This window comes from Callithrix jacchus, chromosome Y (genome assembly GCF_049354715.1).
Source record: "Callithrix jacchus isolate 240 chromosome Y, calJac240_pri, whole genome shotgun sequence".
In the NCBI taxonomy this organism is placed as follows: domain Eukaryota; kingdom Metazoa; phylum Chordata; class Mammalia; order Primates; family Cebidae; genus Callithrix; species Callithrix jacchus.
In genome coordinates this window covers 4084173-4228351 of record NC_133525.1, presented here as the reverse complement: position 1 = coordinate 4228351, position 144179 = coordinate 4084173, and the positions used below count along the sequence as shown (strand labels likewise).

The window sequence follows — 144179 nt, the reverse complement described above, 5'->3', positions numbered from 1 at the left end:
CCATGTTTACTAAAAAGACAAAAATTAGCCAAGCATGCTGGCTAATGCATGTAATCCTAGCTACTTGGGAGGGGGAGGCAAGAAAATCACTTTAAGAAGGCAGAGGTTGCAGTGAGCCAAAATGACACCATTGCACTCCAGCCTGGGCAACAGAGCAATACTCTGTCTCAAAATAAATGAATAAATAAATAAGTATACATTTACTGTAGCCTAAGTGTTTATGAAGCATGCAGTAGAATACAATACAGTCCTGGGCCTTCACCTTCACTCACTACTCACTCAGTGGTTCACCCAGAGCAACTGCCAGCTCTAATCATGGTAAATATCCTACCTGCATAGGTATACTATGTTTAAAAAATGTTTTATACTATATGTTTTACTGTATATTTTCCATGTTTACACACAAATATTCACTATTGAGTGACAATTACCAAGAGGATTTCATGCAGTAACTTGCTCTATGGGTTTGTAGCCTACGAGTAATAGACTCTACCATGTAGCATAGGTGTGTAATAGGCTAGGTTTCTGTAAGTACACTTCATCATGCTTACAATGAAGATATCACCTAATGATTCATTTCTCAGAAAGCATCCCCAACATTAAGTGATTGATGCAGGACCATAGGTTAAATCTGAATTATATGAAGTAGGCTGCATGATTAGCAGTTTGATTCCAGGACTGTCTGCTTTTATTTTTGTTAAAATACACACACACACACACACACACACACACACACACATACTAGATAAAAACCTTGTATCTCACTGGGCACAGTGGATCATGCCTGTTATCCCAGCACTCTGGGAGGCCAGGATGGGTGGATCACCTGAGGTCAGGAGTTCAAGACCACCCTGACCAGCATGGCAAAACCTCATTTCTACTAAAAATACAAAAATTAGCTGGGCATAGGTGTGTATGACTGTGATCCCAGCTACTCAGGAGGCTCAGGCAGGAGAATTGCTTGAATCTGGGAGGTGGAGTTTGTAGTGAGCCAAGATTGTGCCACTGTACTCCAGCCCGGGCAACAGAGCAATACTCCATCTCAAAAAGAAAAAAACAAAACAAAATACCTGTCTCTGTCTATATTTGGTCTGGGTTCATCTTTTCTTATTTGAGATGCTTATGAATTTATTGCATAATTTTGCTTTGCTCTGTTGACGTACATAAAATGTGGAGATGAGTCTCTGAAATCAAAACATTTTATTTGGGAAGTAAGACTTGCAATTTGGTGCATACACACACACCATGTGGTCTTCAGTATGTCTGAAGAACAAACACAAGGTTTAAGGTTTTTTAAAGGAAAAACAGAGATGGTATATATTGTTGCTTGAGAATGTTCATTGGCACTACTCACGTTTTTGGGAGCTGGCAAGCTAGCTTATGGTGGTGAATAAAACCAGTCTTAGATTTGCCACAGGTTGTTTCAGTAACCAGGCTAGCTGAAAGCTGGATTCTTGGAACAATGTTTTTTTTTGTTGGCGGTGGGGTTGTTTTGAGACAGCCTTACTCTGGCACACAGGCTGAAGTGCAGTGGCACAGTCTGGGCTCACTGCAACCTCTGCCTCCTCAAGCGATTCTCCTTCCTCAGCCTCCCAAGTAGCTGGGATTACAGGTGCTTATCACCATACCTGGCTAATTTTTGTATTTTTAGTAGAGATGTGGTTTTGTCATGTTGACCAGGCTGGTCTTGAAATCCTGTCCTCAAGTGATCCCGTGCCTTCGCTTTCCAAAGTGCTGGGATAACAGGAGTGAGTCCTCAAACCCAGCCTGGAACAATGTTATATAACCTGACTGCTTCCTCACCCACTGTGACCCCACAAACCCCAGCCTTTCAACTTTATTTCAGCTGGCTCTCACAGGAGTGACCCAAATTGTATAATCAAGTTTTACATGTTTCCATTTTGATCAGACAAATACCTTGATCAACCATTTGGAAGTTAGGTTTAATTGTCCCTCAGCATCTGGATTGACCTGTCCTGATTGCTTCTGTGTCATGTTGAAGGGAGATTTACAGAGGTCACATCTCAGTCCCAGAAGGAAACATTTTCTGCAGTAAATTTGTCTGGAATTCAGCATAAAATTCTGTCTGATTAGTCCATAGGCATCAGCAACCGTGTCAAAGTATTGCACTAACATTTTTTTTTTTTCTTTGAGATGGAGTTTTGATCTTGTTGCCCAGGCTGGAGTGCAATAGCGCAATCTCAGCTCACGACAACCTCCACCTCTGAAGTTCAAGCAATTTTCCTGTGTCAGCCTTCCAAGTAGCTGGGATTACAAGCATTAGCCACCACACCTGGCTAATTTTCTGTATCTAGTAGAGACAGGGTTTCACCATGCTGGTCAGGCTGGTCTCAAACTCGTGACCTCAGGTGATCTGCCCACCTCAGTTATGCAAAGTGCTGAGATTACAGGCATGAACCACTGTACCTGGTAACTTTATCTTTTTAGGAGAGTTGGCTTTACAAAGATTAGACAGCAGTAAAAACAAAGTTTAAAAAACATAATATAAAAATAAATAATAGTAAATTTAGTTTGTATAACGGTTTTAAACTAAGAGCCTAAGCATAAGAGCAAAAAAACTGGATGAAGCAAAAGCCCATGGGTTGAGGTCTGTGGTACTTGTTTAGTAGCTCTTATGACTGGATTGACTTAAAGCAAAGAACAGTAGATTTATAAAAAGGAACCACCAGTATAATTTGAATAAGAAGCTGTTAGTGATATTTTCAGTTGGCGACTAGGTGGACTGAAAGGATTATGCCAGGTTTTGTCAAATTACTGATAGCAGTTAATGATTGGAAAACTTTAATTATAGCATGTGCCCCTCCATGTATCCGTATGTTCTCATTGCCAAATGAAGAAAGTAGCAGTAAGGGGAGTTAAAGTCTCATTCTGATATGGAGTCTTGTTCTGATGTCTTAGGAAATGCTGTGTACAGTGTGGGAAAATACCAGCTTCTTGTCTTGGCTTGTAGTTTGTCTCTGCTGATGGCATTGGGTGGTTTAGTAAACTCTTCGTCCACGTCATGCAGATGGATTCATTTTGTGATTCCTGCCTCATACATTGTGCACAAGACTTGTTTTTTTAAAAATATGCGTCTACAATCAGCTTATGAAGACTTTAGGAACACTGTAATTTCTAGTTCAGTGATTTTATGGAACCTATGTGTACTAGATGGCCCTAGACAATATATACACCTACAATCTAATAACGGGTGTATTATAGATTTTTTCCTTCTTTTTACATATTTATAAAGGAATAACAGATTAAAAACTTTTTGAGACTAGAAACCCAAACCAAGACAGACTTTAGATTTTATTTACAGTCTTAAAGATCATGAACCTAATAAGAGGTGACATTTGTTATTTACATATTGCAAGACTGTGAACTCTCAAAGTCACACATTTTGTATACCTTTTATATGGAATTGTAGTCAAATATATAACTGATGTTTTCAATTGTATTCTGCTACAAAGAGAGAGCAGATTTTTATTAGACTTACGCAAATAACCCCCATATTTCCATAAGAATACTCATAAATAGTTTTGAAATTATGGGGAATCAAAAATAGAAAAGAGAAAATTAAATGTTTTTATCTTTGTTAATAAAAATGTACTTTACCAAATTATAAAAAGTTATCCATAGATTAAGATAGAAAATTTCTTTAAATCTGTGAAGACAGACCATTTGAGTAAGGGATTATCTATATCTCAGATAACAGTCATAAAAATATTGTCAGTTATTTTTTTTTTTTAATTACTTTTTACTTTAAGTTCTGAGATACATGAGGAGAACCCACAGGATTGTTACACAGGTATACATGTGTCATGGTGGTTTGCTGCACCTATCAACCCATTATCTAGGTTTTAGACCCTGGATGTATTTAGGTATTTATCCCAATGCTCTCCCTCCATCTCCCCTCACCACAACAGACCCCAATGTGGGTTGTTCCCCTCCATGTATCCATGTGTTCTCATTGTTCAACTCCCACTTATGATTGAGAACTTAGTGTTTGGTTTTCTGTTCATCTTAGGTTGCCAAGGATGATGGCTTCCAGCTTCATCTGTGTTTCTGTAAAGGATGGGAACTCACTGTTTTTTCTGGCTGCATGGTATTATCCCATGTTATATATATGTCACATTTTCTTTATCCAGTCTATCATTGATAGGCATTTGGGTTGGTTCCATGTCTTTGCTGCTGTGAAGAAAGCTGTGATTAACATATGTGTGCATGTATATTTATATTAGAATGTATACATTATATAAGAATTCCTTTCGGTATGTACCCAGTAATGGGATTGCTGAGTCAAATAGTATTTTTGGTTTTAGATTCTTGAGGAATTACCAAGTTGTCTTCTACAATAGTTAAACTAATTTACATTTCCACCAATAATGTAAAAGCATTTCTATTTCTCTGCAGCCTCATTAGCATCACCAGCATATGGCTGCTAGTTGTTTCTTGACTTTTTAATAATTGCCATTCTGACTGGTGTGAGATGGTACTGTTTGTAGTTTTGATTTGCATTTCCTTAATGATCAGTAATGTTGAGCTTTTTTTCATGTTTGTTGACTAAATAAATGCCTTTTTTTGAGAAGTGTCTGTTCATATACTTTGCCCACTTTTTGATGGGGTTTTTTTTTTTTTTTTCTTGTAAATCTGTTTTAATTCATTCTAAATTCTGGATAGTAGATCCGTGTCAGATGGGTACACTGCAAAAATTTTCTTCCATTCTATAGGTTACCTGTTTAATCTGATAATAGTTTATTTTGCCTTGCACAAGCCCCTTACTTTAATTTGATCCCATGTGTCAATTTTAGCTTTTGTTGAAATTTCTTTTAGCGATTTCATCATAAAATCTTTGCCCACACCCACATCCTGAATGATATTGCCTAGGTTTTCTTCTAGGGTTTTTATGGTTTTGGGTTTGACATTTAAGTCTTGAATCCACCTTCAGTTAATTTTTGTATAAGGTATAAGCAAGAGATTCAGTTTCAGTTTTCTGCATATGGCTAGCCAGTTTTCTGTACTATTTATTAAATAGGGAATCCTTTTCCCATTTTTTTTTCATGTTTGCAAATATCATATGGTTGTAGATGTGTGGTGCTATTTCTGAGGTCTCTGTTCTGTTCATTGATCTACATATCTGTTTTGGTAGCAGTACCATGCTCTTTTGGTTACTATAGCCCTGCAGTATAGTTTGAAGTCAGGTAACATGATGCCTCTATCTTTGTTCTTTTGCTTAGGATTGTCTTTGCTATATGCACTCTTTTCTGGTTACAAATAAATTTTAAAATAGTTTCTTCTAATTCTGTGAAGAAGGTCAATGGTAGTTTGATGGAAATAGCATTGAATGTATAAATTCATTTGGGCAGTATGGCCATTTTCACCACATTGATTCTCCCTATATATGAGGATAGAATGCTTTTCCATTTGTTGTGACCTTATTTCCTTGAGTATTAGTTTGTAGTTCTCCTTGAAGAGATCCTTCATGTCTTTTGGTACCTGTGTTCCTAGGTATTTTATTCTCTTTGTAGCAATTGTGAATGGGAGGTAACTCAGGATTTGGCTCTCTGTTTGTCAGAGATTATTGGTGTACAGAAATCCAAATGATTTCTGCACATGTCATCTGCAAACAGAGACAATTTGACTTCCTCTCTTCCTGTTTGAATATACTTTATTTCTTTCACTTGCCTGAGTGCCCTGGCCAGAACTTCCAATACTGTGTTGATTAGAAGTGGTGAGAGACAGTATCCTTCTCTTGTGCCAGTTTTCAAAACAATGCTTCCAGCTTTCCTCCATGCAGTACGATATTGGCTGTGGGTTTGTCATAAGTAGTTCTTATTATTTTGAGATATATTCCACCAACATCTAATTAATTGACAGTTTTTAACATGAAAGAATGTTGAAATTGATTGAAGGCTTTTTCTACATCTATCGAGATAATCGTGTTTTTTGTCACTGGTTCTGTTTATGTGATGAAATATGTTTATTGATTTGTGTATGTTGAACCAGGCTTGCATCTCAGAGATGAAGCTGAGTTGATCATGTTGAGTAAGTGTTTTGATGTTTCACTGGATTTGGTTTGCTAGTATTTTACTGAGGATTTTTTGCATCAAAATTCATCAGGGATTTGGCCTGAAGTTTTGTTTGTTTGTTGTGTCTCTGCCAGATTTTGGTATCAGAATGATCATGGCCTCATAAAATGAGTTAGGAAGGAGTTCGTTCTTCTCAATTGCTTGGCATAGTTTCTGAAGGAATGGTACCAGCTCCTCTTTGTACCTCTGGTAGACTTCAGTTTTGAATTCATGTAGTCCTATACTTTTTTTGTTTGGTAGGCTATTTATTACTGCCTCACTGTCAGAACTTGTTGGTCTATTCAGGAATTTTACTTCTTCCCGGTTTAGACTTTGGAGGATGTATGTGTCCAAACATTTATTCATTTCTTCTAAATTTTCTAGTTTTATTTATTTGTTTTGTTTTGTTTTTTGTGTTTTTGTTTTTGTCTAGAGACATTTATTATAGTTCTTCAGGGTCAGTGGTGATCTCCCCATTATTATTCTTTATTGTGTTTATTTTATTCTTTTCTCTTTTCATTTTTATTAGTTTACCTAGTATTTTGGGGTTTTGTTTGTTTGTTTTTTGTTTGTTTTCCAGAAAACCAGCTTCACTGATTTTTTGAAGGATTTTTCATGTCACTATTTCCTTCCGTTTCACTCTGATCTTAGTTATTTTCCAGATAGAATGTTTTAATTTCAGAGAATTTAAAATATTATACTCTCTCTTTCTTTATATTTTATCTGACCTTGACATACTTTGTGTCGGAAATGGGGTTCCAGAGCTGATTCACTTTGGAAAAAATTGCAGACCCATACAACTATAATGTGAGGAACTTACACTGTAGCCATGTGAACTCCCCTATGGGTCAAGATGTCAAGGAGCAAAACTATGTTACTTCTAGTTAAATAACTCTAAGTTTGCTTTACTTATTGTACACTGAAGTTCATACACTGAATTAAACTATATCAAATATTGGTGCTGTAAAATAGAAATCAAGCAGCAACAGGCCTAAGGTAAAGACCAACTGAGAGCGCAATAAAACTGCGGAACACCACAGGGTGGTTGCAGAGCAGGAAATACTACTTTGGTTCCAAAATACCTTCTCAACATGCAGGCTGCATGAGGGTCTTATAAAGAGAGCTTGTGCAAAAATTTCTGAGAACAGAAGTGACCTCTGCCCACAAGATCCAGGAAAGTCTTTCCAGATGGGAGCTTGCAAAGGGGAAAAGCCTACGTTCTCAGAATATGGAGTAATTTTGATTGCTCTGTGTCCTCAATGCTTGTGAGATAAAAGCTGGTTGATGCATTTGGTGTGGTAAGAACTTCTGATGCAAATGCACCTTGAAAGCAACCAGTGGTAGAATTCAGTGCTCCCCTTCGGCTAAGAATCACATCTGCTACTGCAGACCACGTTTCTCCCTCGGGTATCTTGCACACGTTAGTCTCAAGGCTTCACCCCATAGTTTCAAGGCCCTCCCCGATCACCCCTCCCTACTCCCCCATCCCTCAATTAACAAGTGTGTGCACCTAATAAAAGCCTGTGGAAACCAGAACTGGGGCCGACACAATTCCCATGCTTGCAATGGTTCCCTGGACCCATGCTTAAAATTCTACTCTTGTGTCTTTGTTTTTATTTCCTTTTCTCAAACCCTCATCACTGCCAGGACTAAGGGCACCCAACACTCCCCACTTCTACAGTTTGCCTCTTTTCTCCTTGTAATTTTTTCTGTTCTACTTTGATCCCCCAGAATTTTGAAACTATTTTCATGACTCTTATAAAATTATGATTATTTACATAAGTTCAATTGAAATCTACTCTACAGCAGATTACAATGTAAAACATTGATTATATTTCCAAGACTTTGATTAAAATGTCACTTTTTTTGAGACAGAATCTCACTCTGTCACCCTGGTTGCAGTACAGTGATGTAATCTCAGTTCATTGCAACCTCTGCCTCCTGGGTTCAATTGATCCTCCCACCTCAACCTCCCAAGTGACTAGGAGTATAGGCACCTGCCACCATGCTCAGCTAATTTTTTTATTTACAGTAAAGAAAGGATTTACCATGTTGACAAGTCTGGTACCAAACTCCTGAACCTCATATAATTTGTCCATCTCGACTTCCAAAAGTGCTGAGATTACAGGTGTGAGCCTCCACACATGACCTAAAATGTCATATTTAAATAATGTTTAATATGTCATTTGAAGTTGTTTGAACTAAAGTCCCAGCTTTGGTCAAATTCTGTTTTATTTGGGACCTGGATAGGGAAGAGTCTTTACCCTTGAAGAGGGAGACCCAAGCATCTCAGATCATCTTCCCCTTTTTCCTAAGACTGTAAACTTCACCTTTTAATTCCTAAGACTATAAACTGAAGCCCTTTTCATATGTAATTCCTGAGACTATAAATGAGACCCTTTTCATATGTTAAGCTATAAACCTTAGATTCTTCCACATGTAACATCTAAAGTATAAGCCTATTCTAAAGATGGAACCTTCCTTTGTTAGGGGAGCTTGGCTGTTAGGCAACTATGCCACCTTGTTCCTGGCTGAATAAACTCCTTCCTCTTGTATTCAGTGTCTAAGAGATCCGCTTCCCGCAGCCACTCCTGCTACATTTTTGTTGCCTTGGCTGGGAAGCGAGTCTTGGATAGCAGGCCTGGGGGTGGGGAATCTCTTAGGTAGTTCGCCTAGCCCTGGGGAGAATCCCTGCAGGAGGACTCCTGCTTGCCGGGATGACACATCCTGAGAGTGCTCCTGAACAGGTACGTGCCTGGTGGAAAAGCATCCCCAGAGTGGAGTAGAGAGGCCCTGCAGTGTGGATCCACCCAGTGGCTGAACACCGAGGAGGAATGAGCATTTGGGGACCTCCGGACCACTGAATTTGGTAAGATTAAACCCAGGAAAGTAGCCCACCCCATTTTGGGTGGAAGCATGGCCTGATCCCCCACAGGTGCCATATTGGCACATTGGAAGGTAGCCCTCTGTAACCTTGGAAGCTTTTGCTTATAATTTTGAATTGGAAAGAGAGCAATCAGATGTGTGTCTGTGTGTGTGAATGTGTGTCTGTGTTGTCGAGCAATTTGTAAGAATTAGAGACAGCCACAGAAGGCTGAGTGAAGAAGCCTCTGGGCATTGTAAAAGGATTGAAGTGAATGTAAATCAGAGAGTGCTCTGTGCTGTGTCTTGTTAGGCGGGAACTGCTGTGAGTGAACTCTCTCCTAATGGTGGGAATTGTTTCTTTGAAGTGTTAATATGGGTCATTCCCATAGCAGGCCCACCGCTTTAGAAACTATGCTGAAATAATTTCAAGAAGGCATTTACTGGGAATTATAAAGTAACTATGACACCAGAGAAATTAAGGGTTTTATGTAGGGAAGATTAGCCAGCATTTAGGGTAGGTTGGCCCCAGAGGGGACCCTAGACAGGCCCCTTGTCTCCAAAGTAAGGCATGAGGTTATATAGGGCAAGCTAGAACACCTTGATCAATTTCCATACATAGACTTGTGGTTGCAGTTAGTGTTAAACCCTCCGAAGTGGCTAAGAGTGCATGCAGCGAGTGTTTTAGTAGCCAAGGGATAGACTGATAGAAACCACCATCCCCCTCACAGCTGAGAAATTCAGACTCCCAAGTCCAGGCACATTCAGAGGTAGAAACAGGCAGGATTTGCATGCATGAATACTTCAGTTATTGGAAGTAGCTAACCAGGCGTTTGTAAACCAAGAGGCGATAAACCAGAAGGAAAATCATAGAGAAAGGGAACGTCAGGCTCAACAGAAGGCTGACCTGATTACTGCTGCTATGAGAGGAATGCCCCCAAGAGCATGGAAAAAGGGGGTTCCTGGAAAGCCCCACAGTCTGCCTGCCTTCACCTGCAATGTGATCAGTGTGCATTTTGTCAAGAAATAGGACATTGGGGAAAAAATGCCCACAGCTAATGGGAGAACAGTGTGATCGTAACCATGAAGATTCAGATAAAAGTGTTCAAGCTAATGGAAGGGCCACTGGAGTAAAAGAGAGAGGGGCCAGACTCATATACCCACAAAGAGCCCACAGTCTGGACGACAGCCCTCTAACCCCCCATGGAAAAAACAGAATGAATAGTGTTAGAGCTATTAAGGTGTTAAGAGAACAGACTTTCTTGTACTTAATGGACTGCCCCTGTGCCACTTGTCCGGCAAAACCTGTTGTGCAAATCATGGGCCACTATCCCATTCAACAGAGACTACCTGCAGCTAAAACTGCCTCAGTCAGGGGTCATCCAGGCTCTCATTGTCCCTTGGGAAGGAGGATGGAAACTTCCTAGCCAGAAGCAGAGGACTGATAATATCGTCCAGGACAGTGCAGGGTTTGCATGGCTTTGCACCCAACTCATACAAGCAGTTGGGATTATTGCCAGCAGAAGATAGTTGGTTCACTTAATTGGACTCAAAGACTACTCCTTAGCATTGCACTGGCCTCAGAGGGTCAAAAACTATTTGCATTTCAATAGCAGAGACCCAGAAGCAGGTGTAACCTCTCAATACACCTGGACCTCAATACACCTCAAAAACTCTCTCATCATTGGAGAGGCATCAGCCTGTGACCATCCTCCAGAAGCTTCTTGCTTGCATGCTGCTCCTTATATGCTGTATAACCTTCTATTGGGACACCCCATGGCAGTTGGGTGCACAAACAAATGCCTTACTTCAGAGCCTGGAGGACTGTGAGTATAAAGTGTCTAACAGGAAAGCCCAGACTGTGAGGAAGCAAGCTATTTGTAAAGCGAGGGAACCTGAGACTAAAACCAGGTGAGAGAGCTCCTGAGAGTGGTGGGTTTTGTTAATTGTGGATTTCCAAACTTCACAGTACTAGCCAAACCCCTCTATGATGTGACAAAGAGGGGAGACAAGGAGACCTTTGAATGGGGATCCCATCAGCATCAGGCCACAGGAACTGAAAACACAGAAAGAGAAAAAGCGGCAGTTGGGATCCTAGTTCAAACAGGGGAACCTTGGCCCAGGCCTGTAGCTTACCTCTCCAAGCAAGTGGATGGAGTTTCCAAAGGTTGGCCCCCATGCTTCAGGGCCCTGACAGCAACTGCTCTGCTAGCACAAGAAGCAGATAAGATAACTCTGGGACAGAGCCTAAATATCAAGGCACCCAATGCAGTAGTGACTCTAATGAATACCGGAGGGCACCACTGGTTATCAAATGTTAGGCTGACCAAATACCAGGGCCTGCTATGTGAAAATGCCTGCATCACCATTGAAGTCTGCAACACCTTAAACCCTGCCACTTTGCTCCCAATGTCAGAAGGTCCGGTGGAACACAACTGTATTGAAGGCCTGGACACAGTCTATTCCAGAAGGCCAGTTCTTTGCGATCAGCCACAGACAGTAGTAATCTGGGAGTTGTACGTGGATGGGAGCATCTTTGTCAATCCACGAGGGAACAGATGTGCAGGCTAGGCTGTGGTAACTCTGGACACTGTAATTGAGGCCAGATCCCTGCCTCAGGGCACCTCAGTTCATAAGGCTGAACTCATTGCTTTAACTGAAGCCTCAGAGCTGAGTAGAGATAAGATTGTAAACATTTACGCTGACTGTCCGTATGCCTTTCTGACTCTCCAAGTACATGGAGCACTGTACAAAGAGAGAGGCCCATTAACTTCAGGGGGAAAAGAAATAAGGTAAGAGCATGAAATTTTGCAGCTGCTAGAAGCAGTATGGAAGCCCTGGAGGGTGACGGTCCTGCATTGCCGAGGACATCAGTGGGCCCACACCTCCGTGGCCCTGGGAAATTCCCGAGGGGATTCAGCAGCTTGTAAGGAAACATCTGCCCCCTACCAAATAGCAATTACAGCCCCGCTGATTCCCCAGATCCCTGATCTAATACCTACTTACTCTAGGGAGAAAAGAGACTTTCTCCAGACAGAAGCAGGCAACTGATTGTAGAACGATGGAACCAATGGCCAGTTGGAAGAATAGCAGTACCACAGCTACTGGGGGAAGCAGTTGTACAAGCCATACATGAAACCACTCATTTAGGTCAACAGTAGCTTGAAAAGATGTTGGGCAAGTACTTTGCAGCCTTGACCTAAACTGTGGCACAGTGATACATTACATGTCGGCAACACAATACAAGGCAGGGTCCAACTATTCCCCCTGGAATTCAAGCTTATGGAGCAGCTCCATTTGAAGATCTCCAGGTAGACTTTAGTGAAATGTCCAAGAGAGGGGGACAGAAGTATTTGTTGGTCCTGGTATGCACATACTCTGGATGGAACTGAAAGAGCCTATGAAGTAACCTGTGTGCTGCTCCGAGATCTTATCCTTAGGTTTGGACTGCCACTGCACATCGGATCAGACAACAGCATTGTGGCAGAGTTAGTCCAGAAAACAGCAATGGCCTTGGGTATCACCTGGAAACTGCCTGCTGCCTACTGACCTGAGTTCCAGAAAAGTGGAAAAAATGAACCAGACCATCAAAACCAGCTTAGGGAAAGTGTGTCAGGAAACAAGATTAAAGTGGGTGCAGGCATGTACCTTGGGGTTATTCAAAATTAGATGCACCCCCTTCTAGGAAGACAGATATACCATGGGCACTCCTAGGAACTCCTCGGGAGTGGGGAGAGATTGAGTTAGGATGCTAGTTACCAGCTCTAGGGAGAATTGCTTAGGATACTTCAACCTAAGTAAATAACAAATGTCCTGTAAGCCTTTTTCTCACCACCCTTTCTCACTAGGTAATCACGTGTGGATAAAGGACGGGAGTACAGCCCCTCTAAAGCCACAGTGGAAAGGACCTCAGACCTGATCCTGACCAGTCCCACAGCCGTGATGGTAGAGGGAATCCCAGCCTGAATCCACCACAGCCGTGTGAAAACCAGCAACAGCTGAGACTTGGACCAAGGGAAGGACTGCAGAATCACCTTATAAAGGACAACCATTCGGACTAAAATGGGCTTTTCTGACTATTTTTAAAAGATTCTTAGTCAAATGCATATGTGGGCATGGGAACAGCTAAAATGTCAGGGAGGTCTCAGGTGATGGTGAGTTTTAATAGGTATTTGTATGGAATCCTCTTTATCTGCGTTTACGCAGAACTCTACTGTGACAATTTGTTTATACTTCTGTAAAACAGAGAGGGTTCCTGATTCCCTGCTGCTCCTCAGATCTCCTAAAAATGAGAATGCTTTGAACCCTTAGAAGGAATAAGCATTGACAGGTGCCTGTGGCACCAGCAAGGTGGGAGGCTGAAGTGGGAGGATCTCTCAAGCTCCAGGAAGTCGAGGCTGCAGGGAGCCGAGATGGCACCCCTGCCCTCCACGCTGGGTAACAGAGTGCAACTCTGCTTCATTCAAAAAGGCAAGAAAAGAAAGGAAAGGTAAAGAAACACCCAGAAAGGAATACAAGGAAAGTTTTGGATGTCATAGAGATGGTCATTACTTCGATTCTGATTGTGGTTCCCTGGATTTATGCCTGCGTCCAAACTTGTCAAATTAAGGAAGTGAAGCTTCATTTGGCTTGTTGTGGTTTGTATAGCAATTTCACCTCAATAAAGCTGTGACACGACACACGCACATGCACGCGTCACAACTTAAACACAGCCCACTTCACCCAGTTAGAAGTAAATTGTTTTGGAGATTTTAAGAAATGCAAAAACCTGTGCAACCATCACCACGAGCTAATCCAGAACAAGATATTCGACTTACATTCCATATGTCATAAAACACACCCTTTCAGTTTAGAATGCAATACATTCTCAAACCTGTGAAATTCGCTGCAATCCGGAACAACTAATGTTTGTTTCTGAAGTAAATCATGATTTTGCAATCATAGCATTTCACAGTTACAAGGAATCATATAGCTTATTTCTTACAATTGGCATTTTTTAAAAGGCTCGTAAATTGTGCTCCTTCAGAGCTTTTGTTAAATATTTTAAACGTCGGCGAAAGATAATTTTCTTTTCTCTTTTTTTCTTTTTATATTTTTAACGACGGGGGTTTCACCACGTTGGTGAGGCTGGTCTTGAATTCCCAACCTCAGGCGATCCGCCATCCGCCCAATACAGCCTCCAAAGTGCTTGGATTACAGGCGTGAGCCACCACGCCCGGGCAAAAGATAATTTTAACAGTGTAAACTGTGTCGTCCCAGTTCAGCCGAGCAGACGGGGATAACCATAACAAAAAGTCTGGCAGCATAACTGGTATCTAACAGACAGTATCAAAAACTGAAAATGCTAAGACATTCAACTGCGGCATATGACGTCCCTACCGGAACAACAAGAAACAGGAACTTAAATTCTCAGTCATCTGACTTCCTGCGGTTTACGACCACAAAGTGCGATTGCACCGGAAGAGAAGAGGTTCTCTTCCGTTGCAGAGTTTCGCCATGGTAAGATCTCTGCGTTCTATCTCCTGTTTTATCTGCCTTCATCCTTTGAAAAAAACGCAGTTCCACCCTGGCACTGTTTCGCGTTTCGGGTGCCCCTACTTGGCGGGTGGGAATACTGCTGGTGCCGCTTCAGGAAACCAGATGTGGAGACCGGAGGTCTAAGAAGAGTGTGGCTAGGTTTCTGGGCTGGCCCTCGTGCTCGGCCAGTGGGCCTTGGGAGGTGGCACCTCAGTCCATCCCTGACTACGTAGCTCAGCATTGGCTTTTTACCCGGATTAGTTTGTTTCCATACGTTGAGGTAGTCTCAAATTCGCCTGGAGAGCACTGTGGAGGCTCTCGACGGAAGCTAGAGAGATCCGCGGTTTTCAAAAGTCTGTGAGTTTTGTGGGGTGTCTGTTTTCGGGTTGTGACAGGAAGTAATATTTGCTCAAAACGGGGCGTTGGTAAATAGACTGGACTGTCTTTTCTGCTGGGATCAGGTATTACCTATTAACAGTTCCTACAGGTGAAGATAAGGACATGTTACAGTAAACGAATTTTTCTGAAAAAGTTTGGTATCCTTTTCAGGCCCGGGGCCCCAAAAAGCACTTGAGGCGTCTTGTAGCGCCGAAGCATTGGATGCTCGACAAACTAACGGGTGTATTTGTGAGTATAACTTTATTTGCTTTTTAGTCAAGACTACATTCTGTAAGCCTGTGGCTTGCAATTCCGTGGGATGCTGTTTGTTACGTGGAATTTTCGTCGGCAGAGGCTTGCCGTTCATGGAACTTGTCCTTGCACGCTTCTGTAAAGGACCCTAAGAAAAAAGTTTTAACGTTTTGTTTGGCAAGTGCAGTGCTCCGCCCTCTGCTTTCAGCACTGTTGGGATCCATAATGTCACTGAGAACCTGGGCAAGCCATCTTTTTAGTAACTACTTATTGAAAGCCTGTTGCATGCCAGGTGTTATGTGGCCCCGAGCTTGGGGATATATCCCAGTACAAAATGGTTATAGAAAACAACATCTATTTCTTGACGTACTTTATATCCTGCTGGGAGGAGATGGACCTCTCCAATATGTTCACAGGTGTTGAAGGCTGGGGAAAACACTAGGATCCTGGGAAAGGGGAATGGGACCTGGATTGACTGCAGTAAGGGGGTGAAATGAAAAAGTCTCTTCAGAAGATCAGAAAGACGTAAGGGAAAGAACTATTGAAGGTGTTTGGGGTTAATGTTTTCAAAAGAGATGTCAGCCTGCTGTGTTACGATCTCTTTCAAAATTGTGTGTTATTACAAACCCATTCTTTAAAAGCTTGCACTTTCAGTTAGATGCTGGATTAAAAATGCCAACAACAACAAAAAAGGGCCATGATGTCAGTCTTGGTGGTCTCTTGCTGTTGAAGGTCTCCACTTTAGAGAGCACTTCTGGAGCTTAGTGGGTTAACAACTGTGTCAATTTCCACATAAGAAAGGAGTTCAATGACAGTGCACTGAGTCCCCATTAATCAAATATATTTAATTTGTAGTTATCCTTTGTTTTGGAGGGTGGAGTAGCTGTGCTGTACATTTAGCCGAAGTTGCTGGTTTAACAGTAAAGGCTACAGAAGCCCAGGAAACAAGGGCAAGAAATTGTGTGAGAAATGCTGGAGGCTCTTGAACTGAACCTTGAGAACCTGGCAGGTTAAGGATAGTATACCCAGAGGCATAGGAGGCAGGCATCTAACTAGAAGGCTAGGCAACACCAAAGAGAGATCTGTATGTAGAAGCAGCTTTTAAGAACAGTGTCTATTAGAAAGGATTCCTGCATGTTGTGAGCTAAAGAGGTAATTGTGGAGTGGCGTTCAAGATAGTACAGCCTCAGACCTTGACACCTTTGTAGGAACTGGTAGCAAATAGCCAAAGGATGGCGTAACACTGAAACTGCAAGAGTACAGATTACAGGATGTTGTAGAGTGAATTTGATGATACTTGAGCTACCAAGCAGCCAAGAATGGAAGTATACACAATGGGTTGTTATGGGCAGTCCAGCAACATTGGCAGGGCTTGTGTGGAACTTTGAAGTCTGGAATGGTGAGAGAGTAGTAGAATATGTCATAGTAGGTTGTGGGTAGAGTGTTAGCTACACCTGAGAAATATGGGATGTGGTATTGTGTTCAAGGGAGGTTTAAGCAGGCAGTACCCGTGGCAGTGGTGCTTGGGGCAGGGCAAAATGGGGAGATGGTTGTGAGCCTGGATTTGGGGAAGGAAGGGGCACAAATGGGATTTATATAGTTGGGGACATGATCTTTCTAAGACAGACCTTTGTAAATTGAGGAAATAATTGTCCTCTTGAGTTCCTCCTCCCCACAACAAGTTAAGTTCAGCAGAATTTAGGCTGAACTACGGCACGTCATCTGCTTAATCTGTTGACCTGCCCTTGTCTTTTTTCAGGCACCTCGTCCATCGACAGGTCCTCACAGGCTGAGGGAATGTCTTCCCCTGATCGTCTTCCTCAGGAACAGACTCAAATATGCGTTGACTGGAGATGAGGTAAAAAAGATATGTATGCAACGCTTCATCAGAATTGATGGCAAGGTTCGAGTGGACATCACATACCCTGTTGGATTGATGGGTAAGGGAAGAGTTCTTTGTTTTGAAGAAATAACAGGTTGAGAGAAAGACAAGGTGTGGGGCTTACATGTTCCCAGGGAAAAACTAGACGCTGAACTTTGATTTGTACGGAAGTTAGTGCTGGTCCTTTCAGAAGAACAAGAGAAAAGGAGTGGAAGGGCTCAAATGAAAAGCTATAAAGGGGTTGGTCACTGTAAATGGGATTGAGGCCACCAGTGGCTGCTATATGGCAGTTATCAGCATTAGGCTCCTACCCTCCCATTAGAGACTGGGAGACAGACAGAGGAGCTGTCCTCAAATGTTGGCTGGAACAAACAGTAAATTCTTTTAGCAGCCTTGAGTTTTCTCAGCCAGACACTTTGAGGGGGACTGGGTAATCTTGATCTTCTAGAAGCCATGTTAGTGTTCAGGTCTTCATAGGCCATAGATGAAGCTCAGCCAAGAAGAGGGCTCAGAGGAGTCTGGCTAATGATTGGTCAAGGAGAGAATCTTTCTCAGTGAACAGGATTTTGGTCCTGTCTTCCCATTTTGTGTATTGATGATTTCTATTCTGGATCTCCAAGGATGCAGTTGCAGCTTGGTAGGAGGGCAGAGTACAGGAGGGAGAGAAGAGTCACACTCCTCTAGGGAAAAAATATACTGAGAGGGGTGGTAGGGAAAGGCACTGAGGAATTCTGACCTAGTGCTTTGTTCACTCTTTCATGGTTACAGGCTCAATACTTTTAATATCTTTTTTATCTTAATACTGTCCAGGAAATTGGGAGATGGTTGGTTTATTAGGTGTATGCATGCTACAGTGGTAATGGGGTTCCAAGCCATATTTTCCTAGAATCCATCCAGCCACTGAGTTAGAAAAGATAGACTTTTTTTTTTCCTACTTCCCTTCCTGCCATTTTTCTTCTTTTTGCATTTTACTTTCTTTCTCAAAGCTCCAAATCCTGAGTGAGGCAAGACTCCTGATAAGTGTTATGGAGTAAAGGAGGCCAAGCCCTTGACAAGGCAGCCTGCTGAGCCTTAAGCCTTGTCTGCTTAAGTGGGAGGACTACTCGTTCATTTGGTTTCCTGGTATGTGTGAGTGTGCTCATGTGTGCTTTCTTCTGAGCATTAACCCAGAAAACAGTTTTAAGCAGTCATTGTACAAGAACATAGGATGTAGTAGAGCAGCCAGTAATGTATTCAGTTCCTTTTGTTGTACATTAATTGGGACAGGAACAGGGGTTGGTTGGTCATTCAGCAACCGCCATCAAGTGCTGGAGACTCCCAAGCTGCTAAAACGTTCCCAGGTTCAGCCTGGCATAGAGTGTTCCTGCTGTGCAGGCAAAAGAAACATTGTGTTAATAATGTTCTTTATACCTGTTTGTAATCAGATGTCATCAGCATCGAGAAGACAGGTGAGCATTTCCGCCTGGTGTATGACACCAAGGGCCGTTTTGCCGTTCATCGCATCAGAGTGGAAGAGGCAGAGGTACGTTGTACAAGTCAAGTGAGCTTCAGAATTTACAGACAGATAGGTCTGTTAGTAAGATTGTCAGAGGTCATTTAGGCCTGATTCTGAGAATATTTATTTTCTCTAATTGTTAGTATGATTATTTAATCCAGGTACATAGGTTCTCAGTGATACAAGGTAAAGCATTTTCCACACAAGGCTGTTTTAGAAAGAGGATACCAGTAAGCAGTTCTCTGAGGGACAAGATGTGTTTCTGTACAGGAAATGTAAGTAATATTAGAACCAGGAAAGCCTGGCTAGAAATCCACACTCTGTCATTCATTGATATGTAACTATAGTCAACAGAACATAGAACCTTTTTTAAGTGTTTGTTTTCTTCAGAAATGGTGATCATATGCCTTCTTGCCAGGTTTCTGTGACTATGTTAGTAGTGGTGCCACCTGGCACTTGATAGACAAAGAAGACTGTTGACTTCGTGATACTCAGCCCTTTAAAATTCCTCTTTTGTCTCCAAATTTAGTGGCCATAGTCAACTTCTAGAAACTGAAGAAAGTTTCTAGGACTTTCAAGGGAGTTTCTCTGTGGACAGCACCTCCATTTTGCTTTGGAAACTAGGATCACGCCTCAGTCATAACTTCCTGTTTTCCCTGTATTTTGGGTCATGGGGTGACTTCATCCTTGTTTCTCACATAACCCATTTACCTTCACAGTGACCAGATGCCATCTGACTATAAGACGCATTTTGTAGGTGAATCTCAACATGTTTCATCAGATGTTGTTTCCACTTACTTTAAATGGATTGCCTTATTTCACTTATTTGTTTGTGGGAAACACATTAGAGTCCCTATATGAATTCATAAGTATTTTCATGCCAGGGTAGTTACTTAATAAATGGGTTGTTTGGTTGTTTCTGACTCCTTCGGTAGTGTCTCTTGAGGTGATGTCCCTTCAATTTTGGTGGGTTGCTTCCGCAGGAGGTGCTTTGTTTTAGATCATAGGAACTAGGCCTTGAACCCTGCAGGATGTTAGTCACCCAAGGTGTTCGATTCTGTTGTGCCTAATACCTAGAAAGCGCAGGGGATATCTCAAATCTGATGACTGGTTTCTGCTTTTGTAAGAAATTTGGATATCAAGAGACAACACAGATTGATAGTCCATGTGAATTTTTAAATGGGAAGAGATGGAGTGGGAGGAGCAAATACTGGAGTGTTGTTAATACCTAGTATTGGCCCTACCAGATTGGCTAGCCACCATGTAGAAATCTCATGTCCAGGAAAATATTGCATAGTGCCCACAAGTGCCAAATGGGTATCCAGACTTAGGGTAGGCACCTTACCCTTGTGTAAGAAGTAAGAGATATGGGGAAGTTTTGGTGGAGCTTGTTTGCTGATTGTTTCTTTGGGCAGCTGAGAAGGGAGCATTCTTTGTCACAAACCCCACCCAGTTTAGCTTGGCGTGAGCCAAGGGTTCAAGGACATAGTGAGTTCAGAGTGGATAATCATGGGCTCCTGGGCCTTCAGTGATGTGAGGGACACACCACAGAGCCTTTTCATGCAGGTTATTATTTCATACAGGTCTACAGGTAGCATAGGTTAGTGGAGAGACAGAACATCCAAACAGCCCTCCACCCTCAAAAATCAAATTAGGAAAAGGGGTATTTTGTGAGTTTTGGTGGACCTGATGCATTTCAGACATAATTTTTCCCTTTAACAACTTGGTATTAGTTGAAGACTAAGGAAATGAAAGTCATTAAGGTTTAAGAATGGGAGATTAAAGGGGTGGGTGGCTCTGTGTGTGTGTGTGTGTGTGTGTGTGTGTGTGTGTGTATCACTACAGTGGATGGGAGCAAAATTTTGAGTGAGCCCATGATGAGCCTGCACAAGAGTAATGGGAATTAAGGCAGTGTCTGCTCCCGTTGCAAGGGTAGAGGAGTACAAATACTACCTGGGAGATGGCAAAGAAGACATGGAGTTTTGAAAATACATCCCCCCACTGTTGTAGATGGAAGCACATGTGGGATATGGTGTATGAGTATTTGGTGATAGGATAAGGAGATGGTAGCTACAGATCTTGATGAAATACATGGATGCTTTAGATACTTGTGCATTGGGTTCACCTTGCGTTGGAACTTGGACGTAGATGGTGAGACAGAAAGAAGTAAGTGCTGACTGAAATAGAGGACTGAAACACTGCTCAAAGGAGTTACAGTAGAGGCTGTCTGAATAGTTGGCACAGAGTCCTCATTGACATTGGGAAGCTTGTGTTCAGTGATGGATGTGCATGGGTAGAGGGAGATTTCATCTTCCAGAAAGTTTACGAACAGGATTTAGGTGGTGTACGTTCCGTTTCCTGAAAAGTAGAAACCAAGAAATGAAAATCAGAGAGTAACCATTTAAATGGAGCTGTGTTTATGGATTACCATTCTTGAACATTGAGAAGACTGAACCTTGTAAACAGGACAGTTATTCCGAAAGTAGAAGATACAGGGCAGCGAGTAGAAAGAGGGAGTTTCTTGTAAGATAATGGGTGTCGTTTGACCATTTGTTTGAGAGAATTGGAGATTGGTGCAAAAGGAAGTGATCAAGACCCTAAGTGTGGAGACTAGTGCTCTTTTGGTGGTTAAGGAAGAGGACAAGTAGAGGGAATAGGCAGTTGAAGTTTTGGAAAAGATAGAACCTGGGCAGTTAGATTTGTTTCTGAGGGAGGCCAGCTGGGAAAGATACCAGGTTGGTTTGTGTAGGTGTTATATAAAAGGAATTTGGAAATTGAAGTGAAGAGTTCCTCAGTCAGTGGTTCCAGAGGGACAGTGGAGAATTGAGAGCAGTGGAGAATGATAAGGCCTCACCTTGCAGACAAAGTGTATGGAAAGGGTGTGAATGAGGCCATTGGTTTGGGGTCCTCCGGCTCATACTATCTTGTTTTCATCCATTGTATCCTTGATCCTTCATGGCTTTGAGCCTGCCTACCTGCAGGACTCAATCCAAACCCTGATTCCTCTTCTGGCATCTTGCGCTACCACACAGGCTGAGCCACATGCCAGGAACTGAGGGCTAAAACCATAGCAGTCTCCTGTGTTCTGTTGTTGTTGTGGCTTCCTCACTGGTCAGAGAGCATTATGGTCTTTGGGAGTCTTGGTGATGGGGGGCAGAAGATGATGAGGTGTCACATCTTTAAAATCTGAAGACAGTCTTTTCAGTTGTGAGACAAAGGAAAAGTAATTGGTTTTCCACAGAGATCGAGGCTACCCCTGTCCCCTGTGGTAAGAGGGTTAGCTCAACTGGAAGTTCCCCTCATAAAATGGCCAGCCATACCCTCAGTGAAGCTCTAGTTTCCTGGCAGCATGGGCCTCTACTAAGGGAGAGGACCCAAGATCTAAATCCTGAGCTGTTTTGGCCACAGGAAGGTTTGATGCACAGGTAGTAGAGTTATTTGAGATTGGTATAAGCAAAGCTTGCTGAGGTTGGCTTCTGCAGGAGCACTCGTCTTAATAAAGGAGTTCAAAATTTTTAGCCTGCCTTAGTTCTGGTCTTGAAGCACTAAAACCTGGTCAGTAAACTCTGTGTAGAGGTTAGACTCAGAACTGTTATCTCTTAATGTGCTAGCTTGCTTACAGGCATTTCACTCACTTGTGGGTAGTTGCTGACTGTCGTCTTGTTTCACAATTAAATTACCGACATGCATTGTGAAGCTTGGACTAATGGTTGTAGAATGAACCATCTCATAGGATGGAAGAACCACTTGGAACTGGAAGCATCTTTAAAGAGAGAGGCTGTCTTTTTCACAGGTTGTTTCACCTGTGCAGTTAAAGTAAGAGGACCTTTGAGCCCAAGCTTCAAGTTTGATGTCGTGATGTGGCAATGGATGGCACAGTGCTACTGCCGTCCATGCAGAAACTGTTGGTTAGTGAAGAACTGTTGAGGATACAGAAGAAAGTGTTTTTACTTGTTTTGTTTTTGCTGTCTCTTTTCCTGTTTGCCAGCAATACCTGCTAGCTACTCTGACTCCCTTACCAGTGTTCTCAACTCAACTGGGATAGTACACTAGAGAAGATGTATGTGAAAAGTGGAAGGCAGTAGATAGGCTTTGAGGTGTACAGCCATAGAGCTTGCTTGAACCTGTCTTACCTGCAATATTTGGAGCTAATGAGCCAGGGTGGAAAGGGGACCTGATTGGCTTTCACTGGAAAAGTTTTAGAATGACAAAAGTAGGTTCAGGATGTCACATCCCAAAAATGTCCAAGACAATTGGGTGATAAGAATGCATTCTGCAGGCCATGATGCAAAGACTTGCCTCACGAAGTTGGAGGGGCAGAAGTAGAGAGGGCCAGATTTTATTCTGAACAGACAGCAGTGATTATAATAGGGTTATCAGTAATGGGGACCTCAGTAAGTGTGTGTAGAGCCATTTGACAACTAGAGCTTGCATTTCAGAGTTCTTTCTCCAGTTACAAAGGACAGAGGGGTTTCTGAAATCTGGCATGGAGTAGAGCTGGAGAGACTGAGAATGCCCACTAGTAACCCTAGGGTTGGTTAAAGTAACACTGCATGTCTTAAATCTAGCATGGAATAGAGCTGGAGAGATTGAGAATGCCCACTAGTGACCATATGTTGGCTAAAGTAACACTGCATTAGTAAGTGGTCACTTGATTGGCATTGCGAAAGATAGGCATTATAAAGGCAAGAGAAAGGTGAGATGGGCACTAATGATTGGATAGTACTTTTTAAAGTAAAGTGCAGCTTGCTCTTCTAAATGGGGTTGGAAAACTGAAGTTGAGTCTTGGGACTTTTTTCAACTCTGGCCCCACTGGTTGCCAAATGCAGGTTGTGTGGTGGTCTCTTTCTTATGGCTTGGTCTCAGGGACTTTGGAGGTATAATGGGAAAAAGTGTCTGCTTACCCCTCAGCAGCTCTAGGGCCTTTCTGGACTCTAAAACAAGCCTGAATTCTTGGCCCAGTGCTCTAGACTGTAGCTTGGTAGTTTTCCACTTTGGAGTAGAGGACAAAGAGTAATGGGCTTTGATCATCATATTATACCCCATCCACATGTATTCAACCTAAAGTTGGGGAGGATTGTAACCCTCTGTGCCCTTTGGTATACCATTTATTGTCTGAAGGAATTCTGCTTGGCTGCTCAGTGAACCTCAAAGATCTCCTTTCAGTAAATACTGAAGATTTTCTGTTATTGTGAATAATCCTATCTGCTGAATTTGGTTGTATATAGTATCTATCTGCCTTCTCTTGTGGGGATTTTTATACCTGGTTGGAAGGAATGCACTAAGTTGTATTCACTATCTTTTTTTTTTTTGAGACAGAGTCTCGCACTGTCATCTGGGCTGGAGTGCGGTGGTGCGATCTTAGCTCGATGCAACCTCCGCCTCCCAGGGTAATGCGATTCCCCTGCCTCACCCACCTCCCCGCCCCCCGCCAAGTAGCTGGGATTTCAGGTGCCCACCACCACATTTGGCACCTTTTTTTTTTTTTTTTTTTAAGTCAAATTTTATTGTTTTATTTATGTGGTGTTTTTTGCAAGGCACTGTGGTATGGACTAGAAAACTTGGAATGACTCATGAAGAAACCGTGGAATGACACATGAAGCATGATAGGAAAGTCATTCTGAGGCAGAATGCTTTTCTGAATTTATTTCAACCAGGGTATCAAACATCAGGAATGAGTTCAAGTTAAAATTCACAGGAGAATGGAAACATCTTAAGGTCAGTCACTTCACATGCCCATCCTGATACTTTGAATAATCTGGAAAATTGCAGAGCCACAAACAATTAATGTATTGTAATGACAGCACCCCCTACCCTGCCTCTGCGCACACTACCTTCATTACACTTGCTTCTGATGGCCAAATATATGCATCCCTGGGTGGTAGGTCCATTCCTATAGTCACCTTGGTTTGTAGGGTGTTTGGTTTGCTCTCCTTCTACCACCATTCACTCCCTCCAGGTGCCACCCAGACTTGTTTCACAGGCCCTAAAGTTTTAAAGGATTTATGTCTTGCTGTGCCTTAACTATGACAGGTAGTATAATGAAAGTTTACATATGCTGCCTTTTTATGAGTATGCAGGGAGGTTTTTGATGTCTTGTCCTTTCTGGCCAAACAGAGGTCTGGACCAAAAGGTATTCCTGTCAGGGTACAGGGAAAGGAGGATGTGGCTTTCCTTTTGAAAGAAAAGGGTTCAGTCAGCCTAATTGTTCCTTGGAATGCTTCTGACTTTCCTTAAGAGTTTTAATTGGTATGTTTGCATGCAGCCTCTGGGTGTTATTTGAATTTCTACATTTGTGTGGGACCTCGCTATTATATTCACTAAGGTTTTCAGTTGGTTGGCCAGTAGGCAGCTCTGATCGGTGAGCTAGGCTGCTTTTGTTTCTGTGCTTAACTCACTAGCCAGGAAAGCTGGAAATGATCTTGAGTTTGTATTTGTAGTGATGGTAAATGTGAGCTGATGGTGGTAAACAAACTGAACACTCACTGAAGAGAGTGCCTGGAAGGATGTGTCAACTGTGAAGTTTTGAATGGAAGAGAGTGCTGTCTTAGAATAACTGGGTAGGAGCCAGACTTTAGCATGGATAAGTGGGCTTGTATATGCCAGGCTGGTGAATTTTCCAGGTTTACCTTTGCTGGTAGAGTTAATATGCCCTAGGTTCCACATGTGGAATAGAAGGTGTCTTTTGTCACTTTCTTAAACTGCTGGCTTGTGTTAAATGGTCTCACCTCTCCATAGCACCTTGAATAGTATTGGATCTGTAGTAGAAGCAAAAGTAATATTATCTGACACTTACTGCTTTGCCAAGCCCTTTATGTTCCTTTATCTCATAAATAGATGTACTAGTATGCAGTAATTATTCCCATCTTGCACCTCTGAAGTTTAAGGGGACAGTATCTGAACTTGGAGCTTTTTTGTAGGAGAGAGAGCCCTAGCTCTACTTAATATGTCTCTTTCCATACCTAGGGAGGTCAAAAGCAATGATAGAGACAAACTAGCAAACCAAGTCAGTCTTGAGAGCCCAAATATAGGGGATAGAGTGAAATATCTGTAGAGGAAATGCAGGAACTGATTAAAGAAAAAATAGTTGCCCCTGGAGTTCATTGATTCTGCATGTTTTGGAGGGTTGCTCTCATCTTCAGGGGTTTTTTTTCTGTCATCTGTCACTGTGCATTTGTCTTTGTCATTTGCACATGTTCCTAAAATTGGTCTGGAGACTTCAGAGGACTATGCTTAGTTTAAATGTGGAGCTTTTAGTATCTTTTAAATTTCCATAAGCTTTTTCTCACAACAAAGCTGAAAAAAACCCTACTTTGTCGCATCTGAAAAGTAACACTCTGGGTAGCCTGTGGTACGTAGGATGGGGATTGACAACCACAAATGGGTTGTGATTGTTTGAGATTACATAGTATACTATTTGAAGCTTCTGAAAATTGCTTCTGGAACATAGTAACGCTTGTTGTAACTGTTGGGCATATATATATACATGGTATGAGGCATTTTGAACAGCTCTTGCTGGAACATGTCATGAGCAGCACCAGAGTGGTAAGTGTTAAAAAGTAAACAAAAGCAAGTAGATAACGGGATGTGTCATTTAAAAATGAGATGAAGAGCAGCATTGTGTATGGAAAGCATGTAGCTGGCCAGGGCAGCTGTTTTTAACCTAACCTAGTCATAAAAGCATCATGTACTTAGCGGTGGTACAGTTAACTTAGTCCCTGGGGCTCTATGTAACACCGGGATGAGAACTGTCAGTCTGAAATATGTCCGAGGAAAAAATGATAGAGCAGTTGATTCTGTGTTACCACTCAGATACACAGACAGCAAGCTCTTAGCCTGGGATAAAGTACCAGAGCTTAGTTCAGCTGAGCACTCCTCCAGCAGCCCCCAGAAGGTTCTGAACCAGATTTCCTCTTGGCGAAGTTTCCCAGATGTCTAAATTCCTAATTCATTATGGCAGACCATCTGCTCTGTGACTGTGGTTAATGTAGTTTTTCCCAGGAGCACTCCCTCTCTGACTGAGGAAAATCGGTGAGATAAGTAATAGTTGGGTGACTGCCTTTGCGTTTACATATTAAATTGGTTTTTCTTTCTGTATGTATAGTACAAGTTGTGCAAAGTGAGGAAGATTACTATGGGGACAAAGGGAATCCCACACCTGGTGACTCATGATGCTCGAACAATCCGCTATCCAGATCCTGTCATCAAGGCGAATGATACTGTGCAGATTGATTTAGGGACTGGCAAGATAGTCAACTTTATCAAATTTGACACGGGTAAGTTTTGTTTGTTTTTTTCTTGTGTTATCTGGCACCTCCCTCCTTGTTTTTGTTTTTTGCTTTTTTTTCCCTATCTTTTCTATTTCTTCTATTTTTGTCTGTATACCCATTATGATTAGAGAGAAGTGAAACACATTTGGCTCTCCTTAAGAGAGAGTATATTGCCTTATGGTCTCTTGAGTTTGCAGTGGGATCTTGATGCTGAGTGGTGGTATGGAGTCCCTTTGGGCTACGTCCAGCAGCCTAGCCTCTTTCAAGAATGTAAGCTCTCTGTGTCCATTCAGTTTGTCACAAGAGGGGAACTTTGTTCCAAATGTGATAAACTTTAGGTGTGTTCCTTGAGGTGAAGTGCTGAAGTTGTCTAAATAATCTTAAATTGGTGATGATGAAAAGCTTTGTCTGCAGATTTGTATCTCCTCCCTGCTTCCCCGGCTCTGACTCCTGACGTTTACACCCAAGTGCTGCTTATACCTGATGTGCTAAGGAAGTAAAATATTTTGCCTGACTTGTTTTAACAGAAATTTCTAGAAATGTAGTAACACTGAAAGAGTAAGACAGAGACAACAAATAATGGGAATTTCTTTTGTGCCTACCTTCAGTGACTTTGCACTTTGTTCTGTTGCTTATATGCCCTCCATGTTTACCTGCCTATGGCATCCCCACAGTCCCCACTTAGACCCTGATTTAAGATGCAGCCAAAGTCTTCAGTTGCCTTGCTGTTTAAAGAGCTCACTGTCTGTCTTGAATTCAGTACTCTACAGCCTGGGATTGTCTTGATTGTTTCACCATTATGACTTTCTACTTGTGCTGCCTGCACTTCTGGTATTTACTGTTAACCTGGAAATTTTAGGCAGAATGTTTCTTAGCTGTCAAAGTTGAGAGGCCCTCTCATTAGGGGAAAACCTTAAGAGATGTGATAATAAATGGGTGTGTCATGCCTAAACCTGTTGTTTGATTTCAGTGTGAGCACAAAAGAGAGAACCAGACATCATGCATCTCCCAGTAGTAGCAGTGTACGCAGTACCATTCAGAAAGTATTCTTGTTAAAGAATCAAGACAAACTTGGATAAAGGAACAAAATAAAGCATGTATGTATTGGAAGACGCTTAAGACATCTGGCAATCATGTGCAGAGTTTATTAGCTTTTCAAGAGGTTTGCCAGAATATTTCAGGTTTAGATAATTTGGTAACTGGCCATTATTTGTTTCCAAGTGATCCAGCACAGGACTGTGTGGGTGAGATGAATCAAGGCTGGCCATGAGTTTAAACATGTTTTGAAGCTGGAGAGTGGGTAGGTAGGAGCCTATTGTTCTTGTCTTTAAACTTTTCAAAGATTTGAAAATGATTTTTTAGATGGACGTGGACTTATTACCAATTAAATGAAATGTCATTTCTCATTTATTAAATCAGATTCCCAGTTAAAATTCAACAGATTTTTTTTTTTCCTCCCTCACCTAACTTTTCTGTTTTGTTTTGTTTTGTTTTGAGAATGGAGACTTGCTCTCTTGCCCAGGCTAGTGTGCAAAATGGTGCAGTTTCGGCTTATTGCAGCCTCTGCTTCCCAGTTCAGATGATTCTCCTGCCTTAACCTCCCAAGTAGAGGTGGGGTTTCACCATGTTGGTCACGCTGGTCTTGAACCGCAAGTGATCCACCCACCTTGGCTTCTCAAAGTGCTGGGATTACAAGCATGAGCCAATGCATCTGGCCCTAGCTTTGTTTATTTGAAATATATATGCCTTTGTGTTATACAGAAATGCTTGGTATTATTAATTAGTTTGCTTATTTGCTTATTAGTTTACTTACTTTACTCTTGGGAGTTTACATAACATAATCCCAGAATTACAAAGCCAAAATTCTTGATAAGAGATCCACTGAGTGAGGGCAAAAGTTTCTTCGTAGTTCTTGGTTTGTTTGCTTTTAAATGATTAAAGGATTTTTAATTGTGCTTTTGAAAAGAGGTTAGTTCATACATTTACATCTTAACCATTTTTATGTGTATGGTTCATTAGTGTTGTTAACTATATTCACATTGTTGTGTGGCAGATCTCCAAACTCCTTCATCTTGTAAAACTGCAACTATGTGCTTTAAACAACTCTGCCACTTCCTTCATTCTGCAGCCTCTGACAAACACCGTCCTACTCTCTGCTTCTGTGAATTTTACTTCTTTGGGTGTGTCTTACTAAGTTTATATCATGGTGTTTGTCCTATTTTGACTAGTTTACTTTGCTTGACGTAATGTCCTCAGGGTGCATTCATGTTATAGCATGTGACAGTATTTCCTTCCTCTTTCTTTCTTTTTTTGAGCTTAGAGTTTTGCTTTTGTTGCCTAGGCAGGAGTGCAAAAGCACTATCATGGCTCGAAAACACTCAACACATGTATAATAGGAGAAAGTGATCCAAACATAATCAAAGCCATGTATTATATAATATAGTCATTGGAGATAACGGCATAGTTTTTGTCTTTCATTTTTCATTCTGTTGATGTAACATAGATTTTGTATGTTTCATTATTCCTTGCATTCCAGGAATAAATTCTACTTGATTGTGTAGATCCTTTTTTGTGTATAATCCTTTTGATGTGCTGATGTGATTTGCCAGCAGTTTGAGCAGAATTTTTCCTTTATATTTATTAGGGATAGTGGCATGTAGTTTTCATTCCTGGTGGTGTCTTTGTATAAGTTTTATATCAGGGTGATGCTGGCCTCACAGAATGAGCTTGAAAGGGTTCCCTCCTTCACAGTCTTTTCAGAAAGATTGGTGGTAATTATTTTAATTTCCTCGGGTCCTGGGCTTTTCTCTGTTGAGAGGTTTTTGGTTACTGACTCAAACTCCAGACCTACTTACAGATATGTTCAGACTTTATTTATTTATTTATTTTTGTTTATTTATTTAGAGGTAGTCTCACTCTGTTGCCCAGGCTGGAGTTTAGTCATGCGAACTCTGCTCACTGCAACTTCCCCCTCCCAGGTTCAAGTGATTGTTCTGCTTCAGCTTCCTGAGTAGCCACCATTAGAGGGATGTGCCACCATGCCTGGCTGTTTTTTGAATTTTTAGTAGTGATGGGGTTTCACCATCTTGGCCAGGTGGGTGTTGAACTCCTGACCTCAGATGATCCACCTACCACACCACAGCCTCCCAAAGTGCTCAGATTACAAGTGTGAGCCACCGTGCCCAGCCTCAGTTTTTTTTAGTTTGTTCATGAGTCAGTCTTGGATCACCATTTATTTGTACGAGTTTATCCGTTTCTTCTAGGGTTCTCCAGTTTGTTGGCATATTCACAGTATTCTCATGATGCTTTTATTTCTGTGGCATTGGTTACAATATTTACTCTTTCATTTCTGATTTTCATTGTTTTGAATCTTTTTTTTTTAATCTGGCTAAAGTTTTTCACAGTTCTTGTTTCCATGCTTTTGGTTTTTTTGAGATAGGGTCTATGTCACTCAGGCTGTAGTGCAGTGATGTGATTACTGCTTTCTGCAGCTTCAACATCCCTGGGCTTGGATGAATCTCCTGCCTCACTGTCCTGAGTATCTGGGATCACAGACACACAACACCACACCTGGCTAATTTTTCTTTCTTTCTTTCTTTCTTTCTTTCTTTCTTTCTTTCTTTCTTTCTTTCTTTCTTTCTTTTTTTTTTTTTGTAGAGATGGGGTTTTGCCATGTTGCTTAGGCTGATCTCGGACTCCTAGACTCAAGTGATCACACCTACCTCTGCCTACAGAAGTAGAGTTACCACGTCCAGCTTTGGTTTTGTCAATTTTGTTTTTTGATTTTTTTTTTTTAATCAACCCTTAGGTTTTTTTTCTTACTGTTTTTTCTCGTGTCTGCTCCAGTCTCTCTTTTTTTTTTTTTTTTTTTTTTTTTTTTGTACTTTAGGTACTGGGGTACATGTGCAGATCATGCAGAATTGTTGCAGAGTTACATACATGGCAATGTGGTTTGTTGCCTCCATCACCCCGTCACCTATTATCTGGCATTTCTCTCCATGTTATCTGTCCCCAACCTCCCCAACCCCAGCTGTCCCTCCTCTGCCTCCCACTACCACAACAGACGCCAGAGTGTGATGCTCCCCTGCCTATGTCCATGTGTTCTCATTGTCAAACACCTACCTATAAGTGAGAACAGACACTATTTGATTTTCTGTTCTTGTGTCAGTTTGCTGAGAATGATGTGGTTTCCAGAGTCATCCATGTCCCTCCAGAGGACACGAACTCATCGTTTTTTATGGCTGCATAGTATTCTATGGTGTATATGCGCCACATTTTCTTTGTCTAATCTATCATCCGTGGACATTTGGGGTGGTACCAAGTGTTTGCTATTGTGAATAGTGCCTCATTGAACAAATGGGTGCATGTGTCTTTATAATAGAACAATATATAATCCTTTGGGTATATACCCAGTAATGGGATTGCTAAGTCAAATAGAATTTCTATTTTTGGGTCCTTGAGGAAGCACCACACTGTCTTCCACAACAGTTAAACTAATGTTCACTCCGACCAACAGTGTAAAAGTGTTCCTATTTCTCCACATCCTCTTCAGCATATGTTGTCTCCAGATTTTTTAGTGATTGCCATTCTAACCAGCTTGAGATGATATCTCAGTGTGGTTTTGATTTGCATCTCTCTAATGACCAGTGATGATTAGTGTCTTCTCGTATGTTTGTTGGCCTCATATATGTCTTCTTTTGAAAAGTGTCTGTTCATATCCTTCATCCACTTTTGAATGGGCTTGTCTTTTCTTGTAAATCTGTTTCAGGTCTTTGTAGATTCTGGATATTAGCCCTTTGTCAGATGAGTAGATGGCAAAAATTTTTTCCCTTCCTATTATTTGCCAGTTTACTCTAATGATTTTTTCATTTGCTCTGCAGAAGCTGTGGAGTTTGATTAGGTCCCATTTGTTGCCAATGCTTTTGGTGTTTTAGTCATGAAGTCATTGCCTGTGCCTATGTCCTGAGTGGTTTTGCCTACATTTTTATGGTGTTAGATCTTATGTTTAAGTCTTTAGTCTATCTGGATTTAATTTTAGTGTAAGGTGTCAGGAAAGGGTCCAGTTTCTGCTTTTCTGTGCATGGCTAGCCAGTTTTCCCAACACCATTTATTAAACAGGGAATCCTTTCCCCATTGCTTGTTTTTGTCCGGTTTGTCAAAGATCAGATGGTATAGATGCGTGGTGTTGCCTCTGAGGCCTCTGTTCTGTGCCATTGGTCTATATCTCTGTTTCCGTACCAGTACCATGCTCTTTTGATTACTGTAGCCTTGTAGTATAGTTAGAAGTCAGGTAGCATGATGCCTTTGGCTTTGTTCTTTTTGCTTAGGATTGTCTTGGCTATGTAGGCTCTCTTTTGGTTCCATAGGAAGTTTAAGGTGTTTTTTTCCAGTTCTGTGAAGAAGGTCATTGGTAGCTTGATGGGGGAGTAGCATTGACTCTGTAAATTACTTTGTGCGGTATGGCCATTTTCACAATATTGATTCTTCCTACCCATGAGCATGGAATGTTTCTCCATCTGTTGGCATCCTCTTTCCTTTCCTTTAGCACTGGTTTGTAGTTCTCCTTGAAGAGGTCCTTTACATCTTTTGTTGTATTCCCAGGTATTTTATTCTCTTTGTAGGAATTGTGAATCAGAGTTTGCTCATTATTTGGCTCTCTGTTAGTCTGTTATTGGTGTATAGGAATGCTTGTGATACCTGCACATTGAGTTTTGTATCCTGAGACTTTCCTGAAGTTGCTTCTCAATCTGAGATTTTTGGGCTGAGACAATGGGGTCTTCTAAATATACAGTCATATCATCTTCAATAGAGACTATTTGACTTCCTCCTTTCCTAATTGAATATGCTTTATTTTTATATCTTGCCTGATTGCTCTGACTAGAACTTACATACTATATTGAATAGCAGTGGTGAGACAGGACATCCTTGTCTAGTGCCAGATTTCAAAGGGAATGCTTCCAGTTTTTGCCCATTCAGTGTGGTATTGGCTGTAGATTTGTCATAAATAGCTTTTATTATTTTGAGCTATGTTCCTTCAATACCTAGTTGATTGATAGTTTTTAGCATAAAGAGCTGTTGAATTTTGTCGAGTGCTTCTCTGTATCTATTGAGATAATCATGTGGTTTTTGTTTTTGGTTCTGTTTATGTGGTGAATTACATTCCTAGATTTGTATATGTTGAACCAGCCTTGCATCTCCAGGATGAAGCCTACTTGATCATGATGGATAAGCTCTTTGATGTGCTGTTGCAGTCGGTTTGCCAGTATTTTATTGAAGATTTTTGCATGGATGTTCATCATGGATATTGGCCTGAAGTTTTCTTTTCTTGTTGAGTCTCTGCTGGGTTTTGGTATCAGGAAGATGTTGGTCTCACAAAATGATTTGGAAAGGATTCCCTCTTTTTTCCCTTTTTTGTATTGTTTGGAATCATTTCAGAAGGAATGAAACCAGCTCCTCTTTGTACATCTGATAGAATTTGCCTGTGAACCTGTCTGGACCTGGACTTTTTTTGGTTGGTAGGCTATTGCTGCCTCAACTTTAGCCCTTGTTATTGGTCTGTTCAAGGTTTCAACTGCTTCCGGGTTTAGGCTTGGGAGGATGCAAGTGTTCCTGAACTTAACCATTTTCTTCCAGGTTTACTGGTTTATGTGCACAGAGTTATTTGTAGTAAACTCTGATGGTAGTTTGTATTTTTTGGAGTCAGTGGTGATATCCACTTTGTCATTTTTTATTGCATCTATTCAGTTCTTGTCTCTTCTTTTTTATTAATCTGGGTAGCCATCTATTTTGTTGATCTTTTCAAAAAACTAGCTGCTGGATTTATTTATTTATCTATCTATCTATTTATTTATTTATTTTGAAGGGTTTTTTTATGTCTCTGGCTCCATCAGTTTTGCTCTGATCTTAGTTTATTGTTTTCAGCTAGCTTTTGGTTTTTTTTTTTATCTTTTTCGTCTAGCTCTTTCAAGTTTGACAGTAGAGTGTTGATTTTAGAGCTTTCCTCACTTCTCATGTGGGTATTTATTGCTATGTATTTTTCTCTAGACACTACTTTAAATGTGTCCCAGAGATTCTGGTATGTTGTGTCTTTGTTCTTGTTGGTTTCAGAGAACATTATTTCATTGTTTATCCAGTCCACATTCAGGAACCAGTTGTTCAGTTTTCATGAAGTTGTGCAGTTCTGAGTTAGTTTTTTAATCCTGAGTTCTATTTTGATTGCACTGTGGTCTGAGAGACTGGTTGTTAGGATTTTCGTTCTTTTGCATTTGCTGGGGGGTGATTTACTTCCAATTATTTGGTCCGTTTTAGAGTAGGTGCGATGTGGTGCTGAGAAGAATATGTAATTCTGTGGATTTGGGATGGAGAGTTCTGTAAATGTCTAGTAGGTTTGCTTGGTCCAGGTCTGAGTTAAAGTTCTGGATATCCTTGTTAATTTCTGTCTCATTGATCTATCTCATATTGACAGGGGAGTGTTAAAGTCTTCCACTATTATTTTGTCGTAGTCATAAGTCTCTTTGTAGATTGTTAAGGACTTGCTTTATGTATCTGGGTTCTCCTATATTGGTTGCATATATATTTAGGATAGTTTAGCTCTTCTTCTTGCATTGATCCTTTTACCATTATATAATGTCTTCTTTGCCTCGTTTGATCTTTGCTGGTTTAAAGTCCATTATGTCAGAGGCTAGGATTGCAACTCCTGCTTTTTGCTTTTTTTTTTTTTTGCTCTCCTTTTGCCTGATAAATCTTCCCCCATCCCTTAATTTTTAGCCTGTGTGTGCCCTTGGACATGAGGTGGGTTTCCTGAATATAGCACACTTGACTTTTTATCCAGTTTACCAGTTTTCTCATTGGGGCATTTAGCCCATTTACATTTAGGGTTAATATTGTTATGTGTGAATTTGATCCTACCATTTTGATGCTAACTGGATGTTTTGCCCAGTAGCTGAAATAGTTCCTTCATTGTGTTGATGGTTTTACCATTTGGGACATTTTTGGAGTGGCTGGTGCTGGTTGGTTATTCCTTTCTTTGTTTAGTGCTTCTTTCAGGAGCTCTTGTAAGGCAGGCCCAGTGGTGATGAAACCTCTCAGCAATTGCTTGTCTGTAAAGGATTTTATTTCTCCTTAGTTTATGAAGCTTAGTTTGACTGAATATGAAATTCTGGGTTTAAAGTTCTTTTCTTTAAGGATGTTGAATATTGGCTCCCACTCTATTCTGGCTTGTAGGGTTTCTGCCGTGAGAGATCCGCTGAGTCTGATGGGCTTCCCTTGGTGGGTTACTGGACATTTCTCCCTGACGGCCCTTAGGATTTTTTCCTCATTTCAACCCTGGTGAATCTGATAATTATATGCCTTGGGGTTGCTCTTCTTAAGGAGTATTTTTGTGGTGTTCTCTCTATTTCCTGGACTTGAATATTGGCCTGCCTTGCTAGGTTGGGGAAGTTCTCCTGGATAATATCCTGAAGAGTGTTTTCCAGCTGGGATTCATTTTCTCTGTCACATTCAGGTACAGCAATCAAATGTAGAATAGGTCTTTTCACATAATCCCATATTTCTTGGAGGCCTTATTCATTTCTTTTCGCTACTTTTTCTCTAATCTTGACTTCCCACTTTATTTCATTGGGTTGATCTTCAACCTCTGATATCCTTTCTTCTGCTTGGTCAGTTCGGTTATTGAAACTTGTGTATGCTTCACGCAGTTCTCCAGTTTTTCAGCTCCATCAAGTCGTTTATATTGTCTAAGCTGTTTATTCTTGTTAGCATTTCATCAAACCTCAAGGTTTTTAGTTTCTTTGCATTGGGTTAGCACGTGCTCTTTTAGGACTAAGAAGTTTGTTAATACCCACCTTGTGAAGCCTGTTTCTGTAAATTTAACAGACTCATTCTCCATCCAGCTTTGTTCCCTTGCTGGTGAGGTGTTGTGTGATCTCTTGGTGGAGGAGAGGCATTCTTGTTTTTGGTGTTTTCATCCTTTTTGCACTGGTTTCTTCCATCTTTGTGGCTTTATCTACCTGTGGTCTTCGTAGTTAATAACTTTCAGATTGGGTCTCTGAGTGGATGTCCTTTTTGTTGATGTTGAAGCTATTTCTTTCTGTTTCTTAGTTTTCCTTCTAACAGGCAGGCCCCTCTGCTTTAGGACTGCTGGAGGTCCACTCTAAACCCTGTTTGCCTGGGGATTACCCGCAGGGGCTGCAGAACAGTAAGGGTTGCTGCTGGCTTCTGTTTACTTTGTCCCAGAAGGGTACCTGCCAGATGTCAAGCTTTGGGTATATGGGGGTCGGGGAGCTGCTTGAGGAGACAGTCTGTCCAGTATAGGAGCTCAGGTGCTATGCTGAGAGCTTCGTTGTTATGTGCAGAGCTGCTGGGCAGGTACATTTAAGTCTGCTGCAGTGGAACTTATAACTGCCTCTTTTCCCAAGTGCTCTGTCCTAGGAAGGTCAGGCTTTATTTGTAAGTCCCTGACTTGCTGCTGCCTCTTTTCATAGGTTTCTTGATGCCTTGCTCAGCAGATAGTCTAGTCACAGTCTGCCAGCGGAGGCATTGCTGAGCTGTCGCTGGCTCTGTCCAGCTACTGTGTGAAGTTCCTTGAGGTATTGTTTATAGAGGTACAGTTAGAACTGCCTTGATATTGGCTAATGCCCTTCCTCACACGAGCTGGACCCTCCCAGATCCAGCTGTGCTTGCCTCAAAACTCTCAATCCAGAGCGTTTCAGTTTGCTTGTTTTGTGGGGGTAGTACTGTCTGAGCCATATCACCTGGCTTCCTGTCTCAAGCCCCCTCCCTTTCAGTTGAATGGGCAGCTCTGTCTCCCAGGCATTGCAGGCACCAGTTGGAACAGCTGCCCAGATTAGTGTGGGTTTCTGTGTGCTGACCTGAGGCACTGGTTGAAACAGCTGTGCTGGAAATCTCCTGGTCTGTGGGCAGTGAAAACTCGTTTGGAGATGTGGCGATCACTTCCCCTCTGTGTTGTTCTTGCTGGGAACTGCACTCCACAGCTGTTCCTATTTGGCCATCTTGGATTTTCTGCCCTTCTCTCCCTCCCTCGCTCCCTCCCTTCCTTTTTTTCTTTCTTTTTTTTTTTTTGTTTTGAGATTGAGTTTTGCTCTGTCACCCAGGATGCAGTGTGGTAGCATAGGCCCTGCTCACTGCAACCTGCTGCCTCCCAGGTTCAAGCTATTCTCCTGCCTCAGTCTCCCAAAGAGTTACGATTACAGGCACTACCACCACACCCAGCTGTTTGTGTTTTTAGTAGAGATGAGGTTCACCATGTTGGCTAGCCTGGTCTCAAACTCCTGACCTCGTGATCTGCCCACCTTGGCCTCCCAAAGTGCTGGGATTACAGCCGTGAGCCACCGCGCCCGGCCTGCTCCACTCTATTTAATTTTCTTCCTTCTGCTAAAGTTGGGTTTATTCTGTTCATTTCTAGTTCTTTGTGAAGTAGTTAGGTTGTTGATTTGAGGTCTTTCTTCTTTTGTAAGATTAGCGTTTTTGAGCTGCCTTGTCTTGTGTGAAAGTTTTTGACTTACATATTTTGTTTGACCCAAGTTCAGTTAGCCCTTTTCTCTTTTGGTTACCATTTACCTGGAACATCAGCTTTAACCCTCCACTTTCAGCCTATGTGTGTCCTTAAATCTGAAACTGGTCTCAGTTTAATCTTTTGTAGAGACAAAAATAAAACAGTGTTTTGAATTCTTTCCCATTTTACTTTATGTGTCTTCCATGGTTCTGTTTTTTTTTTTTTTGTTTTTTTTTTTTTGTTTTTTGAGATAGAGTCTTGCTCTGTTGCCTGAGCTGGAGTGCAGTGGCCCAATCTTGGCTCATTACAACCTCAACCTCCTAGGTAGCTGGGATTACAGGTGTACACCACCATGCCTAGTTGTGATCCATTGCAGTAGGAAATTACGTTTTCATGTACTGCTTTGTCCCTAACCTTCCTGTCACCTCAATTTCTAGGACTTGCATTTAACTTGCATTAGAGCTTCTCACAGTAGACCCCACTCATCCAGTCTTCTCTGTTTTTTATCCTTGTGTGCATCATGAACAGTTCTTTCCAGCACTTTCTGTTTTTCTGATTTTCTTTTCAATCAAGTGTAGACATGTCTCTTTAAACCCATTCCTGCCAGGTGGGGTGGCTTACACCTGTAATCCCAGCACTTTGGGAGGCTGAGGCACGTGGATCACCTAAGGTCAGGAGTTGAAGACCAGCCTGGTCAACATGGTGAAACCCCATCTCTACTAAATATACGAAGAGTAGCTGGGCGTGGTGGCACATGCCTGTAATCTGTTACTTGGGAGGGCAAGGCAGGAGAATCAGTTGAATCCAAGAGGTGGAGGATTCAGTGAACCAAGACTGAGCCATTGTGCTTCAACTTAGGCAACAAGAAGGAAACTTGTTTGCCTCCCTACACCCCCCAAAAAATTCATTTCATTGTTAATTTTGCTAAGTACATTTTTCATTATTTGATTGATTTTTTTTTTTAATCCAGCAGGTCACTTTGCAAAGGTGGGCTTCTTGTTGATTTACATTAGTTTTGCTCTGTTTTGTTTTTGCTTTTATCCATGTAGACCCTTTCAAGGCAGTAGTATTGCATTCAGTTAGATGCTATGTTGAAGGTGGTCTTCCTGATCATGGAGTCTGAGTTGCTTCCATGCCAGACAGTACATGTAAAGTACTATTAGTAAGATCAGTATATGGTAAAGATGATTCTGCCTGGCCTTCTCAGGAGGTGTACATTTAGCCAGACTGTGAATTACAGGTTTTAAGTTATTCGGAACACATGATTGTTTTGGGCTCATGTGTTTGTGAGGTTTTTGCCTTAAGGGTCCAGCTGAGAGTGGGAAGCATCTCCTGTTAGAGTGTTCACCCAGAGACTGAACCCGAGACTTTAATTTCTATTCCATTATCTCTGAGAGGCCATCAAAAAGAGAGCCTCACAACAAAAGTCAACATTAGATTCCACTCAGTCTATTTTCCTGAGGTCTCTGAAAAGAATAGAGCTGACACATTCAGGAATTATAAAATAGTGATTCTTGTGAAGGGTCTCCGCTTTCAACCTACATTTACTAATGTGCAGTAGTATGGGTATCATTCTAAATGTCAGGGGCTTTTTATTGGAACTTAACACACTTTGAAAGAATCAGTGTTTTCATCAAATTACAGCCTTTCTGCACTTTTAGAAGCAGTGACAAACAAGTGAGTTGAAGGAAGTGTGTTACTAACAATTTGAATTTTACCATGAATAACTTAGCTTTGTTTTTTCCCTGTGCATACTATGTCCATAGTGTTCCCACATAAGGACTGTGGAAAATGAAGTAAAAAACCGTTATACATCTTTTAATTGCCATAAGCTTTGCAAGGCATTTCTGCTACTCTTGCCCCCACAGGTACAGATTTTCTTTTACAGGAGGCTGTGCTCTTGCCCCCACAGGTACAGATTTTCTTTTACAGGAGGCTGTGTATTTGTCTTGAGCAAAAAACATAAAGTTTTCATTGACATTTTGTCTTAACCCTTTTTTCAGGATCATCTTCTGCTTGCCAGCTAGATCAAGCCCTTTATTTTGTTTTTATCCAGATCTTCCTTAAGTCTGCACTGAAGTGTAGTATACAAAATTTTTTTGTAGCTGAGGGTGCTGGGTGATGCTCACTTAACTGTTTCCACGATAGTTGCCACCAGGAAGCTAAGGGATTGGCCAAGTACACTGACCCAAGAAACAGAATCTTGCCCCATTTATGTGATTTTTCTTATCTTTCAGATAGGGAGCTATGGGTATTTTCTTGTTACTTACCTGAACATTAGTGTCATCCATACCATCTGCAATACATGTAATACCAGAACTTACACAAAAAAATTACTTTCAAATCATTTTGTTGACTTTCAGTGTGCTTGCTAATGCCTTTTCATTCCTGTGTCCTCCTACCATGTCAATACACATATATCCAGCTGGCCCTGGATTTCTGTTAAAAATCTGTGTTTAGGATCAACTAATATATTTGTGGTAGAGAGGGTCAAACTGCAGAAATCTATTTGATTGTTGTCATAATGAGCAATTTTTACCTTAAAAATAATTGTAATTAGGCCAGGCGCAGAAGCTCACACCTTTAATCCCAGCACTTTGGGAGGATAAGGCAGGCATATCACAAGGTCAGGAGTTTGATACTAGCCTGGCCATGTAGTGAAACTGTGAAACCCCACCTCTACTAAAAATACAAAAAATTAGTGGAGTGTGGTGGTGCATGACTCTAATTACAGCTGCTCGGGAGGCTAAGGCAGGAGAATTGCTTGAACCTAGGAAGTGGAGGTTGCAGAGAGCAGAGATTGTGCTGCATCCTGGGTGACAGAGTGAGATTCTGTTGCAAAAAAAAATAAAAAAAGAATAATTGTAATTTTCTTGAATCCTAGAGCCTAATCTTTAAGACCCTCAGATTGAGTTGGTTGCCTCTCTTTCCCATCAGTTTTTGAGATATTAATAAGTGTAATATGTTTGTGCCCTTGCCTTATAGGTGACAATTTCAACTCTTTTAGGCTAGGTTACAAGTTTGTATTTTGTTTTTTTGGCTTTAAGAGAGGGCTTTATTCTCTGGCTTTGGTGGTGTGTATTCACATAAAAAAGAGGACTTGTGGCTGAGTCTTTATTTGAGGGAAAGTTTTTCTTAAAACATGCTATTTCTGTGATAGGTAAAACTTCTTAACAAGGTGGCCTGTTCCCTATATAATATGCTTATATGAGACGGTTATGTGGCACAAAAGTAACACTAGATATCTGTAACAATGGTATTCTTTGAGGGGCCCCCGACAGCCCTTGGAGCATTGGAAGATTCCTCAATGCTAGCTGTCTAGTTAAAGGCCTTTTGTTATTGTCTAGTGTCTCTCTGATAGCCTAAATTTCTCCATTTCTCCCTCCCTCTTGGCTATTCCACCTACCCAATGCTCTTCCATGCCATACTTGTCCACCCCAAAATTATTATTTATTCAACCTTTGACAAATTATTGTTGGACAGGCAGTGCACAGTAAGCTTATGATTTGAAAAATCCTTAGGGGCTTGCCTTACAATGCTGCTTTCATCTAATTCACAAAAAGTGTTTTCATAGCAACATGTTCTTGAAAGTACAATTTTGGAATGACACTTCATCTTTGTCCTGGTAAGCCCATCTGTGTTAATTGGTTTTAAAGGCAGCAGACTTCCTTCTTGTTTTAAAATGCCTCCGCTCCTGTTTATTTTCCTTTTCCTCTAGGCAATATGTGTATGGTGATTGGTGGAGCCAACCTCGGTCGTATTGGTGTGATCACCAGCAAGGAAAGACATCCTGGTTCTTTTGATGTGGTGCATGTGAAGGATGCCCATGGTATCAGCTTTGCCACAAGGATTTCCAACATTTTTGTCATTGGCAGTGTAAGATTTCAACTCTCTTTACTCCTTTTTAAGAAAACTCACCCTAGAAAGCGTAAAAACCTGCATCAATTACTGATGTTCGTCTGTTGTTCTTTTCTTCTTCCTGTGTTAAGATTCACAGAATGCAGCAAGCTCTCTCTTTAGTCCTGAAACAGAAACAAGATTAGATCTAGAGCCTTGAGCCTGCCTCTTGAGGTAGTCTGCATGTGCGATGCCAGCACTGTCATGCAACAAATTAAGTTAAACACAGCCTTGCAAATTTTGCAGGGTTATACCACTGATATGGGCTAAATTAAGGTCACTGGCTCCAATCTGGTTGTGCCGTGTCCCCTTACTTTTGTAAGTGAGTCTGCTAACCCCTCAGAGACTCCATCGTATACCTCATCAATGAACATGGAGTTGTATAATCAGTCCATTTCTCTTCTCAGTACTGAATTATAACACCTCAATTTATACCTTTGAAATGAGGTCATCAGGGGAGTGAGTAAATACATGTTTAAGCTTAAGGTTCTGTAAAGCGAATGAAGGGGAGCTGACAGTTCTACACTTCAAAACGGAGAACCTGAAATTAGTGGCCTTTCCTTTAAAGATGCCATGAAAAACTTGTTGGCTGGTTGCCTCACATAAAATAGAAGCAGAAGATCTGTATTTAGCAGCTCAACAGTGGGGAGTAGGAAGGACTGAGAGGCAGATAACCTCTCAGGAAACATGTAGAAGGAAAATTTTAGTTTGTTTTAAATTTTATTTGGTGGTTTTCTTTGTATTAGCTGCCTGTTGATGTAAAGGAAGGTACAAGGTAAGTGTGTTTTGGTGGGATGTTTTTCTCTTCTCCCTTTTTTTCTGTACTTATTTTATCTCCTTTCCAATTGCAGGGCAATAAACCTTGGATTTCCCTGCCCAGGGGAAGGGGCATCCGACTTACTGCTGCTGAAGAGAGAGGCAAGAGACTGGCTACCAGACAGAGCAGTGGCTAAATTGCAGTAGCAGCATATCTTTTTTTTTATTTTATTTTGCACAAATAAGCGGTAAATTCTTGTTTCCTAATGTATTTTTTTCCTTGTTGTAGTTAATTGTTGGGTTTGAATTTTGCTCATGACTTTGGCACAAATAAACAGTGAGTTCTCTTTTCTTTTCCCCACAAATAGTGAATTATTGTTTCCTAATGTGTGTTTTCCCCCTTGTGGTTAATGGGGTTTGGATTTTGCTTATGATTTTGGCACTATCTTAAGATCTGTAGGAATACAACCTGTACTTCCTCTGACCCTCCAGTAAATAAACATTTGCTTCCCTCATACATGTTATGCACACCATCTCTGTGGGCACAATGATGGAGTAGCATCACATAATCAAGTACAAACAGCATGTGATACTTCCGGTTGCCTCTGAGAATGGACATTAGTTGAAATCATAGAGGACACAAGTGTTTCTGTTAATTTGGGGTTTAAGTTTTCCTGCTTTACCAGGATTGTGCTTCTTTTTAATTTTTCCCCCTCCTCTCCTCTTCCTTTGCTTATAGAACTTATCTCACAGTTCTTTAGGTCAGAAGTCCAGACTATCTCTCAGACTGCATTTTTTGTGTGCGGAAGCTATAGGAGAGGGCCTTAGTTTCTTTGCTTGTTCACATTGTCTGGGGGAAGGTATTAGCTTCTTTGCTTGTCCACATTATTGGCAGAAATTAAGATCCTTGTGGCTGTAGGACTGAGGCCTGTTTCCTTGCTGACTGGCAGCTGAGAGCTGTTCTCAGCTTCTGGAAGCTGTATGTATTCTTTGCCTAGAAGTCCCATTTCTTTAACTTACTTAAACCCAGAGGTGGCAGATCAAGTTCTTTGCATACACCAAGTTTTTGGTCTGTCTTTGACCTGGTCAAGAATGGTTCTCCACATAAAGGCCCATTGAGATAATCTCTTTTTCTCACAGACTGTCACTTTAATGTCTTATTTACAGGATCTTTAGGTAGTGCTTTTCTTACCAGAAACCATTATGGGTGAGTTTTGCTTGGCCCACTGGGCTTGTTCTGCCCACTTGGCATGGCAGGCTGTGCTTGGCTTATGCTACCAGCCTGGATTCCACACCTGTGATGGGCCAATCGGGCATGGAGCAGTGAGGGGCATGTGAGCAAGCATGCAGTTTGACCACTGTGCAGTCACACACACTGGCTGCTGCCACAGGGCAGGCAGCTCCAGCTGCACAGCAGCAGCTTCTGCAGTTTTCTCCGGGAAACACAGTAGCACCCAGAAGCTTGGAGATGCCAGGAACTACAGGCCTCAAATGGGGGTTCACAATCCTAGCTCAGGGAGCTTTGAGGTCTTGGCTTCCTAAAATACTGTAGGTTTTCCTTCCTTACTGTCTGCAATGTGGCGAGCAAGGGAAATGTATCAGTTCTTTTTGTGTTATGGCTTTTTCAGCCTTGACATTTGATGGGTCCTGAGTTACCCTGCGTCCAGGAAGAATGAGGTATGTGGACAGGTAGAGGGTGAGCAAGACAAAGAGCTTTATTGAGCAACAGAACAACTGGGACAGCAGAGAGGTGATAAGGAGGTGGGGTAGCTCCTCTCCTTAGCGAAGACTGGAGCATGCTTTGGGAGCCAGTAGACGTCAGTGGAAGCAGACACCCCTGAGCCTGGGGGGAAGGATGATTCCTTCCCTGACACCCAAGTTTGCAGAGTGCAGAGTTGGTGTCTGGGGCAGGGGTGATGTCCAGCAAGTTTTTCTCTGGCCCCAGTGCTCCCCTCTGGCAGGCTGTCAATCCTGGAGGGGATTGAAGATGTAGGGGGGACAGAGTGCCTCTAGGGTTGGGTCAGTGTTGCTTGATGGTCATGTCATGGATCCTGGAGACATAGCCCTAGGAGGCCCTGGCAGAGCCAGGCATACATCTGTGTACATCCGTGATAATCATAATTTTTTTTTGTATTTTTTGAGATGAGTCCCACTTTCACCCAGGTTGGAATGCAATAGTGCAGTCTTGGCTCATGCAACCACCCCCTCCTGGGTTCAAGTCATTATTTTGCCTCTCAGCCTCCCAGGTAACTGGGACTACAGACACAAATTACCATGCTCAGGTTATTTTTGTATTTTTAGTACACAGAAATTGGCTGGTCGGGTCTCAAACTCTTGACCTCAAGTGATCCACCCACCTCTGCCTCCCAAAGTGCTGGGATTACAGGTAGGAGCCATTGTGCCCTGCTGATAATCAAAATTTCAACTCAAGTGCAGTAAAAATAGTACGCTGGAAAGAAGTAGGATAAAAATTCTCTTAGTACTGTTTCTATTGTAGTCTCATAGGCACTTCTATTTCAACATACCATTATCTCATGACAGACAAATCCAAAAGTGAACATGTTGATCAGAAGTGTTCTCTCTTCCCAGTCCTTCCTCCCTGTGGTAAGGACATCCCTTTGCTCATCGCACTTAAGAATCTAAGTTTATTGTTACCTTATCCCTCACATGTCCCTTGAAACCTTTCTGTAAGTGGGTGTACTTTAAATCTTTTGAGTTTGGTTTTCCTGTACTTCACTAGCTTGTGAGCCCAAAGAGCCACGCTATCAACCCAAGACCTGTTTCTGAGTCTTTTTCAGGTTTATTCTGGGGCTTGCCCTCAAAAAATACTGCTGCTTCATTGTGTTATAGTGAACCCCAAGTTTCTCTTCAAAGAATGAGCATGTTAGGATGTTCAGCTCTTTTATTCTCTAATTCTCCATTTTAAAATGTAACTTCTTTGTAATTTAATAAACAACTTTCTCCACTGGTTCTAAAAACCTTAGGTTTTAAGGGGATATTGAAGGCTATCCAGTTAATTTCCCAAACCCAAACCCCATCCACTAAACAACAGCTTCTCTTCTTCCTAGGCATTATAGGATACTTTACATCTGGATACCAGGTTTTGCCCCCCTAACCAAACCACTTTATGAACTTACAAAAAGAAACTTAACTGACCCCATAGAACAAAAATCTTTCCATTATCCTTCCTTCTGTTCTCTAAAAATGGCCTTGGAGACTGCTCGTGCTTTAGCACTCCGGAACTCCTCAACTCTTCTTTCTACAAGGCAGAAATAAATGGCTGTGCCATCAGAATTCCATGGCCTCTAGGCTTTTTATCCAAACAATTTAACCTCGTCCTGGGCTGACCCTAATGTCTACTCATAGCAGCAGCTGTCTCCCTGATCAAAATCACAGGCTAGGCCAGGCGCGTTGGCTCACGCCTGTAATCCCAGCACTTTGGGAGGCCGAGGCGGGTGGATCACGAGGTCAAGAGATCGAGACCATCCCGGTCAACATGTTGAAACCCTGTCTCTACTAAAAATACAAAAATTAGCTGGGCATGGTGGCGTGTGCCTGTAATCCCAGCTACTCAGGAGAATGAGGCGGAGGTTGCAGTGAGCCGAGATCGCGCCATTGCACTCCAGCCTAGGTAACAAGCGAAACTCCGTCTCAAAAAAAAAAAAAGTCACAGGCTATGGCCCACTTACAACTTCCAAAGTTTAGTTTCCTCTTCACACCTCACAGACTTACTTTTAGCCCTTTACCATCTCCAGCTTTATTCCTTCTTTATTGAAACCCCCACAGTAAACATTGCTCTTGATCCAGCCTGTCATTTAATATCCAATACAAACCCTGAACTCTATGACTCCATGTAACATCACCCATATCCCTATGCTTGTTTCCTATTCTGGACCCAGACCATGCATCGTTTATTGATGGCAGTTCCTCCAAGCCCAGTAAGTTGGCAGTGGTCAAAGCTGACTACGCTGTTGTATCCCAGTCATGTATTTTGGAGGGTGCCACACTACCCCTCCACCACTTGTCAGCAAGCTAAACTAATTGCCCTAACCCATGCTCTTACTCTTTCCAAAGGACTAGGTGTTAATATTTTTACTAACTCTAAATACACCTTCCACATCCTACACCATATATGGCAGAAAGAGGTTTTCTCACCACATAGAGGTCCTCTATTATTGCCCTCTTAGTAAAGACCCTCCTTAGCCACTCTCCTCTGCCAAGCCCGGAGTTATCCATTGCAGAGGAGTTGGGGTTCAAGCCACTCATATTAAACTCACAGGGTATAGCCCCTTTGAATTCTTATATGGCTGCACCTTTCCGTTTGGGCCTAATCTTATTCCAGACAGCAGTCTTCTTGGTATCTATCTTTCAGTCCTCCAACAGGCCACGCATGAAATCTACCAGGCTGCTAATTTTCCCTTAGGCACTTCAGATACCAGGCCATATGATGACACCTAGCCAGAAGGTAAGTCCTAGTTAAAAGCCTAACCCCTCAGTCTCTTCAACCATGGGGCAAGGACCCTTCCAGGTCATCTATAGCACCCCGTCTATAAGATGTCTGTCTACAAGACCCTCCCTAGTGAGTCCATCATTCCAGAATATAGCTGTGTCCACAGACAATCAGCCCAACTACTCTTCCTCCTCCTGGAAGACACAAGTACTCTCCTCCACTTCTCTTAAATTCACCCCAAACTGGAAGAGTAACTCTATATAAGCCTAACATACCTTTTAGTTTCATTAGACAACTTTTTCCTAACACCATTATTTGACACTGTTGCCCCTACTACTTAAACCACACCTCAGAAAGTAGTATTTTCTGTCCCACTGTGCTCAACTTCACTGTACTCATTTACTTTTACATGCCCTGCATTTGTTTAAGTTTCCGGTTTATACTTTTCCTACAGAAAATTACAGCTGATATTTCATGGTTTTACCCCCAGGCTGCCATCTCTTAGATGCCGTCTCTCTTAGAGTTGATAGATAATCTTCAGTGGCAGGAAACTCTAATTCTTCCACCTCAATAAAGTCCTTTTCTTTTATATTCACTCTTACTCCTGTTATCTGTTCATACTAAACCTTGTTAAGTGTTTACTTATAGATATAAAACACTTTCTCACACACCATTAAAACAAGAGTTCTCCCTCCACACATTTACCCTACCAAACCCCACTACAGCTTTTAACAACTACAGCCTTCGCTGGTTCCCTTGGGATTTGGGTCTAAAGCCCCAGCCCCCTCAGCAGTTTCTCACCTTTTCAGTTTACAATTCCAGTTCTGTCTAAGCCAAGGACTTTTTTCTTCCCTCTGTGATTCTTCTTACATCTGCCTTCCTACCAACTGGACAGGCACTTGTACCCTAGTTTTCCTTACTCCGAAGATTCAGTTTGCTAATGGAGACAAAAGCCTTCTTTTTCCCCTTGTGGTCCTGACATGACACAAGTGGGTAATTCCATTGATCCCCTTACTTGTGCTTAGGAATTACTACTGCACTCAGCACAGGCATAGCAGGCCTTACTACTTCAGTCGTCTCCTTCTGTAGCCTCTCTGATGATTTCTCTGCTAGCACTGCAGATTTAACTCAATCATTGTTCCTTCTTCAAAACCACAGAGGTCTTGTTTACTGACCGCTGAAAAAGGATGTCTTTGCCTATTCCTAAATGAAGAGTGTTGTTTTTATGTAAACCAGTCCAGCCTCATATATGACGCCATCAGTAAATTAAAAGACAGAGCCCAAAATCTCGCTAATCAGGCAAATGGTTATTCTGGACCTGGCTGGATTGGTGGACACTCCCTAACTGGGAGTCATGGCTTCTTCCAACCCTTAGTCCTCTGATACCTGTCTTCTCCTTCTCTTATTTGGACACTGTGTTTTTTGATTAATCTCTAAATTTCTACAAAATCATATACCATACAACAAATGTTCCTTCTAAACACCCCGCAATATCACCCCTTGACCCAAGATCTCCCAGCAGTCTAAAATCTTTCGGATTTTTAGCTTTTCACATCACCCCTACGCCTGCTCAAAGAAGCCCTGAGAAACATTGCCCCATCACCACTCTTTGCCTGTCTTCCTGATATTTCACTGCCCTCCACTCTTCATTTCTTTTTCCTTTATATTACTTACATAAAATGACAGGAATGAAAGGTATTTTCAGCTGACTGAAGGCCCTATGGATGTTATGTTAACTTTTGTGATCTGCATGATCACTCGAAGTGAGTTCCTGGAAAATCTGAAGTAACTGGAAGACCATGAAAAAAGAAAGAAATGATCAGCCCCTGTGGTGCCAACTTTGAGACAGCTCTATTGTTCCTTATTCCCACCCAAATTGATAAGGCCATTGGACTTTGTAATTGACCTTAGTCAACCTCGTGACTCAACACCCTAAAATCCCCTCCCAGCTTGCAAAAAAACCACCCTAAACTGTAACTTCTGTAACTTTCCAGTGCCCACCCCAAAGCTGGATAAAACTATCCTATCCCACCGCCCTTTGCTGACTCTCTTTTCTGACTCAGCCCACCCACACCCAGTTGAATAAACAGCCATGTTGCTCACACAAAATCTGTTTGAGGGTTCTTTTCATTCAGAGCATGAGTTTTAACAGATAATACGTTTTGATTATTTGTTCTAGACAATTTTTTAAGTTTATTAAAATTAGAGAACAGACCTAAAGAGTTTAATTTGTGAAGCCAGTTTACCACCATTTGCCCAGTACATCAATCCATCTTCATGAGTCCAGTGAGACATAATACCTATAAGAAAAGTGAGATATCTTTATTATTATTACTCATGGAAAGAAAAAAGTCTAAGATTCATGGGTGAGCCAATTTTACAAGGCTAAGTAAAGCTGGTTGGGGTACACAGAATCTCTTCTGTGAGTACTGAAGCTAAGGGAACCTAAAAAGCAGCTTATCTTGGATTTTATACTCAGGGTAATGTCTCACTGGGCTGTGGTGTTGCAGGGCATCCTGTTTTTGAACAGCAGGAAACAGAGCCTAGATGGTTTCTGACAGCTCCTCTCTGTGTCAGCATGTTGCATTCCCAGCACATTCTGTACTTACTTTGAGACTTCGGAGGAAGAGATAGGTCAGTTAAGGCCATTCAGCAACCTGTTTTATATTCCATTCCCCATCTGAGATACCTCTCTTAGCAAAGTCAGTTCATTTCCTATGCCAAGAGACCTCCATGAACTGAAAGTAGAGATTTGTCTCACCAGATTGATGTGACATCTTGACTAGCACAAACTCAGTGCAACACCTTGAGCCATCATCGGAATACCTTTCACTATGCTCAGGAAAAATACAACCACTAGCAGGATGATCAGGCATACCAGGTCACTGCTCCAGTACACCAGTGACATACGTAAAAAGCTGGTAAATACATCAAAGAAGAATCCTTCAGATAATCCCACTGCCTGTAGCCAGTGAGCCTGCTTCCAGGTGTCCTCTACTTGTATTTCTACAGAGCTTGAAGTGTTTATTCAGATACAGCACAAGGTATTAGCAATTGCACATACTTCTTTCAGTTCATCTAAAAAAACTAGATAATTGTGTTGTCTAAAACAGCCTTCCTGAAAAAGATGAGTAATGTCTACTGGTTTGCTTAGGACATGGTAGTGGAAGAGGCAATGCCTACAATGCAGAGGAATTGGTTTTTTAAGTCTTTTTTTTTTTCATAAGCTGATTTCTACACATGGTACCAATGGTATTATAAAGGACATAGAGACTAACCAGAGTTAGTCATGCATACTGGCAGGTTTCCAGTAAGCCTTATACACAGTTTTAGGCCGCTGACACATTGTAATTCCCAGGGGTGTTGTCAGGGACTTCCATAGGATATGCAACATCATCCACCAACTTTCCAGGCATGACATTGCCCATTAGTATGGCCACCGCAGGCCACCTGCAGAGAAAGACATAGCCCTGGCATGCACACAGCAGTCCTTTCCCCATTTTATTGTTCAGTGACCCATTCATGGATATGGAAGCACTGGTGTTTGTCTGTGAGGTCTCATTGATAGCATAGTTACATAAGCTCAGTATCTCACATGCAATATTGCTCATGAAACCTCAACACAGAGAGCCAATAATTGTTCAGTCTTTATTTTCATCACCTTTGTCTTCCATGTAATCAAAGCTGCATGTTTTATCAAAATATCAGCCCTCCAAAGTTTTGTTAGTTGATCATAATCCTGACATTGTCTCACCTTAGGTCCCCATTTTAACTGAACTGTTGTGAATGCCAGGTTTTCATTCAGAACTTATGTTTTATTGGTGTAAACTGTGATATTTACCACTGGATGGATGTGAGATCATTGTGTTCTTTGATAGAGATCATTGTGTTCTTTGATAGAAAGTTCTGCCAGCAGTGAACACCCTGGGGAGAGCTTAAGGAAGGTGTTATAATTCCAAGCCTCTGCTGCCTTATCCCTGTGAAACTACAGATTGACTAGTTTATTCCACAGCCTCATTACACACACACTTGAAGTTACAGGTGTTCTCTACCTCTGTTATAGGAGTTGGGCTGAGTTGCTGTAGCAACGCAGCCTGTCTGCCCCAGCCCCAAAGCTACTCTCTCTGCAGGCACTCATCTTCTTTGTTGCTTGTTACTGACCTTTCATCCTCTGACTCAGTCCAGAGAGATTACATTCTGTGCAAACTTAACTTGTCTGGTAATGTTGCCTGATGTTGCTCACCCAAATGGGAAAATCAGACATCCCTATCAGCACTAGAGGGAATATAGAACCTGGCATTTCCTTGTCCTGTTCTCTATCTCTGTGAGACCCCGTGGAGGACAGAACCCCAGAAGGAAGCCATTACTTCCAAATTGGAGTTTGGGGCCCTGTCTAAGATACCATGGCAGTCTGAACCTCAAACTAACACCAGAACGTGCAATCAAAAGAAAAGCAAAACCAGTAATTACGGATGCTGAGGTTGGTTTTTGGCAAGTATAGACTAATCTTGTCCACTTCCAACCCCACCAAGCTCAGTGTTTAACATTCACAATATGAGAGGAAAATAAATCTTGGGCTTCTAAACTAATTAAGCCAAAGGGAATAGTCAAACTGGGAACTGGGTCATGCAAACCTGCCTTCCCTTTTCATTCATAAATAAGAAAGCTACACAATGAAAAGCTACATACCTCCCTCACATTTTTTCTGCAAGGAAATTCCTCATCAGGTAGAAGATCTTTACCCTAAGGTGTTTATGTTAAAATTTCATCATGGCAATATAAATTGATAGCTTATCTTTACAAGTGCAGTTACTCCTAGACCACCAGAGACAAATGCATATTGATTGTTCACCTACCCCATCTTGTCTATGTTATCTTATGTAAAGTGCAGATTCCCTGCATTTTTTCCCTGTCCAATTTGTCTGTGTCATCTTATGTAAAAAATAAATAAATAAATAAATGCAGATTCACTGAGCCAGACAAAGGCATGAATAGCTATTTTTCCATACCTGCCTTTTACATGAAAATTGTGTACTTCTCAATATCCTACCTTTCCTCTTTAAAGTTGGACCTCTCAAAATTATCTTTGGAGAAACGCATAGATCTGTCTTCCAAGTGTGCATCCTTAACTTGGCAAGTAAACCTCCTCAAGTGACTTGTCTTGTCATTTTTCTCTACTGACAGCTGCAATGCTGTGCTTGCTTTGTGCTGAAGTGCAGGGTTAAGTGTCCATACTGCCTAATTCAAGTAAGGGTGCTAACCCACAATCAAGGCATGTTGATAATTCAAGTAAGGGTGCTAATCCACAAGCAAGGCATGTTGATGTCCTTTATTCAATTGCTCTGTGAGTTGGCTGCTGTATCAGTCAGCTATGGTACCACTGGCCCATAGATGACAGGGTGCAGGGTTTCACTGTCACAATACCCTAGTACATCATATTCTAAGAGGGAGTATAGAACCTGGTATTCCCTGGTCCTATTATCTAGCTCTGTGAGACCCCATTGAGGAGAAAACCCCAGAGGGAAGAATTACCTCCAGATAGCAGTTAAGCACCCAGTCTGGGGTACTATGGTAGTCTGAACCTCAAACCAGCACCAGAAATGCACTCTAAAGAGAAAAGGAAAGCAGTGGTTGGGGATGCTAACATGTGTTTTGTGTTAAACCATAATGCCCATTGTGGTATTGTTGGTCAGTAAAGGATGTCTTTCAGTCAGAGTGAAGTCCCATGGGGATCCAATATCAAGACATAAGTTCTTCTCAAGGAGACTCTGATAGTCTCTGTGTCCAGTGTCCACATAGGTAGCATATATTTCTTCCTCAAAAGCATCAAGATGTTTCTATAATCTTTGTCCCCACTGAGAAATCCAACAGTCCAATTACTCAGTTGCCATTCTTATGATCAGGTGGCTAGGTTGTTAGCCATAGCCCACAAGTCAGTGAAAATGCAGCAAGATATAGTGGTAGGAGTGGTCTGAATGGCCATAATCACTGCATGTATTTTGACCCATCAGGCAGAATGTTCATATCCATGTAGATAAACACCATAGGTCACTGAGTTTATCTCAATGGCTTTACTTTTTTCCAAAGTGGACCTGAAACTGTTGTTATGTAGGCTACAGCATAAAAATACCCTCTCCAAAATCTGAATTCTCCCTTTTTCTCTTTTCATTGTAAGAGAGGTATAGGCCCACTGGTCTCCAGTGAGATCTAGAAACCATAGCCTCTTCTCTAATAGTGTCATCCAGCTGGGAACATATAGATCTGAGTTGTTCCTTTATCAAACAGACACGCAAAAGAACTGTATTCACCCATTTTCATGCTGCTGATAAAGACATATCAGCAGCAAGAGAAAATGAAGAAAAAGCAAAAGCAGAAAACCTTGATAAACCTACCAGACTTTGTGAGACTTACTCTCTATCATGAGAATAGCCCAGGAAAGACCAGACTTCATGATTCAATTACTCCCCACATTTCACAACATGTGGGAATTCTGGGAGATACAATTCAAGTTGAGATTTGGGTAGGGACACAGCCAAACCATACCACCAACCAAGCTTCATGTATTAGTCTATTTCACACTACTAAGAAGATACTACCAGTGGCCTGATATAGTAGCTTGCACCTGTAATCCCAGCACTTTGAGAGGCTGAGGCAGGTGAGTCACTTGAGATCAAGTTCAAAACTAGCTAGGCCAACATAACAAAACACTGTCTCTACTAAACATATAAAAATTAGCTGGACATAGTGGCCAGCACCTGTAATTCTATCTACTCAGGAGGCTAAGGTACAAGAATCACTTGAACCACAGAGGCAGAGTTTGCAGTGAGAAGATCACACTACTGCATTCCTGTCTGGGTGACAGAGCAAAACTTTGTTTTGAAAATAATAGCAGAGACTAAGCAATTTATAAAGGAAAAAGGTTTAATTGACTTACAGTTCTACATTGCTGCAGAGGGGTCAGGAAACTTACAATCATAGCAGAAGAGGGAGGTACATATTCCCATGATGGCAAGAGAAAAAGAGAGAGAGAGTGAGAGAGACAGAGAGAGCAAGCAAAGGGGGTGTGCCACACTTTTAAACCATCGAATTGTATGAGAACTCCCTCAGTATTACAAGAACAGCACAGGAAATATCACTTCCATGACCCAATCACCTCTTACCTGGTCACTCCCTCTACATGTGGGAATTATAATTTCCAATGAGATTTGGGTGGAGACATAGAGTCAAACCATCTATTTGCACTCCTGGCCTCTCCCAAATCTCATGCCCTTTTCACATTTCAAAACCAATCACAACTTTCCAGCAGTTTCTGAAAGTTTTAACTCATTCCATCATTCACTTCAAAAAGTAAAGTCCAAAGGCTCATTTGAGACAAAGGCACTCTTCTGCCTATGACCTGTAAAATCAAAAGCAAGCTAGTTATTTTCAAGATACAGTAAAGTACAGGCATTCAGTAAATGTTTTCACTCCAAGTGGAAGTAACTGGCCCAAAAAAGGGAAGCCACAGGCTTCATTCAAGTCTAAAACCTGGCCAGACAGTCATTCTCTACAGAGGCCAAATGGTGGGCTCCTACGGCCTTGGGCTACATGCTACTTAGCCTCTGCAGAGAATAGCCCCTATGATGGCAGAGAATAGCCCCACCATGACTACTTAGCCTCTTGCTGAGAATAGCCCCTATGACTGCTCTCACGGGCTACCAATTAGTGCCTGTGGCTTTTCCAGGTGCATGATACAAATTGTTGGTGGATCTAAAATTCTGGGACCTAAAGGACACTGACTCTCTTCTCACAGCCCTATGAAGCAGTGCTCCAGTAGAGACTCTGTGTGGGGGCACCAACTCATTTTTCATCTGTATTACTCTATTAGTGGTTCTCCATGAGGGCCCTTCCCCTGCAACAAACTTCTGTCTGGACATACATGCATTTTCTTTCCTTTTTTTTTTGAGACGGAGTTTCGCTCTTGTTACCCAGGCTGGAGTGCAATGGCGTAATCTCGGCTTACCGCATCCTCCGCCTCCTGGGTTCAGGCAATTCTCCTGAGTAGCTCGGACTACAGGTGTGAGCCACCATGCCCAGCTACCTTTTGTAGTTTTAGTAGAGACGGGGTTTCACCATGTTGACCAGGATGGTCTCGATCTCTTGACCTCGTGATCCACCCACCTCGGCCTCCCAAAGTGCTGGGATCACAGGCTTGAGCCACCGCGCCCGGCCAACTTCTTCGTTTTTAAATGTTATGTTATTGGGGCAAAATTTTGTTGCTTACTTGTACATTTTTTTTCAAGTTTTTTTTTTTTCCCTTTTTATTGCATTTTAAGTTTTGGGGTACATGTGCAGGACATGCAAGATAGTTGCATAGGTACACACATGGTATTGTGATCTGCTGTCTTCCTCCCCTTCACACACATCTGGCATTTGTCCCCCTGCTATCCTTCCCCAGCTCCCCCTGCAAACTGTCCCTCCGCTATTCCCCCCAATAGACCACAGTGTGTAGTGCTCCCCTCCCTGTATCCATGTTTTCTCACTGTTCATCACCCGCCTATGAGTAAGAACATGCAGTATTTCATTTTCTGTTCTTGAGTCAGTTTGCTGAGAATGATGTTCTCCAGATTCATCCATGTCCCTACAAATGACACAAACTCATTATTTTTTATTGCTGCATAATATTCCATGGTGTATATGTGCCACATTTTCCCTGTCCAATCTATCATCGATGGGCAGTTGGGTTGGTTCCAGGTCTTTGTTATTGTAAACAGTGCTGCAATGAACATTCGTGTGCATGTGTCCTTATAGTAGACCGATTCATAGTCCTTTGGATATATACCCAGTAATGGGATTGCTGGGTCAAATGGAATTTCTATTTCTAGGTCCTTGAGGAATAGCCATACTGTCTTCCACAATGGTTGAACTAATTTACACTCCCACCAACAGTGTAAAAGTGTTCCTATTTCTCCACATCCTCTCCAGCATCTGTTGTCTCCAGATTTTTTAATGATCGCCATTCTAACTGGCGTGAGATGGTATCTCAATGTAGTTTTGATTTGCATTTCTCTAATGACCAGTGATGATAAGCATTTTTTCATACGTTTGTTGGCCTCATGTATGTCTTCTTTTGTAAAATGTCTGTTGATATCCTTTGCCCATTTTTGAATGGGCTTCTTTGTTTTTTTCTTGTAAATCTGTTTGAGTTCTTTGTAAATTCTGGATATCAGCCCTTTGTCAGATGGGTAGACTGCGAAAACCATTCTGTTGGTTGCCGATCCACTCTAGTGACTGTTTCTTTTGCCGTGCAGAAGCTGTGGAGTTTGATTAGGTCCCATTTGTCTATTTTGGCTTTTGTTGCCAATGCTTTCGGTGTTTTGTTCATGAAGTCCTTGCCTACTCCTATGTTCTGAGTGGTTTTGCCTAGATTTTCTTCTAGGGTTTTTATGGTGTTAGGTCTTATGTTTAAGTCTTTAATCCATCTGGAGTTAATTTTAGTGTAAGGTGTCAGGAAGGGGTCCAGTTTCTGCTTTCTGCACATGGCTAGCCAGTTTTCCCAACACCATTTATTAAACAGGGAATCCTTTCCCCATTGCTTGTTTTTGTCAGGTTTATGAAATATTGTATGGTAGCAGGTATGTTGTGTTGCCTCCGATGCCTCTGTTCTGTTCCATTGGTCTATATGTCTGTTTTGGTACCAGTACCATGCTGTTTGGATTACTGTAGCCTTGTAGTATAGTTTGAAGTCTCCTGCTGTGTCCTTATTGCTTAGACTTGACTTGGCTATGTGGGCTCTCTTTTGGTTTCATATGAAGTTTAAGGTGGTTTTTTCCATATCTGTGAAGAAGATCATTGGTAGCTTGATGGGGATAGTGTTGAGTCTGTAAATAACTTTGGGCAGTATGGCCATTTTCACGATATTGATTCTTTCTAACCATGAACATGGAATGTTTCTCCTTCTGTTTGTGTCCTCTCTTATTTCATTGAGCAGTGGTTTGTAGTTCTCCTTGAAGAGGTCCTTTACATTCCTTGTTAGTTGTATTCCTAGGTATTTTATCCTTTTTGTAGCAATTGTGAATGGCAGTTCGTTCTTGATTTGGCTCTCTTTCAGTCTGTTATTGGTGTATAGGAATGCTTGTGATTTTTGCACATTGATTTTATATCCTGAGACTTTGCTGAAGTTGCTTATCAGTTTCAGGAGTTTTTGGGCTGAGACGATGGGGTCTTCTAGATATACAATCATGTCATCTGCAAATAGAGACAATTTGACTTCCTCCTTTCCTATTTGAATACGCTTTATTTCTTTTTCTTGCCTGATTCCTCTGGCTGCTTACTTGTACATTTTGTGTCATTACTAGGAAACCTGATGTAATCTCAAGTCACAAGTATTTACACCTATGTTTTCTTCTATGATTTTAAGTCTTTGGTCAATTCTGAGGTAATTTTTGTGTGTGGTGTGAAGTATGGGTATATAATAGCTAGGGATCTCCATAGAAACAAAACCAATAAGATAGATACCAATAAATAAGTGGAAATTTACTATAGAAACTGGCTCACATTATTATGGAGATGGTGAAATTTCATAATATGTCATTTGTAAGACAGAGAATCAAAATAGCTATACCATATTTCAGACTCAGTCTGAAAGCATGAAAATTGGAAATACAGCAAGGGTAAGTATTTGGTATCTATTCTAGAGTATGAAAACAGGCGATCTTGGAGTTCTGATGAACAAGAGCAATAGAGAGCAATAGGACAATGTCGTAGCTTTTAAAAAGAGAGCACATTTGCCTTTTATCTGCCTTTAGGTTTTATGACTACCTATATTGTTAAAAGCAGATCTTCTTTAGTCAGTCTATTGAATCAAATGCTAATCTCTTCCAGAATCACTCTCACTGAAACACCCAGAAATAATGTTTTACTCTCTAAGTGTCCTTAACACAGTAAATTGACATATAAATTAACAATTACAGTGCCAAACCTCATTTTTTCGTGTGTGAATATCCAGCTGGCTCCTCACCATTTTGTTTTGAAAGATTGCAAAAAAATAGTTTAAAGGAAAAAAAAAAAAAACCCCACTGAATGATTTTGGCATGCTATTGAAAATCAAGGACTTGAACATATGGGCTCTCAATTGTGTTTTACTGATCTGTGTGCTCTATCTGTATACCAATAAAATATAGTCTTAATATGTAGTAAGTTTTTATTTGAAGTGATAAGTAACAGTTTTTTTTAAAGTATGCCAGTGAAAAGAGTAAAACTCCATAAAATATTTATTAAAGACATTTATTCTGAACCAAATATAAGTAACAAATGGCAATTAACACAGCCCCATGAAATCCTGAGAATATGGGCCCCAGGTGGTCAGCTACAGCTTGGTTTTATGTATTTTAGGAAGAAAAATACAGATCGATCAATCAATACACGTGCAATGTACTTCAGTTCAGAATAGTGAAACAACTTAAAGTGGGAATAGGGGTTGGAAGTGGCTTACAGGTTACAGGTAGATTCAAAGATTTTCTCGTTGGCAATTGATTGTAACAGATATCCAACAATATGGAATCAACGGAAGGGAGTGTCTGGGTTAAGATAAGGAGTTGTGGAATCCAAGGTTCTTATTACTCAGATGAAGCCTCCAGGTAGCAGGCTTCAGAGAGAATAGACTGTAAATGTTTCTTATCAGATTTTAAGTGTCTAAAGTTTTTGTTTAAATGTTGATTCTGGTTAGCTATGCCTGAATTCCAAAGGAAGAAAAGTGTAATAATACATGACTGAACCCTGCTTTCCACTATGGACTTTAATTTTTTGGGTTAAGTTTACAATGCTCTTAACATTAATACGCCTGTAGGAACATACTTACTTCACTTCACTGACAAACCCTCTATCACTACAAATAACCTCAAAAATATTAGCACTCATTATTCTCTAGGTTGACACCTTCCTTATCTCACATTCCATCCTTGGCTCCCTTCTCCCTTTTCCTTGATTCTACTCTTAGGCCCTCTTCATGCTTACTCATACCCAGGTCTACAAATGTTAGCGACAGACTATTTTTTTGATACTATACACTTATTCATTCATCATGAAAATCAAACCACTTCCATCACACAGTTACCTCATCAATCTCCCTTTCTACCCCTAACCGCTGCAGTTCATGCTGGATCTTTAGGAGTTCAAATATGTGATTCTCCTTTCAAGGATCCCTCTCACCATTCCAGCCTACATGTTCAATTCTGCCTTTCTCCGGGCCACTTCTTCTTATATGGCTCTTCCATTTATATGTATCTACACAGTAACTACACAGGAGCCTATGCCTTAGTCTTCCTTAATCCTAAAATTCAATTTGCCAATGGTAATGAGACACTTCCTATCACCCTAATAACACCTACTCAACAAAAAGAGTCATCCAGGTAATTCCATTACTTGTGGGAATAGGGCTTGCACTCTCCACTAAGGCCTTGGAGCTGACATAGTGCGGGTCATCACCCAGTCACAACATTCCACAGTCAGTCTACTCATTTCTTTGGCAGCATTACAGACATATCTAATACCTGGTCTGTCCTTCAAACTCAAATCGACTCTAACTGCAGTTGCCCTCCAAAACCATCGTCTTGAGTGACTCACTGTAGAAAAGGGAAGACTCTGTATATTTCTAAATGAGGAAAGCTGTTTTTACCTAAATCAATCTGGCCTAGTTTATGATGATATCAAAAGACTCAAAGACAAGGCCCCAAGATTTGCTAATCAGGCAAGTAACTATGTCAACCATGCCTGGTCATTTTTCTAGCTGAATATCATGGCTCTTTCCAATCCTTATTCCCCTAATACCCATCTTTCTTCTCATATTTGGAGCTTGAATTTTCTGATTAGTCTCTCAATTCCTACAAAACTGTATCCAGGCCATCATTAATCACTCTATGTGGGTAATGCTGCTTTTAACAACCTAACAATATCACCTTCTATCCCAGGACCTCTCAGCTAGTTAAAGCTAGATGCCTTGCCAACCCCCCTGTTTGTTTGCCTGTCTTATCTTCAGTCCAATTTTACAGTCTTCACCCTCCTACAATCAGCCAGAAACACCAATCAATCACTCATGAGCTCCGGGCAGCGCGCTGCTAATGTCAAGATGCAGCATGACACCTGTCCAGAATTCACACATATCCCTTTCAATCCAAGTCTTGTGGGACCACATCCTATAGTAGACACTATTTTAACCTTGGCACAAGGCTTCATCACTAAAGATATTATACTTCCAAGGACTTGGCCAAACACTTACTAAACTACAAAAATCACAGACTTTTCTTTAAGGTGTCCATGCAGCCCTCTGTCACGCTCGAACAAGCAGTAAGAAACACTGCCCCTACTGTATTCTCCAACTTTTTTCTTTAATACCTATGTTAAAAGATGGGAATGTCAGGTCTCCAAGACCAAGCCTGGCCATTACAGCCTTGGTGACCTACATGTACACCTCTGGATGGTCCCCAGAAGCCAGAAAGTCTGACGAAACCACAAATAACCAGGTGGCCACAGAAAGAATGAAACAACTTGTTCCTGCCTCAACTAATTGCTCTTCCTTTGCAACCTGCAGCCTGCAAGCATTGTTCCTGCTTATCCTTGTTGAATTACTCCCCTGAACACTGAGTTTCTCAAGAGCACCATCTCTGTGACTATGTAATTTACCTCAACCTCTTTGCTTGCAACTGATAACCCCCACTTTTATGATCATGCCTATTTGTAACAGATAACCCTACCTTGTGACCATGCATCCCATGCATGATGCCCTTCCCTTCCCCAAGATAGATTATCAACTGCTACCTTTGTGACCATGCATCCTGTGATGCCTTCCCCTCCCTAAAATAAATTACTACCTTTAACTGACCACTTGCCCCAACCTATAAAACTAATTCCAATCCTACCACCCTCCGCTTCATCCTCACCCTACCCACACCCAGGTAAATAAAGAGCCATGTTGCTCACACAAAGCCTATTTGGGGGGTCTCTTTATTCAGCAAGCACATTTTAACAATAAGGAGTTTATTCTCACTGGTAGGCTTTTATGTGTAGCTTTTCAAGTTACTGTTTGTGAAATGTATTATCCAATAGAATATGTCGGTAATTGGGAATTTTAGCTCAGGATGGAGGCATGGGATGGATAGAAACACTAATTTAATTGGTGTTTTAGATTATGTGACTTTAAATTTGTGAAAAATATTGAGGCATCAAAGTACTTTTTGGTTTTATGTGTAGGATAATTTTCAGCAATAACAAAGTTACATGATTTAGCATGTAAATGAAGAGAACATAATTACACTTTTGTCTGAAATCTTGATTGCTTATTAAGTATATATTCACAGATTGAAAGTTTTTCCTGAATAAACCTTTTTCAAATTGCTTCAACCTTTTGGTAATTTACAGAGTCTTTTAAAAGATAATCTGACACTTTGTCAATTTTCTCTTTGCTTTTCAATGGAGAACAGAGTTTTTGAGGCTTTCTATATAAACTTTCTATATTTTTAATTTTTTATTAATGAAGATAAATTAATTTTGATTAAGCAATCTCTTTTTGAGACTTAAATCAAGAGAATCTCTTTGTTCTAGGCTAGGTATTTTGGCTCACATCTATAATTCCAGCACTCTGGAAGGGTGAGGCAGAAGGATTGCATGAACCCAAGGAGTTACCAGCCTGGGGAACTAGAGTGAGATCTTGTCTCTATTAACTAAAAAATGAGAGAAAATCTCTTTGTTCATGAAACAACAATTCTGTTGTTTAGATTAAGTAGGAATTTTTTTAATGTGATTTGGTCATTTTGCTGTTATAGTAAATGAAATGTTAACGTGTCATATATGTTATCCTGGTTTGAGTAATTTCAACTTCATGGCATTTTGAGACATAAAGTGTAAAAATATTTATATCTACTTTTTATTAGAAGTTGGGACAAAATATAAACCCAACATTGTGCCAGGCTAACAGCTAATCTCTCTAATGACCAGTGATGATGAGCATTTTTTCATATGTTTGTTGGCCTCATATATGTCTTCTTTTGTAAAGTGTCTGTTCATATCCTTTGCCCATTTTTGAATGGGCTTGTTTGTTTTTTTCCTGTAAATCTGTTTGAGTTCTTTGTAAATTCTGGATATCAGCCCTTTGTCAGATGGGTAAACTGCAAAAGTTTTTTCCTATTCTGTTGGTTGCCGATTCACTCTAGTGACTGTTTCTTTTGACGTTCAGAAGCTGTGGAGTTTGATTTGTCTATTTTGTCTATTTTGACGTTTTGTTCATGAAGTCCTTGCCTACTCCTATGTCCTGGATAGTTTTGCCTAGATTTCCTTCTAGGGTTTTTATGGTGCCAGGTCTTATGTTTAAGTCTTTAATCCATCTGGAATTAATTTTAGTGTAAGGTTTCAGGAAGGGGCCCAGTTTCTGCTTTCTGCACATGGCTAACCAGTTTTCCCAACACTATTTATTAAACAGGGAATCCTTTCCCCATTGCTTGTTTTTGTCGGGATTATCCAAGATTGTATGGTTGTAGATATTTTCTGTTGCCTCCGATGCCTCTGTTTTGTTCCATTGGTGTGTATTTCTGTTTTGGTACCAGTACCATGCTGTTTTGACTACTGTAGCCTTATAGTTTAGTTTGAAATCCTGTAGTGTGTTGCCCCTCGCCGTGTTCTTTTTGCTTAGAATTGACTTGGCTATGCGGGCTCTCTTTTGGTTCCATATGAAGTTCATGGTGGTTTTTTCCACTTCTGTGAAGAAAGTCAATGGTAGCTTGATGGGGATAGCGTTGATTCTGTAAATTACTTTGGGCAATATAGCCATTTTCTTGATATTAATTCTTCCTAACCATGAACATGTAATGTTTCTCCATCTGTTTGTGTCCTCTCTTATTTCGTTGAGCAGTGTTTTGTAGTTTTCCTTGAAGAGGTCCCTCACATTCCTTGTGAGTTGTATTCTTAGGTATTTTATTCTTTTTGTAGCAATTGTGAATGGCTGTTTGTTCTTGATTTGGGTTTCTTTAAGTCTGTTATTGGCATATAAGAATGCTTGTGATTTTTGCACATTGATTTTGTATCCTGAGACTCTGCTGAAGTTGCTTATCAGTTTCAGGAATTTTTGGGCTGAGGCGATGGGGTCTTCTAGGTATACTATCATGTCATCTGCAAATAGAGACCATTTGGCTTCCACCTTTCCTATTTGAATACCCTTTATTTCTTTTTCTTGCCTGATTGCTCTGGCTAGAACTTCCAGTACTATATTGAATAGGAGTGGTAAGAGAGGGCATCCTTGTCTAGTACCGGATTTCAAAGGGAATGCTTCTAGTTTTTGCCCATTCAATATGATATTGGCTGTTGGTTTGTCATAAATAGCTTTTATTACTTTGAGATACGTTCCATCGATACCGAGTTTATTGAGGGTTTTTAGTATAAAGGGCTGGTGAATTTTGTCGAAGCCTTCTCTGCATCAATTGAGATAATCATGTGGTTTTTGTTTTTGGTTCTGTTTATGTGGTGAATTACGTTTATAGACTTGCATATGTTGAACCAGCCTTGCATCCCTGGGATGAATCCTACTTGATCATGATGGATAGGTTTTTTGATTTGCTGTTGCAGTCGGCTTGCCAATATTTTATTGAAGATTTTTGCATCTATGTTCATCATGGATATTGGCGTGAAATTTTCTTTTCTTGGTGAATCTCTGCCGGGTTTTGGTATCAGGATGATGTTGGTCTCTTAAAATGGTTTGGGAAGGATTCCCTCTTTTTGGATTATTTGAAATAGTTTCAGAAGGAATGGTACCAGCTCCTCTTTGTGTGTCTGGTAGAATTCAGCTGTGAACCCATCTGGACCTGGGCTTTTTTTGTGTGGTATGCTCTTAATTGCTGCCTCGACTTCTGATCTTGTTATTGGTCTATCATAGTTTCAGCTTCCTCCTGGTTTAGGCTTGGGAGGACACAGGAGACCAGGAATTTATCCATTTCTTCCAGGTTTACTAGTTTATGTGCATAGAGTTGTTTGTAATATTCTCTGATGATGGTTTGAATTTCTGTGGAATCTGTGGTGATTTCCCCTTTATCATTTTTTATTGCATCTATTTGGTTGTTCTCTCTTTTCTTTTTTATCAGTCTGGCTAGTGGTTTGTCTATTTTGTCAATCTTTTCAAAAAACCAGCTCTTGGATTTATTGATTTTTTGAAGGGTTTTTTGTGTCTGTATCTCCTTCAGTTCTGCTCTGATCTTAGTTATTTCTTGCCTTCTGCTGGGTTTTGAGTTTTTTTGATCTTGCTCCTCTAGCTCTTTCAATTTTGATGATAGGGTGTCAATTTTGGATCTCTCCATTCTCCTCATATAGGCACTTATTGCTATATATTTTCCTCTAGAGACTGCTTTAAGTGTGTCCCAGAGATTCTGGCATGTTGTGTCTTCGTTCTCATTGGTTTCGAAGAACTTCTTTATTTCTGCCTTCATTTCATTGTTTATCCAGTCAACATTCAAGAGCCAGTTGTTCAGTTTCCATGATGCTGTGCGATTCTGGGTTGGTTTCTGAATTCTGAGTTCTAACTTGATTACACTATGGTCTGAGAGACTGTTATGATTTCAGTTGTTTTGCATTTGCTGAGGAGTGCTTTACTTCCAATTATGTGGTCAATTTTAGAGTAGGTGTGATGTGGTGCTGAGAAGAATCTATATTCTGTGGATTTGGGGTGGAGAGTTCTGTAAATGTCTATCAGGTTTGCTTGCTCCAGGTCTGAGTTCAAGCCCTGGATATCCTTGTTGATTTTCTGTCTGGTTGATCTGTCTAATATTGACAGTGGAGTGTTAAAGTCTCCCACTATTATTGTGTGGGAGTCTAAGTCTCTTAGTAAGTCATTAAGAACTTGCCTTATGTATCTGGGTGCTCCTGTATTGGGTCCATATATTAGGATTGTTAGCTCTTCTTGTTGTATCGATCGTTGTACCATTATGTAATGTCCTTCTTTGTCTCTTTTGATCTTTGTTGCTTTAAAGTCTATTTTATCAGAGATGAGAATTGCAACTCCTGCTTTTTTTTGCTCTCCATTTGCTTGGTAAATCTTCCTCCATCCCTTTATTTTGAGCCTTTGTGCATCCTTGCATGTGAGATGGGTTTCCTGGATATAGCACACTGATGGGTTTTGTTTTTTTATCCAATTTGCCAGTCTGTGTCTTTTGATTGGTGCATTTAGTCCAATTACATTTAGGGTTAATATTGTTATGGGTGAATTTGATACTGCCATTTTGAGGCTAGCTGGCTGTTTTTCCCATTAATTGATGTAGATTCTTCATTATGTTGATGATCTTTAGCATTCAGTGTGATTTTGGGATGGCTGGTACTGGTTGTTCCTTTCTATGTGTAGTGCGTCTTTCACGCTTGTAAAGCAGGCCTGGTGGTGACAAAATCTCTGAGTACTTGCTTGTTCGCAAAGGATTTTATTCTTCCTTCACTTCTGAAGCTCAGTTTGGCTGGATATGAAATTCTGGGTTGAAAGTTCTTTTCTTTAAGAATGTTGAATATTGGCTCCCACTCTCTTCTGGCTTTTAGAGTTTCTGCCGAGAGATCTGCTGTGAGTCTGATTGGCTTCCATTTGTGGGTGACCTGACCTTTCTCTCTGGCTGCCCTTAGTATTTTCTACTTTATTTCAACCCCGGTCAATCTGACGATTATGTGCCTTGGGGTTGCTCTTCTTGCAGAATATCTTTTTGGTGTTCTCTGCATTTTCTGCATTTGAGTGTTGGCCTGTCTTGCTAGGTGGGGGAAATTTTCCTGGATAATATCCTGAAGAGTATTTTCCAGCTTGGATTCATTCTCTTCGTCCCCTTCTGGTACACCTATCAAACGTAGGTTAGGTCTCTTCACATAGTCCCACATGTCTTGGAGACTTTGTTCATTCCTTTTTGCGCTTTTTTCTCTGATATTGGTTCCTCATTTTATTTCATTGAGTTGATCTTCGACTTCTGATATTCTTTCTTCTGCTTGGTCAATTTGGCTGTTGAAACTTGTGCATGCTTCCCGAAGTTCTTGTATTGTGTTTTTCAGCTCCTTCAATTCCTTCATATTCCTCTCTAAGTTACCCATTCTTGTTATCATTTCCTTGAATCCTTTTCAGGGTTCTTAGTTTCTTTGCATTGATTTAAAACATGTTCTTTTAGCTTCCAAAAGTTTCTCATTATCCACCTTCTAAAGTCTAATTCCGTCATTTCATCACAGTCATTCTCTGTCCAGCTTTGTTCCCTTGCTGGTGAGGAGTTCTGGTCCTTTGTAGGAGGGGAGGTGTTCTGGTTTCAGGTGTTTTTTACCTTTTTGCGCTGGTTTCTTCCCATCTTTGTGGATTTATCCACCTGTCATCTGAGTAGTTGCTGACTTTTCGATTGGGTCTCTGAGTGGACACCCAGATTGTTGATGATGAAGTATTTCTGTTACTTGGTTTTCCTTCTACCAGTCTAGCCCCTTTACTGCACGACTGCTGAGGTCCACTCCAGGCCCTGCTAGTCTGCAGCCATAGCAGCTGCGGAACAGTGAGGGATGCTACAAGTTTCTTTTTCTGCTATCTTTGTCCCAGAATGATGCCTGCCAAATGTCAGTCTTCTGGATATAGAGGGGTCAGGGAGCTGCTTGAGGAGACAGTCTGTACTTTATAAGAGCTCAAGTGCTGAGCTGTGAGCTCTGTTGTTCATTCAGGGCTGTTAGGCTGCTATGTTTAATTCTGCTGCAGCAGAACTCATTAAAAAAAAAAAACTTTTTTTCTCAGATGCTCTGTCTTGAGGGGTTGGGGCTTTCTTTATGAGTGTTTATTGTACTGTCCTGCCCACCTAGGAGGCAATCTAGGCACTATTTGCCTGTTGAGGATCTGCCCTGCTGGTGTGAAGTCTGCCCTTTTGCTGCTGGTTCTGCCCTGCTGCTGTAGTCTCTGCCCTGCTGCCACGGGCTATGCCCTGCGGCAGGGTCTCTCTGTTGTGGCGGGTTGCCTCGGCAATGGCAGGCTGCGTCAGCAATGGGCATGTACCTCAGTAGGGGTGGATTGCCTCGGTAATGGCGGACGCCTCTCCCTCACCGAGCTGCACCGTCCTGGGTTCAGCTGTGCCCGCAGTGAAACTCTCCACCCGTAGCGTTTGAAATCACCATTTTGTTTGTCACACTGTGCTGGCCCACACGCCGTTTCCCTGGAATCTCCTGGCCTGGCTCACTGTCCAAGACCCGTTCAATCAGATGCATATGCCAATCTGCCCTCTCAAGTCTCAGATTGCTGGTTCAACAGGGCACCCAGACCTGTGCGCTTTGTGTGGAGTGCTGTGGAGCCGTGCTGCGCTGTAGCGCCGGCCACCGGCTGCACCAGCCACCAGCTGCACCAGCCAAAACCTCTTCGCTGGTGCCCCACGTCTCTTTTATAACTGGGAATTTCCCCGTTCTGTGGGCAACAAAGATCCGTCTGGAAATGCAGCCCTGACTCACCCTCCACGTGTTCACCGAGAGCTTCAATTCTGGGTTGTTCTCACTGCGCCATCTTGAGTCCATCCTCAACCCTGTCTTAAAAAAAGAAAAAGACAAATATTCATACATGAACAAAATTACTAGGCATCTGATCCAGAAACTTATGTTTTCTGGTAATTAAGTAAATCCTTTTCCCTTTTGTCTTCTTACCTCTCTTTCCTCTTATTTTTCTTGACACAGTCTCACTATGTTGCCCAGGCTGGAGTGTTGCCCAGGCTGGAGTGTAGTGGTGTCATGATGGCTCACTGCAGCCTCAATCTTCTAGGCTCAAGCAGTCTTTGCACCTCAGCCTCCTGACTTGCTCAGTCTGCAGGTAGGTGTGCTACCATGCCCTGGCAATTTTTGTATATATTTTTTCAAGACAGAATTTTGTTCTTGTTATCCAGGCTGGAGTGCAATGGCACAATCTCGGCTCTCTGCAACCTCCTTCTTCCAAGCTCAAGAGATTCTCATGCCTCAGCCTCCCAAGTAGCTAGAATTACAGGTATGCACCACCATGCCTGGCTAACTTTATATGTTTAGTAGAGATGGGTTTTCACCATGTTGGTCAGGCTGATTTCTAATTTCTGACCTCAGGTGATCCTCCCTCCTCAGCCTCCTTAAGTGCTGGGATTATAGGCATGAGCCATCATACCTGTCCGAGAATTTTCTTTAAATACAACCTCAAATCTTTTATAATCATACATTTGTTTACCTTGTTTTGGAATGAAAGCCTGAAATTGATTCAATTCTACTTTCCTTAGATGCTAAAGGAATTCCTCTCCTTAGCCAACTCTTTAGCTTTTTCAAATCTTGGACCAGATTTCAGTATACCAGATGAGAAAAATTTTTCCGTGTTGCCATTTTTGCCCAATTATTTGCTCATGTTGATCCAGAAGCAGATGTATTAGATGGTATAAATCAATATCTGCCAATATAACATGCTCCAACTATTGGGCAAATCTATGGAGTCCTCAGTCACCTTGGCAAAATTTTGGTTATTGAATGCAATTCAGTGGGACCACAGAGTATAAGAAGCCACTAATAGATTCTGTTTATTGTTTGAATGGTGTTGAAATGAGTGTGTAGGAATTGGAGGAAAGATGGGAAATACTTCTGTGGGGATGAAATCTCACTATCTTCCCCATGCTGGTCTTAATCTCTTGACCTAAAACAGTTATTCCAACTCTGCCTCCCAAAGCCCTGGGATTACATGCATGAACCACTCATGGCCTTAGTTTTAAATCGTGTTTTACTTTAGAAGGTTAGAGACCCTGTTTTGCAGAGAAGGCATATTAGATTTACTGGACTTTTTGAGGCTTCTGAGTGCTAATTCAATTATACCTCTATATGTCTTACTCATTTTGGGAGGTTGCAGCCCTTTTTATTTTCAAGATGTTGTCTTCAAAAAATAGTTGAAAAGACCAAATGAGCCCCAAACAGGCTATTGTAATTCTAAACTATTATTAGTCAAGCTGAGTCTTTTACATAAAACATGTAAGAAAATGCATAACATATAACTATATAACAACCTAGATTCCCTCTGGGGAGAGAGAAACTTTCAGTTTGCTTAAAACAAAGGCTTTTATCCTTAACTTGTCTGAACGTAAAATGGATACAAGCAAAAAGACCGGCAAGAAATGATGCCAACAAATCTGAACAAAAGAGATCTCAATCAATATGAGATTTAGTTAGCATGCAAGAAAGTTTACGACTCCTGGTATCAATGGGCACTAAGATATCAAAGTGCAACAAGCTTTTAGTAGGTACCTCATGGATGACAAAGACCCTGAAACTATGAAAGATAAAGTCACTTGGCATCCATGATTCTGACACCAATAGTGACCCCCAAAAAGAAATGCTGAATTAATAGCTGAAACACAGATAAGCATTTACTCTGAAATGGATGTTGTAACCTCGGTAGCAGTCAGAGACTGTACCACCAGAGAGAGTATGGGTGCTTACATTAAAAGGAACTTATTTATTTCATACAAATTGTCTCATTAGTTTATTCGTGGATCCAACAATTAAGTCTGTAATCATTAGTAGAGTAGTACTGTTGTGTTAAAGAAAAGCATATACAGAATGTTAGTCAGTATTAGGACCATTTCCTTATATTGTATATGGTTGAAAACATTTGTTGTGAAAGAAGTGTGTTTCAGAGTTCCTGTCTGCCTTTCAGTATACAGGAGTAGTTCAATATGACATTGGTAGCCTAAGATGGAGTCACCAATGCCAAGTTTGAAACACTACTAAGCTTAGAGTAGCATGCCAGCACTGAACATGGAAGTTGAGTGTATCTTTTGTAATAAGCCAGCAAACATGGAATTTTTTTTTTTTTGGTTTCTCTTTTAGCCATTCTAGGGAATTACTGGTCTTGAGGAAACGATTCTGGGAAACTAGAATTGTAGCCACTCTGTCAGAAGTACAGATTTCTTTTATTTTTATTTTTAGTTGCATTTTAGGTTTTGGGGTACAAGTGAAGAACATGCAAGATAGTTGCATAGGTACACACATGGCAGTGTGATTTGCTGCCTTCCTTCCCGGCACCTTTATCTGGCATTTCTCCCCTGCTATCTCTCCCCAGGTCCCCACCCCCCCACTGTCCCTTCCCTATTCCCCCCAACAGACCCCAGTGTGTAGTGCTCCCCTCCCTGTGTCCATGTGTTCTCGTTGTTCAACACCCACTTATCAGTGAGAACATGCAGTATTTCATTTTCTGTTCTTGTGTCAGTTTGCTGAGAATGATGGTCTCCAGGTTCATCCATGTCCCTACAAAGGAGAGAAAGAGAGAGAGACAGAGAGAAATGAATTGAATGGTTGGACAATAGTTGGTATTCAGAAAATTGAATAATATGTTATTGATGTATTTAGATTTGTTTCTCTTAGGTTTATTCTGATCATTTGTGTCTTTCCAGGTTTTTATTTAATTTTTGTAATTTATTGTTTATCTACGGTTGATAGTAATGTCCCTTCTGGTATTTCTGATTATAGTAATATAAAATATTTCATGTAAAATTTGTCAATTTTGTTATAATTTTCTACAGCCAATTTTTTGTTTTATTGTCTCTATTTTTTTAGTCTCAGTTTCATTATTTGAAATCATCATATAATGAAGATCCACACTAATCTTCATTATTTTCTAGCTTATGCTTGTTTGTAGTTTGGTTTTGCTTTTTGTTTTGCAGTGTCACTAGATAGAAGGTTAGGTTATTGATTTGAGGTCTTCTCATTTAATATAGGCATTTACTACTGTACCTTTTCTGTAAGCCATGCTTTAGTTACATTTTATAAGTTGTGTTATGTAATTTTTTTTCATTTATCTTTTTTTTTAGATAAAGTTTCATTCTTGTTGCCCAGGCTGGAGTACAATGGCACAATCTCAGTTCACTGCAACTTCTGCCTCCCTGGTTCAAGTGATTACAGGCAGACTGTAATTTTGTATTTTTAGAGAAATGGTGTTTCTCCATGTTGGTCAGGCTCGTCTCAAATTCCCAACCTCAGGTGATCCACTTGCCTTGGCCTCCCAAAATGTTGGGATTACAGGTGTGAGCCACCATGCCCAGCTTCATTTATCTTTTAAGTATTCTGTTTTCTTTTTGATTCCCTTTATATAATGTCAAGTAAAAATTGTAGGATATTATTGAATTATGCTTCTGCAGTAGGTCCCAAAAGAACAGACTAAAAATTAAAATGGGGTCACACATGATAATGTTTTGCATCCCCAAATGTGAATCAAATTGTTGTCTGACCTTCCAACAAATAAAAAGAGTAATGACACTCAATTTCTGAAACAAGCCAGTTTAAAATTGTCAGTGTTTAGTTCCAAAACAATGGTATAAAATTGAGTTTGCTTACAAACATGCAGCACCAAGATGATCACCAGCAACATCCCAGAACTTGAATGTGAGGTCAAGACAGATGCCAGGACCACAAAAAAGTTAAAAACAAAAGAGACATATTCATGAGGATAGGCAGAAACAGTAGCAGTAATATTACCATCCCAAATTCCTGGAAAATGTGCTCTGTAACTTTGCCAAAGAGATGCAAAATCAGGAATACCATGATTCAGGAAGTGCAATTCATAGGTACTGTGGCCAAAAATGCCTACGTGGTATTCTCACCTTGCTGGGATATACTCTTTGGCACCTTCCTCATTCAAACTGGCCGTTACTGAAATCATGTAATACACCTAGAGCAAAGCTGGACTTCAGATGCAAGCTAGAGTTAAAAAGAGGCAGCAACTTAGCAGTAAATAATTTATGTAAATATACCCGAAAAATAAGCAACACAAGCCAGACAGGTAAGACTAGAATAAATTACTAATCCTTCAATGCAAAGACATGCACAAGAAACAACAGCAAATAGGAAACTATGACCTTTCCAAACAGACAAAACAAGAAAAAAAGCGACTGACTCTAATAAGAGAGCAATATGTGAGCTCTCTAAAAAATAATTAAAAGTCTAAGTTTTAAGGAAACTCAGTGATATTCAACACAATACAGAAAAGCTATCAAAAATGTATCATAGAAATTTAACAGAAATTTAAAGATATAACTTAAAAAGCATACAGGCTGGTGCTCATGCCTGTAATTCCAACACTTTAGGAGACTGAGGTGGGCAGACCGCAAGGTCCATATATCAAAACCGTCCTGGCCAACTTGGTGAAAATCCTGTCTCTACTAAAAATATAAAAATTAGTTGGGCATAGCAGCACATGGCAGTAACCCCAGCTACTTGGGAGGCTGAGGCAGGAAAATTATTTAAACACAGGAGGCTCATGCAATGAGCCGAGATTACACCTGTGCATTCTAGCCTTGCAGCAACAGAGCCAGACTGTATCTCAAAAAAAGAAAAAAGCATACAAATCTTGAAACTAATAAATGCTGTTGATAAACTGAAAATTTTATTAGAGGTTATTAACAACAGAATGGATTGAGCAGAGTAAGGAATTAGTTAGCTTGTAAACAGGCTAATTGAAAACACACAGGGGAAAATTAAAAAAAAAAAGAATAATAGGGACTAGAAAATTTACTTTAAAAAAAAAAAAATTGGCCAGACGCGGTGGCTCAAGCCTGCAATCCCAGCACTTTGGGAGGCCGAGGCAAGTGGATCACGAGGTCAAGAGATTGAGATCAGTTGGTGATCATGGTGAAACCCCATCCTGGTCAACATGGTGAAACCCCATCTCTACTAAAAATACCAAAAAAAAAAAAAAAAAAAAATTAGCTGGGCACTGGGGCGTGTGCCTGTAATCCCAGCTACTCAGGAGGCTGAGAAAGGAGAATTGCCTGAACCCAGGAGGCGGAAGTTGCGGTGAGCCGAGATCGCGCCACTGCACTCCAGCCTGGGAAACAAGAGCGAAACTCCCTCTCACATTAAAAAAAAGAAAGAAAGAAGAAAGAAAGAAAGAAGAAAGAAAGAAAGAAAGAAAGAAAGAAAGAAAGAAAGAAAGAAAGAAAGAAGGAAAGAAAGAAGGAAAGAAAGAAAAAGAAAGAAAGAAAGAGAAAGAAAGAAAGAACTTTAGAATTATTGATATTCAAGACAAAGTTGAGCAATAGCAAGGGGTAGTAGGCTTATTCAAATAAATAATTACAAAAAAGTTTCCAAAATGTAACAAGATATATTCATGTATAGGAAGTTCCGAGAACAAGAACAACAAACAGATTCAATTCATAGAAGTCTATCCTAAGGCATATAACAATAAAATTCTAAAAGATTAAAGACAGGCTGGGTGTAGTGGCTCACACCTTTAATCCCAGTATTTTGGGAGGCCAAGGCAAGTGGATTACCTGAGGTTTTAAATTCAAGAACAGCCTGGCCTTGAATGTGGTGAAACCCCATCTCTACTAAAAATACGGGCATAGTGGTGTGTGACTGTAATCTTGGCTTCCTGGGAAGCTTGAGGCAGGAGAATCGCTGGAAGCCAGGAGGCAGAGACTGCAGTGAGCCAAGATCACCCCACTGCACTCCAGCCTAGCTGACAGAGCAAGACTTTGTGTCAAAAAAAAAAAAAAAAAAAAAAAGAGATTTAAGACAAAGAGGGGATCCTAAAAGCAGCAAGAAAGAGCAAGTAACTTTTTTTTTTTTTTTAATTAAGACGGAGTTTCACTCTTGTTACCCAGGCTGGAGTGCAATGGCGCCATCTCGTCTCACCGCAACCTCCGCCTCCTGGGTTCAGACAATTCTCCCAACTCAGCCTCCCGAGTAGCTCGAATTACAGGCACGCGCCACCACGCCCAGCTAATTTTTTGTATTTTTAGTAGAGAGGGGGTTTCACCATGTTGACCAGGATGGTCTCGATCTCTTCACCTGGTGATCCACCCGCCTAGGCCTCCCAAATTGCTGGGATTACAGGCGTGAGCCACCGCGCCCGGCCCTGCAAGTAACATATTAAGTCAGTTCTCAGAATTTTCTGGGAACAGTCTTCTCAACAGAAACCATATAGACGAGGAGAGTAGACAGTATTTTCAAAGTGCTAAAAGCAGGGGGAAATATACACCTACACACATACAACTATCATTCAGGAATACAGTGTTCCGAAAGCGATTCTTTAAAAATGAAGGAGAGATAAAGTATTTTTTCACAATGACAAATTGGAGAATTTAACACCATCAGAGCTACTTTATAAGACATGCTAAAATAACTCCTCTTCTTTGGCCAGGTTACCTATGAAATAATAAAGCACTGTGCAAAAAGAAAAAATTTGACTGTATAAAAGCCACTGGTTAAATTGAGTACACAGACAAATCAAGAAATATATTTGTAATATGCAATTCACTTCTAACTCTAGTAGGGAGTCCAAATGATGATAGCCACAACAACATGTTGAGATTGGTAATCTGACAATATATTAATTGATACAAATAAAAGTCAAACTGTGGAGGAGATTGATTTAAATTGTAGAATTTTTCTTTCTTTTTTTTAAACTTCTTTGTTTCTGTGTAACCTAAAATGAATTGTCTTCACTTAAAATAACTTACTATATAAGATTTTTTTTTTGGTAAGTCTCATGGAAACCACAATGAGAACGCCTATAAGAGACAATCTGAAAAGCAATGAATTAAGCCGTACTACCAGAGAAAATCACTTGACCACAAAGAAGGACTATAAGAACGCAAGAAAGGGAAACAAAAATTTAAAAACAATGTGAAAACATGCCACAAAATGGAAGTAGTAAGTAGTTTTTAATATATATATACATGTGTGTGTGTATATATATATGTATGTATATATGTGTGTGTGTGTGTATGTATATATATATTTTTTTTCTTTCTTTCTTTCTTTTTGAGACAGGATCTTGCTCTGTTACTGAGCAGAGGACAGTGGCAGAATCATGACTCACTGCAGCTTCACCACATCCATTGTAAGTTTGTCTTCGTAACAGTGGATATAATTGAATTCAATTGGCCACTTAAAAGACATGGAGTAGTTGAATGGATTCAGAAACAGGACCCAACTTTATGCTACTTACAAGAAACCCGCTTTACCTGTCGAGAGACACAGACTAAAAATGAACAAGTGGGAGAAACTATTGCATGCAATTGGAAAGGAAAAATGAGTATAAGTAGCTATAATTTCAGATAAAAATAAATTATAAATCAAACATTATAAAAATAAAAAAAAGGACACTATATAATGATTCAGCAAGAGGATATTATAGTTATAAATGCATTTGAACCCAACAAGAGAGCTTCTTATTATACAAAGCAAATAATGGATCTCAAGGGAAAGACAGAATGCAAATAATAATTGTAGGTTACTATGAATCCATTCTCGGTTATGGAGCATTAGGACAGAAAGTCAACAAAGAAATATCACAGTTAAACAATGTGCTAGACCTCGTAGGCTTAAATGACATTTACAGAACATTTTATCCAACTGCTGCAGAATTTCATCAGCACTGAAATATTCTCCAGAAGACATTATATCTTAAGCCATTAAACAAATCTAAAAAAAAAAAAATAGGTATATTGTCTGACCACAATGAAATATAACTAGAAATCAGTAATCAGAGGAACCTTGGAAAATACACAACTACATTGAAGCTAAATGCTCTGTTCCTGAATGAGCAGTTTGTCAATGCAGAAATTAAGGAAACATTTCTTTTTCTTTTTTCTTCTTTTTTATTTTATTGAAGTCAAAAGACAGTGAAGAAATTCAATTTTTCTGAAGTAAAGAAACATGAAACTACAACACACCAAATTCTGTGTATAGCAAACATAGTACTAAGTTATACTAAATGGAATTTTACAGTAATGAACAACCATATTGAAAAACAAAAATGACATCAAATTAACAGCCTAATGGTTCACACTCAAGTAACTAGGAAAACAAAAACAATCCAAACCCAAGTAGAAAAGAAGAAATAATAATAAATTAAACAGAGAAAAATACAAAATATTAATGAAATCAAAGTTGTTTTTTAAAAGATAAACAAATTGACAAAACTTTGTGAGACTAAGAGAGGTCACTGAAAAAAAATCAGAAATAAAAAAGATGTAACAACTGAGACCACAGAATACAGACCCTGGATACATACAAATTCCAAGGTAAACCATGATAAGATGGAGAGCCTCACCAGTAATGAGTAATTCCACAAGAAGAAGTCAAAGGAAAAGCCCAAAACCTGATGGATTCACTGCTAAATTCTATGAACTGTCTAAGGAAGAACTAACATAAATTCTACTCAAACTCTTCAAAAGTAAATGGAAGAAGAGGGGATACTTCCAAACTTAATCTATAAGGACAGCATTACTCTGATACCAAAAGCAGACAGGGACAAAACGAGAAGAGAATAACTACACTCAAGTGTAGATGCAAAAGTCCTCAGTAAATTACTAACAAACCAAAATTGACATTGAAAAAATTATTTATCATAATCAAATGTCCTGTATCCCAGGGATGAAATCATGGTTCAACATAGACAAATGTGATACATGACATTAATAGAAGAATTAAAACACATGATTATTTCAACAGATACAAAACAAAATCTCTTATATAAAATTTAACAACATCTTATGGAAAAAAAAAACTTAATAAAACTAGCTATATAAGTAGTAATCCTCAGGCCAGGCACAGTAACTCAAGCCTGTAATCCCAGCACTTTGGGAGGCCGAGGCGGGTGGATCGCGAGGTCAACAGATCGAGACCATCCTGGTCAACATGGTGAAACCCCGTCTCTACTAAAAATACAAAAAATTAGCTGGGCATGGTGGTGCCTGCCTGTAATTCCAGCTACTCGGGAGGCTGAGGCAGGAAAATCGCCTGAACCCAGGAGCGAGATCGCACCATTGCACTCCAGCCTGGGTAACAAGGGTGAAACTCCGACTCAGAAAAAAAAAAAAAAAAAAAAAGTATTAACAATAACGTTTACATTGTTTTTTTGTTTGAATGGATAACGAGATTCCATTCTTGACATACCATAACATTAAATGAAGGCCGCTGGAAAATATTTTATTTAGAGCTCTAATTGCAGTGTTTTGGGAGGCCATGGCTGTTAGAATGAGCTGGGGAATTCAAGGCTGTGAGCTACAAACGTGCCACTGCATTGCAGCCTGTGTGGCAGAGCCAGGCACCATCTCTAAAAACGTGAACATCTTATCAGTATTTTGAACTTATGTTAGTGACATACTAAACTATTTACTGAAAAACATATTGTAAAAATGTTTTCTTTCCACAAAATACATTCTGTCACAACTTGACGAAAATTTCTTAAACATTACTTTTTTTTTTTTTTTTTAATTAAACAGGATCTTGCTCTGTCATAAAAGGTGGAGTGTAGTGTCACAATCACAGTCCAAACTAATAGGCTTAAGCATCCCCATAGTTGGGAATAAAGGTGTGCACCACCACATCCAGCTAAGTTTTCAAGCTTTTCTACAGATAGCATCTCCCTGTTTTCCAGGCTTGTCTCCAACTTTCAGCTGAGCACGAGTTTATCTAGCTCAGCCTTCCAACAGGTCTTGGGATTACAGGGGTGAGTCGCCTCACCTAGCTCTCTTTTACTTTTTAAAATAAATCGAACCACTGAGAAAAAGATCAAAGCAATGGTTTGCAAAGAAAATTGCTATCCAGCATTTATCTCATTATTCCAATTATGTATCATTGGTTTTCTTTTCCTAAAGCATTTTGATTTTTAGATGTCTCAGTTAAGGAAAAGATGAATTCTATGAGTTTTAAAAACAGGTAGTCTAGAAAACTGAAGTACTTGACCTCTATATTAGAAATAAGTGGTTCTGGCGCGCAGGCTGCAATGGAGTGGGTTGACCGCAGCTATAAGACTGTATCTCCTGGCCTCAAGATATTCCAGCCTTGGCCCTGCAAAAAGCTCTGCAAAAAGCCTATTTAACTTTTTACCAGCAACTTTTAGACATAGTTTGGGTTCCAAGTTTAGTGGAAAGTTAGAGTGCATAAAAACGTAAAGTAATGAAAATGCACTATACACGTTTTTGGAATTCATCAGTAACATCTGTTTAATCAAAGCGCGTTCATCAGTTTGCAAAGCCTTTTAAAACTTTAACAGCATAAAGGATTTTGTAAGAAAGCAATCCCGAAACCAGTTGTTACTTTAGATGAACAATATGCATAATTCATTGTTTTGGGACAATTACAAAAAATTGACTTTTCAAGTACGACAAAACATGAAACACTGTAATACAGAATATACACTAGACATTTCAAATTTTGGTGAAAATACCTAGGCTAACAACAACAACAACAACAAAATAGCTTAGTAATTGATGTAGGATAATCCTCCTCCTCTCCTCTTGCCTGCACAGAAACTGGCAAATCGATTTTCGTTTTATTCTTTAAAAAAAAAAAAATTTTTTTTTTAAGGGAACGCAAGAGACCGCGAGGGATACTCTGTCTGTTTTCGTCCTCAACCCCGGGAATAAAGAAAATACATTTACTGCAGGCAGGGAGCCTCAGGCCCTGGAAACAAATCTGTCGACTTAGCTAGAACTGGCGCCGAGAGGGGACAGGTCCGAGAAGGCCTAGGGCAGGGTGTGGGAAATTAGGAATCTAGGTCCACCGGATACGGTAATGGGAGGCCGAGGTCGGTGCGGGGCCCCTTGCTTCTACGCCAGCGACTGAGGCGGTGGCGCGCGACCAGCGGTTACGGCGGGAGGGTGCGCGGAGGAAAATAACGTTGTGACGGAAAGTCTGGGTGCTGGAGGCCCCGCCGCAGTGAGGTCACTGGAGTGCCCGGTCTCGAGGGGTAGCCGGCGACGACACGGGACGTCGAGAGGCCCAAGGGATAGAGGGGCGCAGCTACCATCCCGCATTTTCCTGGGTTTTTCTCCCAGGCGGTGACGTGACGTCCTTACGGCGGGCCGGTGCCGAGGAGCTGGGCCGCTTTTTGTCAGCTCCGAGCTCGGCCCCTCCTCCCTCCCACCGCCCGCCCCACCAGTCGGAGCCCGGCCCAGTAGTCTAGAGAAAGGCCTGCTTACAGCACTCGCCACCGTCGCCGGCCGCCCGCAAGCCCGTTGGGTGAGCCCCGCCTGCCGCCGCGGCAGCGGGGCCTACTGCGCGCGCAGCAACCTGGTTGCGGCCTGGTAGGCGGCCGGGAGAGCGCCCTCCCGCGCTAGGTCGGCCGGTGTGGCCCGCGGTACCGAGCAAGCCCAAAGGAGGCCGCAGTTAGGCCTTGGGAGAATCCTGCTGCACTTTGCGCCTCTGGAAACACGCTCCGTAAGCGGGCGGGGGTTGGGAAAGGGTCGCCCGGTTTTCCTGAAGGCGGTTCATGAACCTGGGGACGACGCCGTGGCCGAACAGGCCCAAGGCGCGGGTGCTAGGCCTGGCGACGAGTCGAAGGCTGCAGGCGTGAGGTGAAGGCCAGAGGCCTGTTGGGCCTATTTTCGCTATGTAAATGTCCCCAAAGGGGAGGAGGGACGGGGGGGGGGGGCAAGATGGCGGATGCTAGGCCCCTGGTATTGGGGAGTATAGAGGGTGTTGTCGGGAGGCGGAGTCGCCATATTGAAGGCGGTATCTGCAAAAAAATTTCGTTATGGTCACTGAGGCGAGAATGGGGAAAAGGGCGGCGGTGGGAACCCAGCCTCTGGCGCGACAGCGTGAGCGCGCTAAGGGATGTGCTCCTTCCCCATGGCAGCCCTTGTTTTTGTTGCTCATTTGCGTGCTTACTTTCCAGCCGCCTGCGGCAGCGCCACCTCTCGGCCTTCCTCTCACAGTCCACATGGCTGGCTGCACTGTCGCCTGAGTTTTAGATTACTTGCCGCAGGCATCAGTCCCGGCGCCAGGATCATTATTCCCTTACCGTGCCCCAGACTCTGTGCCTTTCGAAGCTTCTTTACACACCCTCTTGGCAGGTGGCAGTTCGGGCACCTGGGCTCAGTAGGGCCCATAAATGCCAGGAACTTTTATTTTCTCCGAAGCGAAGTCATTACGTCGCTGTTCAGATACCTCGATGGGTTTATTTTGCAGCCATCATTGCTTCCTCAAGGATCTGAAAAATATAAATGGAATTTATTATGAAAAACTTATTTACCACACGTCCGATACACAGTACAGTACAAATTATACAACACGAGGGCAGAGGAATAAAATTTTAGAGGGACTTTTCCTGTTTATGTAGAAAAACTTTTGATTAGCTGCATTTAAACTATTTTTTCAGTATCTTTTTCAGGTAATGTTGTGGAGCAAGCGAGGGCCAAGGTACTTTTGACATTCTGATTGTTACTTAAGTGGTTCACAGAAGTCAAGATAAGCATTGGTTTACACATTTTCTGGGTACGGTGGAAATTACAGTCCTTAATTACTTATTATAAGTCGCATAGGGCAAGATAGCGTGGATTTGGACTGCTTGCCTGTCGCATTTGGGTTACAGAGAGCAGTTTCAACAGAAAGCCGAGGTGTGGTTGAAGTATGCATGTTTATGGGGTTCTTGACCATGTCACATTAAGAGATGGGAAAATAGAAAAAAGGTATTTTTCTTTTTGAAGGACAAGAAATGCACAGGTTTATATACCCCTGATGACATTCACATTTTTTTAATTTGAAATTTATTATACACTTTCATTTTCAAAATACTTGTTTGCATTCTATACAACTTTGCTGGCAAATTGGAGCACAGTGTTAGAGTTGGACTGTGCTAGCTGCTAAGAAACAATTACAAGGCTCTTAGGAGCGCACAGTGACTGCAAAAAGTTTGCTGATTTCACAGGAAGGCGACGTTTCAGTATGCATCATTGGGAAAGGATTCTTGAAGTAGATAGGATTTTGTTAAGATTACTGAGGGATGAGTATGATTTTCTTAGCTAGGAATGGAAGTAGGGACAGGTCATTACGAGAATGAAACATTTATAGAAAATGGCAAATACAGTTTGCCTGGAGTGGATAATATGGATAGAAAAGAGATCTAAATGTAGGCTATAAAAGGTAGATTCTGAAATACGGTGGTAGCACACTTGAGTTTATTCTGAGTTCTGGTTGTAGCTGTTAAGAAAGGTTTCAAGGTTGAGAAGCATTGAGAGCTGCTAGTAAATTGGTAACTGTCTTCGTTACTGGACAGATTATCAAGAATGTAGCTGTTTTTCTGGCTGGGTTCTGTGGTTCACACCTGTAGTCCCACCACTTCGGGAGGCTGGATCACCCGAGGTCAGGAATTCGAGACCAGCCTGTTAGAATGGCGGAAACCGTCTCTCCAATTAAAAATATGAAAGGAAAAAAAAAAAAAAAAAAAGCCTGGCATGGTGGCAGGCGCCTGTAATCCCAGCTACATGGGAGGCCGAGGCAGGAGAATCGCCTGGACACGGGAGGCGGAGGTTGCAGTGAAACGAGATTGTGCCACTGCACTCCAGCCTGGATGTTTAAAAAAAAAAAAAGGGAAAATATTGCTGTTTTTGGAATGATTAGTTTCTACTAGATTAGTCTCTGCTGCTCCTTCATGTTTACATCGAAAGTTTACCAAATAATCTTTTATTCCTAAATATTACATTTAAAATTGTGTAAGCAAAATTTTATTTACTTACGGTTGAAAATTACAAGAATATAGGAAATTAGTTTCAGAGGTATGTTTAGAAAAACAGTTTCAGAAATGCAGTAGCCTTCAGATGGCTTTATGTAGACTTTGCCTTTGGTGAAGACAATCCTCTGATGAAAATAACTTACTAGTCTTAAGGTAAAGCAAGCTTTAAAATTCACATTTAACTATTATATGTGGTCTTCCTAGATGCAGTAAACAGGTAGAGCGCTTGTTTCCCAGATTTTTATGGTCTAAAAGGCAGGTTCTCAGTTTTTCTTTTCTTTCCATCCTCCTTTCCCTTTTCCCCTCCCCTATACTTCCCCCTCTCCTCCCTGCCCCTTGCCTCCTCTTCTCACTCTCCATCCCCTCCTCCCATTCACCCCTCACTCTCCTCTTTCCCGTGCCCCCTCCCACTGTCCCCTGCCACCTCCCTTCCCTCCCCTCTTCCCTCTCCCCACTCCCCATATCTACTTCAGTCACAAGACTGAAGGGAACTAGAGTCTGATGGTTTAGAAAAGTTTGATATTACAGGAGGTTGTCAAAACAAATTTTTAGTACAATCTTGTTGATTTGTTAAGGGTCAACATAAACTGTAGCAGTAGTTACTTTATATCTTGATAGCTGAAGAGCTGTAAAGAATATAGAATTTTAATATTGCACAGACCAGCACCTGCAGATAGATGTTCTGGTACAGCAACAATGGATGTGCAAAAAGAAGACAGGCAAGTACATAGTTTTAAAGGATTTATAAGGCATTTGTTAAGTATAAAACATTTTTTTCTTGATGGGTTAGACCTTGATGATCTGCTAGGCAATTCTTTTTTTTTTTTTTCTTTCTGGACAGGGTCTCATCTGTCACCCAGGCTGGAGTTTCGTGGTGCAATCTGGTGCAATCTCTCGGCTCACTGCAACCTCTGCCTCCTGGTTTCAAGCGATTGTCTTGCCTCAGCCTCTCAAGTAGCTGGTATTACAGGCATGTGCCACCATATGCAGGTCATTTTTTAAGTTTTAATAGAGATGAGGTTTCACCATGTTTGGCCAGGCTGGTCTCCTGACCTCAGATGATCCACCCACTTCTGCGTCCCAAAGTGCTGGGATTAGTGAGCCACTGCACCCCCGACCTCTGCTAGTGAATTGTAGATAAATGAACTGTTAGTTTATGTGTGTTTTTCAAATAGATACCACTTAACTTTTTTAAAAAAGCATACAGTGCATATGTATGTACATATGCATATAAATAACTCTGACTCTGTTTACTTTTGTATTGACACTAATAGATACCTTTTGAAGTGTTGCATTTGTGCATACTGGCAATTGCAAACCTTTTTGGATTCTTAAAACTTTTCAATACCAGCATATTACTTTTTTACTTAATTGAGAAAGATAGATGACCAAATGATACAAATGTTTGATCTTACTCATCTTAAACTTTTTCTTTGGCTTATTCCTAGAGTGTCTTTTGCCTATGGAAGAACTGCTGTTCTCAGAGTCCATTTTCTCTGCTTACCCTTTCCCCTACTCTCTGCCTGTCCCTTTCTATAAATATTCATAAGTATGCTCATTTTACAAAAGCCTTATCTGTCTTCTCTGTAAAAAGTAGTGAAACTACTCTAGTTTCACTAGTACTTTTTTATTTCTATTCATCCCATTTCTAAACCTGGTATTTCTCAACATGTGAAACTGTTCCACAGCATGTAATTAGTGTGTCACATGAAAGTGTACTGCATTTCAGAAACTCTTTGTGCGTTCTTCGTCTGCTTTGGTCATTTTCCTGACCTAATATGGGATTTAACTTGAGATCAATTACCTGTTTTCTCCAGACTTCTTTCCTGGCATCACTGTCTCTTATTCTCACTCATCAAGTTTTTCATACAGCATTTACAGTGAGTAACCTGCTGAACACTCCCTCCTGACCTCTTATTAGCAATCCATATTCAGTATTGTTGAAACCAAATTTATCTGGCACATATTAGGTGATCAGTAATGTGTACTGAAGCTCTTTTGTCCTAGAGTCCCTAAAATAACTCCTGCTTTTTGCTTGCTTTCTGTTGTAGACACTACTGTATTACCAGGTGTTCTTTCATTCCTGTCACTTAAAACAGTGTAGTTTTAATTAACATTTAATGTATTGCATTCTAAAAGTAGGTTTATAGTTTTATCTTTATTCCTAACCTTTGAAGCCCTTAATTATAGTACATAGTTACTTCTCTTGCTTTGCTCCTCTAAGCAGAATGATTTGGCAGATAAACATTATTTCCAAAAAATATTATTTAAATAAGTTAATGGAGAGATTTATATGGAGTTGAATAGCCCTTCAATTGAAATTAAGTCACCAGATAGTGAAATTAAGTAGCCAGATAGTGTTCTTGAATTGCTACGTACGTATTAAGGCATACAGTGTATATTTTTGGAAGGCAGCAGAGGAAAGCAGGATGCATAGGAACATGTTTCCACCATTGCTTTCACCATCTACTTTGACTAACAGCTCATTCTTTTTCTTACCAAATTAGTTTTAAACATATCATTTTAATAAATATAGCTTTTTTGTTTAGATTATGTATTTATATTATACAGTATAATAAAGGAGAGTTACTGGATTATAACCAAATCCTGCTTTATTGAAACAGGAATTTTAAACTAGGAGAGACACCAAGGAATCTATGTCCATGGCTTTTAAAAATTAACATAGTTAATATAATAAATATGTAAATTATAAAATATTTTGTCCTTAGTAAATAAGTACAAACCTGTTGCAATGGACTGTAACAAATGTTAACAACTTTCATACTTGTTTTGTATGCTTTTTCATTTAAATAAATGCAGTTCTGCAGGTCCATTTAAAGAGTTGCCTTCACTACTTTCCAGGCCTGTTTCTTTGTCCCCAAACTGGTTTCCTCATGTGTGTATTTTAACTTTAGAAAGGTATAATATAGTAAGTGAGTTTTTGAGTTTCTTTCATGTTAACTGTGGATCTGTTGTTTTAGTTAGCAAAAGTTGGTCTAGGAACCCATGGGGCTCTTTAATACCTTTTCAGATGTTTGTGAGAGGAAAACAATTTTTATAAAAATAACAAAAAGTTGTTTACCTTTTTTACTCTCATTATCCCATGAATGTAGTATACAGTGAGGTTTTCAAGAGGCAATATGACAAATGGTTTTTCAGAAATGCAGAAGCAGATAGAGGAATCCGCCTGTTTTATTTTAAGCCAAGTATTAAAAAGATTTACATTTTTTTTTAATTTGGAAAGTACTTTTAATACAGTTATTTATCTTAATATGAATGGCTTATTAGTTTAAATGAATAAACATAAAGTTTTAAAAAAATTACTAGGTATTAATTGGTATATAAAATGGCATATATTGATAATATAACCTTCCTAACAAAAGCTCTTTTAGCACTCTCAAATTTTTTAATTGTAAAGGAGTCCTAAGGTGAAAAAAGTTTGGGAAATCATTAATGTGAATTTATTCAGATTCTATTGTCATTCATAAATATATGGTGGCCTATTTGTATGCATTACTAAGAACCAGTTAGGTGTTCAGGTTTTTGCAATTTTGAAACAGTGTTGCCATGAACATCTTTGTACATGACTAACTTCTCTTGGTTTTAAGTGGAACTGGTAATTTGAAGTGTATGTGCATTGTCAACTTTAGTGGAATTTCCAAATTCTTTCCATGTTGGTTGTATTTAGTTGATAACAAGTTTTCTATTAGACTCTGATTCTCCATATCATTGTCAAAGATTTTTTTTGTTTTTTGAAACCATATCATTCTGTTGCTCAGGCTGGAGTTGCCATATTGGCTCACCATAACCTCCACTTCCCAGGTTCAAGCAATTCTTGTGTCTCAGCCTCCAGAATAGCTTGAACTGCAGGCACGTGTCACCACACCTGGCTCTTTTTCTTTTTTCTTTTTTAGTAGAGATGGGATTTCCCCACGCTGGCCAGGATAGTCTCAAACTCTTGACCTCAGGTGATCTGCCTGCTTGACCTCACAAAGTGCTGAGATTGCTGGTATGAGCCACCACAACATGACAGTTTAATTTCTTTCAGCATTTTGGAGATAGCATCATATCCAATTGTTTTAATTTTGCATTTATCAGATTTCTAATGAGGTTGAGCTTCTCCACTTGCCTACCCTCTCCTAGTATAAACTATTTTGTGTGTGAGTGTATGTATGTGTGTGTGTGTGTGTGTGTCAGGATCTCATTCTGTTTCCTGTGCTGGAGTGTTGTGGTGTGGTCACAACTCATTGCAGCCTTGACCTCCTGGAGTCAAGCAAACCTCTCCCCTCAATCTCCTAAATAGCTGGGGGCAGGTACATCCCACCACACTGGTTAATTTATTATTATTATTATTTTTTATAGATAAAGGGTCTTGCCATGTTGTCCAGTCTGGTCTTGAACTCCTGGACTGAAACAGTCCTCCTGCCTTGGCCTCCCAAACTGTTGAAACTACAGGTGTGAGCCACCATGCCTGGTCTGTGACTTCTTTTAACGTTCTTTTTGGTATATTTGTTGAGTAGTATACAATTCGAAGTAATCTTTTTAGTGTTTTCATATATAGGTGGTAATTTTTGTGTCTGTAAGTAATTTTCCTACTTCTGGGCGTAAAGATGCTGTCTTCTATTTGTTTTTAAAACTGATTTAAAGTTTTGTGTTTGTTTATTTTTTTTTTTTGAGATGGAGTTTTGCTGTTGTTACCCAGAATGGAGTGCAATGGCATGATCTCGGCTCACCATAACCTCCGCCTTCTGGGTTCAGGCAGTTCTCCTGCCTCAGCCTCCGGAGTAGCTGGGACTACAGGCGTGCACCACCATGCCCAGCTAATTTTTGTATTTTTAGTAGAGACGGGGGTTCACCACATTGACCAGGACCTCGTGATCCACCTGCCTCGGTGTCCCAAAGTGCTGGGATTATAGGCATGAGCCACCATGCCCGGCCAAGTTTTATGTTTTAAATAAGTATTTGGAGTCTGAATCCATCTGGATTTCTTTTGTATTTTTTAACAAGATTGCAGTTGATCTTTTTTCATATGTATTTATTTCATTTAGCTTTTCTTACATTGATACGTAATGCAATCTATGTGGTACATCAGATTCCTTTATGTGTTTGTGCATTTTTAGTTTCCCTGTTTTTATGTTACCCATGGATCTGATGTTTTAGTTTTATTTGCTTCTCTGCTGTGTTTTAAAAACTGGCTTTATAATCATATGTTAATATGTATATTTTCTTTAGAATTGTTTTACCTTTCTTTTCTTTTTTAAAAATTGAGATGGAGTCTTGCTCTGTCACCAGGCACTTCCTAGACACACTTTAGTCTCAGCCTTGCAGGCTCAAGTGGTCCACTGACCTCAGCCTCCTGATTGTTTTAGTTGTTTTTCTTCTACTCATTTTAGAGTTTTTCAGTTTTCATAGGCAGGGCACAGTGGCTCATTCTTGTAATGCCAGCACTTTGGTAGGCTGAGGCTGGCAGATCACCTGCGGTCTGGAGTTTGAAATCAGCCTGGCCAAAATGGTTAAACAGTCTCTACTTAAAAATACAAAAATTAGCCAGATGTGGTGAGCCAGCCATCACTTGAACCTGCAAGGCTGAGACTAAAGTGTGCCTAGGAAGTGCCACTATACTACAGCCTGGTGACAGAGCAAGACTCCATCTCAATTTTTAAAAAATAAAAGAAAGCTAAAACAATTGTAAAGAAAATATACATATTAACATATGATTATAAAGCCAGTTTTTAAAAACACAGCAGAGAAGCAAATAAAACTTACAGTGAGCTGAGATCATGCGACTGCACTCCAGTCTGGGCAACAGAGGGAGACTCCATGTAAAAAAAAAAAAAAAAAAAAGAAAGAAACAAAGAAAAAAAGTTACGGTAAAACGCTTAAGTTTTGTATTTGTATTACCTTTATAGAATACACATGGGCCGGGCACAGTGGCTCAAGCCTGTAATCCCAGTACTCTGGGAGGCCAAGGTGGGTGGATCACGAGGCCGAGAGATCAATACCATCCTGGTCAACGTGGTGAAACCCCATCTCTACTAAAAATACAAAAAATTAGCTGGGCACGGTGGGGTGTGCCTGTAATCCCAGCCACTTGGGAGGCTGAGGCAGGAGAATTGCCTGAACCCGGGAGGCGGAGGTTGCAGTGAGCTGAGATCGCACCATTGCACTCCAGCCTGGGTAACTAGAACGAAATTCTGTCTCAAAAAAAAAAAAAAAGAATACACACAAACACACAATTTTGATGAATTTAGTACATAATTATAAATACTTCTTGTGTGCTAGCATTGTTATTGAGGTTAATTAATATATTAGCCCATTTAATCTATAAATATTAAGTAAATTTATAATTAAGTAAAATATTTTATACCTTTTTTTGTTTATATTGTTTAATTTGAGACAGGGTCTTGCTCTGTTACTAGGCTGGAGTACACTGATGCATGATCATGGCTTACGTCACCCTTGTACTTCTGTGCTCAAGTGATGTTCTTACTTTGGCCTCTCAAGTAGTTGGAACTGCAGCACAAACCACCATGCACACCCAGCTAATTCTTTATTTTTTTTGTAGAAATGGGGACTTATTGTGTTGCCCAGGCAAGCTTTGAACTCCTGGGTCCAGTGGTCATACCATCTTTGCCTTATAAAGTGCTAGGATTACAAGTGTGAGTGAGCCACCTTCCCCAGCTTTATACTGTCTTTCTGTTAAAGTCTGTACGTCAGAATCTTACATATACACATATAATTAACTGGTGGACTAGGTTTTGAATTTGACCAACTAGGTCCACTGTCCATATATACACAGTGTGTGTGTGTGTGTGTAAATTTATGGGGTACAGTATATATGTGGATTACATGGCATATCTGTAGATGCATTTGTCATGTACATAGAAATGGATACATAGAGATGGTAGAGTAGCCATTTCCCAAGTAACATACATTATACCCATTGAATAATCTCTCATTATCCACCTCCCTTCCACTCCTTTACCCTTTTGAGTCTCTAGTGTCAAGTCTATATATACAGATTATTTAGCTTTCATTTACAAATGAGATACATGGCATTTATCTTTCTGTACCTGGTATATTTCACTTAAGATAATAGACAGCCTTCAGTTCCACCCATGTTGCTGCAAAACACACGATTTCATTCTTTTTTTTTTTCAATAGCCAAATAGTATTCTGTTGTCTATATATACCACTTTTTTTTTTCTTTGAGACAGAGTCCCACTATGTTGTACAGGCTGGAGTCTTGTGGCATGATCATAGCTCACTGCAGCCTTGACTTCCAGGGCTCAAGTGATCATCCTCCCACCTCAGCTTCTTATGTAGCTTAGAGTGCAGGTGCACACCACACCGCTGTGTCCAGATAATTTTTATATATTTTTTGTAGATGTGGTATCTCACTATGTTGCTCATGTTGGTCTTGAATTCCTGAACTCAACTGATCCTCTCACCTCAGCCTTCTTTGTAGCAGTGACTATGGATACCCACTATGAAGGGCTAATTTTTTTTTGAGACAGGGTCTCACTCTCAGACTGGAGTGTAGTGTCACAATCTCAGCTTATTGCAACCTCCACCTCTCAGGTTCAACGATTCTTGTGCCTCAGCCTCTCAAGTAGCTGGAACTACACATCACCAACCCCAGCTAATTTTTGTATTTTTGGTAGAGATGAGTTTTCATCATGTTTGCCTTGAACTCTTGGCCTCAAATTACCAGGCTATGTCAGCCTCTCAAAGTGGTGGAATTACAGGCATGAGCTACTGTGCATGGCCCTGCTTTCTGTATTTTTTGTAGATACAGGGTCTCTCTATGTTTCTCAGGCTAGTCTTGGACTCCTGAGCTCAAGTTATCCTTCCATCTCACCCTCCCAAATTGTTGGGATTACTGGTGTGAGCCCTTGTGCCTGGCTAATTTTTTTTTTTTTTGAGACAGTCTCACCTGTCATCCAGGCTTGATAAAGTGCCTGATCATGGCTCATTGCAGCTCTGATTTCCCTGGCTCACGTGACCCTCCCACCTCAGCCTTCCCAGTAGCTAGGGCTAGAGGTACACACTACCATTCCTGGAAAAATGTGTTTTAAATTTGTTTGTTTGGTAGAGACAGGATGTTACCGAAGTTGGCCTTGAACTCTTGGGCCCAGGTAATGCTCTTGTCTCAGCCTCCTAAAGTATTAGGATTATAGGCATGAGCCATAGCCCCGAGCTATGCCACATTTTCTTTCTTTATTCATTCACTGATGGGCATATAAATTGCTTCCATGTCTTTACTATATGGATAGCTCTATGATAAACATTTCTTTGAGAAATCTCTTTACTGTTTTCCATTGAGGTTGTACTAACATCCTATACCTACTTTGCTTAACCATATCAAGATGTTGTATAATTTTTTTCCCATTATGAGTCATAATTTCGAAAGTTACACTTAACCAGTTATTGTAATTTATAATAGTAATCCTATTGACTTTCAGCAACCTTGCTGAAATGATCATATTTCTTAGATTCTGAGGTAGATGTTTATATTTTAGCACTTATAAAGTCAATGTGTTTTACACCACAGATAGAGTCCAGTAATCAGTTTTCCAATTTATAAGTTGTCCATTTTGTCATCACTTCAAATGGATTAAATCCATTCTTACCTATAATCAGGTTGATGATTCATGCCAAACAGTGTAACCGTAGATAAAATAAGTTTCCTTTGGATTAAGGGAAATTTTTATTTATTTATTTATTTATATTTTGTGAGACAGAGTTTCACTGTGTTGCCCAGGCTGGAGTACAGTGGCGCAGTCTCAGCCCACTGCAACCTCTGCCTCCCATGTTCAAGGAATTCTCTTGCCTCAGCCTTCTCAGTAGTTAGGATTACAAGCATGTGTCACCCTGACCAGCTAAGTTTTGTATTTTTAGGAGACAGGGTTAAATCATGTTGACCACACTGGTCTCAAACTCCTGACCTCAGGTGATCCACTCGCCTCGGCCTCCCAAAGTGCTGGGATTACAGGTGTGAGCCACCATGCCTGGCCAAAGAAAATTTCTAAAAACCAAGAGGCAAGCTTGATTGTCCCTTGGTTCAGTCAGAGGGTAATTGGTCACATGTTGAGTACAAATATGTTGTAATATATTTATTATATATTTTCTAATTTTGGAGAGAGACTACTTAACCTTTCTTAGTGTGGTTCAATTTGGAGAGAGACTACTCAACTTTTATTAATGTGGGCGGGAAAGATGAAACAGACTTTTGTCAAATAATAAAGTGTCAGCATCAGAGCTTGCAAAGTAGATGTCTTTGACTTGAAAGAATATTCCAGAGATGATACTAAGTATGCTTCATCATTAGCACTGTTGTTACCAAGATGACTCTATTGTTAGAAATGAACACCGAACAGCAGTGAATAGAAAAGTGAGTGAGAATAGCACTCTGAATTCAAGGAAATTTTATCAATATGCTAAGCCAGTTTCCTTTGGATATATATATTTTTCTATTTATAAGAGTGCTATGTGATTTTTTTAAAACTGAATAAATCTAAAAGAAATCCAGTATATCAGTTTACTTAGCAGTGGTTTTTCTTAGTGATATATAAAGGCTTATCCTACAATTGTGGGCATATAGACATAGTGAAACTCAGCAATCACAATGATTTTTTTTTGCATTTTTTAATATAATTATCTGTGATAATTTTATATAATTAATAGTGATGTTAGAGTTCTTTTCCAGTGTCTAGATTCTTTAAAGAAGTGGTTGCAATGTTTTATCCTTAAATACTGATGTTGAAAGGAAATATTCTTTAAGCTTCCTTCCATTCCCAATTTGAGAGTTTTTTTTTTTAATAAAAAGTAGGAATTGAATTTTTAAGGATACTTTAATTGCATCTGTTCATTTTTCCCATTATTGTGCTTAATTGCATTAACGAGTTTCTAATTTTAAACAATCTTTGAATCACCTGGATTTTTTTTTTTTTTGAGACGGAGTTTCGCTCTTGTTACCCAGGCTGGAGTGCAATGGTGCGATCTCGGCTCACCACAACCTCCCACTCCTGGGTTCAGGCAATTCTCCTACCTCAGCCTCCCGAGTAGCTGGGATCACAGGCACGCGCCACCACGCCCAGCTAATTTTTTGTATTTTTAGTAGAGACGGGATTTCACCATGTTGACCAGGATGGTCTCGATCTCTTGACCTCGAGATCCACCTGCCTCGGCCTCCCAAAGTGCTGGGATTACCGGCTTGAGCCACCGTGCCTGGCCCACCTGGATATTTAATATTAACATTACCTAATTGTAGTTCTGTCTGCACAGTCTCATAGACACTATAGAAAAGAAAGTTATAGTCATGTAATTTTTTTTTTCACAGTTTGATAACAAGGTTATGTTAAACTCATGCTGTGAGAGTGTCTCTCTTTTTGGACAATGGTCGCCTATTAAAAAAAGGATTAGTTTTTTCTTTGAAGTTAGATTGAATTTCTTTGTATATTTACTTGTACCTGGAGTCTTTTTATGAATTTTTTTGTTTTAGAAAGAGTTTCTGTCTTGTTCCCCAGGCTGGAGTGCAATGGCATCATCTCAGCTCACTGCAACTTCAGTCTGCCAGGTTTAAGTGATTCTCCTGCCTCAGCCTCTAGAATAGCTGAGATTACATGTATGTGCCACCATGCCCAACTAACTTGGTATTTTCAGTAGAGATGGGATTTCTCCATCTTGGTCACGCTAGTCTTGAACCCTTGACCTCAGGTGATCTTTCCCCGTTGGCCTCCCAAAGTGCTGGAATTACAGGTGTGAGCCACCACACCTCGTCATGAATTTTTTTCTTTTATTTTTTGAGATGGAGTTTCGCTCCTTACCCAGGCTGGAGTGCAATGGCTCACCGCAACCTCCGCCTCCTGGGTTCAGGCAATTCTCCTGCCTCAGCCTCCTGAGTAGATGGGATTGTAGGTACATGCCACCATGCCCAGCTAATTTTTTTGTATTTTAAGTAGAGACAGGGTTTCACCATGTTGACCAGGATGGTCTCGATCTCTTGACCTCGTGATCCATCTGCCTTGGCCTCCCAAAGTGCTGGGATTACAGGCATGCATGAATATATTTTTTGACATTCAATTTATTTATTGAAAGTTTCTTTTACAGTGATAAATCCTTGGATTTTCTTTAGTATGTTTTTGTTGCTTACACGGAATTATTTATTTATTTATTTTTTGAGACGGAGGGCAGTGGCACCATCTCACTGCAACCTCTGACTTCCCGGGTTCAAGTGATTCTCCTGGCTCAGCCTGCCAAGTAGCTGGGATTACAGGTACGCACCACCACGCCCCGGTACTTTTTGTAGTTTTAGTAGAGATAGAGTTACACTATGTTGGCCAGGCTGGTCTCAAACTCCTGACCTCGTGATCGGCATGCCTTCTCCTCTCAGGAGTGCTGGGATTACAGATAATGTGAACCATTGCCCTCGGCCCACAGAGTTTTTAATGTTCTAGAAATATGTTTATAAGTGGGATATAAATATTTATGGTTTTGTCTTATGACTTACAAAACCTTTATAATACTATCCATTTGCTCCTTTTTTCCCCAATAACCTTTTTATATTTTGCTATTTTTCTTTGCCAAATAGGAATTTGATTATATTTTTCAAGAAATTTTTTTGTTGATGCTTTCTGTTCATATCTTTTGTTCCCTTTTGTTTGAGTTTATTATGCCTTTTATTTTCAGTTTTCTGTGTGTGCATATGTAGAAGGCTTCCCACATTTGTATTTAATTTCTTTTTTTACAGTATATGTAATTAAAACCCCTCCTATCCTTCTTCCCTCTGTCCCCTTTCCTCCCTTTTTTTTTTTTTTTTGAGACAGCATCTCACTCTGTTGCCCAGGCTGGAGTACAACAGTGCACTCTCAGCTTACTGCAACCTGTGCAAATGAATCTCATGCCTGAGGCTCCTGAGTAGCTGGGATTATAGGTATATGCCATCACACCTGGCTAATTTTTATTTTTAATAGGAACAAGGTTTCACCATGTTGCCCAGGCTAGTCTGAAACTCCTGACCTCAGGTGATCCCAAAGGCTGTGTTTACAGGTGTGAGCCACCAGGCCTCTTATAGATATTTTTCTTGTTACCCCTGAATTATTAAAGTTTTTCCCTGTGTTCAAGTGTATATATTTATTTATTGGGCTGTATTGTTAGACTATTACATATTATGGCACTGTTTTCCTTAATATTAACACATGATGTATTTCAACACTGATGATCATTCCTAAAATATGTTTTTGTCTAATTTGGCTTTTTTTATTGTTGTTAATTTGGCTTTTTATCTTTTTCTACATGCTATAAAAATCATAAAATTAAAAAAAAAAAAAAACTAAAGAGCATGTAATGGTTTTAATTTTAATCTCTCCTTAACAAGCACATGTAAGGAGGATTTTTTTTTTTTTTAAGAGATGGAATCTTACTGTGTTTCCCAGGCTGGTCTTGAACTCTTGGGCTCAAGCAGTCCGAACACCTTGGCCTCCCATAGTGCTGGGATTATAGAAGTGAGCCACCCTGGCTGGCCACAAGCAAAATTTTAAACATAACCCATTGAGTGAGTATCATTCCCAGGTATGTTTTAATTCTTATCTATTTAAGAAATCTTTTTAAGTCTATTTCAGTTGTATTTTATGTTTTTTGTTTGCCAGTATTTCCTTTGCGCTCCCATCTCTTTTCCTGCTTTTTATTGTACCGAACAATTTTATTTCATCATATTTGTAAACAATGGCTTATAAATAAATTCTTTCTACTTATGTCTTTTCAGTTATTTTGTTTCCTTATTACTTGATTATAGGCAGTGGAAAAATAATTGGTATACTTAATTTCTTTTTAACTTCTATATGAAAATAGGGTTTGGTGGCCAGGGAAAAAAGGGAAGGTTAATGTTTACTTTGCTGTATGATTGAAACGATTTGTTAAGTGGAGTGGTAGATTAAAAAAAAAAAGATGAGTTTTTAAGATAAATAAGATATATTAAATTAAAAATATTTGAGGAAAGCTAAATAGAAGTTAAAAGCATTACAGCGATATCAAATGTTTGTAACACTGCCATATTATTAAATGTATTCTGAGTATTTTGATATGGAAGAAAGCTGGATTATGGAAAATCACGATAAAAGTTTTATAATGTGGTGCAAAATAGCTTGAGATTTTATTTCTATAGATGAAATGAAAATTATAAATTTGTTTAATCTTTCAAAAATCAGATTTAGTTGTAATGCTGTGTACTAAATATTTGAGTGAACAGAATGAATTAAATGGTAGATTCCATTTTGGCATGATTTTTCTAACAATTGTATGATAATACAGTAATGATATTTTCATTCAAGTGCACTTCCTGATAATAAAGATAATATATTTAAGGGCTTTGTCAGTTTTCTAAGAGGTGTTGCTAGTCTTGATATTCACATAATTCTCCTTTGGAAAAAAGTACCTTCTGTGCTTACTGGTGTCTTTTTCTTTCTACAGTTATTATTTCTACAGTTAATAATATAGTTAAAAATATAGACCTCTTTATATCTATATTTAAGCCAGTGGCCATGACTGTGATTAAATATTTGTTTTTCACTTTCACCAATTTTTTATACATTTATTGTAGGATTTACATTTTTTTTGTCTTACAGTATAATGACTTGGCATTTACTTTGTATTGTCATCATGGTGTACAGTATTTATCATTCAGACTGATTAACAAAGACAATGTGTGTTGAGTGGAAAGCAGTTATAGTTTATAAAGGGAGGGGTGTTTGCGTTTTTTAGTTGAGTGGTGGCCAGTTTTCCTTGTTTTTTTTTTTCTCTTTTTTATTTATTTATATTTTTATTTTTTGGGAGGAAGGGAGGAAGGCAGGAATGAAGGGAAGGAGGAAGGGAGGGAGGAAAGAAGGGATGAAGGAAGGAAGGAAGGGAGGAAGCGGGGAGGGAAAGAGGGAAGAGAAGGAAGGAAATCAAGCAACGAGAGAGACATTGCCGACCTGGATCTAGAGGTTTACAAGTTGATTTCTTTTTTTTTTTTGAGACAAGAAAACAAAAAAAAATGAGTAAAGAAGAGGAAGAAAGAGGAAGAGAAACAGGGAGGGTGAACGGAAATATTGCTTTATTCTGAAAAAAAAAATGGGTATGAATAATGGCCAATCAATGTTTCATCTAAGCCTATGAGTAGCTGTGGTGTGGTATTGACAAGAATGTATATTTTGTGTATTTGAAATGGAGAGCTCTATACATATTTATTAAGTTTACTTGTTCCGGATCTGAGTTCGAGTCCTTGATATCCTTATTAATTTTCTGTCTCATTGAATCTAAGTCTCTATGTATCTGGGTGTTAGGATCGTTAGCTCTTGTTGTTGCATTGATCCTTTTACCACTATATCTTTGTTGCTTTAAAATCTATTTTATCCGATACGAGAATTGCAACTCCTGCTTTTTTATTTATTTATTTTGGCTCTCCATTTGGTTGGTAAATCTTTCTCCATCCCTTTGTTTTGAGTCTTTGTGTATCCTTGCATGTGAAACAGGTCTGGATGTAACATGCCGTTGGGTTTTGGCTGTGTCTTTTGATTGGGGGATTTAGTCGATTTAAATTTAGGGTTACTGCCATTTGATGTTAACTGGCTATTTTATCCATTCGTTGATGTAAATTCTTTTTTATGTTGGTGCTCTTTACTTTTTGGTATATTTTTAGAAAGGCTAATACTGGTTGTTTCTTTCTGTATGTAATGCTTCTTTCAGAAGCTCTTGTAAAGCAGGCCTGGTGGTAATAAAATCTCTGAGTAGTTGCTTGTTCATAAAAGATTTTATTTTTCCTTCAGTTGTGAAGCTTAGTTTGGCTGGATATGAAATTCTGGGCTGAAAGTTCTGTTCTTTAAGTATGTTGAATATTGGCCCCCACTCTCTTCTGGCTTGGAGAGTTTCTGCTGAGAGATCTGCTGTTTAAGTCTGATAGGCTTGCCTTTGTGGGTAATCTGAACTTTCTCTCTGGCTGCCCTTAGTATCCTCTCCTTCGTTTCAACCCTGGTGAATCTAACGATTATGTGCCTTGGGGTTGCTCTTTTTGAGGAATATCTTTGTGGCGTTCTCTGTATTACCTGGGGTTGAATATTGACCTGCTTTGCTAGGTTAGGAAAATTTTCCTGAATAATATCCTGAGGGGTATTTTCCAGCTTGGATTCATTCTCTCCGTGGCATTCAGGTACACCTATCAAACGTACATTTGGTCTTTTCACATAGTCCCACATATCTTGGAGACTTTGCTCATTCCTTTTTATCCTTTTTTCTCTAATCTTGTCTTCTTCTTTTCTTTCATTAAGTTGGATTTTGACGTCTGATATCCTTTCTTCTGCTTGAACAATTCAAGTGTTTAAACCTGTGCAAACTTCTCGGAGTTCCTGTATTGTATTCTTCAGTTCCATTAATTCACTTATATTCCTCTCTAAGTTGTCTATTCTCAATAGGATTTCATCAAAGCTTTTTTCAAAGTTCTTAGTTTCTTTACATTGGGCTACAACCTGTTCTTTTTTTTTTTTTTTGAGACAGAGTCTCACTCTGTCACCAGGCGCTAGGCTAGAGTGTAGTGGCACAGTCTCGGCTCACTGCAACCTCCGCCTCCCGGGTTCAAGCAATTCTACTGCCTCAGCCTCTCAAGTAGCTGGGACTACAGGCGCACGCCACCACGCCCTGCTAATTTTTGTATTTTTAGTAGAGACGGGGTTTCACCATGTTGGCCAGGATGGTCTAGATCTCTTGACCTGGTGATCCGCCCGCCTCGGCCTCCCAAAGTGCTGGGATTATAGGCTTGAGCCACCACGCCTGGCCCAACATGTTCTTTTAACTCACGGAAGTTACTTATTATCCATTTCCTGAAGCGTGATTCTGTTATTGGGATGCAGTCGTTCTCCATTAAGCCTTGTTCCATTGTTGATGTGGAACTGTGATCATCTTTAGAGGGAGAGGCATTCTGATTTTGAGTATTCTCAGCCTTTTTACGCTGGTTTCTTCCCATCATTGTAAATTTATCCTCCTGTTGTCTTTGAAATTATGAACTTTCAGTTTAGGTCTCTTGAGTGGACGTCCAAGTTGTTAGTTCCCAGGGATGGAACAGCGGAGTTAAGACTGATGGTGCTTTTCTGCCCAGGATTCTCCTGTCTGGCTTCCTTCTTGTGTCCGTAATAGGCTACTCTGCCTTCCCGGGTCTCCAAACCTCAGTCAGAAGGGGAACCAGTCTCGTTTACTCTGCCGAGTGGTGGCCAGTTTTTCTCATGCACCTATCTTGTTAAACTATTCTTTTAAACATACAATGTAGATATTTAAAGAATGAGATTTAAAAATATATAAAAACAAAAGTTTTGATTTTTGTGTTCATTTTTAGGACTTTTGCTTTCCTCTTTTACCATAAAACTGTTGAGACTAAGATAATGAACACTTAGACAGTGTAGACTAAATGAAGATACTGCAAAACAACTGAAACTAGACAATAAGGTGTTAAAAGATTTAAAAATAAGTATTTGAAATTTACATGATACATAAAATGGAATGAAGCCCAAGATTATGATGGAGAGTACTAAGACAAACAATAGACTTGGCTATTTGACACCATAGATGAAAGATCTTTTGCCATTTTACTACCAGTGTGCCCTTGCAGAGATTTCTTTTTTTTTTTTTTTTAATTTTTTATTGGATTTTAGGTTTTGGGGTACATGAGCAGAGCATGTAAGACAGTTGCGTAGGAACACACATGGCAGTGTGCTTCTCTTTCCTTCTCCCCTTCACCCACATTTGGCATTTCTCCCCAAGCTATCCCTCCCCACCTCCCCCTCCCACTGGCCCTCCCCTTTTCCCCCCAATAGACCCCAGTGTTTAGTACTCCCCTTTCTGTGTCCATGTGTTCTCATTTTTCATCACCCGCCTATGAGTGAGAATATGCGGTGTTTCATTTTCTGTTCTTGTGTCAGTTTGCTGAGCTTGACGTTCTCCAGATTCATCCATGTCCCTACAAACGACACAAACTCATCATTTCTGATTGCTGCATAATATTCCATGGTGTATATGTGCCACATTTTTCCAATCCAGTCTATTATCAATGGGCATTTGGGTTGATTCCAGGTCTTTGCTATTGTAAACAGTGCTGCAATGAACATTCGTGTACATGTGTCCTTATAGTAGAACGATTTATAGTCTTTTGGATATATACCCAGTAATGGGATTGCTGGGTCAAATGGAATTTCTATTTCTAAGGCCTTGAGGAATCGCCACACTGTCTTCCACAATGGTTGAACTAATTTACACTCCCACCAACAGTGTAAAAGTGTTCCTTTTTCTCCACATCCTCTCCAGCATCTGTTGTCTCCAGATTTTTTAATGATCGCCATTCTAACTGGCGTGAGATGGTATCTCAATGTGGTTTTGATTTGCATCTCTCTGATGACCAGTGACGATGAGCATTTTTTCATATGATTGTTGGCCTCATATATGTCTTCTTTCGTAAAGTGTCTGTTCATATCCTTTGCCCACTTTTGAATGGGCTTGTTTGTTTTTTTCCTGTAAATCCGTTTGAGTTCTTTGTAAATTCTGGATATCAGCCCTTTGTCAGATGGGTAAACTGCAAAAATTTTTTCCCATTCTGTTGGTTGCCGATCCACTCTAGTGACTGTTTCTTTTGCCGTGCAGAAGCTGTGGAGTTTGATTAGGTCCCATTTGTCTATTTTGGCTTTTGTTGCCAATGCTTTTGGTGTTTTGTTCATAAAGTCCTTGCCTACTCCTATGTCCTGGATAGTTTTGCCTAGATTTCCTTCTAGGGTTTTTATGGTGCCAGGTCTTATGTTTAAGTCTTTAATCCATCTGCAGAGATTTCTTAGCATTTTAAGCGTCAATTTTGTTACTTGGCAAATTGGGCTGATTATATTTACGAGAGAGGGTGAATTAAATGATGTAGTTTATGCAAAGGGCTTAACAGATTTTTGCACCTAACAGATTACTTATTAAATGACACCTTAAAAATGGGGAAAGTTAGAATAAATTAAAACAAACATGGATATGAGTTAAAAAGGCTTTCAGCTTTTATTTCTGACAGTTAAAGAAGCCTATAGGTCAGGCTAACATCCAGTGCTTTGAAGTAAATGTAATGGAACAGTCTAAGATCTTTCTCATAAATTCACATATTAAACGTAAGAAGACCTAAATTAAAGCGTAGATAAGAAGTAGAAGAGTTGATATTTTAAAGATTCTATTTCCAAATTGATCAGTATAGATTGATGTAGTTTCAATAAAAATCCAATGGGTTGCTTAAAAAATTTAAATATATGGTAGGTAAATACAAATAAAACAATAGATCCCATAACAATATAAAACACACATTACATCAGTGAGATTAAACTTGATAAAAAGATGTATGCAGTGCACAAGCACGCGTTTCAGAAAAAACAAATTAGATATAAGTGGTTTTTTTTTTTCAGTATGGGGATTAGAAGTTATTCTTATTTGTTTCTTCTTTTGAGACAGGGTCTTAATCTTAGGCTGGTGTTCAGTAGCCAAGCAATTGCTTACTGCAAGCTCAAACTCCTAGGCTCAAGTAGTCCTCTCTCTTCATCCTCGTTGGTAGTTGGGACTACAGGATCATGCCACCATACCCAGCTAATTTTTTTTTTTTAAGTTGAGAAAGAGTTTCACTGCATTGCTCAAGTTGGTCTTGAACTCCTGGCCTCAAGCAGTCCTTTTTTCTTTGTCTCCCAAAATTCTGAGATTTTAAGTGTGAGCCACAATGCACAGCCAATTTTTTTTTTTTTTTTTTTTTTTCGGATACAGAGTCTTGTTTTGTTGCCCAGGCTAGAGTGCAATGACAAGATTATGGCTCACTGCAGCCTCAACCTCTTGGGCTCAAGCAGTTCTCCGGTCTCAGCCCCCTAAGTAGCTGTGACCACAGGCACCCACAATCACGATTGGCTAATTTTTGTATTTTTTGTAAAGATGGGGTCTCACCATCTTGCCCAGGCTGCCCAGGCTGGTTTTAAATTCCTGGGTTCAAGCATTCCACCTGTCTCAGCCTCCCAGAGTGTTATGATTACTGGAGTGAGCCACAGAACCCAATCTGGCCAAAAAAATTAAGTTTATGGCACTTACTAGTTTTTTGAGGAAATAGGCATTCTCACATTAGTTACGAAAGGTAATAAATTTTTAGGAGTCTTTGTTGGGATTATTTTAGCAATATTGCTAGCTGTGATGGTTCACACCTGTAATCGCAGCACTTGGATTCCCTCCTTTGAACCTTGGAGTTGAAGACCAGCCTGGTCAACCTAGTGAGACCTCCCACCCCCCCACCACCCCCCACCCCCCGTCTACAAAAAAATACAAAAATTAGCCAGGCATGTTGGTAAGTGCCGGTAGCCTCAGCTACTTTGGAGACTGAGATAAGAGGATTGCTTGAGTGTGGGAGGTAGAGGCACTAGTGAGTTACGATCACACCACTGTACTCCATCCTGGGTGAAAGAGCAAGACCTTATCTCAAAAAAAAAAACCACAAAACCTGTGTGTGTGTGCACGCATGTGTGTGTGTGTGTGTGTTTGTAGAATACTTTTCTATTTTATACTGGTTTATTCCTCCTTTATTGGTTTAGAAGCTACTAGGTGTTTTGTTTTCTCATCTGCAACTAGGATGCCTGCAACTGCAGACATGCACCATCATATTCGGCTAATTTTGCAGTTTTTTAATGAAGATAGTGTCTTGCTGTCACCCAGGCTGGAGTGCAGTGGTGTGATCATAGCTCACCATAGCCATGACCTTTCAGGCTTAAGACATCCTCCACTGCCTCAACCTCTGGAGTAGCTGGAATCACAGGTACACCACCACACCCAGTTAATTTTTAAATTATTTATTTTTAATTTTTTTTTCTTCTTTTTTTTTTTAAAGACAGGGGTTCTCCATGTTGGCCAGGCTCGTCTCAAACTCCTGACCTCAGATGATCTGCCTGCCTCAGCCTCCCAAAGTACTGTGATTACAGGCATGAGCCACCATGCCTGGCTTTTTAAAGTTTTTCTAGAGAAGGTATCTCACTATTTGCCCAGACTTGTCTGGAACTCCTGGTCTCCAGTGATCCGCCTCCATTAGCCTCCCAGAATGCTGAGATTACAGAATTAAGTGACTGCACCTGGCCTAAGCTATATTTTAGACTGGATGCCCTTGATTATTCTTATTTGTCTTCCAATTCAGCTGATCTCTAAGCTTGAATCTTCCTGCAAAGTCATGGAAAATTACTGTTAAATCATGGGTGCTTATCTTTTACCTTTATTTATCAAAACTGCAGTAATATATTATGTTTAAGAGTTTGGGATATTTCTGGTTGTGGGAAGAAATTGGTAGCTGTAACCCAAGAAAGCTTACTAATATAAAGGTGTGGTCAACTTTACATTGAAGTGCAAAAAAATGCCCTTTTGCCTCTGTCAGTTTTCACCATGATAAAATAGGACAATAACCAGTCAAATATGTTGCTGAAGAATGATTGCTCACTGTAGTAAAGATTGTATTGGTGGGCAGCCCTTATCATAGGCTGAAGTATGTAGTAGGGAAAGTATGTGACAAAAAGTTAGAGCTAACCCTCTTTCATTTAAGACTTGAATTAGTAGCTGTTATGCTAGAGTCCTAGAATGTAACAATTAGTGATTGGTTTCTCACTTATTTGCGTTCTTTTTCTCCTTTTCATTGCTTGTTTCAGAATGATTAAATCAGAATTTAGTTGTGTGTCACCCATGTCTGGTTATGTAAATGGTAAACTGTCATCACATCCCTGATGCACTGATACCAACATTTTCCTGCATTTATAAATATTTGTAACTATCAGCAGTTATTGACCCTGCTAATGACAATTTTTAAGACCTTCACATTTTTAAGACCTCATCTTCTGGAAAACTCTAGGATGTTCAATGTCAGGTTAAGCACATAAAGATTGTTTGAAAAATGACATGCTGTCCATGTAAGTTGCAAAGTTGAGTAATAACAGCAAATTAGTCTTTTGTGGTAGCTTGAGTTAATAATAAGATATTCCCTGAACACTGAAGAACTGCTTCTTAGTAAAGGACTGATCAAAAGCAGTGCTTTCAGAAGATTCATCTGGCTGCAGATTGTAGGAATGCCTTGTTAGTTGACGTTACAAGACTCCCTTCTTATAAAATGGTTACTTGTGATCTGTTTTCCAAGTCTTACAAAGGCCATTTTCATTACCAGGGGTCAGGAAATACAAAGCTTAGAATGAATGGTGATAATGGGAATACAAGCAAGGCAAGGATGACATAGAAATAGTGGAGAAAAAATTGATAAGATCCAGGAAACCAACTGTCAGAGAAGGAGGAAAAGGCCATGGTGATTGTGCTAGGGGAAAGCTGGGTCTTAATTTATGAAGATATTTCAGGAAACAGATGGAAATGTTATCTCCTTCTGAGTGTTTGGATTTGGGGGAACATCTTCATGCAAGTGGTCATTAAAAACTGTGGAAATAAATGAGAAAGTAGTAGAGAAAAAAAATGAATGTGGAACTTTGGGCCTATAGTAGCCATCAGTTAAGAAGGTGAGAGGAAAACCAGGATATTATATAAAGAGGAAGGAGCAAGTTTCAAAATTAAAGGAACTGATCATCTGTCATAGTCTTAACAGAAAAGCTAAGGAAGATGAATATCTAAATCGGGAACGTTATTCTACCAGTTGATCTTTTATTAGAGCTAACGAAATTGCCGTTTTTGGAAAAATCAGAAGGTCGCTTCAAGAACCCAACAGATCACGTATATTGCATTATTAATTAATTACCTTAATTTCATGTGTTTTTCTTTATGCTGAGAAGATTAGTTTGCATTTATCCTTTTATAATTATATTTTTTAAAAAGAGGAAGAATTAATACAGCCAGAGGTAGTTTGGGTTGAGGGAGCATGACAGCTTATTTAGAGCAGTTAAGGTACCTTTTCTGTTTCTTTGTGGTTGACAAAATATTAATGTAGTCATTACAGCCTTTTTATTTGAAGTAGTTTGAATGTCATAAAACAGACTTTAAGTAGATCGGTCTCAGAGTTGGCACATTGGAAATTTATTTGTTTCTCACTTGCATATTGCCTTATCATAGTTTAATATTTGAAAATTGACACACATAAGTGACCATAGTATATGCCAAAAATAGAGCAAGGGAGCTGGACCTAGTGGCATGTGCTAGGAGTCCTAGCTGCTTGGGAGGCTGAGGTAAGAGGATTACTTGAGTCTAGGAGTTTGAGGCTGCAGTAAGCTATGATCATGCTATTGCACTCCAGTCTGGGTGACAGGGTGAGACCCTGTCAAGGCAAGGAAAGTGGGAGGCATTTTAAAATACACAGAAATCTGAAGAGTGCTTATAATTATTAGGAATTTTAAGTTTTTATCATTTTGTTAATTTACTAGTAGGAAGATTGGAGACTACATTAAATATAGAGTTGTAATAGAATCTTGCAACAGAAATCTACAAAATGTGTTAAAATTAAGACTTAAAGAATCATGGGGTCCAGACACAAAAACACTCTTGTAGTCCCAGAACTTATGAGGGTAAGGTGGGAGAACTGCTTAAACTCAAGAGTTCGACACCAGCCTGGGCAACATAGTGAGACTTTGTCTCTCAAAAAAGTATTTTAAAAATTACCCAGGTTCAGTGGCACACGCCTGTAGTCCCAGCTAATTGGGCTTAGGGGAAAGCATTGCTTGAGCCTATGAAGTGGAGGCTGCAGTGAACTGTGCCAATCATAGTCTAGTCTGAATGACAGACAGAGACGCTTTTTACCAAAAAAAAAAAAGTCATGAGAGCTACTGATAGAAGGCAAGAGGGAGTCATCTGGTGTGTAAGAAAAGTTCTGTATCTTAATTAAATAATACAAATACAAGCTAATGCTTATGTAAGAATTTGTTATGCTGAATACTTAAGCATTGTACATTGTATGTAGGATGATAACTGAACTTTTAAGAAACCTAAAAAAGCTGGCTATGGTGGCCTGTAGTTCCACCTACTTAGTAGGCTGAGAGGAAAGAATGACTTGAGCCCTGGAAGTAATTCTAGGCTAGTGTGAGGAACATAGCAAGACCCAATATCTTAAAAAAAAAATTATTTTTTAAACCAGAAACACTGTCAGCCTGTTTGATTTGATTTACCTGCCCTTTCTTGTTCTGTTACAGCACATGTATCACTGAAATCAATTTGTTCCCTTTAATTTTACATTGATAGGTTATTGAAAAATAATTTGAGAATTTCAGACATATGATTATGATGACACATTATGATCATATCACATCATTTTAATATGTGATATAAAAATTAATGTTTGGTATACTTTATTCCCTGGTTTAGGAGCTGTGACTAATGAGAATTAAAGGCCATGGATGAAGATGAATTTGAATTGCAGCCACAAGAGCCAAACTCATTTTTTGATGGAATAGGTATAACTATTTCTTGGGTTGTTTCACCTCCCATCTGCCGGATTTGGAATTACTTATCAAAATTGCAGAATCTGATATTAATTCATACTTAAGTACTTAGGTCCATACTTAGATCCTATCAGAATCTCATAATGTTGTTAGTTAAACCATCAGTATCAAAATCTTATTACTATCCTTCAGTTACTCTAATTTTTCCTGTTATGTTACTAGATCCTGTTAGTTCTCCCTTTAAAATGCTTTCTATTTGTATTTTCTATTTCTTCAGTGATAAATTTCAACACATTTACTAATCTAAAACAAGACAAATTTACCTCAGTTCTGTAGGTCAGAAATGTGACTCAACCAAGTTCTCTGTGTAGAGTTACACAAGGATAAAATCAAAGTGTTGTTCACACGTGATGGCTTATATCTGTAATCCCAGTGCTTTGGATAGCTGAATTGTGAGGATTGCTTGAGGTCAGGAATTAGAGACCATCCTGGGCTCTGGGCAACACAATGAAAACCTGTCTCTAAAAAAAAAAAAAAATTAATTAATTAATTAATTAATTAGCTGAGCATGGTGGTGCATATACTTCTAGTTTTAGCTGTTCTGGAGGCTGAGGTAGGAGGATTGCACAACTGCCCTGCAGCCTCGATAACAGAGCTAGACAGTGTCTTAAAAAAATATATCAAGAAACAAGTTATCTGCAGGGCTAGATGCTCTTAAAAATATCCGTACTTTTGGCTAATTTAGTTTCTTTTTGTTGTACAATGGAGGGGCTCTTTGTTGTTTCCTACAGTTAATCAGCCATGGCCATTTTTTGCTTCTGTAGCTTGCCTGCATTTCTTCTCATGCTTTGCATGGTGGTTTCCTCAAGCAACAGTGAGTGGAGTCTCCCTCATGCTTTGATCTTTCTGACCTTCCTTTCTATCACATACATCTCCTTGAAGAACTTTTGCCATGTCATGTAACATATTTTTATAAGATTTACAGGGATTAGGGTATGGATGGACATCTTTGTGAAACCATTTTGTCTGCATGCTACTTCTCAAATATTTATGTCTCTGTCAAATAACATCCACTCTCTCTTAATGTTCCCAGCCGCCCCCCCGCCCCAAAAAAATCTTAGCTGAAATTAATCCTCTCAGAAGTCTTAAATGTCATTTAAATCAGAAGTTTATGATTCTCTTCTGATAGCAGTCATTAAGAGCAACTGGTGGGACACAATTTTTCTTTTATCCATTGGCCAGTAAAGCCAGAGAAGCACGTTACCTGCTTCACAACGTACAATTACAGGAAACTTTGGGATATTTGTGTGCAAACAGGATAAAATAAAAGATAAGAAAGAAATTTTGTCTAAAGAAATTTTGAAATGCAGCCAGACAAACTTCCATTAGATTTCGAGACCTGGAAATAACCCTTTGTGGCCTGTGGCTCTGCCCTTTAAGTCTTCCTTGCTGTTTTCTTCAAAGATAGCAGGTGTTTGCAGCTGAATAGTTTTATTTCCTGCTTCCTGCCTATGGATTTCTGGCATGCAACAATCTTCTTTATATTAATTCTGTGTCCTTTTCAGGTTAAGCTACCAGTGCTTCTTTTGAAATAAATTTTGTGCGTGTCATCAGCATTTATTGTATTAGGCAAGAGGCTCATATGTTTTTTTCTGAGATGATCCTATGTCTATTTTTGACTTCTGCTAAAATGGATGAAGTCCAATAGCCTTATGTTTCTTAGAAGCACTGAAGTAAGTCATACTCTTAATTGCTTCAAAAAGACTTAATTCTCTGACCTTTTGATCTTTCCTTTTTTTCTCTCTCCACTTCCTTTCCTTTTTATTTCTACTCCACTTCCTTTCCTTTTTCTACCTTATCTTATCTTGTCTTCCCTTCCCTTTCCTTCTCTTTCTTTACCTGGCCTTGCCTTACTTTACCTTATCCTTTGTCTTTTCATTTCCCTTCCTCATTTTCTTTTACCTTGGCCATTCCTTTCCTTTCCTTTTTACTTAACTTTTGCTTTTCTTGTTTAATGATCTGGAGCCTGAAGGAAACTTTTGTTCTTTCTGAGGTTTCATGGAGTTGAGAATCACATACTGTTTTTTTTTTTCTCTCTCTCTCTCTCAATCAGCAGTCCACACCCTTTTTGGCACCAGGGACTGGTTTCAGGGAAGACAGTTTTTCCATGGACCTGGGAGTAGAGGGGTTTGGAAAATATTTACCAGATAAATCAAGTGCAATACTTTGTGCAGTTTATTTCTATTATTATTACATGTAATATATAATAAAATAATTATAGAGCTCACCATAATGTAGAATCAATGGGAGCCCTGAGTTTGTTTTCCTGAAACTGTGCCATCCCTTCTGTGGATGATGGGAGACAGTGGCAGATCATCAGGCATTATATTCTCATAAGGAGCACAAAATATATATCTCTTGCATGTGCAGTTTACAGTATGGTTTTTACTCCTATGAGAATGTAATGCTGCTGCTTCTGGCCCGATAGGAGGCAAGAACTCAGGCTGTAAATACAGATGAGGGTTTGCTATGACAAGAAATCTTGATTTAACCTCCCCTTTCACTCTTCAGATAGACTGAAAACTTCTCATTTGTCATGTTCTGCTACCTTTTTGTTCAATAAAACTTCCTTAATAAATTTTCCAACAATTCATTTTCCTCACTGAATTTTCCTCTATAAGCAGTAAGAAGATACAAGACCATATCTCCAACACTTTGCTAAAATCTTCTGAGCTAAAGACTTCATTGTTACAAGTTGTGCTTTTTGTGTAACCCAGGGATACAATTTTGCTTGGTGATCTTCCTTTTTATGTAACAAAGATCTGTCTTCCTATAGTTACCAAAATCACTTTTAAGCCCTCACAAGCAGTGTTATTAAACTGGATTTCTACTAGCAGTGTTACATGACTTAGTTATTCTCTGAATCCATGTAGCATTTCTCTGCCTTGATCTCTTCTCCCTCTGGATTCTCACTGGCAGAGTTGTTACTGTTTTGTATTTGTTGTTGTTGTTTTTGAGATAGGGTCTCATTGTATCACCAGGGTTAGAGGGCAGTGGTATGATTATGGCTGCTCACTGCAGCCTCAACCTCCTGGACTCAAATGATCCACCCACTTCAGCCTTTTGGGTAACTGGAACTACTGACACACACCAATGTGCCTGGTGAATATATATATATATATATAATTCTTGGTAGAGACAAGGTTTTGCTGTGTTGCTCAGGCTGATCTTAAACTCCTTAGCTTAAGCTATCCTCCCATCTCAGGCTCCCAAAATGTAGCCATTACAAGCATAAGCGACTGTGCCTGGCCTGTTACTATAAACATTCATATTTTTACTACTGGTTTATTTAAGGAAATCTGGGCTTTTGCCTGCTCAGCTAAGCTTTTGATTCCTTAAAAAAAATTTTTTTTTTCATTTCCCATAGAGCTGGAATTTCTCTTCATTCTTGTAAGAAATTTTATAGCCTGCACTTATCCAATTGCAAAGCCACTTTACATTTTTCAGTATTTGTATAAAAGCAGCTATCCACTTCTTGGCACCAAAACGGAAATTATTTGCTACTCCAAAGAAAATTACTACTGACTCAGCAATTCCTCCAGAATGGATCCTGTCCTAATTTTTGTAACCTTTTCACATAATTACAAAAGGAGCCTCTGTATCAGGCAGATGCATCCTTACCTCATTTCTGAAACTGCAAAAAGAAAATCATACTTAAACAAGAAGGGGAAAAAGTATTCTCAATTTCGTATTGCTCATGATTCTAAGTATATAATACTGTAAACTAATTGTACTAGATTTTATTTTTTCTATTTTGTACTCTTGTAAGTTAAAATTTTAATTATTTTTGTTAACTGAATTTTAAATGAACATTGCCATTAACAACCTGAAATTCCCTAACACTGGATCAAAAGAATATCCTAAATTGCTTAGAAAACACACACACACACACACACGCACAATTTAGAAAGTTTATTTAAAATTCTTTATGTTTCTTGTTAAAGTTAATTACTATTGCGAACATATGGCAATGTTCATTTAAAATCCAGTTAATAAAATCAGTATTTTTTTAGAGTAATCTTGCCACATTCAAGCCCAAGTCACTGGTTAAACAGTAGATTGAAGGGCTATATTACATTTTTGTCTTGATTGTTAATACTTGAAATGGTAAAATGGCTTCCATTTTTATATATATAATAATGAAACATCTGATTACATTTTTTCAGGACACTTATCATGCATTCCCATTTGATCCTGATAGTTCTGTGAGGTATGCATGACATACTACTGTCCTCATTTTACTTATGAGGAAACTAAATTCCGAGGTTAAATGACTTGTCCAAGATCACAAAACTAATAAGTATCTAAACCTTGCCCTCTGATTTAGACCACTGAACGGTGCTCTTGCCACTAAATGCTTTCAAATTTATGTCTGTGGAATGGAGATGACACTGTTCTTTTGCTTAGTGTGTCTTATTACTAACATAGACAACAAATGAGTAGAAAGCATTTTTTTAAATTTTTTTTGAGACGGAGTTTCGCTCTTGTTACCCAGGCTGCAGTGCAGTGGCGTGATTTCGGCTCACTGCAACCTCTGCCTCCTGGGTTCAGGCAGTTCTCCTGCCTCAGCCTCCCAAGTAACTGGGATTACAGGCGCACACCACCATGCCCAGCTAATTTTTTGTATTTTTAGTAGAGAAGGGGTTTCAGCATGTTGACCAGGATGGTCTCAATCTCTTGACCTTGTGATCCACCCGCCTAGGCCTCCCAAAGTTCTGGGATTACAGGCTTGAGCTACTGTGCCCAGCCTTTTTTTTTTTTTTTTTTTTTTAAGGATAATCAAATGAAGTAGTGGGAGTGGAGAAGGAAAAAAAGTCTTAACTGCTTGTGATATGTGAATAGCTTGTAATATGTCTTCTATGTTTGCCTTTCTCTATATACTAGTAGCCATAATGACTGATTTATTTTATATTTCATTATATTTTTGTTAAAGATGTATGAAGTATCTTCCCATTTGTGGTGTTCATGTAGAATAATATTTACTGAGCATCATATCCTATGCCAGTTGTGTGATCTTGGTTAAGTGATTTGATCTCGGTGGCCTTAACCGGCTCTCACCCTTCTACCTTCATTGCTTAACTAGAAAATATTTTTCTAAATTCTTGGGATTTGGGGTTAATGGGGACACAAGGAGGATAGATGGAGCTAGAATACCCTGGCAAAGTTAGAGCAGGCCCCACTCCAACCACCCCTGCCCTTCACTACCCAGTGCAGTCCAGCTGCACTTTTATTCATTTTATCCATAGAGACTTCTCAACCTAATGTCTTTCCTCACACACTTTTATTTCTCTTTTAATTTCTACCCAGATTCTTTTGTCTTAGATTCAAAGAATGACTTTCTTATTACCAAAGTTATATTGGATATTGGTGGAATATTGCACCAGGGCAAAGTGGAAAGATTATAAACGCTGAAAGAGAAAAAAGAAAGGGTAAAAAAAAAATATGTGGTATAATTAAAAAATGAAAAGTAATGTGTTGAGAAAGGAGATAGTGAAAGAAGGAAAAGAAAAGAAGAAAACATTTAAATATAACAAAGAAATGGTATATGTGTTTTCTGAATTTGTTACTTGTTTAACTTATATAAAAATCTCTTAAAGAATTTATTTTAGTGGCCTAGGAATTTTTTTATAATGATGGTTTAAAATGTGTTTCTTGAAGAGTTTTCTTCTGTTATTGCCCCAAGCGTGTTTTTTTTTTTTTCTTCTTTTTAGTATTACTTTTCTTGTTAGTTTATTAGGGTTGAGGAAAATAAGTTTTCATCTTAAAAATTTCTATTTGTTAAATGAACCAAAAATATATTCATTCTCTGTTTATTTATTGTCTTAATATTTGAGGAACACTAAGGACATAGTCTATTTTCCCAGTAGAAATTAAATAAAAACTGTATTTAGTCATGCGTACTTATCTGAGTTTTGTAATTTTTATTTTTATTTTTTAAGGAGCCGGTGCTACACACATGGATGGTGATCAAATTGTTGTGGAAGTACAAGAAACGGTTTTTGTTTCTAATATTGTAGATTCAGATGTAACTGTGCATAACTTTGTTCCTGATGACCCAGACTCAGTTGTAATCCAAGATGTTATTGAAGATGTTGTCATAGAAGATGTTCAGTGTTCAGATATCTTAGAAGAAACAGATGTATCTGAAAATGTTATCATTCCTGAGCAAGTGCTGGACTCAGATGTAACTGAAGAAGTTTCTGTGTCACACTGCACAGTCCCAGATGATGTTTTAGCTTCTGACATTACTTCATCCTCAGTGTCTATGCCAGAACATGTTTTAACAAGTGAATCCATGCATGTATGTGACATTGGACATGTTGAACATGTGGTACGTGATAATGTAGTGGAAGCAGAAATTATTACTGATCCTCTGACCAGTGACGTAGTTTCAGAAGAAGTATTGATAGCAGACTGTGCCCCTGAAACGATCACAGATGCTGGGATCTCAGTGGACCAGCGAGATGATGACAAAGGCAACTGTGAGGACTACCTAATGATTTCGTGTAAGTCATGGGGTATAATATTTTTAGCAATGTTTTTGAAACATGTATTTTCTAACATAAATAATGCTAAAATTTTATTGACTTAAACGTCTGCAAAATTAAAAGAGAAATTATAAACCTGAATGCATTTTTACTTAGTTTGAATCCCAGAGGATAAACCAAAATTAAGTGACATGGTACAGCGTAAAGAGTTATTTCTATATTAAGATAAAATACAAGATGAGAAAAATAAAGGATGAAAATAACAGATTTGAGCCTTATGAAATCATAAAAAGTATGATTGTTCTGTTACCTTCAGATTTGCCCCTGAGACTTGGAGTTTTTTTTTTTTAAGTGTTTTTATCATTTCACTTCCCTCTTTTTTCTACCTTATTGTCCTTTTTCAAAAGAATGATTTTTTTGTTGTTTAATTCATTATTGGCTTTGGAGTTAAATCTGGTGAATTCCTGGAAATACATTGGTCATGCTAAACAATTTATTTATGTTTCAAATTGATTTCAAATTTTATATCATACTGGTTTTGTGTTCTGCTGTCTGATCTTTATGGGTTGCTGGCTTTCTTGATTGTGACTTTGTCATCCAGAACATGACTGGACATAGCTTTGTTTATGCAGTAGATGCTATAGTCCTTCTGTTCCTAGAATCCCTGACTTGGTGTCTCTAATATTTTTAACTTCAGTATCTAGGTATATTTTCTGCATTAGTAAGGTTATAAATTACAGAATCATTGTGTCATTTACCTGCTGACTTAAATAATTTAGTTATCCTAATTGACAAGTTCACTACTGGGGTCTTTGGAATGAAATTTTATAGTGTAGGTTTAGTTTAGAGCATTCCCATTAACATTAAATACCACCCACATTCCTCCCCCGGTGTCTTTGAGCATAGCACAGCAAGAGAGTTGTGCAGGCATTTTCATGGTTGCAGGGAGAGTAATTACTTCTTACATTATCTAGTATACTATTATGGCCTAGTTTTCTGATCATGATAATTTTCTACTTCTGTCTGAACCTGCTTAATAATTTTCAAGAGCCAGGCCAGGCACAGTGGCTCACGCCTGTAATCCTAGCACTTTGGGATGCTGAGACGGGTGAATCACGAGGTCAGGAGATCAAGACTACCCTGGATAACACTGTGAAAACCCCATCTCTACTAAAAATACAAAAATTTAGCTGGGCATGGTGGCATATGCCTATAATCCCAGCTACTTGGGAGGCTGTTGCAGGAGACTCCCTTGAAACCAGGAGGCAGATGTTGCTGTAAGCTGAGATTGCACCACTGCACTCCAGTCTGAGTGACAGAGCGAGACTGTCTCAAAATAATAATAATTTTCAAAAGCCTGATTCAGGTGATTTAATAAACATTTATTTCTCTGTGTAAAAACTATAAGGGTTTAAATATTTCATATTAATAATTTACAGTTTTTGACCTTGAGCTTATAATCTGATGTGCAAGAAAAAAGGGGGAGTAAGGTGGTATTTAGCTCTTTGAAAAGCAATAAGAAGTATTTTTATATGCTGAATTTATCTAGCTATTTCAATTTTTTTCTAGTTCTTGTTTCTTCCAGAAAAGATGATTATCTCCTCTAATGCTGCATTCGTACTGAAAAGTCCTGTGGGGTAGGGATATGGAAACATTTAGAGTTGACAGGTTTTTCATAAAGTGTATAGGGGAAGTGTGGTCTGATTTTATATTAACATAGAGAAGATTGAGATGCTGTGCTTGACAGTAAGCTTTAATGCTTTCCATAATATCATAAGAGATTAGTTATTTAACACATAGATTAAAGGAGGTAAAACAGTATTTAAAAGAACACTTTACAATTAAAAATATGTTATTGGATCTAAGAACCTGTTAATTTTTATGTCTTTAGTGGCAGGTTTTTCTCCTCTGAAAATCTCATTTAAAATGATGACATAGTCCTCTATGGTATTATGTAGTATATCTGCACAATAGTGCTCATTGTTATAAGTACCATTGAGATCAATGTGACCTCTTTATACAGTCTTTACAATATACATGTTACGTTGGCTTTTAAGTTGATTATATCTTAAGGACAGGTTCCCCTGAAGCTGTGCATATTTGTTGTAAATATTTGTTGAGTGAACATTTACATGAACTTTATAGCTGAACATTTGTGGATATCATCCAAAAACCATCTAGTTTAGTTGTTTTAGCAATCCACCTGGTGTTTCTTTGGTCATAATTCAGTTAAACATTCAGTAAAAATGTTTTACAATGAATAATGTTTTAAAAATGTTTTACAATGAATAAATGAAGCCCAAGCCTTATATGTAAAGCAGTAAAACTATGGATCAATACAATTTGATGATTTGTTTCATGATTCTAGTGGCTATTAGAGCAGGATAGGACTGGTAAAATATTTGTTTGCTGTACTTATTTTATATTTTTTCTATATTTATATACATTGCATATATTATTCTGTTCTGTGACTACTTACTGGATATGTATGTATCTTACATTTTAAGCTACCTACTACTTTTGCTTTGTATCAAATGCTAAATTTGGCAAAACAGTATCAAATGCTAGAATTTAAAAATTTATGTCTATAAGGAATGATTTCTGAAAAGTGTAACAAAATACTTTAAGGAGATTTTTTTCTTTTAAGTTTTGATAAACTTTTGAAACACTTTTTTTTATAAGATTAAAACTAAATGACTTATGTAGGAACTCTCAAACATATTTAGATAACTCTAAGGCAATGTGCAGTATTTCAGAGGAGATAAGGTAATCAAAGAAGATAGAACTTCTAACTGTTGGAATTTAGAAAAGAAGCTGAAGGGAGAAATAATATTATCAAGGTAAAAGACACTATAGAAGCAGCAATAAAATAAATCTGGATAAACATGACTGAGACCTTCTGATTGAGCTTTAGAAGATTGCCAAATGAAATGGTGAAAAAAACAAACATAAAAATGACTATGAACAGGATCAGCAGACATGAGAAACAGAAGACAAAACTGATATGCAGAAAATAAGAAAACAGTTAATGTGATAGAAAATTATGGGAGAAACCTTTCCCGAAATTAGAATGATTCGAGTACATTAATGAAAATGACAGGGTAAAGAACATTGAAGAAAAAAATTTTTTTTTGGAGACGGAGTTTCGCTCTCGTTACCCAGGCTGGAGGGCAATGGCGTGATCTCGGCGCACTGCATCCTCTGCCTCCTGGGTTCAGGCAGTTCTCCTGCCTCAGCCTCCTGAGTAGCTGGGATTACAGGCACGCGCCACTGTGCCCAGCTAATTTTTTGTATTTTTAGTAGAGACGGGGTTTCGCCATGTTGACCAGGATGGTCTTGATCTCTTTACCTCGTCATCCATCTTCCTCGGCCTCCCAAAGTGCTGGGATTACAGGTGTGAGCCACCACTCCCGGTGAAAAATCTTTTATAAAAATACTGAGTACTGTGGTTTAAAAAAATGATCAGAATAACATTTTTGAGCACTCTGAAAACTAAATGATTGTAGCAATAGAGAGAATACTGGATATTAGCAAGAATAGTGAGGATATAAACAGTTATTTTGCTCTGTTTATATCCACTCCTCTGAAGCTGTATGTGTTAGCCTTAAAAACCAACATCTGACAAATATTAAAAATAAACAAGCACTCAGGGAAGATATAGTGGCTCGTGCCTATAATTCTAGTGCTTTGGGAGGCTTAGTCAGGAGGATCATGTGGGGCCAGAAGTTTGAGACCATCCGGTCAAAAGAGTGAGACCTGTCTTTACAAAAATTAAATTATCCGAGCAGGTGGCATACACCTGTAGTCCCAGCTACTTGAGGCTGAGGTGGGGGGATCCTTTGAGCTCAGGAGATCAAGATTGCAGTGACTTATGATTATGCCACTGTACTTCAACCTGGGTTACAGAGCAATACCCTGACTCAAAATTATTATTATTATTATTTTTGAGACAGAGTCTCAAAATCCACTGGACTACAGTAATATGACCTTGGCTCACTGCAGCCTCTGCCTTCTAGGTTCAAGTGATTCCTGTGCCTCAACCTCCCAAGTAGCTGGGACTACAGATGTTGCACCATCACCCCTCGCTAATTTTTTGTTTGTTCATTCTTGTATTTGTATTTTTGGTAGAGGCAGGGTTTCTCCATGTTGGCCTGGCTGGTCTCTTAACTCCTTGAGTGGCCTCAAGTGATCCACTCGAATTGGCCTCCCAAAGTGATGGAATAACAGGCATGAGCCACCACATCCAATACCCCACTTAGTAGACTATTTACTTAAACTCTGAACTTTCATAGTATGATCAGCCTTCTCCTTTGGGTTGTTGGTTGAAAATTTCAGAGACAGCTGTTGAACATCACTGGTTTTTGAGGCAATACATACAGTTAGGGCAAACAATAAAGATCCTGAAACTTAAAAGGAATGAAAAGTCCAGTAGTAGAATGAAAAGTCTAATGGACTTTAAATAGCTGGGAGATGTTCCTGATAATCTTAAATATGATAATGCCCGGTCTGCGGCCCTGCAGAAGAAAACCTTGGCAAGGCCTTAGGCCCACACCTTGTCTTCAAGGTCTGCCCAAATAAGAAGTAAAAACCAGTGTAGGCCACGCACAGCGGCTCGTGCCTGTAATCCTAGCAGTTTGGGAGCCCGCAGCAGGCAGATCATGAGTTCAACAAATCGAGATCATCCTGGAAACCCTGTCTCTACTAAAAATAGAAAAAAATTAGCTGGGTGTGGTGGCATGCGCCTGTGGTCCCAGCAACTCAAGAGGCTGAGGCAGAAGAATCACTTGAACCTAGAAGGTGGAGGTTGCAGTGGGCTGAGATTGTACCACTGAACTGCAGCCTGGTGACAGAGCAAGACTCCGTCTCAAAAAAAAAAAAAAAAAAAACCAGTGTATAAACAGACTGAATCAATATTTCAGTCTGCATGTGGAGCCAAAAGTTGCTGGTTCTGCACATCTCTGTCAAGTCATAAGCCAAATACTTACCTAACTAGATAGACTTTTAAATTGCATACACTTACAGGATTAGTTTAGAAAAGTGAGAGGACTGTTTACTAAGTAACAGTAAACAGTCATAACAAACATTAGGGAAAGGAAGAATCTGTTACAGTTGCCCCATTGTATTATTTAAAATGTTCAGTTTTCAGTAACAACAAAAAATGAGACCGGTACAACACTAAAAAAAAGCACAGCCTATACACAATAAAAAGCACAGCCCACAGAAATTCATTCTAAGGAAATCCAGACACAGTACTTACTAACACAGCTCATAGATCAGTTATTTTACATTGTTCAAAGGGCTAAATAAAGGAAGTTGTGTGTAAATAAATAAAGTATGAGAATGACGTTTCATTAAGTGGAGAATATCAATAAGCAGAAATTAAAAAGAACTAAAAAGAAGCTCTGAGCCTGCAAATTATAATAACTGAAATGAAGATTTCACCAGAGTGACTCAAAAATAGATTTAAACAGTTAGAAGAAAGAATCAGCAAACTTGAAGGTATTTCAATTGAGATTATCCAATGTGAGGAGAAAGAAAAACTAATGAACAAAACCGAACGTAGCCATATATAATCTATGAAAGCCATGAATCCAGTAGACCAGTACATACTGTACCAGATGTGGGAGGGAAGAAAGAAATTGGCTTAAAGAATAGTTTAATAATAGCTGCAAGTGACACAAATTTGATGAAAAACTGTAATCTACAGTCCTAACAAGTGTGGTGAATTACAAGGGATCCACGTCTAGACACAAAACATATTATGTTGTCAAAGACAGATAAATTTTTTAAAGCAGTAAGGTAGAAGTCACTTCTCACATACAAGTTATCCTTTCTGAAAATGAATAGCTATTTTCTCATTACAAAACATGGAGGATAGAAGGCAATGGCATTACAGATCCAACATGTTGAAAGAAAAGACTTTCAATCAAGAACTTGAAATTCAACAAAACCAAGCTTTCAGTATGAAGGCAAAATTAAAATACTTAAAGACAATCAGAATAGCAGCAGTAATCCTCCTTATGTAATACTGCCATAAGAAGAGACATACAGATCTGTGGAATAGAATGGAGAGTACAAAAATAAAACCACACATCTGTATGGCCCATTGATTTTTCACATGGGCGCCAAGACAGTTTAGTGTAACAAAGTATATAGTCTTCTCAGCAGGATGGTACTGAAGTAACTGGATGTCTCCATCCAAAAGATTGAAATTGTTTCCTTTCTTCAAAATGTACACAAAAATTAACTCCAAACAGATCATAGAGCTAAATGAGAAAGCGAAAACTACAAAAGAAAAGCCCGAATGACATACCACTTTGCATCTGCTATGGATGGGTATTAAAGAAAAGGGAAACAAGTTATTTCCAAGCATGAGAAGATTTTGGAATAAGCAGAAATTGCTGATGTTGTACAGCCACTGTGGAAAAGTTTGGCACTTCCTGGAAAAGCCGAATGTACATAGGATTGCCATATGACCCAGATACTGTCTTCTGCGTACACCCAAGAGAACAGAAAACATATGTCCACAGAAGAGTTTATATATTATACAAATATTCATAGTATCATTAGTCCTAATAACCAAAGAGTAGCAACAACTTTAATATCTATCAGCTGATTAATTGGCAAAATTTGGTATCTCTGTGCAATGAAATATTATTTGACAATACAAAGTAGTGAAGCACTGATGAATGCCATAGCATGGATGAACTTTGAAAACATTGTATTGAAGTGCAAGAAATGTGTGCATTGTTTAGAATAGGTATATATGTATAAAGTCAAAAAGTATGTTAATTGTTGCCTAGTGTTGGTGGACAGTGGTGTAGGAATAGAGTAGTAAAGTAGCTAAAGGGATTTCTTGTGAGGGTGATAGGAATTTTATGCAATTAGTGTTGAGGCTTGCACAACTCTGTGAATTTGCACAGCTCTATTGGAAACCCACTGAATTGTACTCTTTACATACTGTGCAACAGTGGCATGTGAATTACCTCTTAGTGTCCCCCCCAAAAATTGGAATCTTTTGAGAAATTCGTTGTCTTCTAAGATATTGAAAGACTGGTGTTATATAAAACACCAGTTATAAAACTGATGTTTTTCTCCCCGCCCTCTACTCCCTTGCTCATGCTGGAGTGCAGTGGCACAACCTTGGCTCACTGCAACCTCTGCCTTCTGGGTTCAAGCAGTTTTTCTGTCTCAGCCTCCCAAGTAGCTGGGACTACAGGTGTCCACTGCCACACCTGGCTAATTTTTGTATTTTCAGTAGAGATGGGGTTTCACCGTTTTTGTTAGGCTGGTCTCAAACTCCTGACCTCAGATGATCCACCCGCCTGTCTCTGAAAGTGCTGGGATTACAGGCATGAGCCACCACACCTGGCCAAAGCAGACTATTAATAATGATCATTATGTTAGTGAACTTAAAGATCAAGAATTACATAGTCACCCACATCAAAATACTCAATGCTATGCACAGTGCAACAAAGCCTAAAGTTACTGAGGAAATTGTAGCTTAAGAATTTTATACCCAGACAATTTTTTATAGGTGAACATTTTCAAATATCCAGGATTTTAGAAATTTTAGCACCTATGTGTGATGGAGTTGCTACTTGATAATTAAGCAAAAGATGAATTAGTAGAAAGAGTCAAGAATGGAGAAGTGATAAAATAAATGAGTTATGATTTTTGAATTAATGTGAAATTGGAGAAAACATTTGTGCAAATTAAGGTGTGTAGCATGATAAATGTGTACAAAATAGTAACTGAAATATTTGCCATGGCACAATTTGTAAATATGTTCATGTTTTCACCTTTTATCTCAGGTGACAGTAGAATACCTTTACAATATGATTCCTACCTATCATTTTTTAACATATTTTTCTTAGAAGAGTATTGTTAAATCTTTTGTCTTAATAGACATTTGACTGGTCATCACTCATATAAAACAAATTGAATGTTAGATAGTTACTAAGGCTAGACAGTATTATCAATGCACCAAATAGAGATTCCTTTCCCTCATGAGAATGGACTCTTAGTATGGGTGTGCATACATAAAATTACTTAAATGTATATTAGAATATATCTTGGGAAAGTAATAGAGCTTAATCAAAGGGATTTTGGGTTTCAGAGTTGATCAGGGATGCCTTGCTGGAAGGATGACACTTTGTCATAGACTTTAGTTTGAATTGTGTCATAGACTTTAAAAAGGAAATGTATGTATTAATCTTACTTCAGTCAAGAGGACAGTGAGAATTTGTGTCAAATGCTGCAATTTAGGCAAGTTAAATGAGGATCAGAATTTGTCGTTTATGACATCTTCACTGAACAGATTCATTGAAATCATGGGCAAAAACTTGATTGAAGTATTAAATAAATTTAAAGAAATAAAGTGAAATGAGAATCACTGGAGATACGAAACAGTTGTTTGCAGGACAAATAGGATCAAGAGAAGATGGAAATTTTGTTGCTTTAGTGTTGTTTCAAGAGAAAAAGCCTATTTGTTTCATGATGGGAATGTTCTTGTAGAGGGTGATTAAGTTAAAATGATGTTCTAAGAAATAACTTTTAAAAAAAACAAAAGAGAAGGTATAATATAGTGCTATGTGGAGGCATCGGTTTTAAATAGAAAGGAGCATAGCTTGACTATGGTAATGTGCAGGAAATACAAAGTTAGTGAATTAGTTGTTAATAGGAGGACAGATGTGGCAATCAGTGGGTGTTTTTCTGTTTTTAGTTCTTGGTAAGGTGAGAAATAAGATCAATAGGCAGGTAGTATTGGAATTTTAAGAAAAATATGGGAAATAGCATCTACTCAAGATTCATATTTATATATTTAAAGATGGCACTGTCTACATCATGCTGTTTGTTTGTTTTCTATCTAGGCTTAGATGTAGATGCTGACACAAAATTATATCAGCCTTGTTTGTGGTTTTGCCAGCCAAGTATTATGAAATGAGACAGGGGCATAGGAATTGAAAAAATATGCAAGAGAACAGTTAGAATGACCAGTCATGAATTAACCTGTTTTGCTTATTGTTCAACTTGTTATAAAATTTTTGTTTAAAAATAACTAAATTTAATTTTAAAATGTGTTTGTCCCTTTTCTGTTCTTTTACTTGTATATGTGCATAGAGAAATAGCTGAATAATAATACTGGAAATTCTACTGGTATTTCAAATGGTTTGTTTTTGAGCACTCTTTGATTTACTTTTTAAAAGTACTTTTCTAAATGTTAAGGTGGATCATCCCAAGAAAAGCTGTCTTTTGGAGCAAAGTTGAAGCAGCATAAGGGAATAAAGAATGAAATAGTATTGCTCGTGTTTGGGGCACATGAGATATTGGAGCAAGTATTGAGGGCAATAATACTGTAAAGACAGAGAGCAGTTTGGGCAGATTTTGGTTCCTGGACTGTGCAATTTGTATTGCACGTGGTAGGAAAAGGAGCACTAGAGATGAGGGCAGGAGTATAAAGTGACTTGATCTTTTTTTTAAGAAGACAGATTGATACCAGTGTCAAGGTGTTTGGTGGGAAACCTTAGGAGAGAGAAATCAGTTATACTGTTGTTTGTTTCTGAGGTGGTTGCTGGTAAATGAGGTTTAACAACCAAGTTTTGAAAGGTGAGACAATTTAAATGAATGGAGAAGCACAAGCCATGGGCTTGCATTGTAAGACTGCTAAGCAAAAGAATACTAAAATTTTTATGATATTAATTTAGACAAAATGTATAGTCCAGAAGAAATTCAATAACCAATTTTTGTCCCCTCAACAAAACTGTAATTCATTTTCTGTGGAAGCAGAGAAGTCAAATAACATGACCAGCTAAAAATTAGGCTATGAGTTATAAAGACAGACATACTTCTCATTTCATCACCTCTTTCTTTTATATGTCATTGGGTTGTGTTATTATAGCAGGTTTTATTGGGTTGTTGGGACCTTTATTTCAACTACTTTATTTTATGCTCTTCCACTGACCTCTCCAGCTTTTTGTACTCAGTTTCCTTTTTGAATTCTTTCTTGCCCCTGCCTTAAATTATAATCTCACTGGTACTGTGTCTTTAGTTCACGATTTTCTTTACACTATAGATTCTCACTGCATAATCTCAAGTGTTTTTTAGGCAATATTTTGTTGATGGCTTCCAAATGGGTGTCCATCTTCAGCTTTCAGACTTGAATATTCTGTAGATTACTTCACATGTCATTCATTCCATCTTCTCATTTTATTCTTAAATATGACTCAACTCAAGCCTTATCCCCATTTCTACTACCTCTGTCCTAATTCAAGGTATCACATCCGTTGCCTAAATGTACTTGAAGCAGGGAACTTGATTGCTTGATCTTTTCAAATCTGCTTATTTACAAGGCCAGCAGGATACTTTGGCAAAAATGCTCATCTGACTCAGTGACTGCACTTTTAAAAGCAAAATTTATCGGATCTCTGATAAGAATTCCCAAGAATAGGATACCTTGGAGTCTATTTGGATATACAAGTTCATTCTGTAACTACAGATTCTGATTTTAATCAGGTTAAAAAAGTTGTTGTCTACCAGAATTAAGTTTGAGCCCCTCTGCCTGATTCATAAAGTCCTCCATGACCTGGTTTTGATTTAGCAGTTGGTCACATTTCCCACTATACTCTGACTTGCAGCAGTATTGAAGAATACTTTGTCTTACTGTCATGTCCCACTGCCTCTGCGCCTGCTGTGTCTTTTGTATAAAATGAGTGCCATTCTCTTTCAGTCTGCAAGAGTTACACCTTCAGTTGTTCCTGTGGCAGCTGTTAATTGCACTTTGCAACATTCACCAAACCATTTCTGACTCCCCAGCCTCTTTGACAGTAGTACTGTCTTATGGACACTTTGAGGATTTATAAAATACTATTATTTCACTGAATGGAAAAAGGAATCAATTTTAATGAAAATAATTTACACCAAGTTAACATTAAATATTGCACTAGAGAGTTCAAAATCATTTTATTTTTAACATATAAAGGAATTATAGGCCAGGCACAGTGGTCCAAGCCTCTAATCCCAGCACTTTGGGAGGCAAGAGGATCACTTGAGGTCAGTAGTTCGAGACCAGCCTGGCCAATATGGCAAAACCCCATCTCAACTAAAAATACAAAAATTAATAAGGTTGTAATGGCACATACCTATAATCCCAGCTACTCAGGAGGCTGAGGTAGGAGAAGGAATCACTTTAACTTGGGAGGTGGAGGTTGCAGTGAGCTGAGATAGCACCAGTGCTCCCCAGCCTGGACAACTAAGTGAGACTTATCTCAAAAAAAAAAGAAAGAAAGAAAGAAAGAAAATTAAATTTTTTTTGGTAAGTGACCGTTTAAATTTAAGAAATCAGCTAGTGTCTAAGTGACATTTTGGTTTTGAGCCAAAATGAGTATTAAAATGTGGTTTACAGATATATTAATATATCCAAATTAGACAAAAGAAAACCTTTTTCCCTCTTGTTTTTGGTTCTTACATCTTGTCTTTAAGTAGCTAAGTTTCAGTAGTTTTTAGTAGCCCAGTGTTTCAGGTTCTCATATCTTGTTATAAGTAGTTAGATTTATATTCATGTTTGTAACAAGGAAGGTTTTGAGATGCTGTTTGAAAGTAGTCCATAATTCCTAATAAAAAAACAAATTAGATTGTTATTATCCTTTTGGTTTTTAATGTTGGCTTTTCAAATACTAAATTTATTTTAACATAAGCTACTAGAGAGGTTTTCTTTTTTTCTTTTTGAGATAAGAGTCTTGCTCTGTCTCCAGGTGTCAGGCTGGAGTGCAGTGATGAGATCTCGGCTCACTGCAACCTCCACCTCCCAGGTTCAAGCAATTCTGCTGCCTCAACCTCTTGAGTAGCTGAGACTACAGGTGCACGCCACCATGCCCAGCTAATTTTTGCATTTTTTAATAGAGATGGGGTTTCACCATGTTGGTCAGAATGATCTCGATCTCTTGACCTTGTGATCCTGCTGCCTCAGCCTCTCAAAGTGCTGGGATTACAGGCATGAGCCACCACACCAGCCTAATAGAGAGTTTTGGTTAGACAAATGCAGTTTTGGATAGTTTGAAGAACAAGATACAGAATTTGCAAAAGTATGCAAAGATTTTAAAACTTAATTGTGAGTTTATAAGCCACTGTTAAAAGTTAAGACTAAGAGTTTAAAACTTAAAATAGTCAAAATTATCACCATTGCCTTTTCTTTATTTTTTTTTTCTGTAGGAAGGGAGGAAGGCAGGAAGGCAGGAAAGGAGGAAGGGAGAGAAGGAGGAAGGAAGGGAGGGAGGGAAGGAGGGAAGGAGGGAGGGAAGGGAAGCAAGGAAATCAGGCAGTGAGAGAGACATTGCAGACCTGGATCTAGAGGTCTACAAGTTGATTTCTTTTTTTTTTTTTTTTTTGAGAGAAGGAAAGAAAAAAGGAGTGAAGGAGAGGAAGAAAAAGAGGGAGAGAGGAGAGGAAGAAAAAGAGGGAGAGAGGAGAGAACGGAAATGTTGCTTTAAGGCAGAGGTTGCGGTGAGCCGAGATGGCGCCATTGCACTCCAGCCTGGGTAACAAGAGCAAAACTCCATCTCAAAAAAAAAAAAGAAAAATTTATTTATAATGGTCAATCAATATTTCATTTAAACCTATGAGTTGGTGTGATGTGGTATTGACAAGAACGTATATTTTGTGTATTTAAAGTGGAGAGCTCTATAAATATTAAGTTTACTTGTCTGGATCTGAGTTCAAGTGCTGGATATCCTTATTAATTTTCTGTCTCATTGAGTCTAAGTCTCTATGTATATGGGCGTTAGGATTGTTAGCTCTTATTGTTGCATTGATTTTTTTTACCTCTGTATCTTTGTTGTTTTAAAATCTATTTTATCAGATGCGAGAATTGCAACTCCTGCTTTTTATTTATTTATTTATTTATTTATTTTTGCTCTCCATTTGGTTGGTAAATCTTTCTCCATCCCTTTGTTTTGAGTCTTTGTGTATCCTTGCATGTGAAATGGGTCTGGATGTAGCATACCGTTGGGTTTTGGCTGTATCTTTTGATTGGGGGATTTAGTCGATTTAAACTTAGGATTATTGCCATTTGTTGTTAACTGGCTGTTTTATCCATTCGTTCATGTAAATTCTTCTTTATGCTGATGCTCTTTACTTTTTGGTATATTTTTAGAAAGGCTAATACTGGTTGTTTCTCTCTATGTGTAATGCTTCTTTCAGAAGCTCTTGTAAAGCAGGCCTGGTGGTAATAAAATCTCTGAGTAGTTGCTTGTTCATAAAAGATTTTATTTTTCCTTCAGTTGTGAAGCTTAGTTTGGCTGGATATGAAATTCTGGGCTGAAAGTTCTGTTCTTTAAGGATGTTGAATATTGGCCCCCACTCTCTTCTGGCTTGGAGAGTTTCTGCTGAGAGATCTGCTGTAAGTCTGATAGGCTTGCCTTTGTGGGTAACCTGACCTTTCTCTCTGGCTGCCCTTAGTATTTTCTCCTTCATTTCAACTGTGCTGAATCTAAGGAATAGTGCCTTGGGGTTGCTCTTCTTGAGGAATATCTTTGTGGCGTTCTCTGTATTACCTGGGGTTGAATATTGACCTCCTTTGCTAGGTTAGGAAAATTTTCTTGAATAATATCCTGAAGAATATTTTCCAGCTTGGATTCATTCTCTCCGTTGCATTCAGGTTCACCTGTCAAACGTAAATTTGGTCTTTTCACATAGTTCCACATTTCTTGGAGACTTTGCTCATTCCTTTTTATCCTTTTTTCTCTAATCTTGTCCTCTCGTTTTATTTCATTTAGTTGGACTTTGACATCTGATATTTTTTCTTCTGCTTGAACAATTCGAGTGTTTAAACCTGTGCATACTTCTCGGAGTTCCCGTATTCTTCACTTTCATTAATTCACTTATATTCCTCTCTAAGTTGTCTATTCTCATTAGGATTTCGTCAAACCTTTTTTCAAAGTTTTTAGTTTCTTTACATTGGGCTACAACATGTTCTTTTAACTCACAGAAGTTTCTTATTATCCATCTTCTGAAGCCTGATTCTGTTAATGGGATGTGCTTGTTCATCAAGCCTTGTTCCCTTGTTGATGAGGAACTGAGATCCTCTTTAGAGGGAGAGGCATTTTGATTTTGAGTATTCTCAGCCTTTTTATGCTGGTTACTTCACATCATCGTAAATTTATCCACCTGTTGTCTTTGTAATTACCAACTTTCAAATTAGGTCTCTGAGTGGAAGTCCAGGTTGTCAATTCCCAGGGCCGAAATATGAGCAACCCATTGCGCCGGCCAAAACAGCAGCATTAAGACTGATGGTGCTTTTCTGCCTAGGAATCTCCAGTCTGGTTTCCTTCTTGAGTCCGTAATAGGCGACTCTGCCTTCCCGGAGCTCCAAATTTCAGTCAGAAAAGGAACCAGTCCCGTTTACTCTGCACAAGAGCTGCCACGCCGAGGTGCCGGCCACAAGAGTTGTGCTGGCGATCGTGCAGCTCCTCCACTGGGAATCTTCTGCTCCGTGAACGACAAAAATTTGTCTGAAACTGTGGCGTCCTCTCATTCTCTGCGCTTTTCCTGGGAGCTGCAATCCTGAGATGTTAGCGATCAGCCAGCCATCTTGGATCCTTTTCCCGCCAACATTGCCTTTTCTAAGTAATACTCACTATAGTTGAGTTGTGAATGTATTTATCTGCTCTGCACTAATAGAAACCATCTTTGCCATACTGTTTTTGATTTTTAAGAAAAAATTATTATTGCCACTAACAATTTAAACTTACATCATTCTTCAAACGCCAGAGTTGATGGATGTTTATTGTGAATTGTATGGATGAAGATTTGAATTTGGACTTTGCCAGTTACTAGATTGTGGCCTTTGATGAATCATTGAACTTTTCTAAACTTCATTTGGCTTTACCATTAAATGTCAATAAAATTATAGCACTCTCTCATGGAGTTAATTAAGGCTATGAAGCAATGTTTTCACTAATCATTTGTTCACTTGTCTGCTTTTCCATTGAATTACCAATTTCTTGAGTCCATTACTTCTACTTTTTCTTTTGAGATAATCTTGCTCTTTTGCCCAGGCTGGAGTGCAGTGGTTCAATCTTGACTCATTGCAACCTCTGCCTCCTGGTTTCAAATTATTCTTGTGCCTCAGCCTCCCAAGAAGTTGGGATTACAGGCATGTGACACTATGCCCAGCTAATTTTTGTATTTTCAGTAGAAAAGAGGTCTTGCCATGTTGGTCAGGCTGGCCTTAAGCAATCCAAACACATCTGCTTCCCAAAGCACTGGGATTACAGGTGTAAGTCATTATGCTTGGCCTTGGATTCATTCCTTTTAAGCTTTGCATCCCAGAGTCTGATTTTTAGTTGTGAATTGTTGTTTAATTGAATTAAATATCCAGCCAAAAGGATAATGAAATACATTCAATGGAGGAATGACAAACAACAACAAAAAAAACTAAAATGGAAAAGGGGAAATAAAAAAGCTTGTTGGGGTCCTGCTCCTCTGTGGTTGGTCTCCTGCTGTGTCATATAGGCCAGCTGGGCCCAGAACAGAGAGAACATTACTCAGTGTTTCTCTAATGGACTGAAGATTGAAAAATCCAACTTTTGTGATAAATTAAATTGTACTGCTTGGTGTGTGTTAATTAGTCTGTGCCAGACTTTCAGGTAGTAGTTGATGCCCACAGTGGTGTGTAATGCAAGGTTACATTATATGGGAATCATATTTTTAGTATTCACTACAATCCAGAGGGTGTTTTTAAATATTTTTTTTTACTTTTATTAATTTTGGAGTCCCAAGCATAACATCACACTTGATTCCCTTACTGTGTAACACTTAAAAATTTGGTGTAGATTCCCTGAGTATACTGTTGGAAATCACATGTTCACTTTATTGGTAAGTAAGTATTCTTTTTTTTTTTTTATTTAATAAATAAACATGAAATAGGCTGCCTTAAGTCATTCATTTAAGAAGATACTTAAGAATATATCTTACTAGACTGGGTGCAATGGCTCATACCTGTAGTCCTAACACTTTGGGAGGCAGAGGCAGGTGGATCACCTTAGGTCAGGAGACCAGCCTGACCAACATGGAGAAATCCCATATCTGCTAAAAATTTAAAATTAACCAGGTGTAGTGGCGCATGCCTGTGATCCTAGCTACTCAGGAGACTGAGGCAGGAGAATCAGTTGAACCTGAGAGGCAGAAGTTGTGGTGAGCCAAGATGGTGCCATTGCACCCCATCCTGGGCAACAAGAGAGAAACTCTGTCTCAAAAAAAAAAAGTATCTGTCTTACTGTATTTGCCAGCAGTAGACCCAGACTCATTACTTCCACATATATAAGCTTGTGTGTGCGTGTGTGTGTGCGCGTGCGCATGTTATGTTTAAATAGATTAATATCAGCATTTACAACTGTCCATTTTTATTTGTTTTTTGTTGATTGATTGATTGAGACAGTTTCATTCTGTCATCCTGACTGGAATATAGTGGTGCAGTCTTGGCTCACTGCAGCCTCTGCCTCCTAGATTCAATGTCTGCCTCGGCCTTCTGAGTAGCTGCAACTTCAGGCGCATACCACCATGCCCAACTCATTTTTTTTGTATTTTTAGTAGAGACAGGTTTCATTATGTTGGCCAAGCTGGTTTCAAACTCCAGACTTCAGGTGATCTGCCTGCCTCAGCCCCGCAAAGTGCTGGGATTACAGGCATGAGCTACCACATCCAGCCAGAATTTACCTTTCTGACAACCATATTTTGATTTTTTAAAACTTAATGATTCTGATAGAAACAGATAGAACAATTTTATTCAGAAGTACTGAATGTTAGGTAATGCTAATAAAATATATTAGGACTAGTATGTACTGAACTTACAAGTAGGACATTATTTCTAAGATCTTCAAGAAGTAAACTGGGTGCAATGGCTATGTAATCGCAGCATTTCGTGAGCCTGAGGTTGGAGGATTGCTTGAACCCAAGAGTTGAAGGGAAAAAGAGCCAGGGAAAAATAGACCTTTCCTATAAAAAAAAAAAAAAAAAAAGCTGGGCATGGTGGCACACACCTGTCATCCCAGCTACTCAGTGAGGCTGAGGCAGGAGGATTGCTTGAACTCTGGAGGTCAAAAGTGCAGTGAACTGTAATTGCACCTCTATACTCTAGCGTGAGTGATAGAACGAGAAATGACCCCATTTCAAAAAATAAAACAGCATACTTATAATATTGTATGCTTTTACTTTATGATAAACAAAGATGGCATATGTCCTTTCGTAAGTTTTGTTAAGTTTTAAAGTGTCTGCTGTTATTGTTCATGATACATTTTCTGTCTTTTCAGTGGACGATGCTGGCAAAATAGAACATGATGGTTCCTCTGGAGTGACCATTGATGCGGAATCAGAAATGGATCCTTGTAAAGTGGATGGCACTTGCCCTGAAGTCATCAAGGTATACATTTTTAAAGCTGACCCTGGAGAAGATGACTTAGGTAAGAGGAAACCATCAGCATTTTATACATCCTCATTCAAATGTTTCAACAAAATGGTGTCAGAAAAGTAAACAGGTTACTCTTTTTTATTGATTTTTAAGATTTAGTTTAGATTATCTAGATTGGAAAATTTGAAATATTTTCCGAAGACAACTTTTAAGACATATTTCTTATTTAGTAATATAAAAATATTGTAGAACATGTGTAAGTGAAATATGTGAAAATGAACTCTCAAATAATTTTTGGAGCTTTCGTCTTCTCTGATAGGTGGAACTGTAGACATTGTGGAGAATGAGTCTGAGAATGATCATGGAGTTGAACTACTTGAACAGAGCAGCAGTGTTCGTGTTCCCAGGGAAAAGATGGTTTATATGACTGTCAACGACTCTCAACAAGAAGATGAAGATTTAAGTATGTGGCTATTTTTAAAATTTTACTTTAAGTTCTAGGATACATGTGCTTAATGTACAGATTTGGTTTTTTTGAATTTATTTTTATTTATTTTTTATTGCATTTTAGGTTTTGGAGTACATGTGAAGAACATGCAAGATAGTTGCATAGGTACATGTGGCAGTGTGATTTGCTTCCTTCCTCCCCTTCACCCACATCTGGCATTTCTCCCCATGCTATCCCTCCCCAACTCCCCCCACTGCTGTCACTCCCCTATTCCCCCCAATATACCCCAGTTTGTGGTGCTCCCCTCTGTGTCCATGTGTTCTCATTGTTCAACACCCGCCTATGAGTGAGAACATGCGGTATTTCATTTTCTGTTCTTGTGTCAGGTTGCTGAGAATGATGGTCTCCAGGTTCATCCATGTCCCATAAAGGACACGAACTCATCGTTTTTGATTGCTGCATAATATTCCATGGTGTTTATGTGCCACATTTTCCCTGTCCAGTCTATCATCAATGGGCATTTGGGTTGGTTCCAGGTCTTTGCTATTGTAAGCTGTGCTGCAGTGAACATTCATGTGCATGTGTTCTTATAGTAGAATAATTTATAGTCCTTTGGATATATACCCAGTAATGGGATAGCTGGATCAAATGGAATTTCTATTTCTAGGTCCTTGAGGAATCGCCACACTGTCTTCCACAATGGTTGAACTAATTTACACTCCCATCAGCAGTGTAAAAGTGTTCCTATTTCACCACATCCTCTCCAGCATCTGTTGTCTCCAGATTTTTTAATGATTGCCATTCTAATTGGCTTGAGATGTATCTCAGTGTAGTTTTGACTTGCATTTCTCTAATGACCAGTGATGATGTGCATTTTTTCATATGTTTGTTGGCCTCATGTATGTCTTCTTTTGTAAAGTGTCTGTACATATCTTTTGCCCATTTTTGAATGGGCTTGTTTGTCTTTTTCTTGTAAATCTGTTTGAGTTCTTTGTAAATTCTGGATATCAGTCCTTTGTAAGATGGGTAAACTGCAAAGATTTTTTCTTATTCTGTTGGTTGCCGATTCACTCTAGTGACTGTTTCTTTTGCCGTGCAGAAGCTGTGGAGTTTGATTAGGTCCCATTTGTCTATTTTGGCTGTTGTTGCCAATGCTTTTGGTGTTTTGGTCATGAAGTCCTTGCCTACTCCTATGCCCTGAATGGTTTTGCCTACATATTCTTCTAGGGTTTTTATGGTGTTAGGTCTTATGTTTAAGTCTTTAATCCATCTGGAGTTAATTTTAGTGTAAGGTGTCAGGAAGGGGTCCAGTTTCTGCTTTCTGCACATGGCTAGCCAGTTTTCCCAGCACCATTTACTAAACAGGGAATCCTTTCCCCATTGCTTGTTTTTGTCAGGTTTATCAAAGATTGTATGGTTGTAGATATGTTGTGTTGCCTCTGAATCCTCTGTTATGTTCCATTGGTCTATAGCTCTGTTTTGGTACCAGTACCATGCTGTTTTGATTACTGTAGCCTTGTAGTATAGTTTGAAGTCCGGTAGTGCGATGCCTCCTGCTGTGTTCTTTTTGCTTAGAATTGACTTGGGTATGCGGGCTCTCTTTTGGTTCCATATAAAGTTTAAGGTGGTTTTTTCCGGGTCTGTGAAAAATGTCATTGGTAGCTTGATGGGGATAACGTTGAATCTGTAAATTACTTTGGGCAGTATGGCCATTTTCATGATATTGATTGTTCCTAACCATGAACATGGAATGTTTCTCCATCTGTTTGTGTTCTCTCTTATTTAGTTGAGCAGTGGTTTGTAGTTCTCCTTGAAGTTGTATTCCTTGTTAGTTGTATTCCGAGGTATTTTATCCTCTTTGTAGCAATTGTGAATGGCAGTTTATTCTTGATTTGGTTCTAAGTCTGTTATTGGTTTATAGGAATGCTTGTGATTTTTTGCACATTGATTTTGTAACCTGAGACTTCGCTGAAGTGCTTACCAGTTTCAGGAGATTTTGGGCTGAGACGATACTATCATGTTGTCTGCAAATAGAGACAATTTGGCTTCCTCCTTTCCTATTTGAATACCCTTTATTTCTTTGTCTTGCCTGATTGTTCTGGCTAATGTACAGATATGTTACATAGATATACATATGCTATGGTGGTTTGCTGCACCTGTGAACCAATCATTCAGGTTTTTGGTTTTTTTGTGGGTTTTTGTTTTGTTTTGTTTTTTCTTTTGATATGAAGTCTTGCTGTGTCGCCCAGGCTGGAGTGCAGTGGCACAATCTCGACTCACTACAACCTCCACCTCCCAGGTTCAAGTGATTCTCCTGCCTCAACCTCCTGAGTTTTAGCTGGGACTACAGGCATGTGCCACCATGGCTGGCAATGTTTTGTATTTTTAGTAGAGTTGGGCTTTCACCCTGGTAGTACAGTCTCCATCTCCTGAGTTTGTGATCTGCCCACCTCTGCCTCCCAAAGTGTTGGGATTTATAGGCATGAGCCATTGCGCTTGGCCCATCATCTAGGATTTAAGCCCCACGTCCATTAGGTATTTGTCCTAACGTTCTCCCTTGTTTCTCTCCCCACCCCCAACAGGTCCCAGTGTGTGATGTTCCCCTCCCTGTGTTCATGTGTTCTCATTGTTTGACACCCACCTATGAGTGAGAATCTGCAGTTTGGTTTTCTCGTTCTCTGTTAGTTTGCTGAAGATGATGGTTTCCAGCTTCATACTTGTCTCTGCAAAGGACATGAACCCATTCTGTTTTATGGCTTCATAGTATTCCATGGTATATATGTGCCAGCATATGGCTTTTTTGTGGGGAGATGGTTTAATGTTTCTACAAGTTGGGTTTTGTTGTTGTTGTTTGTTTTTTTAGATGGAGTCTCACTCTGTTGCCAGGCTGGATGGCAATGGCACAATGTCAGCTTCCTGCAACCTCTGCTTCCAGTTTAAGTGATTATACTGCCTCAGCCTCCTGAGTAGCTAGGATTACAAGCGTGCAGCACCATGTGCAGATAATTTTTGTATTTTTAGTAGGGATGGCATTTCACTATGTTGGCCAGGCTGGTCTCGAACTCCTGACCTCAGGTGATCCACCAGCCTTGGCCTCCCTAAGAGCTGGGATTATAGACATGAGCCACCATGTCCTGACCAAGTTGTTGTTGTTGTTTAATGCAACCAGTATTTGAAAAAAGTAAGCAGCAGCACTGTTATGGACGATACTGTGTTGCCATATTCCAAGGAAAGATATGTATGTTTTGATTGTTGCTTTATAAACAAATTGTAGTGAAAGCCAAGAAACAGATGACTATCTCAACCAGTATCTATTTTTTCCTACTAATGCATTTTTTTCTGTGTGATCTCTGTAAACCCAGTCACAAATATTTTAAATTTATTTTCTGCTTAGACGTTGCTGAAATTGCTGATGAAGTTTATATGGAAGTGATTGTAGGAGAAGAGGATGCTCCTGCTACTGTAGCAGCAGCTGCTATGCATGAACAGCAAATTGATGAGGACGAAATGAAAACCTTTGTGCCAATTGCATGGGCAGCAGCTTATGGTAAGTTACATAGTAGCTAGAAGGATTGAATGTTTTTGAACATTAATTAACTGTTGAAAATGGTTTCTGTGTCTTAGAGTTTCAGGATTTGAGCAAATGTAGAGAAAGATTACATAGTCTCCCTGTTGCCTTTAATTTTAATATGAACTTTTTTCGTGACTTTATTATGTAAGAAGCCAGGAGCTTTTTTTTTTTTTTTTTTTTTTTTTTTGAGAAGGAGTTTCGCTCTTGTTACCCAGGCTGGAGTGCAATGGTGCGATCTCGGCTCACGGCAACCTCAGCCTCCTGGGTTCAGGCAATTCTCCTGCCTCAGCCTCCCGAGTAGCTGGGATTACAGGCATGTGCCACCGTGCCCAGCTAATTTTTTGTATTTTTAGTAGAGACGGGGTTTCACCATGTTGACCAGGATGGTCTCCATCTCTTGACCTCGTGATCCACCCGCCTCAGCCTCCCAAAGTGCTGGGATTACAGGCTTGAGAAGTCAGGAGCTTTCAATCTCACATTTTAAATCTTGGTTTATATGTGACTCATAACTTTACAATTTTGGGAGATAAGAAGGGAGTCCCATAGAGCAACATCCTGCTTGATACAGAAGCTAGGTACTAACCATGGTCTTGCCATAAATATTTCCATAAAACCCATTATCTAAAATTGCAGGCCGAGTGTATTGGCTCAGGCCTGTAAACCCAGCACTTTGGCAGTCTGAGGCAGGTGCATCACCCGAGGTCAGGAGTTTAAGATCAGCCTGGCCAACATGGCAAAACCCCCTCACTACTAAAAACAAAACAAAAAAAAAATGAGCTGGGCATGGTGCTGTGGTCCTGTAATCTCAGCTGTTCAGGATGCCGAGGCAGGAGATTGCTTGAAACCAAGATGGGGACGTTGCAGTAAGCCAAGTGTGTACCACTGTACTCCAGCCTGGGTAAGAGAGCAAGACTCTTATCTCAAAAAAATAAATGAATAAAAATAAAAAATAAAATAAAATAGGGAATTTCTGTCATTCATGTCAGGATTTCTCATTGTTAATAAATAATTCCAAATCTTTAGAATTTATAATGCTGTGTAATTTTGTGTTTTAATGCACATTGTTAGGTAATAATTCTGATGGAATTGAAAACCGGAATGGCAGTGCAAGTGCTGTCTTGCATGTAGATGAGTCTGTTGGCCTCAGCAGACTGACTAAACAAAAACCAAAGAAAAAGAGAAGATCTGATGCCAGGCAGTACCAAACAGGTGAGGGTTCATGAGTTCCATGGTGCAGTGTGCTCTGAGAGCCGTCAGAAGAAACTATAGTATTATGTATCCACAGGGGTGTTTTAATGACCGAACTTTAAGCTGCTAGGCCACATGTATTTTTGTGTATTTTATTTGAAAAAAGAATTTCAGAATTCTTCAATATTCAAGAATGATTTCCTTGGATAAAAAGAAACTGGTGTGCATCAAACATTCAGGAAAAAGAATTAAAATCCTCTGGTGATTTTAGTGGAAAGGAAAATACATTTTTAAAATGTTAGCTAATTTTAAGTGAACAAAATTACATGGATCAACTGATGGCAGCATCAAACAGGCATAATTTACAGTGCAGCAGGATAAGTTACTTAGGTTATTTATAGGACAGATTATTTTTCTGTGTTGTTTTGCGTCTTTGCATATTAAAATTTATTTATAGGCATAGTTAAGCCTATAACTATTAGTTAGCATAAATTTGGCTTGGAGTCACCAAAGCAGAAATGTTGGACTTCATTTTTATGAGTTATTTCCTACACATTTCTAAACTGATGTAGCTTTGTCACTGCTTGATTGATGTTTTTTAAACTGGAAGGGGTAAAATTAGTTTATACTGAATCATACCAGTTTCTCTTAATTAGTACATTACTAACATTGAAAAGAAGTAAAAGGAATGTTAATAACTTAGGAGTATTTGCATAGTTACGTTCAGAACACAAGCTTTAAATTAGTGAGGCAACTAGAAGTTTGATTTAAGCACTCATACTCCTTTATTTTCCTTTGTTAGCAATAATTATTGGCCCTGATGGCCATCCTTTGACTGTTTATCCTTGTATGATTTGTGGGAAGAAGTTTAAGTCGAGGGGTTTTTTGAAAAGACACATGAAAAACCATCCCGAACATCTTGCCAAGAAGAAGTACCACTGTACTGACTGTGATTACACTACCAACAAGAAGATAAGTTTACACAACCACCTGGAAAGCCACAAACTGACCAGCAAGGCAGAGAAGACCATTGAATGTGTTGAGTGTGGGAAGCATTTTTCTCATGCAGGGGCTTTGTTTACTCACAAAATGGTGCACAAAGAAAAGGGAGCCAACAAAATGCACAAGTGTAAATTCTGTGAATATGAGACAGCTGAACAAGGGTTATTGAATCGCCACCTCTTGGCAGTCCACAGCAAGAACTTTCCTCATATTTGTGTGGAGTGTGGTAAAGGTTTCCGTCACCCATCAGAACTCAAAAAGCACATGCGAATCCATACCGGGGAGAAGCCATACCAATGCCAATACTGCGAATATAGGTCTGCAGACTCTTCTAACTTGAAAACACATATAAAAACAAAGCATAGTAAAGAGATGCCATTCAAGTGTGACATTTGTCTTCTGACTTTCTCAGATACCAAAGAAGTGCAGCAACATACCCTTGTCCACCAAGAAAGCAGAACACACCAGTGTTTGCATTGTGACCACAAGAGTTCAAACTCAAGTGATTTGAAACGACATGTAATTTCAGTTCATACAAAAGACTATCCTCATAAGTGTGAGATGTGTGATAAAGGCTTTCACAGGCCTTCAGAACTGAAGAAACATGTGGCTGTCCACAAAGGTAAAAAAATGCACCAATGTAGACATTGTGACTTTAAGATTGCAGACCCATTTGTTTTAAGTCGCCATATTCTCTCAGTTCACACAAAGGATCTTCCATTTAGATGTAAGAGATGTAGAAAGGGATTTAATCAACAGAATGAGCTTAAAAAGCATATGAAGACACACAGTGGCAGGAAAGTGTATCAGTGTGAGTACTGTGAGTATAACACTACAGATGCCTCAGGCTTTAAACGGCATGTTATTTCTATTCATACAAAAGACTATCCTCATCGGTGTGAGTACTGCAAGAAGGGCTTCCGAAGACCTTCAGAAAAGAACCAGCACATAATGCGACATCATAAAGAAGTTGGCCTACCCTAACAATATGTCTAAAAACTTGCAAAGCTGTTGGCTTTGAAGCAGAAAATTCATTTTTTAAAGCAAGTCTTGTTCACATCCATTACTATACATTGATTTATGCTGTGTAAAAATAGAGTTATTGCTTCTAGTCCACTTTTCTTTAAATTTTATTCAATAGGGTGTCCAGAATACTATTCAGTTTCTTTAATAGATGAGGAAAAGTAGCAACAATCAAGTTGCTTTTAATGACATAATTTGAGATTCTATACTCAATTTTCAGTCTTAGCAGCTTTACTGTTTATTTACATATTTATTGATGTTGATGGTACTTTCTAAGACAAAATCAGATTGGAAACTATAAAAGTGACATTTTGACCCATTTCTTCCCACACACTTGTCACATTGGAGACATCTGCTAGCATAAATGGGAGATTTTACTGTCAAGTCTAATTATCAAAACATGGAAATAAATTGCTTAATATTTTTAGATTACATGACCATGAAATTTTACATTTCACCTTCTAGCATTGATTAATATAGGATATGGACAATGTTTATATTTAAATCTCATTTTGTTTGGCAGGCAAAATGTACTTTTCTTGGCTTTCTTATTAATATTGTTTACATCTTTTGTCAGCACAGCAAACTTTTAGAAAGTATTATTGAAAAGTTTTACTTATTTTTGTCCTTTATTTTCTATTTGTACTGTTTTGTCTTGCATTGTGTTCTAACACATGAAACTGCAGACTGAATTTTGGAGTCTTTTAGAGGTAAATTGTGGACTCAGGATTTTTTAAAACTTGGTGTGTAACTCTAACTCTTGTATGTGCAGCTTTGTTGTGTATCACATATTTACACACACAACCACAAACTTTAAACCTTAGGATGAAAATTTATAATATCCCGAAATATCAAGGGATGTATGAGACTATTCTGTAACTTGCTTTTCAGAGTTATTAAAGTTCAGATGGAGAATTAAAAGGAAAAGAAGTACATTAGAAAGGTGAAAATCTTCTCTTCGAATAATCTTTGATAAATAAAAATGGAATTAAATGTATCTAGAAAGATTGTTTTCATAAGACTTCAGCTTCATATTATAAATTTTTCCAGAAAGCTATTTCAGACATAGGTTTCTCAGTTTTTTCTAAGAATCCTGTGAAGGAACTCTGTCTTTGCAAAGTAAGGAGGACTAAGGGAAAGCGATGGTACCATGTAACAGAATGAGAGCTAATTCCAAACTAGCAAGTATGTCCTGCTTTTTAAATTTTACATCCAGTAAAGTTTAAAAAAGACAACAGTCAAATTAGTTTTGATTAGAAGAAAAAAGTACATGATGAAAATCCACAGCCTTATTTTTGGAATATATATCACTTTTCAAATTTTATTGTTTATTCGAGCATTGACATATTTTAAGCAGTTAATAACTTGTATGTATGGATATAACACAAAATGAATTCATATAATTGAAAAGAATTTGATTACTAGGAGTTTTGGAGAACGGAAAATACATTTTTAGTTACCGTAAGTTGGCCGTTAGTACATATGTATTTGGAATATTTTAGGGGATTAGAATTTTTTTAACCCACATTACAGCTACTTTCTGGCCTTAGTATGGTGGTGCTTCATTCAGCTTTTGCTGTCACGTTTTTCTTTTCACCTTTTAGTGTACCACCAATTCAAAAAATATTTATAGGATTAGGAAATATAAATATTTGGTGATTGACAGCGTCTGAAATGTTAATTTGATCTAGTTCTAAAGTGCTTTAGTTATATTTAAATTTAAGCCTGGTACCAACCAAAACCGTGTCATGTATTTTGAAAACCTGTTTGGCCTTGTTAGCCCTCATACATGTCTCTACCTGATTTTTACTACCCTTCATTATCCTGTTCTTGAAAACTTCAGTTTCTGTTTGAAAATCCCTAAGTGTCTTCCAATTTGTTTTCTCCCTGAAGTAATATAAAAAGAAGTATTTAAGTGGAAGTTAAAGAGTTTTCAAACATTCTTTAAGACAAATAGTTAGCTATTTATATTTTTAAAATAAACAAAAAGCTAAAAAACACTTTACATACTTCATATTTTTCACATAGTCTGGAGTCATACACAGTTATTTTGTTTTTAACCAAAGTATTGAAACCTTTTAAAGGTAATTAAGCATTTGGTCAAGTAAATATGATAGAACATTTGTATAAAGAAAGAAATGAAATTGTGCTTAATGTTATTTAGTGTTATTAGTTGCACGCTGGCTTTAATTCTTAATTTGATTAGCAAAGCTAAAAAGTGGATGTTGAAGTTGAAAGTTTTAAAGAGGTACAAAATCTTACAAGGACATAAATTATTGTTTGGTTGAAAAATAGCCTATTAAATATTGTATGTAACTTCCTCTGTACACACTGTAAAATACTATGAAGAATTCATATAGGAAGTATGATACTATTGTAAATGTGTACTTGAGAATAATATGCAAAAATAAAAATGAGAATATTTTGCTGTTAATAAACGTTTAGTTGTATATAATACCAATACTCTTTTTATTTTAAAACATGCAGTTTTAATATACATAAAATGTAGTGAACTATTTTTCTTTCATCAGTTAGTTCATTCTATACATCAGTGGAATGCAAAATGCTTTTTACATAAATATTGGTAATCTTATGAATTTATAAGTAGTATTTCAGAGTAGTTGTGCCAAGTGATGAGTCCTTTATCAGTGTGTTCTTAAAACTGAACTTTTCATTTTTTTCTTCATGAAAGGTGGTTTTATTAGCATGACACTTGCTGAGATAAATTTTCCTTCCATAAAGTTTTGGTATTTTTTTTTTTTTTTTTTTTTTTGAGACGGAGGCTTGCTCTGTAGCCGGGCTGGAATGCAGTGGCACAATCATGGCCCACTGCAACCTCCACCTCCTGGGTTCAAGTGATTCTTCTGCCTCAGCCTCCCCAGTAGCTGGGACCACAGGCATTTGCCACCACACTCAGCTAATTTTTGGATTTTTAGTAGAGACGGGGTTTCACCATGTTGGCCAGTATGGTCTCAATCTCTTGACATCATGATCTGCCCATCTCCGCCTTCCAAAGTGCTGGGATTACAGGCATGAGCTGCCACACCCAGCCTGTTTTTGTTTTAACAATACAGTCTCACTCTGTTGCTCAGGCTGGAGTGCACCAGTTTGATCTCCCGCTCACTGCAGCCTTCAGTTCTTAGGCTCAAGCAATCCTCTGCAGTTGCTGGGATTACTGCAGAGGCATGTACCATCATGCCTGGCTAATTATTAATTTTTTTATTCTTTAGATTCTGGGGTACATGTGCAGATCATGCAAGATTGTTGCATAGGTACATTCATGGCAAGGTGATTTGCTGCCTCCATCTTCCCATCACCTCTATCTGACATTTCTCCCCACATCCTCCCTCCCACAATCCCTCCCCTAGCTCCCCACAATTGACCCCAGTGTGTGATGCTCCTCTCTGTTTCCACATGTTCTTATTGTTAAACACCCACCTATGAGAAGATGAGGCGTTTGATTTTCTGTTCTTGTGTCAGTTTGCTGAGAATGATTTTTATAGAGATAGGGTTAGGTCTCATTATGTTGCTCAGGGTGGTCTCAAACCTCTGAGTTCAGAGTCCTTCCACCTCAGCCTCCCAAAATGGTGCAATTAAAGGTATAAGCAGTTTTTAAAGGGAACTTACTCCACAGCAAAAGAAACTGCCCTAGTTACACATTTATGTGTTACTCTTTTGTATTCAGTTTGGAGATCTTTAGTATACACAAATATACTGTGGGATGGTTATTATGGCAAAAATTAAAAGTTTGGTAGAAGTTAACCAGGAGTCAAAACAAACAGATAACAGCAAAGAAGAATGTTTGTGGAAGTAAAATTCAAATGATTAAAGTCAGTATCTTAAATCATGTTTAGCACATTCATACAGTTATGTTTCCATCACCTCTCTTTAGTTGTAAAATATCTTTGATAAATATTCTACAGTTCTTTATACTCTATAGGAACATGTGTTTGGTAGTTCAAACAGTAAATAATTCAAACAACTAAAATGTTAAATATATATATATATACACACACACACACACACACACACGTGTATATATATATATATGGTGAATGTCACTGGCAGAGCCGTAAGCCAGACAAGAGCATGGCATCTGAATAACTTAGTTATATTAGAAAACCAAAAAACACATTGATCAGGCTTTTGATTCCACCTAAGATAATTTACTGACTGGTTTTTCTGGCAGTGTCAATTATTATTTTTTAATATTTCAGAAATTCTAAGATTTTTGTAAAGAAAAGCATTATGGCCAGTATCTTAATACATGATATTTCAGAGCAGTGGTTTTTGAAACTGTGCCAGGTCACCATCATCATTACTGGAATCTTGTTAGATTTATAAAATCTTAGGCTCACCAGAGACCTAACTACATAAAAAATTGTACATAGACAATAGTGCTCTGATTGATTTTATTGTGGAAAAAACTCCACCTTTTTTTTCCCTGTTTTAACCATTTGAAGTGTATACAATTTAATGAATACAATGTAAAAAATATTTACATTGTTGTGAATGTTTCTTAACTGCAAATTTGAAACAGTGTTCATTAAACAACTTTCTCCACTGTGCTATTGGCCCTGATAACCATCATTTTAGTTTGTTTCTATGAATTTGACTACTTCATTAGAATCACACAGTATTTGTCACTTTGTGACTGGCTTATTTCACTTAGTATCCTTGCCTCCTTAATTTTAGAGGAAAAGTTTTCAGCCTCTCACCTCCAAGTAAGATGTTAGATGTGGGCTTTTAAAAATTTCTGGTCAGTCACTGTGGCTCATGCCTGTAATCCCAGCATTTTGGGATGCCAAGGCAGGTGGATCACCTGAGGTCAGAAGTTTGAGACCAGTCTGGTCAATATGTGAGACGCTATCTCTACTAAAAATACAAAAATAATGGCATGGTGGCTGGTGCCTGTATTCCAGCTACTTGGGAGGCTAAGGCAGAAGAATCACTTGAACCCAAGAGGCAGAGGCTGCAGTAAGCTAGGACCATGCCACTTTCTTCCACCCTGAGTGAAAGAGCAAGACTCCCTCTCAAAATAAGTAAATAAATAAATAAAAAATAAATAAATAAAATTGCCCTTAGTATGTTGAGGCATCTTCCTTCTTCAAGTTGTGATTTTATAATGGAAAGGTATGGAACATTGTCACATGCTTTTTAAATGTAAATTGAATGGTCGTGTAGCTTTTGTCTTTGGTTATGGTGTATAATCCCCCTTTTTTTCCTTCTTGAGATGGAATTTTTTCTTTGTTGTGCAGACTGGAGTGTAATGGCTTGATCTTGGCTCAGTCCAACCTCCTGCTCATAGATTGAAGCGATCCTCCTGCCTCAGCCTTCGGAGTTGCTGGGATTACAGACAACTGCCGCCACTCACAGCTAACTTTTGTATTTTCAGTAGCAATAAGGTGTAACCATGTTGGCCAGGCTGGTCTGGAACTCTTAACAGCAGGTGATCCACCCATTCTCGGCTGCCCAAAGTGTTAGGATTACGGGCATAAGCCACCACACCTGACCTATAGAATTCTTCAAAGTGCTGTTAAATTCAACCTGCTGGTATTTTACTGAGAATTTTTGCTTAGATTTTCATTAGGAATATTGGTCTGTGATTTTCTGTCTTTACGTTGTTTTTTTCAATTAATTTTTTGGGGGCATAGTATCTTTCTCTGTTGCCCACGGTGTAGGGCAGTGGTGTAGTTGAAGCTGATTGTAACTTTGAACCCCTGTCTTCAAACAGTCCTGTCTTAGCCTTCCAAATAGCTGGGATTGCCAGTGGACTGGCACTATGCCTAACAAACGTTTCAAATTCTTTTGTAGACGCATGGTTTCCTAAGTTGCCTAGACCTGTCACAAACTTCTGGACAAGCAATTCCTGTCTTAACCTCCCAAAATGCTGGGATTGTAGGTATAAGTCACCATACCTAGCCTTGTGTATGTCTTCTATCTGGTTTTGATAGCAGTGTATTGCTGGCATCTTCATATGAATTTCAGAGTGCTTCCTCCTTTAGGATTAGTGTTATTTCCTTCTAATTTAAAAAAATTTTTCATTTTTACCTTAAATTCAGCCATATGTGTACAGCTTTACTATAAGAATATTTGTGTAGTGTTGCGGTTTGGGCTTCTATCAGCCACATAATGAAGATAATACCCAGTAGGACGTTTCTCAGCCCTTGCCCCACTCCTTTAGTCCCTTCTTTTGGAGATCTCGGTTATGTGCTCTTTCCACCTTTATGCTCATATTAACCCAAGATTTTACTCCCACTTGTGAGAACATGTGACATCTGGTTTTCTGTTTCTGTGTTAGTTTCCTAAGATAATGGCCTCCAACTGCAACCACATTGCTACAAAGGATGTGATTTTATTCTTTTTATTTTTCTTCTTTTTTTAATTGCATTTTAGGTTTTGGGGTACATGTGAAGAACATGCAAGATTGTTGCATAGGTGCACACATGGCAATGTGGTTTGCTGCCTTCCTCCCCATCACCTATATCTGGCATTTCTCCCCATGCTATCTCTCCCCAACTCTCCACCACCTGCTGTCCAATTTTATTCTTTATTGTGACTGCATAAAATTCTTTTTAAATGTTTGATTGAATTCTCCAGTGAAGCCATCTCATTGTGGGCTGTTCTTTGGTCAGAGAATGTTTATTTCTGATTCAGTCTTACTAGTTACTGATTTGTTCAGATTTTCATATTTTCCCCTTCCTATTTTACTCATAGTGGGTTGTGTGTTTCTAAAAAGGTATTTGTTTCTTCTGTTTTTGTTTTCGTTTGTTTGTTTGTTTTTGTTTTTTTGAGACAGAATCTCACTCTGTCACCCAGGCTGAAGTACAGTAGCACTATTTCTGCTCACTGCAATCTCTGCCTCCCAGACTCAAGTGATTCTTTTGTCTCAGCCTCCCAAGTAACAAGGATTACAGGCATGCATCACCACATCTGGGTAATTTTTTGTATTTTTAGTAGAGATGAGATTGCACCATGTTTGCCAGACTGGTTTCGAACTGACCCCAGGTGATCCACCCACTTTGGCCTCCCAAAGTGCTAGGATTACACGTGTAAGCCATCACGCCCAGCCCATTCCTTCTGATTTATTCAATTCCTTGGTGTACTTTTTATTCATTGTATTCTCTTTATTCCTTTTCATTTCTGTGGCATCATTTTTAATTACTCTTCTTTCATTTGTCACTTCAATTATTTAAGTCTTTTTCTGTTTTAGTTAATGTAGGCAAAGTATGCCAGTGTTACTCATCTTTTCAAAGAGTATATTCAGTTTTGTTGATTTTTCTATTTTTAAACTTATGTTTAAATAACATATGATAGTTGTACATATTCTAGAGTACATGTGGTATAGTTTCTACATATTTTGGAGTACCTGTGAAATTGTTAGGTAGTTTTAGGTTTTTCTTCTTTTTTTTTTTGATGTATGTATTTACAGCTGTAAATTTAACTCTCTGCAGCTACTTAATTGTATCTCGTGTGTCCCATATATTTTGCTTTCATTTTCATGTATGTCAAGGTAGTTTCCCTTGTAAGTTCTTTTGACTCGTTGGTTATGTGGTTTTGTTTTTGTATATTGGCTTTTGCCCTGTTGTCTAGGCTGACCTCCAACTCCAGGGCTCAAGAGCTCTTCCTTCCAAATCAGCCTCCCAAGTAGCTGGGACTACAGGTGAGTGCTATAGTGCCAGGCTTTCTATTGGTTAACAGTACGTTGCTTGGTTTCCACACATTTGTGAATTTTCCTTTGCTCTTCATTTTCAGTGCATCCCGTTGTGCTCAGAAAACACACTTTGTATAATTTCTCATTTAAAATTTGTTAAAACTTGTTTTGTGGCCAAACATAAGGTCTATTCTAGAGAATGTTCAATGTGCACTCAGAATAATGTATATTCCACTGTAGTTGTGTGGAATGTTCTCTACGTATCTGTTATATCCAATTGGTGTATGGCATTTTACCAGTCCTTTTTCCTCATTAATTTTCTATTTGATTTTTAGATCCAGTATTGAAAATAAACTAATTATGCCTCCTTCATTATTGTCTTTGTTTCTTTTTAATTCTGTCAACATTTGTATCATACAGGTAAGAGGTCTGATACTTACTTTTAACTTTTATGTTAAGCTCATATGCACATTTGTTACCTAGGTAGACTAATTTCACAGGGGTTTGTTGTACAGATTATTTTGTCATGTAGGCATTAAGCCTAGTACCCATTAGTTGTATTTCCTGATCCTTTCCTTTCTCCCATCCTGTATCCTCTGTTAGGCCCCAGTGTCTACTATTCTTCTCTATGTGTTTTTATGTTTTTATCATTTAGCTCCCACTTATAAGTGAAAACATGCAGTACTTGGTTTTCTGTTTCTGTGTTAGTTAGCAAAGTATGATGGCCTCCATCTTCATCCATGATCCTGCAGAGGACATGATCTTGTTCTTTTTTATGGCTGCATAGTATTCCATGGTGTGTATATACCACATTTTCTTTATTCAGTATACTATTGATGGACTCTTAGGTTGATTCCATATGTTGACTATTGTGGAAAATGCTGCAATGAACACACACATGCTTGTGTCTTTATGATGGAATTATTTATATTCTTTAGGGTATATACCCAGAAATGAGACTGCTGGGTCAAATGGTAGTACTGCCTCTGGTTTCTTGAGGAATCACCACACTGCTTTCCACAATGGCTGACTTAGTTTACACTCATACCAACGGTGGATAGGCTTGTCATTTTCCCCACAACATTGGCTTTATAATAATAGCCATTCTGACTGGTGTCACTGGTATCTCACTGT

At 39.3% G+C, this 144179-nt stretch overlaps 2 protein-coding genes across 17 annotated transcripts; both read left to right on the top strand.

Moving 5' to 3' along the window:
• The first annotated feature begins 14395 nt into the window (after window positions 1-14395).
• On the top strand, window positions 14396-42258 carry LOC118150934 (small ribosomal subunit protein eS4). Its single transcript, XM_035289948.3, has 7 exons — window positions 14396-14432; window positions 15000-15077; window positions 16840-17020; window positions 18387-18484; window positions 26562-26733; window positions 40959-41116; window positions 41989-42258. The coding sequence occupies exons 1-7, from the start codon at window positions 14430-14432 to the stop codon at window positions 42088-42090; spliced, it is 792 nt and encodes a 263-aa protein (XP_035145839.1). The 5' UTR covers window positions 14396-14429; the 3' UTR covers window positions 42091-42258.
• A 35962-nt stretch (window positions 42259-78220) lies between these two features.
• On the top strand, window positions 78221-143417 carry ZFY (zinc finger protein Y-linked). Of its 16 annotated transcripts, none has more exons than XM_054251614.2 (10): window positions 78221-78637; window positions 81635-81763; window positions 104131-104219; window positions 110207-110773; window positions 128062-128211; window positions 128479-128622; window positions 128731-128772; window positions 132002-132154; window positions 133247-133387; window positions 140650-143417. In XM_054251614.2, the coding sequence occupies exons 3-10, from the start codon at window positions 104159-104161 to the stop codon at window positions 140667-140669; spliced, it is 1278 nt and encodes a 425-aa protein (XP_054107589.1). In that variant the 5' UTR covers window positions 78221-78637; window positions 81635-81763; window positions 104131-104158; the 3' UTR covers window positions 140670-143417. The 16 variants fall into 16 exon arrangements, with proteins under 16 accessions (XP_054107589.1, XP_035145818.1, XP_054107586.1 ...); XM_035289927.2 differs by lacking the exon at window positions 140650-143417 and adding an exon at window positions 134169-137846 and having other exon boundaries at window positions 78221-78500; XM_054251611.2 differs by lacking the exon at window positions 140650-143417 and adding an exon at window positions 134169-137846 and having other exon boundaries at window positions 78221-78500; window positions 81635-81783.
• The last annotated feature ends 762 nt before the right edge of the window (window positions 143418-144179 follow it).

Excerpts from the sequence above, each read along its gene's own strand:
- LOC118150934 (XM_035289948.3), top strand. Across the intron at positions 15,078-16,839 it reads ACAAACTAACGGGTGTATTT|GCACCTCGTCCATCGACAGG; the intron begins GTGAGTATAACT and ends GTCTTTTTTCAG. Across the intron at positions 18,485-26,561 it reads TCAGAGTGGAAGAGGCAGAG|TACAAGTTGTGCAAAGTGAG; the intron begins GTACGTTGTACA and ends CTGTATGTATAG.
- ZFY (XM_035289926.2), top strand. The coding sequence starts at position 104,159 with ATGGATGAAGATGAATTTGAATTGCAGCCACAAGAGCCAAACTCATTT. Across the intron at positions 128,623-128,730 it reads ACAAGAAGATGAAGATTTAA|GTTTTGGAGTACATGTGAAG; the intron begins GTATGTGGCTAT and ends ATTGCATTTTAG. Across the intron at positions 128,773-132,001 it reads CATGCAAGATAGTTGCATAG|ACGTTGCTGAAATTGCTGAT; the intron begins GTACATGTGGCA and ends TTTTCTGCTTAG.